This window comes from Ambystoma mexicanum, chromosome 8 (assembly GCF_040938575.1).
Source record: "Ambystoma mexicanum isolate Mex_15411 chromosome 8, UKY_AmexF1_1, whole genome shotgun sequence".
In the NCBI taxonomy this organism is placed as follows: Eukaryota; Metazoa; Chordata; class Amphibia; order Caudata; family Ambystomatidae; genus Ambystoma; species Ambystoma mexicanum.
The window spans coordinates 1,067,210,380-1,067,354,558 of record NC_090929.1 but is presented as its reverse complement, the minus strand read 5'-3'; the positions used below and the strand labels follow the sequence as shown (position 1 = coordinate 1,067,354,558).

The 144,179-nt window shown below is 43.9% G+C and overlaps 1 protein-coding gene across 1 annotated transcript; it reads right to left on the bottom strand.

Annotated features, from left to right (window-relative positions):
* Positions 1–57,088: 57,088 nt before the first annotated feature.
* On the bottom strand, positions 57,089–125,325 carry LOC138473732 (mannose-binding protein-like). The gene is made up of 4 exons (XM_069612198.1): positions 125,114–125,325; positions 119,465–119,581; positions 61,490–61,573; positions 57,089–57,690 (listed from the first exon to the last, which is right to left on the bottom strand). The coding sequence occupies exons 1-4, from the start codon at positions 125,313–125,315 to the stop codon at positions 57,311–57,313; spliced, it is 783 nt and encodes a 260-aa protein (XP_069468299.1). The 5' UTR covers positions 125,316–125,325; the 3' UTR covers positions 57,089–57,310.
* Between the last annotated feature and the right edge of the window lie 18,854 nt (positions 125,326–144,179).

Here is a 144,179-nt window from a genome sequence, read left to right as displayed (position 1 = left end):
CAGCCACAGTGGGCTTATGTTTGTTGCACTCTCTCTTCCTGGCCGCCCACACATGCAGAAGGGAAGGGTGGATGGTGGAGGTGGAAAGGGGAAGAAGGGATAAAGAGTTAGAGAAAAAAAAAGGACAGGAGGTAAAGGAAAAGAAAGAGGGGCAGACATGCGTTGTTTCAGAAGGGACTGGACTGCATGGCAGCGGCTATGTTAGAATGGATAATAAACTTTCCAGGAAAGTGGATGTGTCTGACACCCACGGGGGATGCAGGGGCTCCCAGGCCCCGCTACGCCACTGCCCAACGTCCAGGAGCTCTTTTTATTTTTTTATTTAAAAAAACAAGAAAAATTGACATTTATTTTTAGATTAGGGTTTGTAAGCGAAACCGCACGTGCGATCACTAGCATCCCCCAAATGACATCCCTGTTCCACCCTATAGGGAGAAGGGAGTATACAATTAAATGTAACCCATATTGAGTATAGAGCGAGAGTCTCTGTTCTGATACCATCAGTAGTGTTCAATTATCTTCAGGTATTTGAATCATTTTACGTTTTGTTAAATCCATTAAAACGTGTTTGGAATCGGCATTCCTATAACTCTAGACAAAATAACACTTTGGTGATCATTATGTCAACCAAAATGTCATCTTTAAAATCGACTAATGGTGATGTATATAGAGAGAGTGCGTGTTGATGAGTAATAGTGTTTAAATTAATCAACGCTTCTTAATTAAACAAGGTTTTCCCTTTTCTGATCTTCACTGTTAAAGTTAATTGTAAGGTGTTTTTTCTAGAAATAGTGACTTCTTCATTGATTGGAACTTTAGCAGAATAAGGTTGCTGTTGAGCTGACCAAAGCTGACCATGGTAGTATGTCATGACCGATATAAAAATCAGACATCATATCTCTTAAGACCTAGTAATTATGAGTTACTGTTTTAGTTTCAATTGTGATTGTCAACCTACATCTGCAAGTACTTAGGTCTTCTGAATTAATAGACTCAATGCCTGATTTCCATTTATCTAGCAAATTAAATGTCGGAAACTTCTCAACTTTTTGTATCTGTTTAAGCATGTTTTCACTAATAAAGCTTAATCAGTGAGTTAAACAGACTTTTGAGAGAACAGGATACTCACCAACATTAATTTGATTGAGGAAGAACATGTACTCTTCTATCCTTTGTATAGTAGTTAAACTGAATCATTTCTCTCCTGAGTTACCGACCTGTTGACCTAGACCCTTGTTGGAGGTCCACCATGGATAGAGCTTCAATATGTTTCCATGCACAGTGGAGAAATTGAATTATTTGTTGGAAGATTTATTTTTCCCAGGTTCGGTGAAAATCTTCCCACTATCATCTTGTTTCTTCACAGATAATTTTTCCCAGAAACATCAGGGAGGGGGGGATTGGCCTCTGCCTGCCGCACACACCACACGGCAGAAGGAGGCCAATGCCAAAATTACTTGATTTATCTCTGCAACCATGGAGCACTTGCTCCCTTTAAGATGGCTGCCTGCCCCGGACCCATACCATCGGTTCTCCTAGATATACGTGGCCTGCAACGCTCATACCACGACAGCAGCATCTGTGGCAGCTTTTCCTGGATTGTGATTGGGGATGAACCACAGAAATGCCTCAAATGTCTGTAAGCCGGCACGTTTGGCCGGTGCCCTCTCTAAGGACCCTTGAAGGCCCTTTTGCCTGTATGGACCACCAACATTCTCCGAGCAACATCAGGGAGTGAGGCATCAGCTTCCTCCTCCAGCACACTGCACGGCAGAGGGAGACTGATGCTGAAATTACTTGATGTATCTCTGCAACCATGGAGCACGTGCTTCCTTTAAGATGGCTGCCTGCCCCGGGCCCATACTATTGGGTCACCTGGGTAGACACGGCCCAAAATGTTCGCTCCATAGGTGCTGCATCTTTGGCAGCCTTTCCTGGATTGTGATTGGAGCATGCTCACAGAAATGCCTCCATTGTCTATAAGCCAGCAGTTCTGGCTTGCGCCCTCTCTAAGACCCCCTTTAAGGCCCTTTTTCCTGTCTGGGCCTGTTCGGGGCGTCCAGCGGCTCTGCAGAATTCTAAGCTCCTTTTCGACCCTGATGTTCCTGATGATCCCGCTTCATCACTTGCACACCTCCTGACATGATGGTTTGCAAATACACCTTGTTTCACTGCAGGTATGGAATGCCTGGCTTCCTTTTGACTGCTACTTATTCCACTTATGTTCACTGCTGCCGCACTACCATTCTCGGATCGCCCTGTATCCAGAGCTTTGATCCTTGCAGCAACGTCAGTTCTTTCTGCCCTGGCCTCCTGCCTTGCTGTTACTGACCCAATTCTGTGACTTGCTGCTCTCCCACATAATAGTGTTTTCTTGCCTGTTGCTTGCAGATTTGATGCCCCCTTCATGTGGGTAAGACTGCCCTCTATGTGCACTTCATAATATGCCTGGGAGCTCCTGCATTCTGCCTTCAATAATCTCCATGCCTTATGCTGTATTGTTCACTATGTGATCGCTGCTTCCTTCCTTCTTGACCCCTCATTTAAGCCCTTGGTTTTTATAACGCTTACCTCCCTGTCTTTCCCTGTCATTTGTATGGAATAGGACAAAATGACCAAGGGCAAAAAGTCAGAATCTCAAAAGTCTGACCTCTATTTGTTCGTATATATACATGTTTATTGGGCGGTAAAGTTAATAAAAATGTATAGGGGGGGTGGGGAGGCTGTGGGGGTCTCCCCACATATATATATGCGAACAAATAGGAAAAAAAAACAGACTTTTGGAACTCAGACTTTTCCATTCGGTGATTTCAAGCAGGTCCATTTGTATGCCTATTGTAACCCATCTTGCCCTAGGCAAGGTTTCTCCAATCCTCATTCACTTACCTGCTTAATCTTAATAGTCTGTCTGCATGCCTGATGTAGCCCCTCATTCCATATGGGAGGCTTTTCCAGTCTTCAGTCACTTACCTGCTTAGTTGTTACTATTTGTCTGCATGCCTGATGTAGCCCCTAATTCTATGAAGCAAGGCTTTTCAAGTCGCCAGCCACTTATTTGTCTTAAAGGTCTGTCTGCATGCATGATGTAGCCACTCATTCCATGAAGCGAGGCTTTTCTAGTCATCAGTCACTTACTTGCTTTTCATAATTGCATTCTAGGTTCCTAATTGCAATCTGTATTTGTTTTTGTCACGTTTGTTCCTCTCACCTCTTCCCCTCTTGTACTTCCATTCCTCCCATCTCTCCCTTTTTCATGTTCAGCACTAGCACATTCCAAATCGTCTCATGACCTGGTCAGAATGTTTTTGTTTGTCTTTCTCCCTTCTACGGCTCCTTCACCCCTACCGCCCTCTGCGCTCTTGCCCTAGCACTTGAACATTGCAAATGTTTCATGACCTTTTAAGAAGGTTTCTGTTTTTATTTTGTACCTTTTTCCTGTTGCCTTTCCCCTCGCCTTGTCTTGATACAACTTTGCTGTATAGTGCGCATTACAAATAGCCAAAAAATAAAATAAATAAATATGGTGTTTATGTCAGCGACTTGAGTTTTGGGAAAATTAATTTCCACTTGGTCTGGAGGCTTTTCAATTAGATGACAAGTAGCATTCAAACTGACGTAATTGGCACTTCTTTTTAACTTGATCAGGTCGAGCAGTTTGGGCTCAGAGGCCTGGCTCACACAATATATCCAATGTGAAATACCTTGAAGTAAGATGTACCTGAGTAAGAAAGGTGTCCCCTGAACAGCCACAACTATTTCATATCTTCTTTTCTTCAAAGTTGTGTAGTTCCCCCACAGAGGGGTATGAGAGTAATGCAATGATTTCCCCCTTTTACCTGGTTCAAAGTGTCAAGGACTTCTTGAGAGATCAAGAATGCCTATATCTACAGAATTCAATAAGCCACTCTGTCAATGAACCTGTAGAGTTGTGAGGAACCTCTCATCTTTCATTTCCATTTTACAGAGTGTGAATTAATCGACAGCTGTGAATGTATCTTTTTCATGTTTGTCATTTCATAAACGTGACCTTGGGCACCAATATGTAAGCAGGTTCTTCAATCTCAAGTTCAGGTCAGTTTGTCAAGGGCTGTGTAGGAATAAAAACCCATGTAAAGATCACATATAGAACAGGAACTTCCCACCTTCGCGTGGTTCAAGACACTGCCTCTGTTTAGAGTGTAGTCTCTAGAAAAATCTGGAGATGTACTACATTCTCTCATTCAAATGCACTTTATTTTCTTCTTTTGAAGCTCAGGTCTAGGGGCTTCTTTGATATTTTCATTCTTTTCTTAAGCACACTTGTTTTAATTTTGATTATTTACCCTTCTTTATGAGGCAGTACATCATTGAAAGAGAGAACTCTAGCCCTATCTCCAATGAGTTTTCCTATTTCAATAAAGTTATTCCTAATTTTTATTTGTCTTCACTGAACATTACTTGCTTGTTTTTTAATTTAATTTCCCCTAAAGGAATGAAGAGGTGTCACCATTGATCTGTACCAATTTTTCAGAAAACTCAAGGTTACTTTCAGACAGCATAAAAAGAAGCTTCTTCCCATGCTTGGCTTATCATTTGCATCATATCACTCTTTGTCTCTTCTTCTTAAACATTTGCGTTTGGAATATTGTCCTCCTGTCATTGTCCAAGTTGAAATGTTGATTTAGTTTGGATAGTGTTCCTTGGAGCATAGGAATTAATATTTTCATGTTGGAATCTCATCATTTGTCCAATGACCTCAGTAAACATTTTTACATGATGCTCCAATTGATAAATTGTCTCTCCACCCTCTTGACTGCAGGGGGGTCATTGCTCAGATCTCTGTTCCTCCATTGGAACATAATTGTCTCTTCTAGGGAAGTAATTCTGGCAATTCTGATAACTGTTGTTGTTTGTGTTGCTTGGCCTCCTCTTACCATGCTACTGGTATCTGTTATCCTGGAACCTATTAGGGGTAGGATGAAAGTTGTCTTGGCATTTGGCTCAATGCAGAATTGATTGGTTTCTTTTCTGAAATAACTTATTTTTTGGATTTCCCTGCAAATTTGATCCTGGGTTCTGATTATCTCTCTCTCGTAGAAGACTGTCTTTGTAGTCCTGGAAAGGCCTAGAACCTAAGTACCAAAGACTGATGCAGATGTTTAACAGCAGAGGAGTAAGTGTTTGGCTAACCCAGTCAGTAAGCCCAACTTTGGAGCACTCTTCACCACAACTACCTTAATGACAGGTCGCACAGGTGTCTAGTTGGGTTCTTTTCAATATTTGTCTGAATTGTTGGGTGCTGTACCTTATAGATCCTTGTAGCTTGGATGATAATCCACTCCAACAATCTCGAGTCATCAAAATTGTAGACTGAGTCACTACATATATCGGAAGGGCATCGAAGAAAGCCGTTTTAAAGTACCAACTTTTAGTATCGACATGTCAAAAAGTTTGAGCAAATGCACACTTTAATTCTTTAGCAAACTCCCAAGGTGATTAATTCTCAGGACACATTAATTTATTGGCGGCCTTGTGAGCCTCTTGTGGATTTCTTTGTGTTGAAAAGTATTTTTAATAGGACTCCTTGTTAAATAACAATTTTAAGTTATTTTTGTCTTCCAGTCTCGCAAAGAATGTAGAGAACTCTGGGGAAAAGTCAATTCTTTTGTATTCAATATTGTGTGGCAATTTTTCAATCCAAATAGTGACATCAACTGTTCGTACAGTTCAGAAAGTTCCCAAACATTTTTATGATAAGGAGACATAAAGTATTTTATGGCCCTAATCTATTTAATTAGTTCTTGCACAAAATGTGATTTTCATTTTCTGTGTCTTCTAACTTGAGTCTAGTATTCCTTATCAGAATCCAAATTACTAATTGAACTCTCCTCCCTGTTTACATATGTTCACTCCCAGTCATAACGGCTGTTGGAAGGTTTCCAATGTGCATGGTACTAGGGGTCCTCTCTTTTCTCTTTTCTCCATTATTTATTTGGCTTGAACCATTATTTCTTTCTGTCTGAGGGGTTGGGTAATATGTTATTTATTTCTGTTTCTCAAAATCAGTGTTTCCCATCTCTCTAGCGGTTCTGTGTCTCCATCATAATCCCTTGTGTAGAAAGTGGCCTTTAGAATGCCCCTTCTGGCTTGAATTCCCTGTTCCCTGAAGTTAGCCATATGGGCTAAATGGTTTCTGTGATGCATCACATGTTATAATTCATTTGTGTTCTCTTAACTAATTTTAAGAGTTCTTCACTGATTCACTGTTTGGGAGTACTTTCATGTCCTCTCCTGTCCACTCCTGACACACTAAGTGGATCGGTCCCATCATCTCTCACTTGAAGGTATAGATAATCCTGTGCATCCGACAGGGACCTCAGCTCTTCTTGTGTCTGTGGGTGTGTTGGGACTGTCTAATGGTATACATGGCACTCACTTTATCATATCTATGACCAGGTGTACTAGATCTACTAGTATTTCTCAGGGATGTTCTGGGCAGTGCAGAAGTAGTCTCTGTGAATTCATATACATGATCTAAAAATAAACACCACAACAATCCCAAACCGAAATATGGAGCAAGTAAAACTGTTTTTAATTTGAATACTCTTAAAAAAAAAAGAAATCAAGGATTTAAAAGCAAGCAGTTTGTCTACAGAAACAACCCCATATCTGCTGCTGTCTCACTTATGTTTGCATTCAGTTGATATCTACAAGGGAAATTCAAAAAATAAAATAAAAACTAGATTACTTTTCTTACTATTCAAGACAAACATGTGATTTTCTAATATATGTGTGTACTCCAAAATAAATACTTAATTCTCTGTTTCTACTGACACATATCTCAAAAGAAACATTTAAATAATATTGTGGAAACAATTCTATTGTGTGCTATCAAATTGTATCAGCAAGCTATGAGCAGTAATAGGCAAGACATGAGTTTCTCATATTTTATTTTACAGAGTAATGTATAAATAATGTTCAAAAAAAGTGACAAGTTGTGCTGTAATTAAATGGTCTTACGAGCAAACAGATTTTACATCAGCACCATGACCAAGGCTTTTGGAAATGACTCAGGTTTTCCTGATGAAAGTTATGAAAGTTACTATCACTAACAGGAAGATACTTTTATTTCTTATAGTAAAACCTCTTAATGTATTTAAATTGTACAAAATAATGAGATTATCAAATTAAAATGTAAGCAGAATCAACAAATTAATGTTGCACAGTGTTACTTGGAAAAATAATGTTGTTTGTTTAAGTTGACATTATTTTCTTATCAGTAAAGGGTAGGAATTTACCCCGATTTCCTTTCTACTTTAATGAGCCAAAAACTGTATTCAGGATGTTCTTTAATGTAAACTATGTTCTTCACAGTTCAAGAAGTTTATCAATCCCTGCAAAATCTGTGAGATACATTGTACATCAGACTTGCAAACAGGGATATCATTTTCTCCTGTGAAAACTCAGAAAATGAATGAATAATGAATTACTGAAAAATAGTAATACAAGCTGCGTATTTATACATTCTAGGCCATTTCTTTTTTTAAAATGTACTTCCACAAAGTTCCATTTACAGGCCCAGTACCCTCTTCTGTGATTTCATGTGTAAACAGTTTCCCAACAAAACCTTTATTTGATTAATTCTTCAGTAATGTGTCTAAATGCTCTGATATTATTGTACTCTCTTCTGGTTTGTTTTCCAAAGGCACAGGACAGGTATGAACATCAACTGCATCCCTGAAACACCACCACTCAGCTCTTTCTTTCTATTCGTCCACCTTCTCCCAAAATCTCCTGGTTGTGTCTTGGCAAAGGACTATGAATTCAGCCCCATCAGCTACAACCAGGTGAAACCCCAATCCACTTGTCTCCTGTTGAACAGGCTCTCATCCTTTTTTTCGGCTTTCTCAAAATGCTCTTTTCTTTATACATTTTTTAGTTTAAATATCCAGAAAACTCCACCCATGCACATCATTTGAAGTTGCCATTTTGGAATGCACAGAGACTGTCATGGGTTCACTTCACCTACTCACACCCACTAGTAACGTCCTCTTCACTTCAATTGGCCCATTGAATTCTCTTGGGCATAAGGGAATGTTTTAGCTAATAGGTAGCCCTCCTCTTTGGAATGTAAAATCAGAATTGGAGTGTAATATTTATTTTCATTATAATGCACGGTATGGACATGTGATAGTTATAAGAATTATATAATCAGATTTACATGTCCTTGGTTTGATTTTGCTGAATTCAGATCTAGTTTTAGTTTTCAAATCACAAATGCTTCTAAAGTCATAGCTGCAAATATATTTCCCTATTGTCACTTTAGATTAATAATTATTTGCTTGAATTGCATGGGTTGCTAGAGTCCTGATATGAACAGAGGTATCTGCTGTTATTAACCCAAAAAAATCTTATAGTCTACTTAAATCGAACTAAGACATTCTACAAGAGACCATACTACATTGCCTGATTGGAGGTCCGGTTTTGTGTAGACATCTGCTTACTTTAAGTTACAATTGATGACTAAGTGTATTCATTATTCTCTTACCAGGGTGGCATTCTAGATAAGCTAACAGCTAATAGAAATATGACCATGAAAACCCTGGGTTTGCAAATCATTTTGGCTTTTTTGTATTTTGCACATGGCTTTGTCTTGGGTGCACACGGCTGTGCCATTAAACTTTGTAGTGGCTTGGTCACTGAGATGTATAAAAGGGCCTGCATATTACTGGTTTCAAGAAAGATGGCACTTGCATAAACAACACTTTCAGAGTTCATACTAAATTGCCTTTTTTGAGGTAACACATAAAAGAAAAATGCACTTTTTGAGTCATTTTTACTTTTACTGACAATCCAATCAACTGTTGGCCTATCAACATATATAATCTGATTTAACTGATTATTTGTAATACATAACCTGCCTATTATTTCCTTGCAGAAAACTTAACTACAAGTTGCACATTTTGATTTCCTATAACTGCATATATACAGATGTTCTGTTGTGTTAGCTAATTTCCTTTTTCAGTAAAACATGTTGTCTTGTTATCTTTTACATTATCTACATGATAGTTCAATGTGAAACCATTCTGAATCTGAATTTTCTAGTGAAAAGCATACATAGCAGTACACAATTGTAGATCACACATTTTTGTACATCAAAGGAGCTTTACAAATGACAAATGCAATAAAGAAATGATAACATAGTAACTGCTTACAATGTACAGTGCCCCACCAAAGTTGGTACCTTCTAATTTGGATAAAAATCACACATATGTTTGCCAATTCAATCTGATAATGTCTGCCATGGCCGCAGCTACCAGCACCACCACCCCCACAAATGGCAGGGGACAATGTTATGATAGTGAGGGATTAGCTGTTGAACAGCTCCTTCACCTGAGCATGCCCGTTCTGTGGGTGCCCCAGTGACATTTGGCAATGATGTTTCAATGATGACCGGGTGCATAGTGGTTAGAGACAAAACACTCAAGTAACTCATTCTCATACACCAATTTAAGATGGTCCGGAATTCATGAACACATCAATTGATGCCATTAAACAATGCATCTGTCATGTCGACCAAGGTTGTGTCCCGTATTGCATTCCAAATCACTACAGACACACAAACATGGCAACAAAATGGACTGTGTGACAATTGGCACTAGAGCCAACGTAACACCTGCATACACCCCCTATCTCAACAGTATCCATATCATGCTGCCCAGTTACATGACATCAACTGCAAGGGTACCTTCACATTCCTACATTGCATTCTCGAAGGAACAATTGTGCAACAAAATGAAGACTGTGACTATCACTTGCCCTCTTCAATGAAATCATTACACATATACACAAATGGCTCAAGGAAGCAACATACCTCTATTCATGTCAATTTAAGGAAAGATTTCAAAGCTACATTCAAGAAGAAGATAGATATGAAAAAAGAGCTCAACATGATGCGGAATACAGTCACATTGAACTGTAACATGTAAAACTGGAAAGGGAAAGGACAGATGCTGTTTGCAGGGTGTTATGTGCTGTACAGTGCATTGAAACCACTCCACTAATTCCCCTTTGCATTGACATGAGGTGGGGAAAATATTAGTGTGTGCTGACAGATACGGTTATCCTGTAGTGGAGGTGTTCCCTGTGCTGTCAAGCATCACCATTGCTTCCACATCCTCCTTCAGCCTGGGCCAGTCAACAAAATTCCATGAGGTGGCGTTATCAGATGGAAATGAGAATGGTTTGCCCCCATAAGGCCTTAACTTCCCGATTGTTTTGAACTGGGACAAATGAGTCACATGGATTGACAGACCATAAAATATGTAATGGACAGAGTCTGCCTGTGGCCTCACCCATCCCACTTGTTGGGGAGAAGCTGGACCCCCACCAGGGCAGTGGGGGGCCAGCAGCCATACCCTCACCAGCTATGGGAGACCCCAACACCTCCCATATGGCCCACAGAAATGCAACAGAGACCCTAGCAGGCAGCCACATGTTCCAAACTGCGTTTATTTCTGGGCAGCAAAAAAGAAAAAAAAAACATGCAGAGAGTCGTGCACATCGAGAGTTCAGGCGCCGTCTCCCCCGGGGCTGGCTTGCAAGCCAGCTTTGTAATCACACTGCAGGCTGACCTCACTGAATTCGATCAGCTCCCAGAAACCTATCTCCCCCTGTTATTGGCTGCTAAGTAATAGGTTACCTAAGTAGCACTTATAGAGAGCCTGATAATTGGACATTAGAGTTTTGCGTCAGTGGGTTGGTTTAGCTGTGCCAGCCCACCATTACCTAATTCTAGCTTGTTGCATTATGAATTTGTTCCAATAACTTTTTAGCTGAAGCAAGCATTTCGCACCTGAGCTCTGAGTGCTCATTGGCTAGGGCTGAGCCATTCTTGTTACAATTATGTTTCAAATGTTGTGGGAGTCTTTGCGAAAATGTCTTTCTTTCCCAGAAAGAAAAGAAAAAAACATACTGGGTTGCCGTGGCTTACTCGCATTAGTGGGGAATTAAAAAATGTTTGTCTGCAGAAAGCAATGTTATCTGACTGCGTGACCTTGGCTGCTCGTGGGTTTTGCGAGGAGCATTGCTGAAGGCTTCTGCAGCTAGTGTTCAGTGAGAGAAATGAATTTGGCTGTAATTTTCCTGAAACATGGCTTTACACTGTGCAATTAGACCATGTTAATTCATATAGGCATTTGCAAGCCTTTAAACAGGGATTTTTGTGTTTGTAGATTCTGATATTGCTGCAGTGATTGTAATGTAGCATGGAAGTTGCACTGTTGGTGAAGTGGGTGTGTTTCAGTATATTTGTCACCCATGGGTGCGCTGGGGCCTGGTTCAAATGATAAGTGCGCTCCTTGTTCTTCCTGCTGTTCTTCTGTATATGCACCTGCGGTGAGGGGGCATCGGTTTGATCTCGATTTTCCCTCTTCAGTCCCCCCTCTGGTCAACTTTGTCTACCACACCACCAGGCATATTCACCTCCTTCCGGTCTGCATATCTTTGTCAATTCCTTGAAGTGTCCATAATTGTTCACATTGTTGTTGATGAACAGTACATATAGGAGTGTTCTCCTTCTGTGTTCCACCACACTCACTTCCCTTCGTACTTCCTTGGATCACAGGGAGTGGCCTCCTTTATTACTGCTGGAACCATGTCGCACACCGCTATCTTCTCACCATATCTCTTATTTGCATTCCGATGTCTTCTTCTGTTGTTCTCTCACATCTTGCAACGTATCTTTTTCTTGCACAATGATGCTGCGCTCTATAGTAGTGCTTCCGTTACCACCTTCAATCGACCAGCCAGTCATGATGTCATCCATAACCATGCAAGCACTAACCAGTTCTTGTCTTTCTCTGTTCAGATGCATTTTTCATCTCCTCTGTCTGTTTCTCTTCTTCCGTTGTTTTCCATCTTGGTGAATGTGTCATTCTTCACATCTTCCTTGGACATCACCAACAAGGGCATGCTGATGCCCACCAACGAACAGTCTCCTCCCCAATTCGGTGGTAGTTTCTCTTGATCTTTAGATGCATGTGCTGAATAGTAGTCCATAAGCAGTGATGTTCCTGCTCTCATCTCGCAACTTCTCTCAACCTTCTTGCATCCAGCATGATTGTCCACTTCTTGTCACTGTTGTGCTGGTAACATAACACTGGTACCTTCACAGTATACGTCCTTCTTCATTCTCCACCCAAATGACCATCTTCGCTCTTTTGTCTCACTCCGTTAGGCACTTATTTTTGTCTGTTTTTTTTTTTCTTCTTCTCTCTTTTGTTTTTTCTTTCTTCTTTTATTATTTATTCATTTTTTTTCTTTTGTATTTTTTTTCTCTTGCAGCTTGCTCACTGGTGCATTTGCTCGTTGTTTCTTCTCTTTATATAATCATCTTCCATAGGGGATTACCCCCTTTTTTTTTTTTTATCAATCTCAATGTTGCTGTCTTCCCTTGCAATCTTCTTCACACCTTGGGATACATGGGCGTCGTGCTCTGCTGTAGTAATTTCTGTTGTAATCAATTCTCTCACGGCATATTTTAAAGAGCAGTCAGGACAGCTCTCTCCAGTGGTGTCCCTACCAATTTTGTACATGTGTGCATGTTGTTGGTCACTTCTGCTATGTGTGTTATGTGTATGTTTTACTCCCTTTGTGTCTGCCCTTACCTCTCCTTACTTTAGCAGCAGCTTTTCCTCACCCACTGACGCTGTAACTCTTCCTGCTTAGGTTAGGGAATGTTAGCAGGGGATACAACGGTAATGCTCACTATTGCATATCATTTTCAAATTACCACCCCCATTATTTCGTTCATCATTAATAGTCCCATCGTGAAGGTAAAAGTCCTTATTTGCTTGCCTATAACCACTTACGCTGCTGGGTCCTTGCAGCTGGTGAGATGGTAAAGTTGCCCGCCTGAAAATCGCAAGAAAGGCGATAATACGTTAGTACTTGTTAGTAACCTCAAGCTCCGCGAACTAAACAATCATTAAGGCAAAAATGAAACCTCCCCCTGGACATTTTGTGTTTTCAAAATTTCTGAATATGGGTAGGGAAAATCTTGGGCTGTTTATTCAATGGAAGCAAGGACATATACTTCAGGGAAACATGCTCTAAGGGGTCTGAGGTTCCTGATAGGGTGGGCAATTGAGTGGGGAATTCTTCACAATGGTTTAATGAGTAGGCCTCAGGGTTACTAATGGAAGATAACATTATGAAATTACCTACACATTTCTAACAGCATACATACGCAACAACCTGCATGTGCGGGGAAAAGAGAAGGAACAAAACAGTGTTACAGCTGTAGGTGCACAAAATGTATTATGAAACTCAATTAAACTTTGGACATGCCTGTGTCAGTCCCTATTCTAGTTGCTAGTGTGCGTTGGACCAGAGGATGGCCATATTTCCCTAACTCGGGAGTGTTCGTGCTATTTTGCAGTTCATGAAAATCTCTTGCGTTGGCCCTGTTGATCGTTGCTCCCTCGTCGCCAGGGTGGCCACCTCTTTGTAGGGCTTGACGCTTTACACATCTAACAAAGTCTGTCAGGAGGGGAAAATGTCACACTGTAGTCCGTAGCCATTGGGTATTAGTTGTCCGTTGTCTTCAGGCCTGCCCTGGGTCCTTTATATCTGGCGAGACATGAAATAGAAGCGCTTGAGACCTGAGCATTTACATATTCTTCAATTTTTTGACCTAACCTCTCTGCACTACTCTTGCACTATTCAGTGTCCTAGTGGGAGGAGTCAATGGTACATTTATGCACCATCCTGTCACCACCTGGTGGCGTTCAATGACGGTCTGACCGTAACTCGTTGCACTATTCGAAATGTACCCGCAAAATGGGTAGGCACTTAATTTATGTGAATATACTCATTACACTCTTGGATCATATATACGCAATTTAGGTGCTAGTGTACAAATGGGCCGTTGGATCTTTATATTTACTGTGCTTTTGTTGTAAGCTATTTATAGTGTGTGCCTTTGGCCCGTGGGGCATCAGGCACTGGCAAGCTAAACAGGGAAACATCAGGGTGGTAAATTTGTCATCTAGGGTGGCTGTGTTTCTAAATTAAGTGGACCATGTTACTTAATTAAGATAATAGCAGGGTTTTTAAACCTTTTTTTCTATGGCTCCTCTCTCAACTTCTGAGGGTGTGTCTCACAGTGAACTGCAGGCACTTTAAGCTGGTACTAATGAAATTCGCTACCAATTATTCGCTACCTGTCCCTCCCCCCTCTTTGTATTTATTTATTTATTTATTTACTTCCTCTTTTCTTTCAAACCCAACCATCACAATTTACTCCCATTCTCTCTATCCCACCCCATGTCCACTTTTTAAACCCTGCCTACTCTGGTAATTACTCATTTAGTCTAGTATTTTATTGCTCCACTACTGTAATTACTGTTACATTTAAACAATATATTTCTCCCCCCATTATCTGCTCTCAAATTTTAATACAACCATTATTCTCCAGTTTGTGCAGCAATGACCTCTTTCCTATGTGTGTTGGCTAATGCATTTGAGTCAGTGATGTGTTCAAAAGCGCTAGTGGCATTACTACATGCACTGTGGTATTTTGTTGCCAAATTGAGTCTGTTGGGAACATGGGTCATCCACTCTTTACCTCTATTTCTCTCCTCCCGTGGTGAACTGTCAATGAAATGTACGCCCCCCTTCAAGTGCACCTTCCTCCACCTTGTGTGTCTCATTTAATTGCTGTGTTATTCGTGTATGCATGAGCCCAGTCTCCTCGCTGAAATATGTGTGCTCAGTAAGTAGCTAAATGTACTCTCTTGTTATGCGCTATCTCTATGACCCCCCTCTGTACCGTGCACCCCCACTATTCTTAAACAATCTTCCTTACTTTCAACATGTGTATGGCTGGTGTTTAACAAGTTATGGCTTTCTCTATTAATAAGGTGGTCATATCCACATCGCTCGTGATGTCTCAAATGTCTCTTCCTTAATGCATGGCCTAGTCGCCCCAATGTCACCAAGAAAAGAAAATATTTTGATACCTATCACCACCCCTATGCAATTGTCCACTGCATTATTGAGTGTGTGTGTCGCGTGCATCTCGCCCGCTCTGTTGGGGAGGTGGAGCATGAGTGTGTGTGGCAGAGTGAGTCAAATCAAGTTTGTCTTGGGCTGTCCTATTAGGGGTATAATGTCAATCTATGTCCTTTGAAAGGTTTGTTCCCCATCAGGAAGACCCCTCCAGTCATGTAACCGGTACCGTTGCCATTGTGTCAGTGTTCTGTATGGGAGCTTACTGCTGTGCAGTGACCTTGGGTTGTGATTCTTGCCAGTCCTGGGGTAGTGGTACTGTCATTTGTTGTGTCTGTACATGTAGTGGTGACAGTGCCTGCGTTGGTGCTTGTGGTGTCTGCTAAATGATCCCGTCCTGCCCCATGTATCCTCCCCACATGGGCGGTGCATATTGTGGGGGTTGTTGACACTGCTATTGTGATTCTTGTGCGTGTGTGTTGAGGCTGTTTTTAACTGCCCCTCCCATTGCATAGTTTAATTATTAATGTTGTGCCTACTTGTCCTCATCTGCCTTTCTTTGCCTCTGCCGTTTTTTTTTTTTAACCATCTTCTCTTGCCACAATCTACAGTGCACACAGTCAATGTCTAGCGCGCTATCTTTCCTTCCTCCCTTCCATAACCCCATGCATCCTCCACCACCCCTTACTGATCCTCTATCATGTTTGGCTATGCTGTCTCGTTCAGTCCTTCTCTCCTCCTCTAATCCCTTTCTTCCCTTTCCACTTCCCCCTCTCTGTTGCTATTGTTACTCCTTGCACCTCCCCGTGATCTTCCCTTTAAATTTAATTCCTCTGTACCAGTGCCTTCAAATCTGCTTCCATGCACCTTCCTGTTTGTTCTCTTTAGTGTATTGTGATTGTGTGTGTGTGTGTGTGGTGTTTAAATGTCCTCCTGCTGTTTTCAGTTCTCTCATGCAATGCATTCCTTGCTTACCATCTGTGTCATCAAATATTACACTCCCGGAGGTTCAGAAGGGTGAGTCCCCTCTTTCCTCTGCTTGTGCTGGTTCAGCATCAGCTGACCCCTCGCATCTTCCCTTTCCTTCGTGCACACAGTTCAACTGTAGCCATGTGCTTTTAAACCTATTCCCGTGTAAGTGCTGTGTATGTTTGTCCTTAGCGATTGCTGCACGCTTCTGGAGAAGCCGCCTAGGAGCAGCCATGGTCTTTTTTAATTTACCTTCAGTACTTTTTAATCTTTGCACACTATGTTTTACTGACTTATTTCAGCATGGAAGCTGTGTGCTACACAACAGGTGAAGGGGAGGCATTTCTGTATTGTGTGATACATTTTAACTCTATTCAATTTGAAAATTTCGATAGTACGCTGTTCAGGGAGCAAAAGTTAGAAGATAATTGAACATTTTTCAACTTCTGTGAGCCTTCTTGGCTCCACACCTTAGCCAGTGCGCTCCACGTGCAGCCCATCTTCGCCAAACCATTGCCTTCTCCGGCACACCCCCACAATCTTGCGCATGTGTCTTCCACACACAGCCTCTGGGTCACCTATTCTCCAAATCCAAAACCACACCACTATCTCTTCACCATCAAAACTCTGTGTCCTATGCATCAATCTGAAGGTGACGTCACCAAACTAAAAACACAGGGCAAATGAACAGACAAATGTGCATACACAGAACAATAACCCATTTCTCCCAACCCCACAAAAATCCCAAAATAAAACCCCGCAATCCCCACATCTGTCTTCCTGTCTCAACTGGAACAAGGTAAACCACAATAAAAACTCTTATAATTGGACTGCGCACGCTGCGTTGCCTCGCGTGTGATACGCTCCTCACCAGGGGATTTAACCAGCCAACTATCTTCCGCACTCGGGAACAATCTAGCTACCTCCTGCGGGAAAACATCATCCACTCACTGAACTAAAACGCTCAATTAGCAGGGAACCTCATCTACTCATTGATCTATAACGTAAATTCATAGGAAATCCAGACCCATGTACATGAAATCGCCATCCAGACCAACCAGCGCGGCACTCCTGTCCTATATGTGGGGCGTCACTACCCCACCCAATAGGCTCAAAAACACAAGAAGGGACCACTGCCACCGCCCCAGTCCCAACTACAATTCACGTGCCGATCACCACCAATTTGCTGAATTCTGCGACACTTTGCAATCTCCCACCACCCAATTACAATGCCTCCCCCCAGTTTCTACCCAAACAAAATAACTTAACATTTCTGCAACATACTGATCAACAATACATTATAATACTTGAAACATTTCCCCCCCTCAAAGCCCATGTTGCTGGTTGACTTACATTTCCTATGCTGCACTGGCACTTGCTCTGCTACTGGACACCCCCTCAAGGCGCTTCACCGGACCCCTACTTCTGCAGGGCTCTCACCTGCCCTCAAGCGGGGTATTTCCAAGTGGCCCACGAAGCCTTTAGCCGGTTAGGCGTTTTCCGGTGGTCTTCAGGTGCAGGCGAGGGTCCCACAGCTTCCTTGAGTCGGCGGCAGGGAGATCAGTTCAACGCAGGGCTTGCGCAGGCAGTGCTCATTCACCCATGTTACAATGAGCAATGAGCCTCACAGAGGGCACCAACTTGTTGGGGAGAAGGTGGAACCCCACCAGTGCTGTGGGGCCCAGCAGCCATACCCTCACCAGTTATGGGAGACCCCAACACCTCCCATATGGCCCACAGAAATGCAACAGAGACCCCAGCAGTCAGCCACATGTTCCAAACTGCGTTTATTTCTGGGCAGCAAAAAAGAAAAAAAAAACACGCAGAGAGTCGTGCACATCGAGAGTTCAGGCGCCGTCTCCCCAGGGGCTAGCTTGCAAGTCAGCTTTGTAATCACACTGCAGGCTGACCTCACAGAATTGGATCAGCTCCCAGAAACCTATCTCCTCCTGTTATTGGCTGTTAAGTAATAGGTTACCTATGTAGCACTTATAGAGAGCCTGATAATTGGACATTAGAGTTTTGCGTCAGTGGGTTGGTTTAGCTGTGCCAGCCCACCATTACCTAATTCTAGCTTGTTGCATTATGAATTTGTTCCAATAACTTTTTAGCTGAAGCAAGCATTTCGCACCTGAGCTCTGAGTGCTCATTGGCTAGGGCTGTGCCATTCTTGTTACAATTATGTTTCAAATGTTGGCGAGTCTTTGCGAAAATGTCTTTCTTTCCCAGAAAGAAAAGAAAAAAACACACTGGGTTGCCGTGGCTTACTCACATTAGTGGAGAATTAAAACAGGTTTGTCTGCAGAAAGCAATGTTATCTGACTGCGCGACCTTGGCTGCTCGTGGGTTTTGCGAGGACCATTGCTGAAGGCTTCTGCAGCTAGTGTTCAGTGAGAGAAATGAATTTGGCTGTAATTTTCCTGAAACATGGCTTTACACTGTGCAATTAGACCATGTTAATTCATATAGGCATTTGCAAGCCTTTAAACAGGGATTTTTGTGTTCGTAGATTCTGATATTGCTGCATTGATTGTAATGTAGCATGGAAGTTGCAATGTTGGTGAAGTGGGTGTGTTTCAGCATATTTGTAACCCATGGGTGCGCTGGGGCCTGGTTCAAATGATAAGTACGCTCCTTGTTCTTCCTGCTGTTCTTCTGTATATGCTCCTGGGGTGAGGGGGCATGGGTTTGATCTCGATTTTCCCTCTTCACCCTCACTTCTGCTATGTCGCCACACAAGCCTGAAATGTCATTTACAAAGTAATTGCCTCCTCTTTCAATACCTGGCCCATGTCATTGGTGGTGTCAATAACCTTTGGATGTACCCATTTTGGACTGCATGCTCTGCCTGTCCATCTCCCTGAGAGAATCCTCATGGTGTTGCATTGCCAAAGTAAGCTCAATTCTCAATTCTTGCCTGCTATTCTGCAGATATCCCGCCAACTGAAAGGAAAACACTAGAACACAATTTTCACAATTTTCAAGCCCGACAGAAGGCTCCATTCTCATGATCATTGCTGGTGGCACAGGGGTAGGATCTAGCTCATTGACCCGGGTTGGAGCAGGTGCCTGCCTATGAATGAATCTTGGCTATGCTTACTCCTGGAGATGACATAAATGCCCTGATGATGGGTAACCATTATGTAGTGGGAATGCTTTAGCAGGCTTTACCTTTGAAAAAAATGCATTCAATGCTTTTTTTTCGATGTATTTTTTTTATGCTTTAGCATTCAATGCTTTGGCATTCGATGCAATCACTGGATACCTTTAGCAGCATCATGGAAAAACACCAGACTAGACGGACAGCCTGGTGAGGAAGCTGGCACATGAAAAAGTGCACCAAACCCTTCAGTTACCCACTTTAAGGAGTTATGCGAGCATTCTAGCCACCTAGGGGCAGCCCTGTCAGCAAGCCCAAACAATGTCCATGTGTTGAATCCACATCAGACAGAAATATGGATGAAGCCAGGAGAATCATCCCAAATAGGTTTTTTCAACTTTACAGTTTGAGTATTTTCAAGCCAATCGGGGGCTTACACCTGCACTCAGCTATTTCCTCACATAGTGCTGCCCAACTTTACAGTTTGGGTACTACTTTCAAGCAAATAAGGGTCCTTGAACTTGCAGTGTTGCTATTGGTGAACCCATGCGCTAACCACAGAGCTGCTGGATCATCCTTTCAGAAACACTGTTTTTTTCATTATGACAGAGGCGCATTGGATGAAGATGCATCTGGGATCTGGCCGTGGAAGTTCACATAAACATATCTGCTTCACTCTCTGAGAATGCTTGGTAACAAATATAAAGCTAAAACAACATATAACGCACTAAAAACTAAAGATTTGACTTATTTCATCCCTAGAGTCTGCTCAATTTTACAGTTTGACTCTTTGCAAGACAAGAGGGAACCTGCAACCTTGCTATTAATAAACCCATGCTCTAACAGCTGAACTACTTGGCCCCTGTTGAGAAAACACAGCTTTTTTGATTATGAAATGTATGTCAAATGTTTATTAGATAATAATGAATATGGGAGCTAGCAATGCCAGTTACATATCTTCTTCTCTCTCTGTGAGTCCTGTGACAACATGACAAGCAGAAGGGTCTCACACTCTGTGTCCTTTCAGAGAAAACTCTTTATTAAGCAAGTGTAAGACAAAACAGGGTTTAAAGAATAAAGATAAGTGTTCAAATGTAATTGACTAAAAATCCCACGCTGCATAAATAACACAAACCTAAAATGAACTTCACCTATGAAGTAAGAATGTACCTAAAAATGTGCCTATCACAACTAATCCTCAACTTGATATAAAGGTTTCCTGAATGAACTGTTCCTAGCAATAGTGAGCTGTCAGAATGGCTAAATCGAATGGTGAAATTTTAGGCAAATAAACTTTAAGTCCATCCCTTAAGTGGAAAAAGAGTGGAGGTTAAAATCTCTAACTTAAAGTCCTTCTCTAAAATAACAAAGCCCTTCAATTCAGGGAGGCCTTCTCCCATGCCTTGGGTAGACAAGCAACAGGGCCATTTATATGAAAACCCAAACTGGGACCCGTAGTTGCCTTCAAGATGAAGGACCTCTTAAGTGAGGGACCAGTTTGGTCCTGTTCTTTGGTTCCTTATATTAAGCCTTCAATTGATTCATCCATCTCGCAATCTCTCGTTTTCTCTTGGTTGGGCCTCTGAGTTTCTCACCTCTTACTTGGTGGCTCTTTCCTCTTTCTCTTTTCTTTGCCCCTCTCCTCTTCAGGGGACTTCACTTTAGTTCCTCTTCTGTTCAGGGGACTTGCTTATGTCCTGGTCTCTCTACCAGGGTCTTATCAAGGTGTTGCTTTCAGATCTCCCACTTTTGGCTTAGGTGGGTTGCAGGGGTAATCTCCTTCTTATCGCTGGGCCAATCCGTTTCCTTAGCCTCTTCTTAGACTTCTCAGGCAGGTCAGTGCTTCCACCATTTTAGACTTAGATGGTCTGCAAAGGTACACTCCTTCTTCTGCTGGGCTGTTCAGGCATCTTTCAGGCAGGCAGTGCTCCAGGGTAGTCCAGGCTCCTTCAACCAGGCAGCAACTCCTCCTGCAGGATACAGCCCCTCTTCCCTTCAAGAGCGTATGGAGAGAATTACAGGGAACCTGTCCCTGCCTGAGACAAATTCAGAGTTAGCTGACTCTGCTTTTATAGACAGCCTCCTCCTCATCCTGTTGCCTCCTCATCCCTGAGGAAATCCTCACTTATATAATTAGCAGGCAGGGCGTTTCCACTCTAGTCCTCTTGGGCTAGGCTCTCTTCTTGATTGGCCAGTTAGACTTCTGCTGTTTTAATCATGATTTCACTTTCTTTATTTCCTTTATGTATTCTTCTTTTATCCTGGGCTCCTTTTAAATATTATTTTCTGGTCTTTTGGGCTCATGTTTTTATTTTATTATTTTAACTACCCTTTACATTCCTCCAGGTTCCTCTATGGGGATTTGAACCTGGGTCCTCCCTTGGGCTCTATGGTGTTTCAAACATCCGGGACCTGTCCTTGTGTGGTCGAGGGAAAGGCTGGAGCCTTTCCTCTGAGTCCCTGCAGCGTCTCTCTGCCATCAGCTCTCATCCATGTACACCCCTCAGAGTGCAGCATGCAGCCATTGGGCTCATAGTGCTCCAGCACTGACATGCTAAGAGGGGGATGTCCCGTTGTTGCTCCATGTGTCGTGAGCTGTACCACTGCTGCTGCCATGCCGCTTCAGTGAGTAGGGCTGCCACCGTTGACAGGCAGTCTTGGGTTAGTCGCTTGTGTGGAATCGCTGCACTGCGAGTTACCACAGTCCTTAGTAGTGAAAATAAAGATAAAACAACAGTTTTATATAACAGTATAAAACAAATAATTGACCTATATCCTCCCATGGGTATGCTCAACTTTACTAATTGAGTTTTGGCAAGCCAATTATGGATCTTGAACATGTAGCTTTGCTAAACCTGTGCAACTACATATCCTTTAAATAAAAATACTTTGCTTTATTATGATACGTATGTCAAAGGAGTAATGGATGAAGATACATCTGGAAAATATCAATTTCATTTGGCATAAACATATCTGCTTCTCTCTGCGTAGGTTCTTAGACATCAAAATACATTTAAAACACAATTTTTATAACAATATAAAGACCTTAAAACTGGATTTGTAACCCATTTCTTTTAATGGGACTGCTCAACTTATCAGTTTGGGTATTTCTAAGCCAATAAAGGAGTTTTAATCTTAAAACCTGATATTGCTAAACCCACACTCCAGCCACTGAGCTACTGGGCCTTCCTTATGGAAAGATTGATTTTTTCACTGAGCTCCTGTGCCTAAGCAGAGGTGTTACCCTCCCTCATTGGAAATCAAAGGAACACAGCATCCTGCCTTTTGTCTCACTTGCTGAAGTGGAGACACCCCGTCTGCAATGAATCCACACTATCCTTACATAGCCGGTCTGCTCTCCCAGTGTTGACACTTGTATGATATGAAATCAGTGTGGCTTTAATGATTTTTTGATTTTATTATTCAATATACCTCAAACAGGTACTACATGTTCTTAGAGTTGTTTACCCTGACACCAGACCGATAATGCATTGAATATTACACTTTGGATCAGAGGTGCAAAAGTTCATTTGCAGCCTCTTTATGTTGTGACTTTGGGTCAGAGCAGATGTCAGCACATGTTACCTTTGCACCTGCCCTTTGACTCTGAATAGCACAGGCTGTAGTTGCCAGGAGACTGGTGCAGAAAGGGCACATACATGCACTGTGCTTATAGCATGGAACTTCATGAAAGGGGTGTCTGATTAGCAGACTACACTTTGAGAAGCAGAATTACGGGCATCATTATATTAATAAAAATAAAAAAGCCAGGGTTTTCACGCACTAGTCACCAGATGCCATTATGTTACACACATTCCTCCGGCAATCCTCATCAGGGACTTTCATTGCCCACACAACCATCATCCTTGTCCCCGTTCCTCATAACTGCTGTATGCTTCCTTCTCGTCACAGTTCTTCATTACCCCTGAAACACTCATCCTCATTCCAAACATCCTAGTGACAGTCCCTCCTTACTGATGTTTTCTCAGTATCATCACAGTTGCTCATTACTGCTGCATCACCGCTCCTCATCAGGGCCCCTCATGAGCGCAGTATCCCGCTCCTCTCCATATTTCTTCTTCATTACCCAGCATGCCTCCTCCATATAACCTTCCCAAATTACCCTTATCTTGGCACTCCACCTCTTTGTCACAGTCCCTAAATACCACAGCATCCCTTGCCCTCATCAGTTGCCCATTGCCACTGCATCCCTCATCGTTGTAAGAGTCTATCACTATGCAGTATCACAGTCTCTCATTACCCTTACTCTGGGATCCCTCTTCCTTATCACAGTCCCTCATTACTATTACACTGGTAACCCTCTTCCTCTTCACAGTTACTCAATATACTTACACTGGTTTCCCTCATCCTTTTCACAGACCCTCATTGCATCTACTCTGCAATCTCACCTTCTTGTCAAATTACCTCCTTATCCTTGTGCAAGAATCCATCATGCTCCTCACTGTCCCCATTACACTGCATCTCTCCTCTTCATCACAGTCACTCATTACCCCATTCCTCATTCTCGGCACAGTTCCTCATAACCCTATAACCCTCATCCTTATCCAAGTCCCTCATCACCATTTCTGCATGCTTCCTCATCTGTTCTTCAAACACCAGCAAGCATTTGGCAAATTCACAAAGTCTTGAAAGAAAATACTGCCAACTGAAATTTGAAAGTAGAATAACCCATTTTAGCTAAGTCACACATGCCACATTGTCTCCTAGTAATTATAACTGGGAGTTACCTTTAGTTCAGAGCCACATTATCAATGCATTGTGGGTATAGACATGAGCTCAAATCCAATACTGGCTCTCCATAAACTGTATTTGTCTTCAGGTGGTGTCTTCATCTCAGTCCCTTTTCTATGTTACAGTCCCTCCTCCTCTTCCTCAAAGTCTCTCTTCCTCTTTCGTATCAAAATTCCTCTTCACAGTCCCCTTCCACATCATGTCTCTTTTACTCCCCACACACTCTTTTCCTCTTTCTTATTCTAGTCCTTTGTTGTCTCACTTACTCTTCTTCACCCCAGTCCCTCTTCATCTTCCATGTTGCAGCCCTAGTCCTAATCACAGTCCCTCCTCATTATTACAGTACCTCCTCGAAGTCACAGTCCCTCTTCCTCTTCCTCATCCCAGTTCCTCTTCATCAACAGTCCCTCTTCCTCATCACAGTCCCCCTTCCTCTTCCACTTCCCCATTGTATTCCCACTCCCTGTTCCTCTTCACAGTCCCACTTTCTAGTCCTAGTCCCTCTTTGTAATCAGAATTGCTATATATATTCATCATTACAGTCACTCCTCCAAGTCAGAGTCCATTTTACTCTTCCTAGTGCAAGCCCCTTTTTCTCATCCCAGTCCTCTTCCTTTTCTCAGTCTGTCTACCTCTTCACAGTACACCTTCCTCATCAAAGTTCCTCTTCCTCATCAGAGTCCATCACCCTCTTCTTTGTCAATGTTTCTCTTACTTGTCACAGTCCCTCTTCCTCTTCCAGATAGCAGTCCCGCTGCCTACTCACATTCCCTCTTCATCATTACAGTTCCTCTTCCTTGTCACAGTCCATCTGCCTTATTGCAGTACCTCTTGCTGATCAACGTCCATCTTCCCAAGCTCTCTTCCTCATCACAGTTCCTATTTCTCTTACTCATCAAAGTCCCTTTTCCTCATCAGTCTCTTGTCCCTGTTCCTGTCTTGTTTCCTATTGATCAGAGCAGTGCGTCTTCCCCATCCCAGTCGCTGTTCATTGCAGGTCCCTTCTGCTCATCAAGTCACTCTTCCTTTGCAGTGCCACTTCCTTGTCCTAGTCCCTCTTCCTCATCATGGTCCCTCCTCCTAAACACAATCCCTCTTTCTCAACACAGTCCCATCACACTTCCTCATCAGCATCCTTCTTCCTCATTACAGCCCCACTTCCTTGTTACAGTCTCTTTTCCAAGTCACAGTCCTTTCTACTCACTGCAGCCCATTTTACTCTTCCTCATCTCAGTCCCTCTTCCCTGTCCTATTCCCTTTATCATCGAGCCCCTCTGTCTTTTCCACATCGAAGTCCCTCATTTCCTCTTCCTTGTCGTAGTCCATCATCTTCATCACATTCCTGCTTCTTCATCACTGTCTCTCTTCCTGTTCTTCATCACAGTCTACCTCCCCCTCCTCATGGCAGTCCATCTTCCGCATACAAGTCACTTTTTCATGTCCAGTCCCTCCACATCATCTTCCTCATAACAGTCACACTATGTTGTCACAGTCCATTTATTCCTCCTCATCTGAGACCCCCTTCCTCATCACAGTGCCTCTTCCTCATCACATTGTTTCTTCCACTTCTTAATCCCAGTCCCTCCTCCTCTTCTGCTTCTCAATAATTCTGAATCGTCCTTGTCTGGTGGAAAAGCGGTAGGCAAAAGAGTCAATGGCCATGGTCCATAGTCTTCAAATGGAAGCAAAAACCTCATGGTCCGTAGTGTAAGAATACACATTGTTAACAGTGCATATGACATCACTTATGTTATCAGCAGAAACAACTGCAGCATTACATGTGGTGGGAGACGTAGCATAGTAAAACCCTTGAAATTGAGTGGAAAACCTTTACTTGGTGTGAGGTTAAGGTGATGGTTTAACACAATAAACCCCTTGAAATTCAACATGTTTTGAAAGCTATGCCACCTCAATTACAAGCTCACATTGATAAGCCCATAAGCACACTCAAGACATCACAGTTGGCATCACTGGTAACACAGCATAGCACATACGTTTTGACATCATCAATGGTATGGCTGGTACAGTTGTTATGACTTGAAAGGAAAAGTTATGTAACATTTAAAATTTAAAATATGTACTACTGCATCTAAAATATAGTGTATGGAGCAAAGTGCAAAGTTTTTGTGAGTTCATGATAAAAATAAAATGTCCATTTACAAACATAGTATTTTTACACACCCAAATCAGACAGTATTGAATGCAAATTTACAAAGAAAAGATACTATAATGGCTTTATCACTCTGTTCTTCAATCGGTAACCCTTTGCATGGCACCCAGTCAAGATGACTGGATTCTCAAAGTGGTATTTCCAGCTTTCAGGATATGCTGAAAGGTGGTCTGTACGGATGTTGTCACATGTTAAAAAGAGAAGATTTTTGTATTTCTGTAAAATATGATTTTACCCGATGTCTGCCCTCCCACCCCCTTGATATAATGTCCCGTTTTAGGGATTTATCCAAAAATGTCAGAAAATATCCACTAGATTGCAATGTTGGTTTTGCTATACATGGATTTCTGTATTAAAGTGAAAATTAAAAGCAAGGTCAGCACTACAATCTAGTACACATTTTCAGACATGTCTTACCAGAAGATGAATTAAACTGAAATAGGATATATGATATGTTCCCCTCAATATAAATATTTTATTTTATCGACCATATATTTTTAAAAGTAGCTAATTTCTTTTAGCCACTTGTCAGAGAAGCCCTGCATGGACTACTGATCAAATGGCACTATATATTCCAATAGACTCTACCAAGTATTTAGCTCACTGTCCCTTTGACAGAGAAGAAATGTCCCTGCATATCAGTCTTTGTCCTGCCCAGATGCTTAAGTGAGCTAAAGACTTGGTAGAGTCTCTCCCAGGGGTTATTCACCCAAAAACAGGTCATTGGGCTGTGTTCGTGCTGGTAGAGAGATTCCCAGACCCCCCTTTGTTTTGCATAAATTAACTTTGGTTCTCACCCTAAGTTGCCAGGGCGATCCAGACGTGGACCCCTTGCTCACTGTTCTTAGAGAGGCACAGCTTCACCTCACTGATGATGCCCAACAAGGCTGAAACATGTGTATGGGGTTGCTGTTGGTACTCTTGTTCAGAGGAGGATTGCCTAGCATTTCGGTGCTGGACTGCCACTGGGCAGGACAAAGACTGATATGCGGTGAAATATCTTCTCTGTGAAAGGGATAGTGAGCTAAAGACTTGGTAAAGTCTCTTCCAGGGGTTATTCACCCAAAAACAGGTCATTGGGCTGTGTTCGTGCTGGTAGAGAGATTCCCAGACCCCCCTTTGTTTTGCATAAATTAACTTTGGGTCTCACCCTAAGTTGCCAGGGCGATCCAGACGTGGACCCCTTGCTCACTGTTCTTAGAGAGGCACAGCTTCACCTCACTGATGATGCCCAACAAGGCTGAAACACGTGTATGGGGTTGCTGTTGGTACTCTTGTTCAGAGGAGAATTGCCTAGCATTTCGGTGCTGGACTGCCCCTGGGCAGGACAAAGACTGATATGCGGTGAAATATCTTCTCTGTGAAAGGGATAGTGAGCTAAAGACTTGGTAAAGTCTCTTCCAGGGGTTATTCACCCAAGAACAGATCAATGGGCTATGTTTGTGCTGGTAGAGAGATTCCCAGTCCCCCCTTTGTTTTACTTTGTTATATATAGCAGTTTTTGAATATTGCCACTGTGTAGAATTTAGCTGCGCTTTTAATTCACCCCCTTATACATTGAGCTGCAGCTGCAATACCAAGAATCCAGCTAGGAGACACGGGTAGCTATCACACTCCATGCTTATGGAACATAGACACCCACCTGCACGTATCTGCTATCATACATTACATCACATAAAACCTCTGCCATAAGAATGCAGTTATTCCCACAACAAAAATTCCATCTAGCTGCACACATACTCTCCAGACTACCTCACAGCACCCATCCACATGCCAGCTCAGCACGGGTAGCTAGCTGGGAATTGGCCACCCCTAACTACCATCGTATTGGCAAAAATGCACACACGCATTCTAAACTCCTCTGATGAATTTCCAATACCTTGACTTTGGTCCCCCAAGGGCGTCCCCCAACAGCACTTTGAGACCATATCAATGGGAAAGGCGCTATAAAAATCACGGTTACATTACATGACAATTACATTACATGTGAAACAGTAAAGGTTATGGTATGTAGCCTGTAAAGGTCAGTCCTAAGGAAACGCATTTACATGTCTAGAGGAGACATTATTATCAGGACAACCGTAGATAGAGTACTGTAGAGCCCAAAGTTGTAATCTTTTAGGAAGTGTGGTGAACCAGAAGAAGGTGTTGGACAATTTACGGACATGATTCGAGGCTGTTAACTAAAAGTAAAAAGAAAACGCCTATCCAGGCCTTCTGCTTTGAGGGAAGTTCCGTACCTACCAAACTAAAACTAATGATACTCTTCAAATTTAGGTGTAGGTTTCATTTCATTTATCATCCTTTCCCCTGGACTACTTGGACCTTCATTCTCACTTTTTTGTGTATAAAGTTTTATTTAATACAGGTTTTATATGTTTACATTCCACACTTCATGCAGCTAATTTGTGTTTCTGCATCTTTTATTTTTGACATTTCACACAGTGCATCTCTTCATTGCATGTCATGTGTATTCTGGCATGCCTGTGTGGTGTTTTTACTGTCATTTTGTGGGTGGAGGGATACAGATGTGCCTGGTATGTGGGGGTGGGGCCACGAGACCACTGGAGGCTGCACTGGATGATTTCATTTGCATTTACATGTACTGCATCACTGTGTTTAGCGTCAGTGTGTCACTGTGGTTGGGGATGAGGGTTCTGGTGTGTGTGAGATGCTGTACATCCATGTCAGGTTGCAGTGATGTGTGGAAATGTTTGCCATTATTTGTTTATCTGTGATGGTGGATGTGATTACACCTCTTCATCTATGTTTGCAGACTTTTACATTTTTGGAATTGAAAGTCCAATATTTTTCATGTGTCCCCTTTGCACATGCTTGTGATTGCGTATGTGCACACACTCTATTGGCTGTAGTGTGTATTTGGCATTGCGTGTGCTGTGGTGGGCTCCCTGTATATGGGTGGCCTGGTCACATCGCAGTTTGATTTTTCATTGATGTGTCACTCCCATGAATGCTCACACGGCACACAGCATGCACAGTCACCCAAAGCCTGCTCTCATGTCTTGCTCACTCTCTGCCACTGTACTGTAGTTGTGTGCCATGTTTGCTCTTTCTGTGTGCCAGTCCACATTTCCTGTGTCAGCGAGTCATGCACGCTCTTACTGCCCTCCCATCACCCATGCACAGGCCTGTCATGTTATTGTCCCTGAGAGTGAGTCTGCCACCCATTGCCCCCAGGACAATTATGCTCAAGCTGTGACGCACCTTCGTAATTATTTGTGGATCATGCCAATGTTTGATTTGGTTTACTTCTGTAATCAGCACACATTCAGTGGCTGTGCTTTGATGCCTTTGCAACAACACATGGCCAATGCACATGCCACTTTCCTCTGCATTCACTTGTTACATGTGGATGGGTTGGCCACAGTGTGCTGTGTGCAATATAGTGCTGGATGGTTGTGGTGCTGCAGTTTCATGTCTGCCAGGGAATACGGCGGATGATCCATTTCAAGATTGATCTTCATTTCTTCGAGTTGATCGTGTTGGCAGTGGACATGTAGGTGTGCTTGATGCTGGGGCCAGACCACAGAGGTTCAGGTGAGTTGCATGTATTTGACTGGTTGTGTTGCAGAGTATCAGAGTGATGCCTGGGGTAGTGTCAGAAGTAAGGGGGATGGTAGATGGTGTCTGGACTCGAGGGGGTTCATGGGGTAGTCTTGGAGGTGAGGGGGGCTGGTGGGTGGTGTCTGGACTTGAGGAGGATGCCTGGGGTAGTGTCGTAGGTGAGGGGGCTGTTGGGTGGTGTCTGGACTTGAGAGGGATGCCGGGGGGAGGGTGAGAGGTGAGGGCTGAGTGGGGGGAGGATAGTACTGTCGGGGGACTGCCTGGGCTAGTGGCAGAGGTGAGGGGGGCTGGTGGTGGTGCCTGGACTTGATGGGATGCCTGGGGTAGTGTTGGAGGTGAGAGGGGATGGTGGGTGGTGTCTGGACTTGAGGGGAATGCCAGGGGGGTGTCAGAGGTGAGCGCAGTCTGGGGAGGGGAGTGTGTAGTCAGAGGGCTGCCTGTGGTAGTGTTGGAGGTGAGGGGGGCTGGTGGGTGGTGTCTGTACTTGAGGGGGATGCCTGGTGTACTGTCGGAGGTGAGGGGGCTGTTGGGTGGTGCCTGGCCGTGAGGGGGCTGTCGGGGGGGTGTCAGAGGTGAGGGCAGAGTGGAGAGAGGAGAGTACTGTCAGGGGGCTGTCTGGGGTAGTGGCAGAGGTGAGGGGGGCTGGTGGGTGGTGTCTGGACTTGATAGGATGCCAGGGGGGTGTCAGAGGTGAGGGCAGTGTGGGGAGGGGAGTGTACTGTCAGAGGGCTACCTGAGGTAGTGTTTGAGGTGAGGGGGGCTGCTGGGTGGTGTCTGGACTTGAGGGGGATGCCTGGAGTAGTGCCTGAGGTGAGGGGGGCTGGTGGGTGGTGTCTGAACTTGAGGAGGATGCAGGGCAGCTGTCAGAGGTGAGGGCAGTTTGGGGAGGGGAGTGTACTGTCAAGGGGGCTGCCTGGAATAGTGTCAGAGGTGAAGCGGGCTGTTGGGTGGTGTCTGGACTTGAGGAGGATGCCGGGAGGGGAAATGTGTCAGAGGTGAGGGCAGTGTGAGGAGGGGAGTGTACTGTCAGGGGGCAGCCTGTGGTAGTGTCTGAGGTGAGGAGGGCTGGTGGGTGATGTCTGGACTTGAGGGGGATGCCTGGGTAGTGTTGGAGGTGAGAGGGGCTGGCGGGTGGTGTCTAGACTTGAGGGGGATGCCTGGGGTAGTGTGGGAGGTGAATGGGCTAGTGGGTGGTGACTGGACTTGAGGGTGATGCTGGGGGGTGTCAGAGGTGAGGGCAGTGTGGGGAGGGAAGTGTACTGTCAGGGGGATGCCTGGGGTAGTGTTGGAGTGAGTGGGGCTGGTGGGTGGTGTCTGAACTTGGGCGGGATACCTGGGGTAGTGTCGCAGATGAGGGGGGCTGGTGGGTGGTGTCTGGACCTGAAGGGGATGCTGGGGGTGTCAGAGGTGAGGGCAGTGTGCAGAGGGGATTGTACTGTCAGGGGGCTGCCTGGGGTAGTGTCGGAGGTGAGGGGGACTGGTGGGTGGTGTCTGTACTTGAGGATGCCGGGGGGGGTGTCAGAGCTGAGGGCAGAGTGGGGAGAGGAGAGTACTGTCAGGGGGCTGTCTGGGGTAGGGGCAGAGGTGAGGGGGGCTGGTGGGTGGTGCCTGGACTTGATGGGATGCCAGGGGAGTGTCAGAGGTGAGGGCAGTGTGAGGAGGGGAGTGTACTGTCAGGGGGCTGCCTGAGGTAGTGTTTGAGGTGAGGGGGGCTGGTGGGTGGTGTCTGGACTTGAGGGGGGTGCCTGGAGTAGTGTCTGAGGTGAGGGGGGCTGGTGGGTGGTGTCTAGACTTGAGGGGGATGCCTGGGGTAGTGTGGGAGGTGAGTGGGCTGGTGGGTGGTGACTGGACTTGAGGGTGATGCTGGGGGGTGTCAGAGGTGAGGGCAGTGTGGGGAGGGAAGTGTACTGTCAGGGGGCTGCCTGGGGTAGTGTCTGAGGTGACGAGGGCTGGTGGGTGATGTCTGAACTTGAGGGGAATGCCTGGGGTAGTGTTGGAGGTGAGGGGGGCTGGTGGGTGGTGCCTGGACTTGATGGGATGCCAGGGGAGTGTCAGAGGTGAGGGCAGTGTGAGGAGGGGAGTGTACTGTCAGGGGGCTGCCTGAGGTAGTGTTTGAGGTGAGGGGGGCTGGTGGGTGGTGTCTAGACTTGAGGGGGATGCCTGGGGTAGTGTGGGAGGTGAGTGGGCTGGTGGGTGGTGACTGGACTTGAAGGTGATGCTGGGGGATGTCAGAGGTGAGGGCAGTGTGCAGAGGGGAGTGTACTGTCAGGGGGCTGCCTGGGGTAGTGTCGGAGGTGAGGGGGGCTGGTGGGTGGTGTCTGGACTTGAGGAGGATGCCGGGGGGGGTGTCAGAGGTGAGGGCAGAGTGGGGAGAGGACAGTACTGTCAGGGGGCTGTCTGGGGTAGTGGCAGAGGTGAGGGGGGCTAGTGGGTGGTGCCTGGACTTGATGGGATACCAGGGGGGTGTCAGAGGTGAGGGCAGTGTGGGGAGGGAAGTGTACTGTCAGAGGGCTGCCTGAGGTAGTGTTTGAGGTGAGGGGGGCTGGTGGGTGGTGTCTGGACTTGAGGGGGGTGCCTGGGGTAGTGTCTGAGGTGAGGGGGGCTGGTGGGTGGTGTCTGAACTTGAGGAGGATCAGGGCAGCTGTCAGAGGTGAGGGCAATTTGGGGAGGGGAGTGTATAGTTAAGGGGGCTGCCTGGAATAGTGTCAGAGGTGAAGCGGGCTGTTGGGTGGTGTCTGGACTTGAAGAGGATGCCGGGGGTGTCAGAGGTGAGGGCAGTGTGCAGAGGGGAGTGTACTGTCAGGGGGCTGCCTGGGGTAGTGTCGGAGGTGAGGGGGGCTGGTGGGTGGTGTCTGGACTTGAGGAGGATGCCGGCGGGATGTCAAAGGGGGACAGCAGTGTAGGGAGGGGGATGTACTGTCAGGGGGCTGCCTTCGGTAAGTGTCGGAGGTGAGGGGGGATGGTGGGTGGTGTCTGGACTTGAGGGGGATGCCTGGGGTAGTGCAAGAGGTGAGGGGGTCTGGTGGGTGGTGTCTGGAATTGAGGGGGATGCCCTGGGGGTGTCAGAGGTGAGGGCAGTGTGGGGAGGGGAGTGTACTGTCAGAGGGCTGCCTGGGGTAGTTTTGGAGGTGAGGGGAGCTGGTGGGTGATGTCTGGACTTGAGGGGGATGCCTGGGGTAGTGTCGGAGGTGAGGAAGGTTGGTGGGTGGTGTCTGGACTTGAGGGGGATGCCGGGTGGGGGGTGTCAGAGGTGAGGGCAGTGTGGGGAGGGGAGTGTACTGTCAGGGGGCTGCCTGGTTAGTGTCAGAGGTGAGGGGGACTGGTGTGTGGTGTTTGACCTTGAGGGGGATGCCTCGGGTAGTGTAGGAGGTGATGGGGCTGGTGGTTGGTGTCTGGACTTGAGTGGGAATCCGAGGTGGGGGGGATCAGAGGTGAGGGCAGTGTGGAGAGGGGAGTGTACTGTCACGGGGATGACTGGGGTAGTGTCGGAGGTCAGAGGGGCTGGTGGGTAGTGTTTGGACTTGAGCGGGATGCCTGGGGTATTGTCAGTGGTGAGGGGGGTTGGTGGGTGGTGTCTGGACTTGAAGGGGTTGATGTGCAGTTGGGGTATGGCAGAGCTGGCAGATTTGGTGCCTTGGGTTTAGGGGGATGGACTTGTAGTTTCTCAGGGGTGCCGCCTTGATTTACGAGGGAGGCTGCACGTTTTCGTAGGGGGTGCATCCTGGACTTAAGAGGGAGCTCGCTTATTCGCAGGGGTGCTGCATTGACTTGTGACGTAGGCCGCATGCTTTGGCAGGGGTGCAGCCTCGACTTTGGAGGGAGCTCACGCATTTTCGCAGGGGTTCCGCTTTGACTTGTGATGTAGGCTGCATGCTTTTGCAGGGGTGCAGCCTCGATTTACGAGGGAGCTCTCGCGTTTTCGTAGGGGTGCCGCATTGACTTGCGAGATATGCTGCGTGCTTTCGCAGGGGTGCAGCCTCAACTTTCAAAGAAGCTCTCATGTTTTCACAGGGGTGCCTCATTAACTTGCCACACGCTTACACAGGGGTGCAGGATGATGGATCAGTCCTGGACACAGAGGTTTGTGCTTAGGTTGGGTAATGGCTTGGTTTTTGGTTTGCTTGGGGGCGTGTCATGGGTGTTACTCGAGCAGCTCAATTCCCTTTGCGTGTCTGCTCGAAATGCGTATTTGGATCCATGAATACGTGGAGCGCACATTTTTTATTCTGCGTGCAGTCCTGCGCAGTCCCCTTCTCGGCGTTCAGCACTTGCAGGATTTCTGAGCACATTTCCATGAATTGGGTCGTAAGTTGTTGGATGCATCCTTCTTGAAATCCAGGTGCAACAGATGCTCAGCTTGCAAACAGTAATGATAGAAGAGGGCACTGTGCTCAATGCCCAACTGTGAAATGTAATGGATCTACGTGATTACTGCAAAGTGGGAAATTGCGAGTCCGAAAATATTGAGTCTCAAAATCTTGCTGCGCAGTGATCACATAGATCACGGTCGTCGACATACCGCATACCCTACCCCTCCACCCTACTTACCTTTTCGGCAGCACACACAGAAGTGTGCTGCCGACTCTCCTGTATCCCTGCGGTGTCACTTCCGACCCAGTCGGTCGGAGCTGGCGCCACAGGGTCCCTTTTTCTTTTTTTTTCTTTTTTTTTCTTTATTGTCCCCCGCATCCCCGAAGCCCGTAATGCCTAACATGGGGAGCGGGGAACACCAACGCAACCCCTGCTTGGTGTCCAGTCATTTGGTCGACTGAAAACTGGTCGAATGACATTTGGTCGACGCAATTTGGTCGAAAACCAAATGGTCGAATTTTTTTTTTATTTATATATTTATTTTTCGGGTTTTCGTTTTTTAAAAAAAGGGGTTTTTAGAGAAAAAAAGGGGGTTGGGGGGGACCCGGGGTGAAAATAATAATAAAAAAAAATTCGACCATTTGGTTTTCGACCAAATTGGTTCGACCATTTGTCTGGTCGACCAATTTTTTTCGACCAAATGTCTGGTAACCCCCCTGCTTCCCATGTTCAGCATTAAGGGGTCAGATTTGTTTGTGCAAGCCGAATGGGCAGTAAATGCGCATTCAGCTTTTTTCCTATTTTCGGCCAATACCAATATAATAGGTTTCTGGAATAGGGAATCATGGCAGAGGAAAATGTGGTTTTATAAATGGAATTGGGCCTTTCCAATAGGATCAAATAGCAGAGTTCAGAAGGTGAATAGAATACTAGCCTGCTCTGAAAGAGTTTCTCTCCTGAATATCCCACCCGTGATCAATATTTCTTAAAACCTGTGATATTGCCAAACACATTCCAGTGCTTCCCGGTTCTCGGTTTCACCTGACTGACAAAAAGATTTGAAAGGTTTGCTGTAAATATTTGCACAGGCTTAAAGTTTCGAAAGACATTGCAGGTTCAAGACTAGGTAAACAAAAAAGTTAACTGCATTGCCATGCCAGGACAAGCAGTATGTTTTGAAATATAATAAAAGAAAGAAGGAAGTGGGGTACAGTAGAGTAATAACAGTGAATACGAAAAAGTGTGTATAATGTCTACTGTGAACTGAATTGCTTTTAGTTGCTGTAGACAAATTAAGGTGTGTTTTGGGAATGTTTAAATTGGGTCTGATTGAGCGCAGCCGTGCAAGCTTCTCCCGCTAAATACTAGTGCAGTGGTGGCTAGTGAATGTGTAATGTTTTCCCGCACAGTGTGGCACCACCTCATGCAAAAACTGGTGGGGTTAGAGGGTTTCCATGCACAAGGTGCATAGGGACGTGCAAAGGCCATGCAAAGTATGTGGACCTGTACAGCTCGGTGGTCCAGCATGCAGATGCATGGATTCAAGCACTCATCAGCCCACACAACAGGCCCAGGGTAGAGATCAACAACACACACAGGACCAAACAAATGATACGTTCACATGCCTTTGTTGGCATTGTGAGGACAGCTTGTAATAAATGACACCACTTGTCACAATGAGTGGCGGAGCACCCCCTACCCTGACATCATCCTACCCCAAGTGACCAACCAGCACCGCCTCGCTTGCCAAGTCGCAGAGGATTACACACATTTTTATTGTACCTTTTTAAATACCAGTAGCAGCCCCTAAATGCCCTTTTATTCATATAGTTGCCCCCTAGTCTCATCTCGGTGTCTTTCTTCCCTTATGTTACTCCTTCACCACCTACTATCCTTGATCCATCCTACCAAATACATTTGTAAAGGCACTCTACCCAGAGAATGCCTCTGTCTTCTATCATTTATATTATGTACAGCATTTCTGTTCGAAATTATATCCTTGCCTCAATAAATACAAATGCAATGATCGTAGGACATAGGCCACTAATAGAGCCCAAAAGAGTCAGAAAATTCCTCTCCCCAGGATCCAGTGCCCCACAAACTTCCATATCAATCTCACGGCTATATGGCCCAATGCACTTCTTGTTGTGGTTCTAGATCATAAAGTGCGGTGTCAGCGAGCTTCCTGAATTTTCAGTCGCCAGGATATAGCACCCAGCATGGTTTTCGACTTGACATTCAGGGATATAGTCCCAGCTTACCCTCATTCTTGACTTCTCAGGCTAAGGGTTGTAGAGCCAAGCTCACTGAGTGCCTTGCCGCTTGCTATGTAAAAGGATATAGCACCCATCCCTCTTCGCATCTGGCAATGTGGATTTAAGGAGTATAGTGTCCATCCATTTATGCACCTTCCACTGGGCCATAAGGGATGTAGCACCCCAGCTCACCTGTATCTGGCACTGTGGTTTCTATGGTAATAGCACCCCACTTGCAATGCAGTAGCAGGTTCTCTAGAGCCTCTGTCTAGATTGTTATGGCGGACCCCTTCTGCTTTAATGGCTTCACAGCACCGTCCCCTCATCTCCCATTCCCAATGGGCTGTTTATCTCAATCAGTATCCAATCTCATCTTCATTCACCCTCACACACTCCTCTCACTGTCATTCTCAAAGCAAGGGTTTTATACACATTGGATCTAGTTCCAAAGACCTTCATGTGCTTATTCCACTCTAGTCCTGGCCCACTGGACATTTTGGAGTCAAGAGAGCATCTTGCATTGCTTTGGCATCTCAGCAGTTATCTGGTGCAATATGTTGGATCTGCCTCTGAGTCCACAAAGCTTCTCCTCCTTCTATCCAGTCTCCATTTGGGGTGCTTGCTCTGGTGCCTCATTCCTGTATTGCTCCAACATTACAGAGTTTCTCACTATATATTCAGTCCTGAATCTCTAGCAGATGTGCAAACTGAGGGTCCACATAATAAGCATGGCATTTGCAACAGGCCATTTCCAAACGTCAGACTGTGGGACATTTGCTGGAGTACCACCAGCCTCTCAAAATTGCAGCAGGGTTGTGAAGAAGATGCAAGGGGAACTTTTTCAGTCCAGAGTACCTCAACACCCCATGCGGATGAAGACAGGGATCTAAATTCATCACACCCACACTCGCACACACACACAGCCACACACACCCTTCCAGACAAACAGAAAGGCCTAAATATACATTTCATGGTATATTATATTGTCTAATGTGTAGTGCATTGGTATTATGCAGCTATGTATTTCTTTCAGACAGGATGTAGCCTCAGCTGGACAATTTTAGACTTCCGGCCATCAATCTATTGTTATTACTTTAAAACATCTCCTGCAGAGTAGCAAAATGTATTCCAAAATGGCTTCCCACAGGAGTCTATTTGAGGGCACATTTTAGGGGCGTATTTACATACTTTCTGATACATACTCCCACTCTGCATCCTACCTGAGACTAGTTGATCTGATTACCATTGCTTTCCCTCCTGATTGCTTATAGATTCCTTGCAGACAAGTTGCCTGCCCTGCCCCTCCTCTGTTGTTAGCTCCTCCCTCGTTTGTATGCTTCCCTCACTATGTTCTTCCCCTATGATTGTAAGGTACCTCTGTTGCTTCCTGAAGCTAGGCCTGTACTACAATAATACCCTAATGATAAATAATTATAATATGCTCATTTGGTCTATTGCTATTCTACACTGCTCATTACTTCAGTGCATTGCAATGATAACTATGCAGCAGAACACTCCTTTAAAACATGCTCAGAATGAGATGCCTCTAAGTGTACATGTAACCATGCCCAGCTCCAAGTACCAATTTTGCCACCTTCATAGGTTCTATCTATGAACAGAATGTGTAGAATGTGCACCATATGTTCACAGATTAAAGTACCTGTTTGTAAACATATAATTTCTAGAAGGGACAAGATTGACTGCAGTGAGAAAACTCTGTCTTTCACCCCTTACCTGATGACATACAGCAACGTACCTTACAAAAATCCAAACACAACAATTCACAAGTAAAGCAACAATGTACATTTTGGATGTTATGTTTTATTGTTTCCAATTTAGCATGAAAACTAACCGGTGACTTGTTTGCGCTAAGCAGAATTTAGAATTCCACAATTGGCAGGATTTATACAAGGCTGCACTAGACTGAGTGGAGGTCGGTTTTTAGTTATTTTCTGAAGAGAAAATTATCACTTTGAGTTTTTAGCCTCATTGCGATATTGGCTGTTGCGGAAAAAGCTTTCCTGACTGTAATCTGTAGCCATCCTGCACAGGAACCACTTGGTAAGGGTCTTAGGGCCTGGCTGGCGCTTTGTGAAGGGATTTCTGAGTCTTTTACTTTGATTTCCAAATCGTTTTTTGGCTTGGTTTGGTGCCTTTGGAGGGGCTAGTGCCTTGTGACTTCCACCTTTTCTTCTGCTTCAAGGGTTGCTGGCAAGGTTGTCTCGCCTTTGCAGGGTTTAATGTTTCCGAGGTGTAGCCAAGATCTTCTTCATTGAACCTTGATGGCTGTAGGGGTTGGTGTTTTCCACTAGAAATGGGGCTTATCGGTTATGTACTTGTCAGTCTTAAATAAAGATAAAAAACAAAAAAGAAATGGGCCGTCAAACCTAGGTTTGTTCCATGATGTAGAAACACTTTTTACAAGAACTAGATCTCCTGGGTATAACGCTAGGAGCTTGGGAATATTTTGCGAGTCGTACTGTTGGTCATGTTCCTCGTTCTTCTTTGACCCCTTCTGACAGGCTTGTATCTGTTGAGAAATAAAAGAGACTATTGCCATCACAGCAGCCAGATACTTATGCATTTGTAATCCAAGAACAGATGATGTACTTTGGGCATCCATTAGCATTGTAGTGGGAGGAGCAAGGGATGAGCGCATGCAGCGTCCCTTAACCAGCTCATGAGGAGTTAGGAGATGTTCAGAGCCAGGCTGATTGCATAATGCAAATAGAGCCACAGGTAGGCAATGGAGCCATCCCTTTTAAAGGATCCATTTTTTTTTTGCTATTCTTTTCTTTGAGAAGACCATTGAGCCTCTTGCAAATTCCATTTGCCTGTGGGTCATAAGCAGATGAGAATTTATGCTTAATACCCAGTAGAACTATAATGTGTTCGAAGAGTTCATTTACGTTGTCATGCTAGAGAACCTTGCACACCCCCATCTAGGGAAAACCTCACATGCAAGGAATTTGGCAGCACATGTGGCATCAGGGTGTGTACATGTACCGGCCTCTATCCACCTGGAAAATAGGCATACAACTACCAGGAGGTACCTATAACCGTTACAGGTCTGGATCATAGCAACATAGATGATATGTAGGTGTTGGAAGGGTCCAGTAGGATGGGTATTGCTCCTCTCACTACTTGCAGAGTGTGCACTGCTGTGAACTGTTGACATATCTTGAAATTAACAATAAACACAGACACATGCTCAGTCAAATCGGATATAAACCAGTCCTCCGAAATCAACATTGCCAGACTCTCTCATGTTGTGTGTGTAGGGTAATAGAGTTGTTCTATTGCTACTTTAAGTAATTTGAGGGGCATCACCGGCTAGCCGGTGCTGTCCTGTCAGCACACTGCATTGTCGGGAGATACTGAGCATTCCTGTCATTTCCATAAATCTTGCTCCTCTTGTGGTGTGCAACCTTGTAGTTCTGTGATCTGTGCTTTGGGCAGTGGATTAAAGCCGTCCTTCATCATTATGCTACATATTATCGTGTACTCATTAGGTGGTGTGTTGAATTCAGAAATTTTGGGGCGATAAGCTACTTTTTTAGCCTCTTTGAGTCTGGCCAATAACAGAGCATTGTGGACTGGTGTGCCATTTGAATATAGGAAGCCTTGCCTCTTCCAACGTGATAGACCTGCATCTACTGTTGACATCTCGTAGACCGAGTCGGAATGCACTGTTATTTCCTCATCCTCATGCATTTCATGGGCCACAATGAGCACTACTAATTCTGCTGCTTTCTCTGCAAAATGTAAAAGCAATCCTGCACTTGCCCCTACTTCAAAGACGCCGTTTTGTTGCAGTTTTATCACTGCGGCCCCCGTGTGTCTGTCCCCTGATCTTTGACAAATAGTTAAAGACCCGTCACTAAAGAGTACATCCCTCCCTCTGAGGGCATGTTCTCCAACATGGGGTATGTCATCATAATGTTCTGTGTATTTGGTGCAGTCATGTATGTAATCTCCTTCTTCCACTGGCTTTGCTATGAACATCGCAGGGTTTACCACCCTACACCTAATAATCTTGATTGCTGGGTTCAATATAATCACTTCATACTCAGACCGTCTTTGAGTCATTAGTGTGCTTTTCGGTTTTTCAGAAATGGCAAGCAGGGCATGTTCCCCATACAATATCACTCCATAGCCCATGGTGATAGTTGTTGATTTCTCAATTGTGATGGCTGCTGCAGCCAGCGATTGTTCACAGGGGTAATGTCCCCTCATTGATTGGTCTAAAATTCTGCTGTAATAGGACAGTGGTTGTGTCCTAGGGTAGTCTTCTGTGTGAGTACTGAAGTCATTACCACCCCATTTGAGTGAGAGAACAGGAACAATTCTGCACTGTAATCCGGGGTCCCCAGGACTGGTCCAGAGCATACTGCCCTCTTTAATTTGTCAAGGCTTTCGTCATCTGTTCTGTCCACAATGTGTCTATTGTCCTTCTGGGCTTCCTTGTGTCCCCTCAACAAGGGCCAAACATATGTGCTGTAGTCAAAGACCCATGCTCTGCTATAGTTGCATAGGCTCAAAAATTGTTGCATCTCCCTTATCATATTTGGCTGTGGTGTTTTCATAATACCCTCTGCTTTCTCAGGGGTCACTGTCTGCCCATTTTTTGATATCAACTGTCCAATATACAAGACCTCCTCCTGACAATATTGTAACATTTCCTTGTCTACCTTGCACCCCTTGTGTGCCAAGACTGTCATCAACTGTAGTGTGTCATTTCTACCCTGATCCTTCGGTTTCACTGCACACCAGAATGTCATCTACATGCTGGATTATTGTGCTTTTGAGGTGCAAATTCCCTAGGTCCATATGGAGGACCTGGTTCCATATTGAGGGGACCTCACAGTACCCGTGTGGTAAATCAGTGTGTTTCCACATTTTATTTTGGTTTGAAAATGTGGTCAGGTCTTGTGATTCCTCATGCAGGGGGATTGAGAAGAATGCATTTCTTGAGTCTTTCACTGTGAAACACATTGCTTTAGACAGGATGTTACACAGTATCGTGACCAGGTCCGGGAACAATGGAAACTCAGCTTTAACGATGTTGTTCAAGGGGTGTAAATTATGGATACATCTCCATGATCCCCTGTCAATCTTTTTCACTGGGTACACCACTGTGTTACATGGGGCTTCATATTGTACCAGTATTCCTTGTTTCACTAGTGCTGAAATTGTTTCATATATGCCCTCGTCTGCTTCTTTTGACATTGGGTACTGTTTGACTCTGGGTAAGATCTCCCATGGCTTCAGTTTAATTTTACTCCCCCTACTTTCAGAAGACTGATGTTTCTTAAGGTCTACTGGTCCACAGCATGCTTGGTACCTGTGTCAAATCTTCGAGGAAAAAAGATGGTGTCTTTTTTTTATCAATGCCATCTTCTGTGGCACTTCCCTTTTAACTATTGTCACTCAGTATGTGAGAGTTATGCAAAACGCCACTTCGTTCTCTGAATCCTCATCCCTGAATAGCTCCTCCTCTGTCAATTCAATTAATATGTGTCTCTCATCCAAGGAGACCACTATTTGCCATGCTTTCCCCTTCTCATCTGTGCCGTGGAGAATAATCCTTTTGTCTCTCAGTCTTACTGTCTCTAGTTCTAATGGGACCACATGTCCTACCTCCTCGTCCATGGGGAGCTTGGGCCTGAATATAAATTCTGCAGCTAAGCGCAACACCTTGCCCCTTATCCCAGGAAGCCATGCTAGCAAAAGATTCACTTTGGGATCCGTGGGTACGCCCCGTTGTACTTGTTGTCCTGAGAATGCCAATAGAAATTCTCTTGCATTTACATAGTGAATACCTGGAGTGGAACACACTATTCCCTTGCCTGTGAATGAGAGAGTCATGTTAAGCTGACTCATCATATCCCTTCCCATAATGTTAACGTGTGTCTGCTGGGAGTATAACAGTGGCATGGATGGGTCGTGTTCCCTGATAGTGATAGGTAGGTCGTAAGTAAGGGGAACCACATGTGTAGCCCCAGAAAACCCTTTTTCCATTTATGGCAATGCCTGACATTGGAAATCTTTCCTCCCTAACACAGGACTTGGCCCCCCAGTATCTACAATGAAGAAAAATGTTTTGTCACTGAGTGTTACCCTGACTCATGGTTCCATTTGTGGGTCAGGTGTAACAGATAGGATTGAACACATCCAGTTAGTCTGTGGGATGTCTAATTGTGGGTACAGGCTCATCCCTGACCCCATGAAAGGACCCCCACCCCACTATGGTCTCACTCCCTATTCTTGGAGTGGGTATCTGCACTGCTGTGCTAGGGTTCCAGGTTGCCATGGTTGTAGTCTTCTGTACTGGTGCCTGTGGTTGCATCTGGGCTTGCTCTGTTCATATGAGTGCTTACTCAGTGTGTGCCGGTGGTGGTGGTGGTTGTGCTTGCATTGGTGGCTGTTCTATGTTTTGCATTTGAAGTGTGTGTGTCTGATATTGTGTGTGATCTTGGGCATAGTACTCAGGTGGCCCTGCACTGTATGGGTGGAAAGTGTACCATCCCCACTCTTGGGTCCTGCCAATACTGTTGCACCCTTCCTCCATTTCTACACAGTCGGGAAATGTGTCCCATTTTTCCACATGTCCAACACTGCCGGAGTGTTCTAGGGGTCCCCCATTGAGACCCCCTCCTTGCGGTGCCTGAACCCCAACCCCTCTTCCTCGCAGCGCATACCCTCTGTCTCATGGCCAATAATGATTTTCTCTCCTTCCACTAAATTCCCTCCAGCCATTATCTGTCCTTGCTTTACGTCTTGCGTAACCCCTACCTCTCCACTTGTCAACACTGCGCCTTCTACAGCAAATATCGCTAGTTTTTTCTGAACTCATTTTGCTTCTTTTATTCTCCTTTCCTCAAGCTTCTTTCTTGCCTTCTCTTGTAATAATCGACAATGGTGAACTATTGTCAGCTTAATCTCTGGCCTTCAATTGTCTGTGCACTTGCTTGGGTAGCACTTGACATGGCAGGTGATAAAAAATAGCTATGGTTTTGTCCCACGGCTCTCGAGTTTCGAGACGGCAATGCTCTTGGATCTCCGGAATATACTCCACAGGGTCCTCGTCGTCACGCATCTTGCACGCCATGATCACACTCATGTCTGATGTGTCGGGTATTGTACTCTGAGTGCTTTTCATACAGCGGCTCTGCAATTGTTAAACCAGTCTCCATGATGAAGCATATTTTGCATGTTCCCTCCGGGGTACCCGACTCGTCTTCAAATATCGTCAGCCCTTTCCCCAATGGTGGCTGCGAGGAGACTTTTGATGTCGCCCACTGCCGTTGTCATCCCTGCTGTCATTCTTTCTAGTTTGTAAATCCACCTCCCCACCCCCGATATCAATGTCGGCAAATTACATCTTAGGTTATCTTTGTCCATTTGTGGCTGTGGTATGTATTGTGGCTGCCCTCCTCCCTTATCTAATAATGAGAACTGTGTCAATCCTGCGCATCGGGGTTCAGTAAAACTCTTGGTTTTGGTAAATGCATCTGTCATGCTCACTTTCCTGCATCCAGGCAGTGTCCTTAATCTATTCTCATAAGGGGTTATTTCTTCTTTACTATACAATCATTCCTTTGGCTGCTTGGTGTGTCCTAGGGGTTTGGCTGTCTCTTTTTCTTGCTTTTCTAAATCTAACCACTCTTTTTGTCTTTCTGGATTCACTCCCATTGGTCGGCTCTGCCCTGCTACCTCTCCGTCCTCGTGATGGCTTCCATATCTCTCTTCATCTGAACATATTGTCCCACAATTGTCAGCACTTTGTTTGCCCTCTCTATTGCCAAAGTCTAGTCGGTTTAGAGGGTTTGCCCCATATATTCCTTTCAGCACCAGTTCCAGTAGAATTGGATCTCTTGGTGGGGGTCCTACTACACTCCTTTACACCCTACAGGTGTCCCCACAATCCCTTCTGCTCCTATATAGGTTGCCAGTTCTCTTGCATATCACAGGTCCCTCAACTTAATCTGGAAGAGTATGATTCCTCATTATGTCCTCCACCTCCCGAGTGCGTCTCTCTAAACTTCGCTCTTCTGCCCGTTCCTGTCCCACTCTCTTCACTTTCCCTTGAAGTATGCACTCCTTAACAAGCCTTTGCACTTCTTTCCACTATCTTTCTCTGCTACCCTCTAGCTGATTTTCTCTTTCTTCTTCTGTATCCATTTCTTCCTTTTCTTCTACTTCCTGTTGCTTTCTCTCTATCTGTCTTCCGTCTGCCTCTCCTTCTTCTTTTTCCTTCCTTCTACTTCACTCCTTATTCCTTCCTGTTGTTTCTTCTCGCTTGGTTCACCTTACACCATCTCTCCCTTTCTTCCACTTACTCCATTATTCTGACCCATTCCCTTTCTAATTCTTCCAACTCCCTTCTCTGCTGCCTCTGATTCCTCCTTTTCCCTTAATTTCTTAACTTCTCCATCTTCAGCCTTCTGGCTTTCCACCTTTCTCATGTCATGTCCAGTTTAAGTAATATTTGTCCTCCCACCCACTCATTTGGTGTTATCGCTGCTATCCCCTTGACCTTTAGCTGGCCTTTTTGTCCCTGGATTTCCTGCTCTGCCTCAGTTACCCTCGCCTGCAAATTTCTGCGCTCACTATATTCATCGCACATGGGCAAATTCTTTTGGGGTGCTTAATGTAGCTCCATTAATGACATCCTCATTACTATAAGCAGGTGGCACATATGTGGGGTTAGTCCCTGACCTGCTTTTAACTCTTTGAGTTGGTAGAATACCTGTCCTTCATTGAGTGGATAGATGCTCTGGGGAGACAGAGAAGGAGCCCAGAGCGCTGTGCCCTCTCCTTCATGCTGGTTAAGCATCCACTCCTTTTGGGGTGATTCTTCCACCTCGTCCCCGAACATCTTCGATAACTCTAAAATGGCCATCTCTTCTGCAATGTTTTCCCCTTATTTGCAACATGAAAGTATGTGGTCATGTGTTGTAGCACTGCTTTTGAAAGACTGCCCTCTTCGGTCCAGGGCAAGAACATCTTATCTGCTGTCGCCCTGATCCACTGAGTGTGGTACTTTTGGATTTTGTCCTTGTACCTTAGCAGAGAATTGCACAAATGCACAAGAGGAGTGTCTCCTCCCATAATAGCACATCACATTCTTGACTGCCAATACTTACTGTAAAGAACCTCACTTAACTTCTCAATCCCCCGCTTCATGTTTTCTTCCCCCTCTTTTATCACCACTATTATCCTCAATTGTAACAACTTTCTGCACCTTTCCTCGCGCCTTTCAGCTTCAACATCACCAATTCAGACGCATCCTCCAAACATCGCGCCTGCTCAGGACTCCTCTCCTTGGGTCCAAATCAAAACTCCATTCTCTGCAATATGAGCCAACTATCCACACAGTCTTGTTTTTCTAACCAAACCCACTGTTTAACCTTCTCCTCTGGCGCAAGCAATCGTTAAACATATGGATACCCCCACAAGAAAGCACAACAATATACACTTCCCCAAATATACGTCCGTCTTCCCACTCTCCTATCAAGGTAACCGCATGTATTTTTTTTCCATCCCACAGCCGGGGTTTATCAAGTAGTCTTCCTAGTCCTTACCAGAGGATAACCAATAATCAATACTCAATACCCCATACCAGGGTTTACTACAAGATATTACAGAAGCCTTGTTCTAGGCTATTCACTTCTTCAATCTTTCTCATATATATAAGAGTAAAGAAACTTCCTTTGTCAGGCCAATGCTCTATACTTACATTCTGTGGTTTGGCTGAGATCCCCGGTATTGTTCTTCCCCCAATCGGCCACTCGTCTTTTACCATGCGGGGTGCCCGAACAGGAAAGAATTTCTCCAAGGGGGCTCCTAACAACCATCTTTTATTCATACATGATTATGTAATGAAAGCGCAGGAAATACAAGCCTTTAAGCAGAATAGGTAGGCAGGGAAATCCCAGACCGAAAAAGACCCAATAAATGGAAGATTCAAAGTAAATGTCAAAGGCCTGTTTTATTAATCAGTTATGTAAAACAGGGACAGCCATAACGGACAATCCTCAGAGCTCTCATCTTTGTTGAGCATGACAATGGCTTAAAAACAGAAAATACATCCTCATTAATGTCATGTCACAATCTTGGCTACAAAAACCTACGAGGTATAGGGATTGGTTAAGGGAATCATATACATATCGAAGCTGTAGAGGTTAGTCTTTTCATTGATTATGCTTTATCTGATGACTCCACCTGAGACCACCTCTAAACTTATAATAGAAAACACATGTAGTTTCTTTACTTCTGGATTGGCCAGTGAATTTACTTATGAGACATTGTGATTAGATACTAAGGATTGTTTGGAGTGGACTTTAACAGCCTTGATTACTTGGCGGGTCATCAACACATGAGTAACTGTACTGGCAGGGGGAGAGACATCGGGAGGCCACTTTTGCAATTAAAACTTACCATCTCTAATTCTCTAGGCCATAAACCAGGGCTCCCAGCTTTGAACTTAACCTTGTCCCATATTGGGATTCTGAGAACTTTTAAGGAGTGACTGGCAGGTGCGTTCCTGCATCTCACCTTAATGAATAGGCACTGTCTTCCCCCCTAGGTCATATTGGGTGAGACCACATTTTGAATCATTCTGCTTGCCTATTACTGGGATTTTCATCCATTTGGTTATGGGTGTCTGTTTCCTTTCTGTTCTCTAGAGACTTGGTTGAGATACTTTACTTCAATATTGTCTCCTAATTAATGAGCATCCGGTCTTCGATGAGTTGATTTTCCTGGACTTAATATAAGAGAAATGTTTTCGCCATTGGACATTATCTTCCATTCTCCTCAGTGCTGGCACAAACTCCCCTTTCTACTGTAACTATAAGGGGTGGAACAGCTGGCTTCTGTGCTGCTCAGCCCAGGGATTTTATCTAATTCAGCTGGTCTGTTATACTTGCGGCCTCTGTGTCTCCCCTAGTGCCTTCCATTCACTTGACTGTAGCCTCGCCATCCATTTTGTTTACATAACCGCCCATTCTGGTTACTCCTGCTGCATTTTGAGCAGGCTTTCATGTGTATTTCTCTTGTGTCTTGCATTTCAGCATGCAGAGTGTATACATTTTCTAACCTATTCGGTGTAAGTGTGTTTTTCATGTCTAAGTACAGTTTGACCTATTGTTTACATAACTTCATGGTGGATGTATATCTGTTTCGTGTTTAATGCGTCTACGTGTGTCAACTTCAACAGTGACGTCATTTGCTTTGACACCCGGGTCTCACCCGCTTCAGTTCTTCTTGTTTCTGCACATTCTCTTCTTCTCTGATTCCTTCAGAATAAGGCTGCTATGGATTTATGAGCAAATACCACCTTTTAGTTCCATGATATGACAGCGGGAAGGGGAAAGACTCCATGAAAGATGCTCTCCCGTCGTTCCTTTGATATGGAGATTTGGGAGGGGCTGACACTACAGATGACGCATTCATCAGTCTCTGGCCAACCCCTTCTGTGCTCCTGCTGACTATTTTGCAGAATCGCACACTGTCTTTGTTTGCAGCAGCGTGAAGTAGTGTATCCCATTTATTCTTGGCAAATTCCTTTTGTTAGTGTTTTGTAATCCTTTCTGAGGGTGCAGATATCTAGAGTTTTTTTTCCCCAGTGCCTTTAATCCTTTAACCAGTTCACTTTCCTTACTACTGCACTTGGCGTCATACCACCCTTCTCGGTGAATCTGAAGATTAATTAAAGCATATGAGTTATAGTAGTCCCCTCCCACTATTTTTTGTCCACAGTTAAAACCATGCCACCTTAAAGGGGATGAGCGAAGGTCAGATGGGGCAGAATACTCAGACCTAGGAATACGCTTCTAACAGGGCAAATGAAGTCACTCCCTCAGAAAGAAAAAAAGCAGAAATTCTGCACCTTCTATATGTAGCCCGTTTTATTGCACAATTTACATTCACAGATTTGTCATCATGCTCAGTGTGCATTCCATAAGGTATCTCACCAATCTAGATGTATATATTGATTATTTTATTTATTAGAAATTGTTTTAGTTGAAACATTTCAACTTTTTCAATAGATTATTACAGCACATTGATGAAGTGCTCGAGTGAACAATTGAGTGCCAATCGACAGGTCTATAAGTACATAAATTAACGATCTTAAGAACTGTGCATCGGATTTACCATTGTGTAGATAGCTTCCAAGATGATTTTCAAATGACAACTATGGAATCTTTTCACATAGCATTGAAATTGAAGACGCAGAACCATAGTTTCAAAAGGCGGTAGACTGATTTAATATATTGATTTAGGAGAGGCAAATAATCCATTAATCGGAGAAAAAAAAACATAACCACCATCTTTATAAAAACCCTTTTCACAACCGAAGAAAAATACATTCTTTGCAAGTGACAGTTGTTCAAGAAAAATTAGAGGACTCCTAACTAAGTAATTGATTCGACAGAAATGCTTGACAAATGTAATACTTATGAAAATCTGATTGTGAGTGAAGGGAAAACAATCGGATCATGAAAAAGTCACTGGTACTCTAAGGTTATTCACTTTTCTAAAACCATGTTGCTTTTGTAATATTAATGTTTTCATGGAAGTATTGCATTCATTAATGGATAGCTACTGGAAGTATTTTTGACTGACTGAGATTAATACTGCCTTCATTTCAAACCTGCACCCAAATGGCAGCTTCCTTGAAGTGGATGGTATAAAATAAAATGGTTATTGGTGACTGTAGACCCTGGTAAACTACAGTATTACTTTATATAGGGGATTTTCTGATGAAAATGACCAATACTGTCCAAAAATACTTGGAAAGAGGAACATCTGTGGAAGAGCTAAACATATTGCATGAATGAAGAGTGTTAGTTGGTGCCTGGAGTAGCATGAGTGCTGATTGGCCGATGGGCCAGAGGTCCCTAATTCTGATGATTGTTCTTGAATGTTGGGGGAATTCTGAAGTACAAGGGAGTGTGCAGGTGACATTCCCATGCCAAGCTGACACCTTCAGCTGCACCCTGACCAGGGCGGTTCTGGTCCTTCTCCATCCTCATGGAGGAAAGGGCAATGAACAATGGCCGCGGCTAGAAAGGCACTGGAAGTACCAGAACCCTAATGGACTTCCAAGAGAAACACTACACAGTTAGTATTGCACTGAGCATGTGGTGTGTAAAGACCGGTGGGGTGAATGGAGCACTCATGATGACAGATCATTCAGGGACAGTGTAATCAGAATGTTCTGCAAATGTATTATGCTCCCTATGGATTATTCCTCAATCAAGGGGTATCTAAGGATTCTGTACATGAGGGAGGGGAGCTAGGGTTAGAGACATGCATGCATCATGGTCAGTGATGGACATCGCTGACCGTGCCGAAGGGCGGTGTTAGGATGTTTTCTTCTAACCAACCGTCGTAACATGTTGTCCCCTTCTCTGGCAATTGGGCCATATTTGCTGCTTTTAGGTACACGTTGGGGAAACTGAGCTTGACCACTTCCCTCAGAAATTATAAGATAGACGAATGAGTTAAGCTCTCGCTACACACATCTCTGCATAACTTAAAGGCACAGGTCAATTTCAAGAAGGGGTGACTAAATCATTCATCATTGTGAGGTTGATAAACTGAGTACCATTAAGTGGGGTACTAATACAATATATTTTTAGCTTACTTAAAGGCAAGAGAAATATGCATGAAGCCCATTAAAACATGACGTAATGTGAGCAGTTTGATGTTGCTTCTGCCAGGTCTTCCTACGAAGTTAGGAAGAGGTAGCGTGTGGCATGATGTAAAGAAACACAACAGCAGCATTTGGTTCCAAACCTTGGAATGTATATTTTCCCAGCAGAATCACGTAAAGGTTTTCTTTTTCTTTTTTTTTTTAATATACCAGAGGGGTTGAAAGGGATATCTGCCTTGATATGTCTTCACATATCATTCCCATCATCACTTCGTCTATGTGATATGTGATGTGGGGCTATTTAGGAAAAAAAGAGGGAAAAAAAGAGCCTTATTTTAAATGAGGTTGTGCATTAAATGGAAGCATAACAGCAAAGCGTAATGCATTTATGCCTCCATTTAACGCAGTGCCTCATTAGATCTCCGCCGTGCAGTCCTCCTCCTTCGCGTGAGTATGCCTCAATGTACATCTGCATGAGATTTTAGTTATGAGATTTTGATGCAGGCCTACAATTAATGGATTCCAATGAAACCTATCTTGTCTTTGCACTAGGTCAAAATGAGGTGGATTCCATTAGTAAGTGCTGCCTGTATAGAATATTTGCAGTTGGCATTTACTTTTCCATGAAATGGTGTGGAAAATGGAAAGAGAAAAAGAAAGCTCCACTCACTTTTACTCTTTCCCTGTCCACTGAGCCTCATGGACATTTAACATGGCATGCAATATAGACAGGCACATGGTCGGAGAGAACAATAGGTTCTATCTTTGCATCTAATAGTCCGTAGGTAAGTGGTTTAGATATAAAGATGTAATCTATCCTTGAAAAGGAGTTATGGGGGGGAGAGAAGAAGGTGTAGTGTCGATCTGAGGGGTGGGTAATACACCAGGTATCAACAAGACCTAGCTCAGACACAAATTTGACAAACTGCAGGTGGGATTTAGTGATTTTATATCTTATATTTGTTTTTTTTATCAAGGATGGGATCAATGATTTAGTTAAAATCTCTGCCCACTATTAGGTTATTGGGCCATGACTTGGATATGTGATTTCTTAAATGGGTCCAAAATCCTGGTTCAACATTAGTGGGTCCGTATACATTTAGAATACAATACTCAATGGAGTCAATCAACAGTTTCACCAAAACCCATCTGTCAATAGCATCTGTTTCTGTAGATAATACTTTACATTGGAGATGTTTGCTAATAAGGGTGATAACCCCATTCTTTTTCCCGAACATACACAAATACAATAGATGGAGATTCAATTTAGCCCTCTTGAAGCACAAGGAGTTTGTTAAATCCATACACCAACAGCATTCACATTTCTTTGCAGAAAACTTTCCTTTAGATACATCATTGCATAACAAATGGGACTGCTACAAGGCAGAAGACACATTATAGCTTATACAGCAGCTAAAAAGATAATACTTAAAAAAGAAACAGAAGATATTCTCAAACAAATCAAATTACTACAAACACAATATATGCAAACTAACTCTACCCCTATTTTACAAAAACTCATCAAACTCAAGTTACAATACAACAATTTAACTACTGAATACTCATGCGCAAATCTCTTAAAATATAGGTCCAGGTTATGCCAGTTCTCTAACAAATCTGGCAAAGCATTGGCATCATATCTAAAATTTAAGAAAGATAAGGCAAGGATTACAGTCATAAAAGACCAAAATGGCAATAGAGTCCTTACTGACAAAGACATACTACAAGTATTCTAAAAATGTTATCAGAAATGATATGTGTCTGAAACCCCAACGAATAGCATTGGACTTTCTTACAAATATACATTGTGATTCATATACTAAACCCAACTTCCAATCTCTAAATAACCCCTTATCCTCAAGTGAAATCTCTAAAGCCATCAAAAATCTTTAAAAAGGCAAAGCCCCTGGCCCAGATGGTTTTTTCTATTGATTATTTTGCCAATTTTAAAGAAATATTGGTTCCCAAGCTTAAAGAGTTATATATATCTTTTATTAATAATAAAAAGCCACTTGTTCCTTTTCAGAAGCAATGCTGATTGTATTTCCCAAATCTAATAAAGACCCCGAATTAACCCAAAACTATAGACCTACATCTTTAATTAACACAGATTGCAAGATATTTGCCAAAATCTTAGCCAATAGACTCATTCCCCACCTCCCAAATTTAATTAAGAATGATCAGGTAGGTTATGTGAAAGGCAGAACATCCTCAGCGAACATTAGATTACTTACAAATATCATTAGTATCATTCATAACTCTCCTAATCCCTATGCAGCCATAGCACCAGACGCTGAGAAAGTGTTCAATAGGGTGGAATGGGATTATTTGTTTCAAACTCTGGTCTGGCATGGGATACCTGATTCCTTTATATCAATGGCTAAGGTATTATATTCCAATCCCTCAACAGCAATCTTTATAAATAACCTGATGGTCCCACTATTTCCTCATTCATTCATAGAGGCACTATCGGGGATGCCTTTTCTCCACTACTTTATTCATATTAGCATTAGACCCCTTTTTAGAAGCAATTAGACATGATAATAACATAATAGGTATTCAGTTTAAAGATATCAAGATCAAAACAATCGCCTATGCAGATGACGTACTACTCTTATTGAAGACAACAGATATTTGTCTACAACATATGAAACATATTATATCACAATTTTCGAAAGCATCAGGGTACAAACTCAGCACGGACAAGTCTGAGGTTTTACCGCTTAATATACACTGTACAAGTCATCATTGTTCAAACCTTGGTATGAAATGGTGCCCAAAAGATATTAAGTATTTAGGAATCCAAATCTCATCTTCAATAAAGAACATTGTAAAACTAAATACGGCTAACATTAATGCTAAAGTGGAGGAACTAAATCACATGGTCACCCCTTTATCTTTCATGGTGGGGAAGATTGTCCATATATCAACAATATGAATACATGTTTTATTAGCACAAGCATTAATATTGCCATTAAATATTTACGCTCATACCTATTCCTACTTCATACAAGCAGCTCCAAGTTTATCTCCAAGTATATTTGGATGAACCCCCTAATTAAAATTAATGAGAGAACGATTTGTTGGAGACCATGGTTATCTCTCGGTATTAAGCATATAGGACAGTTGTTTCTACAGGGTACTCCACTGACCTTTGAAGGATTTACAGCCGAATTTCTGGTTCCGAGGTGTTACCTTCAGAAATACATTAGTCTAATTAATGCTATCATGGAAAATTATGAAGTGTTAGCATTCAACTCTAACAGCTACCATACTCAAAGACTATATCACTTATCCAATCCTAATGTAACAGCATCTATGTTTTACAAAGTTTGCTCCGATTCCTCAACAAAGGAAGTCTGCTCAAATGCCAAGAAGATTAGAACCGAGATTGCTCTCACAACATCATACAACTAAGATGGCCTTGTATATGGATTAATATCTCTTAAGTAATTGTCTCTGCCACTCTACTTCAAACATTATATTTTTTCAGCCACAGGGCTATGATTACCCCACTCATGCATTTTAAAATGGGAAAATCTCAAAATGACAAATGTTGGAGTTGCCTAAACCATCAAGGATCTTTCAAGCATATGATTTTTGAGTGTCCTTATCTTAAAGTTTATTAGGTCAAGATTAAGGAAATACTTGGTAGTATCTTCCAAATGCAAGTAACTATTTGCTTGGATGTTCTATTCCAAGGCAGCAAAAGGATCCAACCCGCTATTGATAAAAATGACGGTTATTTATTTGATTTATTTCTTGACATAGCCATTCAGACCATTACATCAAATTGGAAAAATCTTAAAGATGTACATTCTAAAATGTGGTGGAATTCAGTTTCTAAAATTCATAGGATGGAAAAGTGCAATGCTGCGTCCCCACTCTTATTAGAAAAATACATGTCAAAATGGCAATCTTTCCTAAAATTTCTAGACAACGCAATACCCAGTTAAGATTAGAAGAATATGATAAGCCTTATCAGTTTCTACTCTTGCACAATATTACCCCCCTCCTTCCCACCCTCATGTGTATGTTAGTCTTGTAAGTCATGTTTGTCCATATGTTCTGTATTAAAAATATGCTACACAACTATTAGATTATTAAAACTGCATTTTATGCATAAGAAAAGAATATTATACTAATTATATAAAATGTCCCTGTTACTCTATGATATGTTAAAGAACGTTTCATACTATAGCCATATATGGGATTACAATATTACATGTGTTGTTTAAATTGTTATTTAAATCTTATATATCTAATGAATTCAATAAAACACTTAAACCCAAAAAAAACATTGCCTGCAGACGACCCCATAACACATAAGTGGTAACAGCGATGGCCTCCTACATGCAATTGACACGGTAAGTCTGTGTGTTTCTGAAAATCATCTCTGTGCAATTGCTAGAGCTATGATAGATGGATTGTTGCAATGCACTTTTTGCAGGCTCTCCAAAACACCAAATAGTGCATATTCAATTACTACAAAGCCACGGTATGTTAGGTTATCTTGCACTGGTGTAGCACCTCCTGCCATAGGTTATGGTAGCCTACATTGGTACAATCATGGCTCTGCAAGCACACACTACCCAATAAAGGCAATCTTCAATGACTTCCTGTCCAGCCCCGAATTTCGACTTTAACATATCCATGCCTTCATCTAAATGTTATTACATATATGAAGTCCATGACCCCCACTTACTTTCTAAAAAGGAATCTAAGATCAGCAGACTCAGTTTGCTTGACTACATCACCATACGGGGTGAGCTGCAGGGGGCATCTTGGCAGCCCAGTGCACCTGCATTCACAAACATTTCCTTTTACCGTTGACATCCCTTCCCACTCTCAGTCCGTTCAGGAGCATATGATAGCAATTTTTTTTTCCAGATGCTTCTGACGACTCAGTATTGCCTCTTTGCAATTCATTCAGTGTTTTAATACCACTGCCCCCTCGTTATATAACCCATTTATCATAACACAACACAACATAACATAACATTTACCTTTAAGGCAGTCAACGTATGACTTCAAACCATATAAATAAAGGGTATCCTGCCATCTCACTGTGTGTTTTTGTTTTATTTATATGAAATGCAACTCACTGAAAAGCATTCTCACTGCAGGTAAATTGCCCCCAAATATATCCACTGGGGTATACATAACATACATTTTACTTCAGTTTAAACAATAGTTGTGTAAAATAGAGGCTTTTTAAAATGTCAAATGTGAATGTGAATAAAACATGAATACGTTATTACACAGTGAGTGGGAACAGGGCATAAAAAGGCAAAACACATAGAGGTAAAACAGAAAAAACATTAAATAAACCTAGGCTTAATGATAGATTGCTAGGTGGAAAAATGATTCCTTTCATTTTACATTAGTGAAGGAAGGAATACATGTTTTGAAAAAAATATCAGATTCAAGTTAAAGTAACCCAACGTTTCGAGGATCACTAGTGAGGTGGCATATACTTCAAAACCCTTTTCACTGAAACAATCATTTGGTGAAATAAATGATGCAGTTGGAATGTTTGTGAAATGGCACATATACGGTTAAAGCTGTATTTTGTCATTTAAAATGATTTTTACCATCTAAATGAATCCGTAGAAATAGTTCTTCCCTCACTTTTGGTCAAGGAAATACAATTTGTATTCAACTGTTATTATTTGCAGGGATACCTGTGGTATTGTAGGGCATAGTGCAGGGTATTAGTTCAATATTAGCAGCCTGATTGAAATGTTGACTGAGTATCAGCGAAGCGTGGGGGATGGAATGCGAGCCCTGGCTGCTAGTACCCTTTGACCGAGACTCAGACATCATCTGCCTTCCATCGCTCTCGTCCGGGATGGCACTTATCTGTTCCTGGTCTATGTGCCTCCCCATTAACTGTCCCTCCAAGATACCCTACTCCGCAATATATTGTTCATTGTCAATTCTGGTAATCATAAAACGGGCACTTGTGTCCTTGGCAGTGTTTAAATAGTTTTCTCGGCCAGAGCAGGACATTTGGGGGCAGCCAGTTCGGCGCAGGCCGGTTCGGTGCGGCCAGTTTGTCGCAGGAGCCGGTTTGGCGAAGCTGGTTCTCACTGTCAGTGTAATTTTCCCGCGCCGAACTGGCTGCGCAGAAATGGGGTTGTAAAATTGGTCATCAATAACTCACTCAGTTGCAAGCATTTTTCCTTTGGAGAGAAAAAACGATGTTTGGGTCTCAACATTCACATGCGAAGTTGGACATGTGTTATTTGTAAACTGAATTTGTTTGCATCCTGTTTCATTGCACGGCTGCAGACTAACCCAAAAAGAAACTCTCTCCAAAGAAGCAAGTTGGGATTCAGGTGTTCACTTCCCCCCGTTTGGCGAGCATCTCCCCCTCCGTGCCGAAATGGCTGCTGCAGGCGTCCTACTGGACTTCTTCCTGTGGCGAGATGCGATTAGAAATTAACGGAGTGAACGTCCCTTTTAAAGCTCGAGGTTGTGTAGGTGCAGTCCTGTAGACGTCATACCCCAGTTGGCTGCACGGTGCAGTGCTTCTCCCAATGTCTATAAACCATAAGCAAGATAATTGGAACATCGTTGTCCAACATTACATTCCTGTCCTGTTTCAGCGTGGCAGGGCAAGAATGTACTGTCGCGTCGAAACATCCTCACAGCAAAACATCCCTGCGCCGGACTGGTCGCACCAAACTAGCCGCGCCAAAACAGCCCGCGCCGAACTGACAACGCCGAAATGGGGTGTACCGTTGCCGCCTGCCATTTTTGGATGTTGCTTGTTTTCACTCTCATTTTCAATTACACACATCAAACAGCGGGTGCTATAGTAAGTATGAGGATCCTAATTTGCCCACTTCCTGATTCTAATATGTTACTGCTCTGGGATAGGGTACTAATGGGGGTTAATTCACAGCCAACATGATTTATGGCATCGCTTTGCTGGGGACCATTAACTTTGGTGATGGCAATTGTCCTTCATTAGAGCCTTCCCTAGGGACACTAACACTACATTCCAAGCGCTTAGTCAAAAACCTCAATCTAACTGCTTTCACCAAACCAACCACAGCATCTCAAGCTGTGCGGAAAGCAGATCTTTTTCACTGGCAACTAAAAAAAGAAAAAGTATGATGTTTGCGCGTTCCACAAACACCAGAATTTAGCACACATTTTCAACCAAACAACGGAGGTTTTGTTCCTATCAAATGTGCTATACCTGTATGCAACAATAAATAAAGTTTATTAAAAAAATAAAATAAAAAAAACATGCTCTTAGTGATTAAACAATACAGCTGTTAGGGGTAAACCTTTATTATGATCGATAGGTAACCATTTTAACCAGTAAAGTAATAATCCTTCCCTCATACTTTTGAGGGTGGAATTGCAGAGTGCTTCACTCGCTCCCTCAAAATATTCATTGTCCCACCACCAAGATATCGGATAAAACCAATACACTGCCATTGGCCTATTTCAAGACGTTCTAATACCCATAAGAGCCAATGGTCCCCAACGGAATGTTAAAATTCACAGATGACCAGCCGTGGCATTGTACACGGTATATCATTCCACCGGCCATTATCTAGAATTTCCACGCAGTCCTCGTTGTCTTTGCTGTTGTTGGGCTCTCCTAAATTCCAGTTGGCATAGGTGATTTTTTCACCATTCAGGTACTTAAAGATCCCTTCCACGTGCTGGTCACTGATGCCTAAGTAGGCCTTTCGGGCGTCCTTAAGACCCAATATGTCTTGAATGGCAGCATTCTCAGCTTCACTCCTCGGGGCGGCCAGCAGCCCCCCAGCCTCTGTGCAAGTGATTTGTGAACTGTCGAAGGGCTCCTCTTGTCCATTGGTCACAAAGACCTTTTCGCCCACTCGCTTGCCTCCATGGAATAGAAGAACTATAAAAGAATGAAGAATATAGATTGTGGATGAAATACAACCATTGTTCAGTAAGCATGCACCATGTTGGCTCATAGACACTGTTGCTAAGGTAGGCAGGAAATGATTTAGCAAAAATATGTTCGGACTGAGGGAGACGGGCTGACGTCATCATTACGATACATGCTTACCCTGAAATGTAATAAAGAAGGGCAATAATATGTATAACCTAAGATGTGTTGCACACAATACACGTTTCAACTGAATTTTAAAACAGTTTTTTTTCTCGAAATGTGCTACATGTTGCTGGGACGCAGAAGAGCCCAAAACAGCACTGGAACATTCTGTACACATCTTTTTCTTAACGGGCTTTGATTTATCAAGGAGTAAGTGCCTCAAAAAAGTGGGAATAGCTGAAGCAGAGCCAGTTACATGTCGAACTTGCTTTCAATGTGATTAACATTCCAAAACCCCATCAACGGTTTATTGGCACACTTCTCTGAGAAAATCTTCTAAGTTCCCGTTATGATATCTGTTAGGTGTGACCTTCCCAAATGTGTGTTTCCCTTTTAAGATAGTGTGTCCCTCCCAAGTGTATTGCCCATTTAAGATGACCATGGCCCAAGCTAATAAAAGGAGCAACTGCAGGCAAGTGCCTCAAAATGGCTGCAGACTCCAAGAATGGATCTGTTGTCTCTGTCTCACACTATGGGCCTGCAGGCCTACACCATGTGAGCATGGTCCTGCAGTTCCCTACTGGTCTGGATCCCCCAGGCACCCTCCATCTATGATTCTATTGGCATCCATGATGCCCCGGCACCCAGGCCGTATCACTATGGCCTAATAGGGTCTGTAAATCCGGGGGAACCCCGGCAAACCCAAGAGGGTGCTGCCCCCCGCCACCCCCTGAGCACCTGTGAGGCTGGGCGTGTGCCCACAGCTGGCCCCACAATAAAATCTATCCTTGTTGACTCCTTGCCACATTAGTGATCCCTCGCCACAAGCAGTGGACCTTGTGTTCCACGATGCTCTGGTGCAAACACCATGCATTTTGGAATGAAATCTAGATGAAGATCGGTTTTTAGTGCCAGCTATGTCCCTTTTTTGGTAAGTAGCAGAGGATTCCACCTCTATCCATATTATGAAAGCCAGGGATCTCTGTGATTTTCATTCCGCTATGTCAGGTACCCTGACAGTTCAACTACTCGTACTGTAGCACAGGACCTTGCCAGCCTGGCCACATTTGATCCCTGATTCCCATCCTATTTTCACTGCACCCATATCAGTATACTCTTGGAAATGTAACTTTATTATTTTCAAAATTCAGAAGCTCTTGTTATTTTGCCATGAAACAGCTGATGGTAACAGAAGCACCTCTGATGTGATATGATGTGGTATGGCATTTATAACACGCCTATACACAAATGTTACAAGTCGGGACGAGGCAAGGGAGGGGGAACAAAAGGAAGACAGAAACAGCGATCTTATTAGGCCAGGTGACATTGAAATCATGCAAGTGCAGGGGAGGGGGGAAGGGGAAAAGTACTGGGGGTAGGGGCAGGAGGCAGTGCAGTGCATAGGATAACCGTAAAAAAAAAAACAAAAACAAAATAAATCAATACATTAAATAAATTACAACAATAAATAAAAAGTGCGTCCAGCTGGTGGTAAGTGCAAGGGTAAGGGCAGACGTCAGGTGTCAAGTGCTGGTAGGGGGCTGTAGGGATACAGACACAGTCCCTGAGTTGAAGAGTTGCCAGGGGGGCAGTGCAGGTGTGCAACTTGCGGGGAGGGGACCTGGGCCCGAGATCAGAGGGTAGCCAGGTAACCAGTGCAGTTTCAGTTTCAACCAGGAGATCAGCATGGGAGAAGAGGAGAGAAAGCGGAAGCAAAGAGGAAGGTCTTGAGGTGCTTCCGGAACCGGAGATGGTTCTCCTCAAGTTTCAGAGAGGCTGGGAAGCTGTTCCAGAGGGAGACCCCAGCCGAAGAAAGAGATCTACCACCAACTTGTTGCTTGGAGAAGCGACTGTCCCTGAGGGAGTTGGAGGTGGATGAGCGAAAAGCTCAAGGGGGAAGATGTTTAGGAAGAGAGAGTTGCAGGTATTGCAGACCCAGGCCCCAGAAGGCCTTGTGGACAATGAAGAGGGTTTTGAACTTAATCCCCGCCGTCATTGGGAGCCAATGCAGAGATTTCAGTCCTAGAGATACGATCGCTGGGCTTGAGGCCAAGGACAAGTCTCGCAGTCCTGTTTTGGATGAGTTGCAGAGGGTGGAGAGTAGAGGCAGGCAGATTTAGAAAGAGGCTGTTGCTGTTGTCTAGCCTAGAGAGAACCAGAGCTTTGTAGGCAGTGAGCCTCTGGGGGAAAGAGAGAAAAGGAAGAATACCCCTGGGGAGGTGCAGCTGGAAGTGTGACTTCTTAGAGATGTCATTGATGTGAGGAGAGAAGTAGAGTGTGGAGTTGAAGATGGCCCTGAGGTTTTTAGCCTCACAGCTGGGAGCAGGAAGAGGGCCAAGAGAGGCCGGCCAGACAGTGGAAGGAAAGGAGGAAGCAGGTGTGCTGATGAGGAGAATCTCAGTCTTACTGGCATTAAGGCAAAGACCATTGGTGGCACACCACTCCTGGGTAACAGAGAGACAGTCAGAGATGAGAGAAGGAAAAGAGGTGGCGGAAGGGAGCCTGAAAATGAGTTGAGTGTCACCCGCATAGCACTGAAAGTTGGGGCATGATACAGTAATACAGTGGGCAAGAAGTGCCAGGTAGTCGTTGAACAGCCAGAGAGAGAGGTCAGACCCGTGGGGAATACCACTGGTAGAGCTAGAGATAGAGGAGAGGAAGGACCCAAGATGGACATGGGATGGTCGATCAGAGACGAAAGATGTCAGCCAAGCAAGGGTCTGATCGGTGAGCTCTTGTCGGTGTGCTTTTAATGTCCCTCTGGGCTTTTAGTGCTAGACTACTTAAAAACTCAAGCTCAGTTTGATCATCTGGAGTGTACCCCTTCAGAATATCTTGAGGTAATTTCCGAATCAGTTTGCTCATTTGACCATCTGGTTGTCCATTGGAAATCTGTTAGGATATGTTGAATTGTGATTGGTAACTCAAACAATGTAAATGAGCAAGCTTCCTCCAACTATTACCTCCACCTTTCGGCTGGAGGTAGAAATTGATGATATTCCAAGGTGGTATTCCACCTTGTAATGAGTCAGTAATTATATTGCTTGCGGTAGTGCAGTTGAAAATTGTTAGCAGTAAATACCCTTCAGTGGGGTTGTGATATGAGCAACATAAAAAAAGGCTTCATGTATGCTATACCCCTTGTTATGTCAATAGAATCACCCCTGTAATAAGGACAATATCACATTTTTCCAATCACAAATCACTCATTGTCTCTGCTCCCTACTCTCATCACAAAGCAAGGATGCCCACTCACCTTCTTTTATTTCTTTTGGATTGGTACTCACACCTGCGCCCCTAAGCAGTAGAAACGTCTTCCCCATGCATATTCCATTATGTAAGTTTCGGTGTCAAGTGAAGGCGATGTTACTGGTATAATAGACATTTTTGGCAGAGTATATATTCAAATAATTTCTCTTCTCATTGTTGCAGCATAACACAGATTATTACAGGTGTGCATTGTGTTTTTGTGGGTAGATAAGAGGAGGTCATGCTTCTTATAATTGGATGGACTAGATCACACTGTGATGTGTAACTTTTATCTATTTTCCACCATTTGGACATGCTTAAGGAATTGCTAGAAACACTTCCAAACAAAAGAGAATTCTATCATAGAGCAAGAGACAATAAAGAAGAGACTTACTTTTCTTGAGCTTTGAGAAGGTTGCTTGTATGTCCCGGAACTGTCCATCTAATGCACGGATTTGTCCTTTCAGAATATCCAAGTCTGAGGAAAGACATTTGGGGTTAGAAATGTATTCAGATTGCAGATATTTATTTACCCATGACCATCTACCCTACCGGCATTCTGCCACCTGTTTGTCTTCAAAGTGCCCCTTGAATACTTGGAGTAACTGCATTGCAAACCTAAGCAATCAATTATGATTCTTATTTACATACACTTTTCTATTTAGAATGAAACATAGTTCTCCAAGAAGTACTGTACAAGGTCATATTGATGGCTGGAGCTGTCTCATTACTGGGTGCTTAATATAGTGGTTAATACATTCATCCATACTGTGGTTGAGAAGTTGCTGGAAACAGTAAATGGGGATAGCAGAAGATGTACATTAAATATATCTCCTATAATCACAATATTTACAGGTGTTTAGAGATGTGCGATTGGATAGTGAAAATAGTTGACCTTCAATGGTGAGGGAGTGCAGGTGAGTGATTGCACTGTGAGACTGGTGCCCCATCGTCAGAAAGAAGGTGGTTCTCAAGGGTGGTATTCAAGCATGCCACTGTTGGAATACCCCTCGTTTCTTGGAGTATGACATTCCAGTGATTGGGAGCCAGGTGAATCTAGAAACCAAAGCAGTGGGTACCACAGAGTGGATGGAGGAACGATAGATTAAAGAAGTGAATATGAGGGGTAAACATTGGCAGAAAGATTCATCCAAGTGATTTGGGAAGCCCATGGATGAACATAAACAAAAGTCCAAGAAGAAGGAATTTGGCTTGAGTTAGATTTTGAATGGGTGCTGTGAGATGTCAGAATAGCAAGAGACAGACACAATGATGTGCTTCACAGTCTTCTTTATTCAAATCATAAACCAGAGGACTCACTGTCTCTAATTCTATAAGGGTTCTCCCTACCTCAACAAAACTAAATAGTGGACCAGTCTTTGTCAGGATGTCTAAAATAAATGTCAACAGTCCTGTGTCCAAAACCTACTCTGTCCCTCACAATAAATGTACCGCAAAACGTATTGTCTGGGAAAGTAAATAATAATTGTCTGTCTTCCTACAGCCATGTGATGATCCTCACACCTACTGTTCTTAAAGTAGATGTTATTTGCCAGGGGGATACTCCCCTTCCCTGGTCTTTTCCACTTCTTAGGGCTTTGAAGCCTAATATGCAAGGGGCACACTCCCCTTCCCTCCTGGTCTTTTCCCCTTGTCATCATGGTGTTGGAGCTCAATATGCCAGGGGCACACTCCCCTTCCCTCCTGGTCTGTTCCCCTTGTCATCATGGTGTTGGAGCTCAATATGCCAGGGGCACACTCCCCTTCCCTCCTGGTCTTTTCCCCTTGTCATCATGGTGTTGGAGCTCAATATGCCAGGGGCACACTCCCCTTCCCTCCTGGTCTTTTCCCCTTGTCATCATGGTGTTGGAGCTCAATATGCCAGGGGGACACTCCCCTTCCCTGGTCTTTCCACTTGCTGTCAGGTCTTTTAAGTGCTGTCACGGCTTTTAAGCCCACTTAGCCAGGGGGACATTCCCCTTCCCCTTCCCTGGTCTTTCCTTAACTTGTCCACGCTTGCTCTGGCACCCTTTTCTTCCGTGTTGGCTTACTTGGCAGGCTTGTATGGCCCACAGTCTTGTTATATATAAATAATTGAAGGATTTAAATATTCTTTGTCTCTTTATTTATTTCGTTTTCCCGGGCTGCTGGAATAATCAAAAATGGCTTGGTAATCCTCGAATGTTGGTTTTACTTCCGTAAATAGTCACTTGCACGTATTTTGCTTAATGTGTATCTATTTAATGTCCTGTTTCTATTGAACACCCTAAGATATTCAGCAAGCCCCAAGCTCCTTTTCCCTGCTATAACATAGGTTTTCAACATTGGTGTCCTGACAGGTTCCCAATAATTCTGGTGTCCCGCTGTTCCTGTGGGACGTTGCAGGGCTCTCCAAACCAGACGCTCCTTGCCGCTCACCTCATATGTGCCTCATATGAGCCTCATATGAGCACATATGAGGCTCATATGAGCCTCATATGTGCCTCGTATGTGCCTCATATGCCTCGTACCTCATGTGTGCCGTCATCTCGCATGGCAGCGGCGCACTCCACAACAGGCTTTAAAGTCCTCTGGATACTGGAACCTTTTATTTTGCAGCGACTGCGGCCCGCTCTTCATGGTGCAATTGCTGCACCCAGTGAAAGCTTCTGGTGTCTTGGGTGAGGTGACCGCTCACTCGACTGGAGAGCGTTACTTTCCTCTGAGCGTTCGCGTTCCCCCTGCCACCGGGAGTACATGGTCCTCCAGCGTCCACCGACTTCCATGGTCCTTTCTAGTCTGGCATTGCAGGCACATCCTTCTTATCTTTGTTGTTGGGCGTTCATCTGCTGTTCCTCGCTGGGTGCCACAGTATGCCCCCTTACATTCTCCCACGACTTCTCCTTCACTCTACCTTCCACTGGCACTTCCCAACCACTACTGCTGTCTCTTCCTTCAACCAAAAACCATCCTAGTTATTCTTTCCTTTTCCTATTGACTTTGTCCAACAAGAAAAAACGAGGACTAAGATTTTGGATGTTAAATTTCACTCTTTTCCCTCTTGGTGCAGCCTCCTCGTCCAAGGGTTTCGAGATGGGGTTTTTGCTTTACCAGAATACATATACCCATATGGTATATTTGGAATTGATTGGTAAGATGTGGTAGTATTTGCCTTAATTTTCTGAGTCTTGGTGTGGGAATTCCATTCCTTCTTATTACTTCTGGGATGAGGCGTCCAGATTCATCACAGTGCTCACCCAAGCAAAGCCAGTGCAGAGAGGTGGATGACTCTTATGCGAGGTTATACAGGGTATGGATAGAAACTTTCAGTATCTTGTCGAGTGGAGCAAAGCACTATAGAAGTGACCCATTAAATGCTTAGGTATTAATCAAGCATGTGGATGAAAAGAGTGTTGCTTAGGGGTTTGAAGAGTAAGATGTGGACAGATTTGACAGATGTTAGGGAAAGTGAGTCTGGAGGTTGTAGCAGTGTAAGAGATGAGGTTCTGAATTTTCAAGACTAAGGCAATGAGAACCACAGATTGATGGGCCTTGTGGGATGAGATAAGGCAGTAAGGATGCAAGAAGGCAGGTGAATGAAAAAGGGGTGCAGGCTGCAGTGGTGACTGGGAGAAAGGTCACCTCAGTTTTAAAGGTGTTGTGGTCAAAGCAATGTAGAATCATACAGTGAAATAAAGAAGGTGTGCAGGTGGTGATGGGGGAGGACACCTCTGTTGTAAAGAAAGGAGAAGATGATTAAGAATCATGGACACATAGATCACATGAAATGTCAAATGAGGAGATGAGTTTGGCAAGATTGGAAATGTAGTGTGTGTAGAAGAGGGACTTGGACATCATTTGAGGGTCACTAGAGGTTGGAGTTGCGACCTCTGTCTCTCCCTTTTTAAACTCTGGTGCAGTGCTTCTGATCCCTCTGGCAAGGTTTGCAGAGCTCATGCATTGAGGTAGCACTAATCAGCGAGGCAGCTTGTACTTTTTATTTTCTTAATAAGGTGCTGAAGTGAAGTAGTGCCAGCTGAGTAGTGCATGGTCAAAGTCTCCAACCACCCTCACCAACTCCCGCTGTCTCTTTTGCATGACCAGTACACAATGTCTGCTATTGGTTGAGTCAGTAGGCTACCTGGACGATACAACCATCCAATGTTGCTAATCTTAATCATACCTGTGACTGAAATAATAAAAGGATTTAGAATAAATAAATTGTATTTTACCAGAGAAAATCATGTTTAGATCATTAGTAATGTGAATTGTATAAAGTAGCAAAGAGGTTTAATTTGAAAAAGTCAGTCATATTTCAAGGGGCAACATGTACATGTGCTTAAAGTCAAAAACATGTGATTATTGTTGCCCAAAAGTGTTCTTTTTAAATATTTTGGTGTGTTACCTTAACATATGTGTACACAGGCCCATTCAAAGATGGATGGTCTGTTTACAGACAGGCCCCCTCAACCAGTAATTGTGGCATTGGGCTGTTAGCCCGTCTTCATTTTCAATGCCATGGTTGCACTTGCCACGTTCACATGAGTTTTGAAAATATTGTGAGGCAGCATTCATTTGTGACCCGAGAGGTTTGGAACAGGAGCCAAGTGAGGCAAGCAGTTTTAGGCCCCAGAGGCGCTGCCAGGGAAGGTGGAGGCTGACAAGAGGCTGGATATAGACCACACGCCTTGTGTGTTCCACCTCATCACTTCCACCAACCTCAGGAAATACAGCCCAAGCTTAGTGATTTACAATTCCCAGGAGGGTAACGGAAAGTCAGCAGCAACATTGTGTTCACGGGTGACACTGCGCTAGTCAGTACTCAAACATCTGATTTTACTCAGTAACTCCATGTCTGAAACCTACAGTGAGCATTGGCAGAAAACACAAACATGTATTTGTCTTTCCCACTTTCTTCCTCACACTTTACCCATTCTGGCAAGTTATAGAGTACAAGCAGGTAAGGGTGCTGTAGTTCATCTCACACATAATTGCATGACTGTAAAAACCTGGGTGTTTGAAAATTGAAAATAAATGAAACAAGTAAGAGTACTTTTAAAATTGAAACTAAACCAAAACATGATGGCCAGGAAATTGTCTGTATTGGCTTAAAATAGCAGGAGCAATCAGCCAGGACCGCAAAGTAATGTAAATAGTTACAGACAAAAGCACTTATGAGTAAGAAAAGATGCTAGAACGGGCCCTTGTTCCTGTAAAATGTCAGCGTTTGAGTGTGGTAAATTATTACTTTACTAGTGGAAAAGCCTGTGTACACAGGCTAATGCGCACAAGGAAGACATTTTCAGAGTGCAAATATACTATGTGGCATATTTTAACGTTTTATGTTAATAGAAAACATTTTGTAATGGATCTTGCTCCTTTTACGTTGAGGAGTAGTAACCTCAAACAAAATCTCACAGAATCCATTAAAAGTTCAACATAGTACATATGGCCAATTGTTGTATCTACTCCTCATTGTCTTGGATTCCACTTTTGGGTTTTGTACTCAAATATATAATGTTGAGGTATGTCAGAGTAATACAATTCACACGCAGCATGATTCGAAGTAGACATAAGATCATAAAATAAAGTAAATTGAAGTCAAATAAAGTTTAAAATGTGCATGAAGAATATTATTGATATAATAATACATACCAAGAAATATTACAATGAATAAATACATAATACATTAGTACATTAAAACAAAGTAATTTATTTTGTTAGAGGAATAGTGCTTAATCAAATGAATTTCTGTTTATATGTTTTTTTAGAAATATATATATTTTCTTAGTGTATGGAACTTGAACTGTGCTGTTAAAGTGGTATCCCTGCCGTGGTCCTTTTTTGCAGCTAATGGTATGTTGTCATTGTTGTCATTGTTGAAATACACATTTTGTTCACCTGGAAGATGAACTTGAAGTCTTTTTGTTGTTTGCATAAGGCAGCAATTCCCTCTAGCGTTGATAACAGGTGAAACAGGCAAGACGGCTTTTATTATGTTGAATGATGTGTGTGTGTTTGTGTGTGTATGTATGGGGGTGATGTGATAGAGAATACAGCATGTTTTCATTTAAAGCAAAACCCATGAAATAGGTTACAGTCACAGAAGATGGGCTAAAGGTGAACACCACATAGGCATTGCACTTAGTTGCTACATAATGGGCAAAAGGTGTGCATGCTTCCACGATGCACAGAATATGCAGAACAATAATCTATTTGTTGTAATCTACCCAATAAACAAGCTGTCACATGCATTTATTTATGATAGAAACTCTTATGTGAATGATAAGATCAGTCTAGACATCTTTGTGTTTTATATTGTCCAACTGACCAGTCAATTTTTTTTTTGTAAGTAGTACAATTGGAAGAGAAATGTAAACCTCAGATTACTAGGTAGTGTAAGAATTCCATTGTACACACCTCATACTTAAAATAATAGGTGGGCTATATCACAAAGGCAGTCAACCAGGGCAAAGTAAATGTGGCACCAACCTTCTATCGGCATTTAACAAATGAGTACTACTTTCTGGTGTCTGTTATTTAAATGTAGTTGCACAAAGTCTGCAAAGTGTGCATATTTCAAATTTGGTGCAAGGGGTTGGCAGCAGTGGCTATTGTCCAGTGAAGGAGCATGACAGGCAATATATACAGATGGGAAAGAAGGATATGCAGCAAGCTTCATTTATAAAGAGCCCAGATGTGCTCAAGCTTTTGCACTAGACATATGCATCAAATTATGAATTGCAGGTCCAGTCAAAGGTGCAGGATATCATTCTAAACGTGACTAAATAAGGGGGCGGGGTTGCGTCCAGGCGTGGGGTGGAAGCAGTCTGGTTGCAGGAAGAGAAACGTAGATTTGTCCTGTGCAGCAAAAATCCTTGTGACAGACCTGCTTTCATATAACAGTACCTGGCATCTGAAAATGCATCTGGCATTCAATTACGGCACTACTTGAGCACTTTAGGCTGCACTTGACACAGTTTAAAACCTGTGCTTTTTAGGCTGTACCTTTATTTATGATAATTATACTTGAATTATAAGGCTATAATTTGTATAAGGAGGCAGCACCTGTGCATTTGAGTATGATTTCGGCCTATGAAGATAATGCTTGGGCATAAGATGCTATAGATCGCATGTCGACGATAACTGACATAAAGTGGCTGCACCTGGGTATATAAAGCTGCACTAGAATATATGGAGGCAATGCCCCTGGAGTACCATGGCGGTGCCTCTGACATTACGTGGCTGCCCACTAGCACATCAAGTTAGCAGCATAGAGAATATTTGTGTGCTAATCCTAGATTTATTATATAATTTCTGTATTTCGGTAATGTCTCTTCTTGTGATGCCTCATGACCTTTCATGGTGAAATCACTCTGTGTGACATTGTTTAGTCGGAGGCAAAGGTTGTGTGATGTCACTTGTTTTGTGATGTCACTTCCGCTACCCTAGGCATTTTGGTGAATTGACATCCCAGAGGAGGGAAACAACGACAGATGATTATGAGAGTGTTTATCACGGTGGTGAAAAAGGTATGAGTATTCCAGGTAATGGTGAAGCATCTATCAGCCAGGTGGGAAATTAACAACTGCTTCAAAGGTAGCAGAGAGATCAAGGAGAATGAGGAAAGATGACAGATGATAGTGGTTATTTCCACTGAGGAATTTAGAGGCATGAAAGAGTGCTATTGCTGTGGTGTGTCTGCTGCAAAACTCAGATTGGAGAGGTGGTCACTGAGCCTGTGGGCTGCCATGTTGTTAGTGATATGTTGATGATTACACATTTGAGAACTTTTCAGAGAGAGAGAGAAAGAGAGTGGGGGGAGAGAGAGAGAGAGAGAGAGAGAGAGACTCACATGGGTGTTGTTTGTTGGATTGTTGGGGTCACAAGTGGGTTTCTTGAAGATGGATATGATGGTGTTACCCTTGAAAAATGCTTGGAATATATCAAAGGAAAGTAGAGTACTGAGGAGAGCTGAGTTGTTGCAGCAGGTCAAGGGTGACACATCCTTTATAATGTGTGACATAAATGCATACACAGGCACAGAGGAGGTGTGGGCAGACCAGAAGATGGATATCATCACACCCAGGATGATGGGCAGAACATCTGGATGGTGAGGAGAGGGTGAGAGGAAAAATCAGGAGGAGAACAAGAGATAAGGGGAGACAGGACATCCCATATTGAAAAGAGCTTGGAGAGGTATATGGCAACATGCTCAGATTAGAGTTAAAGAGAATACAGTGTTGAATTGAAGAATATAAGAATGAACTGGAGGTTTATTGAGAGCTTGCAAGGATAAGATCAGAGAGGGGAGATGATGTGAGTGTGAACTTGACTGAGTCCAGAGGAGTGATTCCTTTGGAGAAAAGGGGGAGTAGGATAATGGGTTTTGACCCAGATTTCCAGTTTAAGGCCCAATGCTTTCCTCAGATGTTTGATGGCTGTGGCAATCCATAGTGGAGGGCATGAGCTAGAGGGAGGAAAAGTGCGGTAATGGTACTCAAGGGCATGTGTCACTGCCAAATTGAAATCCAGAATGGCCATTTAGAAGGAGGCTGATTAGCCATTGTGTTACAGTTCAACAAAGGATGCAGAAAAGTAAAGTAGATTGGAAAGAAGAAGATATGCGATTGAGTGAGTTGCCTGGATTGCGAGTTGGCAGGTCATAGAGTGTGACATGAGAATGGTCAGAGAAAGAACAGATCAGCTGGAGCTTATGGACCATGGTCTTGTTGAGGAGGTTGAAGTGCCCCTTCTTATAACTGAGACTACAGTGGGAAGAGGTTTGGGGAGTATATCACAGAAAAAGGGGTTGAAAGTGGCAGGTGGCAAGTGGTCAAGGATGACAGTTAGAGGGATTTGTGTGAGAAGTTGGACAGCAATATATTTAAAAGAAGAGGGAATACAGTAAGAGGAGTGATGGCCTGGCTTTGCTGATCATGAGCACAATTCTACTGGATTTCTTTGATAGATGAGGTGGGTAAGAAAAGATGGCAGAGTTTGTGGAAAGGTATAGGTGTGGCAGTGCCATCTGGTGAGATGCACATTTTAGTGATTGTGTTATGGTCCTATTGCTAAGAGGATGAGCAAATGGCCTAAGTCATGGATGACATGAGACCCAGCTACTTTACAAAGCATTGAGATGGAAGGTGGTGAGAGTCAATGTGGTCAGTAAGGCAGGACTTTTTGCTACAGAGAAATTGTGCAATCTAGAGTTACAGAGTTGTTTTCAATTGAGAACAAGAGGAAGGGATGGGAGGAGGAGTGTTCCTTGTGATGAGAAGGGTATATGACACAAGTGGGTGTAGGCTACATGACCAGAGTGTCATCATGGAGAGGGGAATTAGTATTGGGATTGAAGGTGAGCAGAACAAAGAAGTGGGGGTTCCATGTGGGTGTGTTCATAAAGTCCCATGGTAAAGATGAAGAAAAGGGGTGTTAGGATGAAGATGTGAAGATGCAGGATAATGCGGGCAGGAGAAAAGTAGATGACAAGGAACATACCCACGTAGGTAGACACTGAGGGCTCAGAGTGGTGGTGCTTGCCAGTAACAAAGAGGAGAGGAGCTGGATCTTGGTCCTAGTAAGGAAAGGGCTGAGGAGAGTACTGAGGAGAGCTGCGTGGTTGCAGCAGGTCAAGGGTGCCACATCCTTTATAATGTGTAAGGTGTGGGTTCTATTAATGATGTACATGTCTGCTCCTCTACATTCCCCCTCTGGTCGGGTCCTCGACAACCTCCTGCTCCTCAATTTTCTTCATTCTTCCTCCACAGAATAAGTTCTTCAGTATCCATATCTTAGTCACCCCCATCAGGTCACTTGCATTCTTTATGTGTTTATCCACACTCCAGGTCATGTGGCAGCACTCCCGAGTTCGTTGACAGAACACCCAATGCCCTACAGAGTTCTTATGATCCTTGGGGTAACGTTTCAGTGTGTCTTTGTGTATTCTCCTTATGTCATCACTTTGCACCTGTTGGATTTCCTTTACAGCTCTTCAATGTTCAGTGGTGTCAGAAAATCTCCTGCTACACCTTCAGTTCAAGGGTACTTTCGGTATGGTTGTCTGAGTGCATAACATCTCTCATTCACCCAATGCAATATTGGAATTATACCTGGTGTCATGCACAGTGTCTTCATGTTCTTCATCCAGTATGTCAGATGTGAGGGGGCGGGTTCTATTAATTTCTTACACATCTGCTTCTCTAAATTCCCCCCTCTGGTCAGGTCCTCGATCACATCCTCCTCCTCAATTTTCTTCATTCTTCCTCCTCAGAATTGCTTTTTCAGGATTCATGTCATTGTCACCCCCCTCAGGTCACCTGCATTCTTTATGTGTTTATCCACTTTCCAGGTCATGTGGCAGCACTCCCCGGTTAGTTGACAGAACACCCTACATAGTTCTTATGATCCTCGGGGTAATAAAACTTTGCTCCTGCAGTGCCATAGGACTTTCTCTCAAGTGCTCGTGGGTGGTATTTTCAGTCTGTGTGTGCTCATCAGCCACAGCATTGACATCTATCATTATCTTTACCCCAATTGCTTTCTTTGCTGTCTTGTAGCACTGTCCTATGAATATTATTAAAAGACAGAATCCCAGCAACAGTAACACTAGTATTGCTCCAGGTAGTTTGTAGGCACTTACCAACCAGGTTGGAACAAATGAAAATAGGGACAAAAACCAATCTTCATTCTTGGTCTCATCTACTTCTTCCACCATCTTGGTAGGCAGGGTTGATAGCATATTTATTGCTTCTGTAAAGGTTCAATTTTCTCCATCGTGGGCAGGTTGGTGTGTATGTGCAGCAAAAAGGCTCAATCTTGGCACACATGCCTCCTTCCATTGCTGTAATTAAGTACAGGACATACCTGTTCTGGAGGGCCATGAGCCTGATGGCCCTTAGATCTTCTCTGATCCCATTAAATCCTTTTATTGTTGTGTTGATTGTTTGTAGCAGCTCCCACCTAATGGATTGTAACCAATTGGTATTTGGTGAAACTTGAATTCCTCGTATGAATATATCTGTAAATAGCACTGCCATTCTGCTAAACCATTTATGCTCATCTGGAATGTCATGATAGGCTTCAATTGATTTTGCTGCAAAGTAATTCTCCCTCTTTTGTCGAATAAGGTTAAGCAATATTTTCTTTCTCTGGTGTGTATCCATCTTGGAAAAGTTTGTATTCTGCAGGTCGCTCTGTGGTACTACTAAGGCTGGTATGTTCATCAGCACTAATGAACAGACTCCTCCCCATTCCGGTGGCAACTTCATATATGCTCTTGATCCACAGACCCAGTAGTGGTCCATCAGGACTGCTGTTCCTCCCTTCATGCCTGGTATGTCAAAAACACAACCACACTTAAGGTTTTCTCCAACTTTTATCATGCCATTATTTCTGAAGCATAAGGATGCATTAGGGGTAATATCTTCAATGGTCCCCACTCATCGTTGACCCACCTCAACAACCTTGTGATCTTAGGCCATTGGTCCTTGCATTCTTTTACTGCATTCACCACAACTGCTTCCCATTGTCCTAACAATGCCAATGCCTTGCACACAGTAAGTCCATTGACCCATCCCTTAGGAGTAATGACTGTTCCTTTGATTCATAGTTGACCTCTTTTCCAGCATTCTGGTACTTCTTTTCCTTTCTTATCCTTGCATTGTAACATCCGATTTTCCTTGAATCTGATTCCTGCTCTGTTTATTTCAGGCTGCTCATATTTTATTATTCGGTTAATTGTCTCTTGCTTTGCTCTCTACTTCATATCTTGTACATAATTGTCTTCCCTATGAGATGTCTCCTTATTCAATATTACCCAATTTGTTCATTTATTTTTGTTCATTAGGTCTTTTTGCCCTAATTATAGCTGCAACTTTGTACCTTCTTCCCTTTCGACTACTTTAAATGAGGAGCAGGGGTTGCGGTGGTGTCCCCCGCTCCTCATGGACAGGTATCTGTGGCCTTGGCATTTGCGGGGGTCTCCCCCGCATACTTAACAATGGAGGTGGGAGACAAAAATTGCTAAGGCCCCCATTTTCAATGAACGGTCAAAACAGGGGCCCAAGCTGTTTTACTGCTGGCAGATCATATACATCCCTTTATTCACCCATACTAATAATGTTGTCTTGCCTTGGAATTGTCCTCTAGTTAGGCAAAGTGCAAGGTGAGTCAGGCAGTGTTCCTTTTTTACTGGTACTTCTGTGGCGATGAATATTTTAAATGCTCCCATACAATAGGGAATATGGGAACATAAGTAACAACATCCATCTGACGTTTTTCTCCCCACTTTATTCATGTGTTGATACAACATGTTATCCTTTAAATGGCTCGAATTATCAAGATATGAATTTATATCTTCATTATCTTCATTATCTTCCCCAGCATCCCATTAAGTGGGACCATTTCTTTAAAAATATCAGGAAAAATATCACTTGTGCTTTTGTTGGGGAAAAGAATAGATGCCTCATTGTGAGACACTCAAATATATTATAAAACAATATATCACAAAATGTGAAGAGCATATGAAAATAAAGACAGTACATAAAGCAAAATGTAGTTACAAGAAGTATTGCATAGTATTCAGATGCCACTTATCTCTTTTGGAGTAGCTGGTCTTCTTGTTAACAATCTGTGTCTAATGTACTGAAAAATCCCAATGTTTTATTCAGTTATTCACCTTCAATCACTTTTTTGAATTTGCACTTGTAACAAGAACTGAATTATAATTGCAGTAATAACTCTGGGAATGATATGAACTGCTTTTAGGATCTTGAAACAATACAATAACATCCATGTTTCGCTGCACTACAGCTGGATATGTTCGAAATATTTCTACTTTGCTCGAAAGTGGACAAAAGTGGTACTGAATGCATTTTGGCACGTGTGGTCGATGTTATCGTTACTACATCGGCTGAAGCATTTGAGTCAATCAACTTGGCCTGCAAACCTCACCTGGTTGATTTTGGAAATAGGTTAGAGAGGGGTGGTACATCTGGCAGCATATCTGGGATGGAAAGCAGGTCGGGATAGCGGTTAACTGAATGGCCACAGAGACAATTAAATACTGAAGTCATGGGTCCAAATCATGTGGTGTTATATAAAGACTTGTTAAAATGTACTGCAGATTCCAAGGAGCATGTAATTGAAGCTAATAATGTGGAGCAATCCTTGCTTAAAAGTCCAGTTACCACCGTAAAGAAGAAGAGGGGATGTCAATCAGTTTTAACAATGCACAGGCAAAGACAAAGCAAGAAAACCTCTACTTACAAAATTCCTTCTGGTGTTGCCTCTATTAAGATGACTAATATGACTAAAGGAAGCAATTTAAGGGATGTTAAATATATTGTTATCAATGAGTCTTCAGATGGCTTGGTGTGACAAGTGGAACTCCATGGCCCAATGGATAAATAGGTGTAGCCCATTAGTTATGATATTGGGGGAGCCTGCCTTCTGAAAGAGGGCACAAATGTAGATTGTTGCTCAGAGTCTCCGGGTGGGACTGCTGCATGGTGTGTGCCCTGTGGTTCCTGTATGGGTTGCTCTGTGCGGATCCTCTTTCAGGGCCTAGGGTCGTGTGCTGATTCTTCTTCTTGTAACCCTTTGACCTATGTAAGTCATGAGCGCCATGCCAAATATCCTTTGTCATTATGTGAGGGAGCTGGCATTGGGGGGGCATAGTAAAAATCAGATGACATAGCCGGCGTATGCAGATGCCTTAACTGTGAAACCACCCTTTCATATGCAGCCTGTCACAGATTTCCCAAGGGGTATAGGCTCTAACTATTCTAACTATCAAACACTGTAGAATAAGTACCTAGTGAAGCTAGTCCTTTTTAAAATTGTACATGGTTAATTAATTTATTCCGTTTTATTGCAGATTTACGGGGGATTACATCAGATGACATTGTGAGTCTAGAATTACCGGCACATTGCGGTCAAACTAATTGGGTGCTGTATCTTTGGTTTCCCCTCTGCTAGTGGAGCGGATATGTAACAACGCCACATCTTTATGTGTACACGACCAGATGGTCTCTATGGTTCGATTGTATCAGATATGGAGACTAGGCAGAGGGGCTCAGAGCATCAACAGAAGAGAGTTGCTGGTTCTTGGGTGAGGTTAACTGATTATGGAGGCTGATTTGGGGACTTCTACAACTGCCGGCTCTTGGAAGCCTCAGGGAACATGCCTGGTCAGTGTGGTTCCCTCATTGAAACAGATGATTCTAATAAGCACATGTTTGATCATTGTCTAGCACAGAGATTGCATAGCAATGAGACTATTTGGAATGATCTGTTGAGGACGAGACAAGTACCCATGGTAACACTGCTGGGTAGTGGACCTGTGTGGCCACTATTGGATTTGTTCTCAGAGGCACACGTGCAAGACAGTGTGAACGAGGCACAACTGCAAAGCATACCTGTAGGACAAATACTGGATGTGTTAAACAGGAATATTGCTGGTGCTGAATCTAAATTTAAAGACCTAGAAATACTGGCCTTTTTGAAACAACATGATGTAGTTTTATTACAAGAAACATGGGCAATTAAGAATCTTTAAAAGTGAAGGCTTCTAAGAAGAAAAGGGACTGATGCTTTGGGAGTCTGAACATACAAATTAGGACTTCTCCGAATTATAGAATTAAAGAACTGGTAACCAAATCTGAATATGTACAGCATGTGACTATGATCCCAAAGCGTGGGGACAATATAATAATATTTAACTTTTACAACCGTCCCCACTTGGTGGAGAGCAATAAACTGGAGCAACTGAACATTTTAGTGGACGGTGCCATTTTGGATAATTTTAACAGTCACACAGTGTTGTCACTGGGGGGTGATTTTAATGTTAAGTTGAGCAAGGGGGTACCAGCAGATTCATATGATGTGCGGGAATACTATGTCTATGGTATTGCTGTGCTGCAACTAGTAGACCATATATCATGCACCAGGGGCCACCAAGTGGCTAGATCCAGAAACCACTAGATCCAGAAAAAACATCACACCTGACAATATCCTACTCCTGCTCCTCCCAACCACCAATGCCTTGTCAATTGATTCTGACCCAGACACCATGGTTAAAATATACAACGACACCATGGCCATAGCCATGGACACCGTTGCCCCACTGAAGAACTGTAAAAGTAAACAACAATCCCACCTCAATACTTGGTTCACCCCTGATATTAAAGAACTGAGAATGGAAAAAAGGAAGCTTGAAACTGTATGACAACACTCCCCTACAGCTGAAAATAAACTTAAACTCAAACTGTGCGCTACTAACTATAAGAAAGCAATCATCCAATCTAAAAAAGAAGTCTATAACAACAGAGGGCCTCATTCCGAGGTTGGCGGTAAGTATTGGTTTTTAACGGCATGGCGGAAAGAGCGAGTCCGATCTGGTACCACGCCGCTATTTACAGGCTATTCCGACCTCGCGGGCACGAGCTTTCCGCCATGCCGGTAAATCCCCTAGTGCCATACCGCTAAAGGGCCCATTAAACCCCTTAGCGGCATGAAGCGAGACGTTCTTTACAACACCGCCATCGAAGCTTCGCCGTCCGTAATTAGCGGTGACCGTAAATTACGGGACCGTAAATTACGGTCACCGCTAATTAACGGATACGGAAATTACGTCATCGCACAGGAACGGGAAGGAGCGCGGCGGCCATCTTTAAAAACACAATCCATTGCCATCCTCTTCATACAGGACCCGGAGGCATATTTGGATCGGAAAAATAGCCATTAGAGACCAGCATCATGCCGAAAGCACTGAAAAAGGGTGCCGCCCGCATAAGGAAGGAACGCTTTACACAGGACGAGCTCCAGGTACTGGTTGACACTCTGCACGAACATGCAGAGATAGTATTCAGCAGTGACATGCGTAGGCCCACCGTCGTCAGGAAGAAGGAGATCTGGGACTTGGTTGCACAGAGGGTGAGCGCCATAGGAAACACCCCCCGCACCACGAAGGTCTGCAGGAAACGGTGGGATGACCTCCGTCTCAGGGTGCGGGCCATCCTATCGGCCAACCGAAGTCAGGCCCTGGAGACAGGAGGAGGCCCAGCTTCTCCCATCAAAATGATGCCCTGGGAGCAAACGTGTGCAGACATGATGGGCACAGAAGCCATAGAAGGGGTTGGCGAAATGGAGTGTGGTGCTCCGTCATCCGCTGATAGAGGTGAGTGTCATGAGTCAACACAGTAAATGCATTCCTAATGTAAGGCACTGCCAAGGGCTGGGCAAGCTGTCACATCATGTATGGGAAACCTCCCTCCCCAATGAAATCATGCCGTAACAAGTGGGACCCAGGCTGATGTCAGGTGCAAGGCTGCAACCCATATTGGCCATACCACACAAAGAGGCTGTCAATGTGAGTCACCACAGTACTCCGCCAACATAAGTGACCCAGACATCTGCATGCATTTTCCATCCAAGCCCAGATCACTGTCCCACTCACCACCCAAATGTCAACAAAACGCTGCAATCCCATTGAGATAACATGGGCTTGAGGAAATGCTGACCCCCAAATCATTGCTCATGCTGTCTCTCTCTTCCCCCCCACAGGCAGCGGGCATGAAAGTGAGGACCAGGAGGCCACCCAGGCCAGTACCTCCAGGGGCAGAGCCAGGGGACACCGTATACCTGCAAGCAGGAAGAAAACACATGCAACACCACCTGCTCCAGCAACCCCCATGGAGGGTGCACAATCCCCACCCGCACCCCTACCCATGCCTGCAGTGCCGCCGGACACATGCCCCACGGTGCACTCTGAGGAGTCCAGTGTGGCAGGGGAGAATGCTGCCATGTGCCTCCTCGACGTGCCAGATAGCCCAACATCAATTTCCGTGGCCAACGTGGAGGACCCCAATGGCATTGGACATAGCCCAGACACTCCATCATACAGCCAGGTGGCACACAGCGACGCCGGGGAGAGTGACACTCCAGGGCTCACAGGCCAAGGAGTACCACCTGCCTGCCCTGGATCCACTTCCCCTGCAGAAAGTCTCGAAAGGGCTGCAGGCTCAATACCAAGCCTGCCAAGCACATCGGCCACACCGGCCATGGATGCAGTGCGCTCCCAGCACCTCACGGGCCTGATTGAGGAGTTCATCCGGTACAACCGCGAATCAAGGTTTGAGTGGCACAATGACCTTCAGGCTCTGTGCGAGGTGATCACTGCGAGCACAAACCGGCTCTGTGAGGTGCGGGGCCAGATCGCCTGTGCCCTGGAGGCAGCACCCCCCAGACCACCGCCCCAGTGGGAGTACCCACCCTCCCAAAGCTCCTCCACGCAGACCAGCCGTGTCCGTTGTACACGTTTCTACATTATTATTCAATACACTGGTTGATCATCGCTAAAAAACAGAGTGGACATTGATCATTGTGCATGTGTCTTTTAATGTCGCACAGTGCATGGTGTACATGTATCCCCACACCCAGTGCCCAATGTCCTGTCATCCTCACACCCTCAGCTGACTTGTGAGTCAGAAATATTGTCCGATCAATGATTGCCACACGGAACGTCCCCGCTGTGCATCGGCACCATGATGCTGTCCTGCCATTCCTTCCTCCTCCCCCTCATCATCATCTGGTGGTAGCAGTTGCACGTCAGGGGGCAGTGGCACGTTCCGACGGATGCACATGTTGTGCAGCATAACACATGCCATGGTGATCTTGGACATCTTCTCGTGGCTGTAGATGAGTTCCCCACCCGACCGGCTGAGGCAACGAAATCGTGCCTTCAACAGGCCGAAGGTCTGCTCTATCTCCACCCGTGTACGGGTATGGGATCTAGTGTAGTCCTCCTCGTGCCTGTTCTGTGGGTTGCGGACCGGGGTCATGAGCCATAGCTTCAAAGGGTAGCCAGCATCACCTGCATGAGAGTGTAAGGAAGGTAAGTGTTTGTGCATTCATGGTGGAGAATTGTACTAGTCTTACATGGCCGCAGGTGATTACTGGCCATACACACATGTCCCAGGATACAGTCACCCCATTACTGGCCTGGCTATGTGTCATGTGCAATGGAATGATGGAGGGGGTAGCTTCTCCCTGATGGGTCATGGTGTGCACTCACGTCTTGTTGCATGTGCATCGTATATGCATGCAGCAGTGTTGGACTGCATTCATTGATGTCTTGCGCCAGACTTCGTGAAATGGGGTGTTGGCTGTAGTTGGTAGCATACTCGTCATTCTGCACGGATCCCTACCATGGTGACTTACAGCAATCCTATGGGGGTGCAGGACCAGTGACACGCTGTAGGATCCCTGTTAGACTCACTTCTATGCACTCCCAGGGATGACTGTCCTGTGTGTTGAGATGCAGGAGTCAGCGACATGGTGCTATTGCACTGCATGGTGCAGGATGCCGCTACGGTGTGTAAGGGCTGCCGATGAGTGGTGTATGTGTTGTGGTATATGGCCAGGTTTCCTGTTAGTCATGTAGTGTTAGGTGTCGGCTCAAATTCATCACTGTGTGGTTATGTGGTCATGTGCCGTGTCACTTGCCTTGGGGCACAGTGTGCTGTGAGGTGAACATCGTGCACTAGCGTGGACATTCCCACCCAGGTGGAGTATGCATCCCCCCCCTTTCCCACCCAGGTGGAGTATGGATCCCCCCCCTTTCCCACCCAGGTGGAGTATGCATCCCCCCCTTTCCCACCCAGGCGGAGTATGCATCCCCCCCCTTTCCCACCCAGGTGGAGTATGCATCCCCCCCCCTTTCCCACCCAGGTCGAGTATGCAGACAACCTACTCACAGCCCCAATGCACTGCCATGGCCCATTCAGGTTACTCACCAAGCAGCCAGGCACGTCGTCCAGCATGTCTCTCCATGTAGCGTTGTAGTGTTGAGTTCCGCAGGACCAAGGAGTCATGAGTTGATCCGGGGTATCGGGCATTGCAATGTGTGATGGCTTTACTGGCATTACACATCATCTGGACGTTGATGGAGTGGTATTGCTTGCGGTTGTGATACGCCACCTCCATGGCATGCGGGACCACCAATTCAACGTGGGTGCAGTCGAGGGCACCTATGCAATTTGGCATGCCTGCCAGTGCATGGAAGGCAACTTTGGTGTCATATATCTCCTGGGGAGTCTGGGGTAGGGATATGTAGTCCCTTGTGTGGTTGAGGAGGGCATCCAGCACTTGGTTGAGTATCCGGGAAAATATGGGCTGTGAAATGTCATGCATGTGCCCCACTGTATGCTGGTAGGTGCCTGTGGCAAGGAAGTGGAGCACAGACACTACCTTCAGTAGAGTGGGGATGGCAGTGCTGATTTCTATGCGGCTCACTATGTCGTCATGTATCAGGTCCACTATGGTGGTAATGGTGTCCGGTCAAGCCGGTACAGGGTGTGGATATGCTCTGGTGTGAGGTTGAAGGGGGTGGCTCTGATGCGGGGGTTTGGGGGCTGCCGGCGTGGTAATGGTGGCTGCACCGGTAGGGCATGCTGGGCCTGTCTCACCCTCCTTCTCCTCCTGTGTATCCTCTGTGGTGGGGGCTGTGGTTGTTGTTGTTGCTGTTGTAGTTGCTGCCTTGCAAGCAGGGCCTCCAGCTCCAGGAATGCTGCTACAATTGGTATCATCTTGGTGTGGGAGGGGGTGTGGTGTGTGGGTGTGCTCCTTTTGTGCTGTGCCAGACTCCATTGCCTCCACCTGTGCTGATTGAGTGCACCTGTTCCTCTTGGAAACACTGCTCAGGGTTCTTTACACCTTCTCGGCGATGCCGGTATTTACTCCATGGCAGTAAGGTACTTTGCAGTCTTGTGGAGGCCATTTTTTCCATGTCCGCTTTACTTGGGATCAGCTCCGGTTTACGCCATGCCGCTAATTTCGGCATGGCGTGTCGGGTGTGCGCCACTAAACCGCTATTTACGGCCTCGTACTTTACGGCGCCATAAATAACGGTCTGGTGGGTCAGAATGGGCCGTAACGGGAAACGATGCCGGTAGTCCTTTACCGGCATCGTTTTTCCCTTACCACCCAACTCGGAATGACCCTCAGAATCTCCAAAGCATGCTCCAATACAAAGGAATTATTTGCAATCTTGCGATAACTTGAATCTCCCATACCACCACCCGATAATGTACCTAAAGACAAGCAATGGTGTACCAATATCCAAAATGCCCTCACAAATAAAGTAAAAACACTACAATCGAAAATTGCTATAAAAAAGCCTCGCTCCCTCTCAGTGAAATTCCCAGCATGCCCACGCCCACGCTCAAACCTAGCCTAACACCCTTCAAATTCTCTGAAGTTTCCACTTATGAAACTGAAAAAATCATTGCCTCACTAAAACCATCCAATTGCAAAGGCGATTACTGCCCAGCCCAGATAATTAAGGATGCTGCCAGAGACCAAGCTCCCTTCGTCACTAAACTCATCATCGCCTCCTTCTCATCTAGCACCATCCCAAGCAGCTCAAAAGAGTCCTGGGTTCTCTCCCTGCTTTTAAAACAAACCCTAGACCCCTCCATCTCCACCAGATATAGGCCCATCACTACTGTCCCTTTCCTCCTGAAGATAATTGACAGAGTGCCCTATCTCCAAATCCAAAAATACCTGGAGACTAGCCAACTCCTTGGCACTCGACAATCGGGCTTCAGACCTCAGCACGGCACTGAGACCGCACTTATAGATCTTAAAGCCCAAATCGACCAGCTCAACGACAAAGGAACCACAGCTATGCTACTCCTCTTTGATCTGTCGGCGGCTTTTGACCTAGTGGACCATGCAGTACTCTGCAAACACCTAGCGTCAGCCGCCCACTTCAAAAGTGAAGCTATAGCCTGGATCCAATCCTTTCTCGACAATAGAAGCATGCAAGTCTTCTCCACCTTAGACTCTGCAGACCCTATCCAGACAACATGTGGAGTCCCACAGGACTCTTGTGTCTCGCCAACGATGTACAATATCTTCACTAAACCTCTATTCGACACATTGGACAGACCGGGTGTCACCTACACAAATTATGCAGACGACACCCAGATCCTCATCCCCCTTTTGGGCAATTTCACTATGGATACAGCTTTAGTAAACAAGATTAACACCCTCATTCAGGCATGGATGGCAACCCATGGCCTCTGCCTAATGACGAAAAAACAGAGATCCTTATTCTAGGCTCACCCAACAACCTAAAAAAACTTGATTCCAACTACAGCACCTTCAATATCAATAGCAATATAATCCCCTTTGCCAAAGAGGTGAAGACCCTTGGTTTCTACTTGGACTCCACTTTGTCCCTAAGGAAACAAGTGAACTCCCTGGCCTCATCCACCGCCTATACTGGTAAACTTATTAAAGCATGCAGACACTTCCTGTCACCAGCTAGCTGCATTATTCTAGCCAATGCACTGATCCTCTCAAAACTGGATTACTACAACGCACTTTATGCAGGCGCAAATAAATACATCATCAATAAACTCCAAACCCTGCAAAACAACGCGCTCAGAACGTCCCTGAAACTCCCAGCTAGAGAGCACATTTCAAATGTGCGTAGAAACTACAACTGGCTAAAAATTAGCAATAGGATCACTTTCAAAATCGTCACACTAACATTCAAATGTCTGAACAATGCAGGCCCCCATACCTTAGGGATAGAATAACAAGAAAAACTGCTGCAGGACCAACCAGAACAGCCAACTCTTTCTGCCTCCAAATTCCTAGATTCTGACAAAAAAAAACAGGAGGCAATAGCTTCCCCGTGCAAGCAGCTCAGTACTGGAACACCCTACCAGTTGAACTAAGAAGGGACCAGCCCTACAACAGCTTCAGGCACCATACCCGCGCCTTGGCTTCGATGCAATGACCTTTGAAACCTGTGACCCTGTGTATTGTGATCTGATGCCACACGTACCATGTAAAAATGTACATAATATATTCACTCTATAATATGTATAATATGTTACCCTTCTACCCTTACATGTAAAGAATGTACATAATGTAGTTACTGTATATAATAAATGTTACCAACAACCTGTAATCTGCAACCTGTAACCAAGCTCTAAGTGTTCTTGTTATTCTGTGCGCCCAGCTACCCAAGGGTTTTCTGGCGCCCTATAAATAAACAAACAAACAAACAAAGTGGGTAGGTGAATGCTGGATTGGGGGAGGCGCTCCCAGAATGGTCGCATTAAATCCGATATTGACATTTAATAGTTCTCTCGGTTCATCTATCATTGATTATTTTTGTATTCATGTGTCCTATTGGACGTTGATTCAGACTTTAGGGTAGTACTTGAGATTTTCAGTGACCACTTCCCACTCAGGCTGACCCTCACATGGACATGTTTACAATAGACCTCAACCCCCGACTGTTAATTAGACTTGTGTGGTATAAATCCCTATTGCAAACGTAGGCTCAAATGGGCAAAATATGACATTGTGATTTTGCAACAAAAAGTGGTGGCACGAAATCTGTTTCATGTCCTATCAATTTTTGAGCCTAACCTATTGCCAGAAACTATTGTGCAGATGTTTACAGACCTGACGGGGACGTTGACTAATATTGTTCAGTATCATTTTAAAACCAGGTGTTATGGGAAGGTAGGTTGGTTTGATGAGTCTTGCAGGAGGGCAAAAACAAACCTATTGAAGGCAATAAAAAATCCCATTAGATTAAAGGGTGATGTCACAGTTAAATGTCATATCATCGACAGTCAATTTTACGATGGGTGTTTTTATGAAAGCATTTTGCTGAAAAAATTCATTGAAATAAAAAATAAAAAGAATTGGGGGGTTTCTCTGACCAAGACCCCTTTCACCTACCTATATTTAACAGTTTCGGACCACCCAAACCCTTACCTGCCCCCCAAATTTCGATGAGTTTTTGTAAAAACATCTGCAGAAAAAACAACTGTCGATGAAACAATGTCATACCAATGTCACAAAGGCAAGGGATGTCTGTAAAACAGCTGTAAAAACCAGAAAAAAGCTGCTAGATAACCAGACCTGGAAGGCTCTCTTAATCGTGGTTATCACTAAAAACTCAAAGCGTTTTGTGGAATGTGTGGCAAAGGGCCCAGAACATAGGAGAGCACAGGCAAATAGGGTGATTTTGGTGGAGGCCAAGGTGTGGGTGGACCACTTTTTGTCCTTATATCAGTGAAAGGAGGCGGAAGATGTAAGTGGCGGTTGGGGACCTTTGAGGTATTTATCGCTGGGAGAGGTTAACAAAGCTATTTGCAAACAGGCATCAAATAGGGCTCCAGGGCTGGATGCTGTTCCAGCAGACCTCTAAAAGGGTGAGGGTGATCGTTGGGCACCAGTGCTGATTATCTGATTTAACTTGTTTCTCCAAAAGGGGATTTTTCCTGAATCTTGGAAAAGGGCAATATATGCCCAGTTGTGAAGAAAGGCAATTGTAGGAGCCCTCTGGCATACAGACTAATGTCTTTACTGGACTACTCATTTAAGATGTTTGGTAGTGTCATACTGAGGTATGTTGAGGAATGGATATCTAATGATGATATTCTTGCAGATATTCAATATGTATTTAGGCCAGGTATGGGGACGCAAGAACAGGCACTCAACCTGTATTTGGCGGGGGCACACTCCATATTTATTAAGGGGGGGACTGATTTTTTGGCATTCATGGACTTAACACTGCTTTTGATAATGTTAACAGAGGTAAATTATGGCAGGTGCTTGAGTCCATGAATTGCCCAGTTGACCTGTTAAAGATTTCTTCAAGGCTAGATCAGGATAGTAGTGCATGTGTATGCTTTGGGGGAACAGGGCCAATGTACCAAATATTTTAAGGTATTATCAGGGGTCTGCCAAGGGTGTGTACTGGCCCCTGTCTTGTTTATACTATATATCAATGGTCTATATAAGGCATTGGTTGAGTCTGAGGCCGACTGACCATGGATTGGTAATAAACCATTTCCGCTTCTGGCATATGCAGATGATGTGGTCATCCTTGCTCATACACCTAATGATCTCCAGAAACTTATCAAGGTCTATACAGATGTTATGTCAAATTTAGACCTAAAAAAAAAATACAAGTAAATCTGCAGTGATGGTAGCTGCAGCAGGGAGAGCTAACAAAGTGAAGATGCGTAGTATCTTTAGCAATGGCGCTGTGATTCCGCATTTAACAAAAGTTGACTATTTTGGAATTTGATTTTCGGAAAACTGGAATGGATTTGCACATATACGCAAATAACATATTAAAATGAAACAAGCATTAGAGGGTGCAACATGTTTTAATGGGATATGCCAGGGGCAGCTGCTTGGAATGATCTTGGAAGTATATCGATCTCAGACGAAAGCAGCAACTAATTATAGTGCTTCACTGTCAGGGTTTGAAAAAGTACCTTTCTTAGAGTCTACAGAATGTTTTTTTTAAAGAAACTTTTGAGTCTGCCGGGCTCAGCCACAAATTATGCAGTGCCTGTGGAGCATGCCTCCCCCCATATCGAGGACGACTGGCATGGTGCACCACTGATGCACTGGTTGAGTTTTTGGTCAAACCAGAGAGCCTCTGTGACCCACTCGTTGATCAATAATCTGACGCGCAGTACACTCTGGAGGAGGATACCGTGGATGAAATTTATATATGATTGTTTGAACCAATTTGGTTTTGCCGACCTCCAGTTCCCTACGAACCTGTCCTCTATGGAGGAGAAGAAGTTGTATAAAGGTGTATACTAAATGCCATTAAGAATAAGCAAAACTAAAATGGCGGGCTGCTGGACGCTAATAGAAAATATGTAATTATATCAAAAAATGAGGTCTTAATAACCTTATTTGACATTAAATAATAATCCAGCTGATCGATGAATTGTGACAAGAGCCTGTTTAAAATTACTACTTTTGCAAGATACCACAAGGAATTGGAAGGGGTATGCTAAGAATTCGACCTGTCCATGCTCTGAAACTCTAGTAGAGGATATTTTACATTTTGTTATATTTTGCCCCTGTTATACTGAGATTAGGAAACTGACAATTATTCCACTGTTAAAACTAGCACGCATCACCCATTGTTGCCCAGCCCTCACATTTCTGCTTCGGGCTGACTTGGTTTTTGGCCACCTGGTGTTTTTTAGTATTCCTGAGGAGGGCTTGATATTTGAGGAAATGTATTGTTGATGGTATGGTGTAGTATATTTAAATTTTTGGAAGACTGTGATTTTAATCTTTTTATGTGTTTTAATGTTGTTAAATAGTGTGAACAATTTCTGTAATATTTTAATCTGATTTTAAAGGTACTTGCTTTTATGGTATATTTTACAGGAATAAAGCTTATATGATGATGCTGTATACAGAAACAGCATGCAGAAATGTGTTCAATGTTTCAAGCAGCATAAGGTATGCTGTCCAATCTTCACATTTTATTTTCAATGTATAATCTGTTTTTAGTTCAACTGAAAATGTTCTGGAACAAGTACATTTGTTTCCTATTAGACTTTAGGAAATGGCAATTTGTTCCTGTATGTTTTTTGTCTTTTTTTTAAGTCCATTGGTTCTTTGTTTTGGGTCTCCCTTGGAAGCCGATCTTTTCTGGATCCATGGATCTTCTTAATTTGCCTCACTGTCTGCTGTGCCTGAGGGGTCGTGTCTCTCCTTTGTACAGCTTTACATTGTTTCTAGTACAGCCAGGCTCTTCTCTCTTAAATTTTCGCAGCAGTAGGAGTGATCTCCTCTACTAGGTATGGTCCCTCAAAGCAAGGTTTGTTCCAAGTATGTACAACACATTTCACCATTACTTGGTCCTCTGGGTACAAACTAGGCTGCTTGAGTAAGTCAATAAAATCAGTTGTTTGGCTGTCTTCATCAATCTTCTTTGACCATACCCTCTGATTTTTGATCGGTTGAGAAATAAAAGAAACACTAGCAGTCATATTTGTTAAATACCAATGCATTTCATCCCCTAATGTTTTTGCTACACTATGGGAATCCGTTTTTATTTGAGTGGGAGGAGCAAGGGGTACTCTTATGCAGCATCCAGTCACCAACTCATGAGGAGTTAGGTGGTGATATGAACCAGGCTGGTTTCTCAGGGCAAACGAGGCAAGGGGTAGGCAATGCAGCCATCCCTTCTTCAGAGTAATTTTGATTTTTGCTATCCTTTCTTTGAGAAGTCTGTTTAGCATCTCACAGACACCATTCGCCTGTGGGTGATAGGCAGAGTAAAACGTGTGGTGTTTTATACCTAATTGAAGAACTATCTGTTCAAACAACTCATTTTCAAAATGTGGCCCATTATCAGACCGCAGAACCTCGCCCATATCTCATCTAGGTAGAAACACCTCACACATGAGAAACTTGGCAGTGCATGTGGCATCAGGGTTTGTGCCTGGACTTGCCTAAATCCTCCTAGAAAGGGGACACTCTACTACTAACATGTACTTATAACTGTTGCATACATGTAAGATAGCCAGATAATCTATTTGTAGATGCTGAAATGGACTACTGGGCCTAGGGTTTGCTCCTTGCACTGTTTGGGTTGCAAATATGCCCTGCTGTACATTTCTGACACACAATGCAATTTACAATAAACTGTGCAACATGCTCTAGCACATTTGGTGTGAACCAGTCTTCTGTGATCATTGCAGCGAGACTCTCTTTGGTGGTGTGTGCAGGGTAGTGAAGCTGCTCTAGCACCATGATAATTAATGCTAGAGGCATGACTGACTTTACAGCGCTATTCCATCTCCATATAGCTTCAGTGGGGGATACAGAATACCACTATCTTTTCCATAAATTCTGCTCTTCCTGTGGAGCTCGACCTTGTAGCTCAATTAACTGTACAATGGACAACATATTAAATTCTTCCTGCATTATCATGCATCATTCTGACCCTTGCTTAACATCCTTTAATTCAAAATCAGAAATATCTGGAAAATATGCTGCTCTTTTGGCCTCTACATCTGCAGCTTCATTACCGCAAGAGAACAGGTCTGCCCCTTCTGTATAGACTGTGCATTTCACCATAGCGATAGCCAATGGGAGCTTTAGTACTTTAATGAGCTTGCCCACTTCTCATTCTCAAATCTCAGAAGCGTGGTGATGAGCCCCACTAAATCTGCAGCCTGAGTTGAATAATGTGAAGGCAATCTCGCACTCGTCACTACTTCAAATTCACCATCCTTTTTTAACTTCACTACTGCCGTCCCAGTGTGCCTTTCACCATCATTTGATGCATTTTTGAGGCTCCATCAATAAAGAGAACTTCCCCTCCTTTGAGAGCCTTTTCTCAAACATGGGGTATGTCTTAAATTTTGATTGCTGGATTTGAAGTATATTTAGGCACTCTTTGTACAGTCAATGTACTTTTGGGGTTTTCGGCGAACAGGCGGTGCTCAACAAATAATGTTATTGAGCATCCCATTGTAATACTGGTAGGTTTTTCAGTCTCAGTCGTGAAATCAGCAGCAGCTACCACTTGTTCGCAAGGATAATGTCCTTTTATTACTGGGTCTGGAATCCCACTATAATAGGCTAATGGTTTGTGTCCATGTCTTAATGTTGTTTTCTGTGAAAGTACTGCTGTCATCACTTCTCCATTTGAATGGAAAAACAAGTAAAACTCTTCATTGTAGTCTGGTATTCCTAGCACAGGGACTGTGCAAATAGCCCTTTACAATTCTGCAAATCCTGCAGTCATGTAATCTGCCCATCTTAACTTACTTTAACCAATCTGTGATTCTTTGAGTATGTTGAGTATGTTACCTAAGTCCATTGAAAGACTCTATTATGTTTCAGTCACTGATTTCTCAACAAAAACAAAGTCAAATCCTGTGAGTCTTCATGGAGTGGAATTGAAAAGAAGGCATTCTTTAAATCTATTACTGTAAAATATTTGTCTATGATATGATATGATATGATATGGCATTTATAACGCACCTATACACAAGTGTTTCAATGCGTGACGAGGCAAGGGAGGGAGAACAGAGGGAAGACAAACTACTATTCTACTAGGCCAGGTGTCATTCAGATCACGCAAGTGCATCGGAAGAGATGAGGGGGAAAGTGCAAAGAAGAGGGGGAGGGGAGAGTGCAGTACATGGGAATAATAGACTAATAACAAAAGTAAGTATGGCCAGCTGGTGGCAAGTGAAGGGTAAGTGCAGACATCCGGTGTCAAGTGCTGTCAGAGGGACTGCAGGGATACAGCGACAGTCCTGAGTGCATGGGTTGCCAGGAAGGCAGTGCAGGTGTGCAACTGGTGGTGGAGGGGACCTGGGCCCGAGATCAGAGGGTGGCCAGGTAACCAGTGCAGTTTCAACCAGGGGTTCAGCAGGGGAGAGGAGGAGAAAAAGCAGAAGCAAAGAGAAAGGTTTTGAGGTGCTTCCGGAATTGGAGATGGTTCTCCTCATGTTTCAGTGAGGCAGGGAGGGTGTTCCAGAGGGCGGCCCCAGCCGAAGAGAGAGATCTACCACCAACTCGTTGCTGGGAGAAGCAACTGACCCTGAGGGAGTTGAGCGAAGACGATGGAAGAGCTTGATAAGGAAGATATTTAGGAAGAGAGAGTTGAAGGTATTGAGGCCCTAGGTCGCAGAAGGCCTTGTAGAAAATGCAGAGGGTTTTGAACTTAATCCTTGCAGCCACTGGGAGCCAGTGCAGGGATTTCAGTTCTGGAGATATACGATCCCTGGGCTTGAGGCCAAGGACAAGTCTTGCAGTCATGTTCTGAATAAGTTGCAGAGGGCAGAGAGTAGAGGCAGGCAGATTCAGAAAGAGGCTGTTGCAGTAGTCCAGCCTAGAGAGAACCAGAGCTCTGGAGACAGTGAGCTTCTGGGGGAAGGAAAGGAAAGGAAGAATACCTCTGAGGAGGTGCAGCTGGTAGTGTGACTTCATAGAGATGTCAGAGATGTGAGTAGAGAAGGAGAGTGTGGAGACAAAGATGACCCCGCGGTTTTTAGCCACACAGGTGGGTGCAGGAAGAGGGCCAAGAGAGTCCAGCCAGAGAGTGACAGGAAAGGAGGGAGTGGGTGTGCCGATGAGGAGAATCTCAGTTTTACTGGCATTAAGGCAGAGATCATTGGCAGCACACCACTCCTGGATGGCGGACAGGCAGTCAGAGATGAGAGAGGGAGAAGAGGTGGCTGAGGGTAGCCTGAAAATAAGCTGAGTGTCATCTGCATAGCACTGGAAGTTAGGGCAGAGCACAGTAATGCAGTTGGCAAGAAGTGCCAGGTATTTGTTTAACAGCCAGGGAGAGAGGTTAGACCCCTGGTGAACACCCCAGGTAGAGATACAGATAGAGGAGAGGAAGGACCCAAGTTGAACCTGGCAGGGTCGATCATGAGAGGAAAGAAGTCAGCCAGGCCAGGGCCTGGCCGGTGATACCCAGGTTATCACAGAGACGATTGAGCAGGATGGAGTGGTTGACCGTATCAAAGGCAGAAGCGAGATCAAGTAAGATGAGGACACAGTGGGTGTTGGAGTCAAGGTTGGAGAGCAGGTCTTCACGGATGTTCAGGAGAGCAGTTTCCATGCTTCTGGCAGCTCTGCAGCCAGACTGATGGTCATGGAGACAACCAACAGATTCAGTGTGAAGATTAAGCTGGTAGATGGCCAGCTTTTTCAGGAGTATAGCTGGGATGCTACATAATATCGTAGCAGTGTTTGGAACCAGAGGACACTCTGCTTCAACAATATTGCTTAAGGTGCAGAGATCCTGAATGGATCTCTACAAACCCCTTTAGCTTCTTCACTGGGCACACAGCCGTGTTATGTGGAGACTCTGATGGCACCAATATTCCCTGGTTTATTAAAATAAAAATTGTCTCAAATATGACTTTGTCTGCTTCTCTGGACATAGGATACTGTTATACATGTGTCAAAATTGCTCCTGGTTTAAGCTTGATTTTAGCTGCTCCTTCTCCAATCAATAGACCCAACGCACATAGACTATTGGTTCATAAAATGATTGTCACCTTTTCTAAATCTTCCTGAAAAAATGAAGGTTTATTTTTTACTAATGCCATTCTCTGTGGTATTTCTCTATTCTCAATTTTCATCCAATTAGTGAGACTTATGAAATATACTAATTCATCATCTGAATATTCATCTCTGAACAAGTCTTCATCTGTCAAGTCTGTCAATCTGCATCCTTCCTTAAGGGCTATTACTGTTCTCCATGCTCTTCCCTCATCATCTGACCGATGAACAACCACCCTTTCTTAATTTACTGCTGCTGCGTATAACTAAATGGGAGTGGCCTGTCCTTGTTCATCATCCATATGTATTTTGGGTCTAAACAAAAAATCATCAGTCATTCTCAATATTTTCCCTGTCGATCCAGGACACCATGTCAACAAAATATTTACTCCATACAAAAATATTTCTGGATCTAAAGGGACCCTTTGTAATGCTTTTTGGGCTGTAAAAGCCAGTATAAACTCTCTCATATTTAGATAACGTATCCCTGGAATTGAACACACTATCCCTTTGTCAGTAAAAGATATTGTCATGTTTAGTTTTGTCATCAAATCACATCCTAATTTTTTAACTGGTGTCTCCCGGCAGTGCAAACATCGACATGGCATGTACACCTATAGAAAGTGGTCATTCGTCAGTAAAAGGAACCAAACCTGTGGCCCCAGAGAATCCCGGCGCATTCATGGTGATTCCAGACATTGGGTATTTTCCTTCTCGAACAAAGGAACAAGTGGCTCCCGTGTCCACGAGGAACGAAAATGTCTTAGCTCCTATCGTTACCCTGACCCTTGGTTCCTCTTGTGGGTCTGGTGTCACAGATAGTACTGAACACATCAAGTTGCTCTGTGGGCTTTCCTATTGAGGGTATAAATTCATCCCTGTTCCCGTAAAAGGATTCCCACCCACTACTATCACACTCCATATCCTGGGTGTGGATACTTGTGGCACTCCTGTATTCACCTTCCAATGTGGCAATGTATCGTGTTGCACTGGTGCGTATTGTGGTTGCTGTATCTGTACTTGCTGTGCCTGCATGGGTGCTTGCTGTGGTTGTCCTTGTGATGGCTGTGTTTGCTATGGAATCTGCTGCGTTTGCTGTATTTGTGGTGCACCTGTCTGATATTGCGTGTGATCTTGGGCATACTATTCCTGTGGTTCTGTACTATAGCGTGGAGAATAGCTCATCCCTCCTCTTTGAGCTTGTCAGTTTCGTTGCACACCTCCTCCTCTAGTTCTACACATTCGGGCTATATGTCCTGTCCTCCTACAATTTCAACACTGTTGTGGCTGTCCCCAATTAATCTTTCTCCCCTTGAGGGTTTTGAAATCCACCTCATCCACTACATCCGTTCCCTCTACCTCATGGCCAGAAGTTGTACCCACTCTGATCCATAGGATGCACTGTGTTGCTTTGCTGTGATGACTGTACTTCTTGAGTGGCCACACCAACACCACTCGTCAATACTGCTCCTTCTATAGCAAACTCTGCATATTTCTTTTGGACTAACTTTGCTTCCTCCTGCTTTTTATTCTCATCTTTCTTCTTATTTTTCTTCTGCAATAATCGACATTGATGTGCAATAGTCAACTGTATTTCTAGCTTCCATCCCTACCTGTTTCTTCAGTTGCCATTGCACTGGCTCGGACAGCTCTGTCATAAAATATGATAAAATAATGTCACTGTTTTATACCACTATTCCCTCGTCTCTCAAAAGATGCCAATGTTCCTGAATCTCCTGAATAAAGGCAGCAGGATCTTTGTCCTTTCCCATTTTCCTTCTCATGATTGCACCCATGTCTTATGTGTCAGGATACCGTACTCTGAGCGCCATCCATATATCTGCCCTGCAATTATTAATAATGCTCTGTCATGTGTCCTGTTCTGTGCTGTTACACTGAGATATCCTGCTCGTTTCATCTATTGTCAGCTCTCTCCCCTAGAATAGCTGCCAGTAGTCCTTTTAAGTCATCCACTGCTAGCGCCATTCCCGCTGTCATTCTTTCTAACTCATTAATCCATTTTCTCAAACCTGCAGTCAAACTATATTGTGGCCAATGTATATATTGTGGTTGTCCTCCCCTTTCTCTAATAACGGGAATTGTGTAAACCATGGTCAAAAAATCATATCCCCCTACACTTTGCGTCTTCAATGTGGGGATAGTTTTGCCCATTTGTCTGCTTCCTGGCAGTACCTAACCTGCTTACATAAAACGGGGACATATCCCCTGCACTCTGCGACCGTGATGGTGGTCATTCAGAATATGGTGTATGTTCTGGTGTTTTTCTTTCGGCTCTTCTGAATCTGACCATTTTACCCCATTCTCTGGGCCTGATAACGACTTGGCCATTACCGCCGGCTGTATTACCGCCGGCGGTAATAGCCCTACTGCCGAACTCCCCGGCGCTAATAGCACCGGATCACGAGTTCGGCGGTAAAGTAATTCCCCATTGAGCCCATTCGGGAATGCCCCATTCCCCATTGGGCTCAATGGGGAATTTTTGCGCTCTTACCACTGGCGGATTTCCCGCCGGCGGTAATAGCGCAAATTTTCAGCGGATTTCCCCCCAGCTCAGAGCTGGGGCGAAATCCGCCAAAGCCCTTATTCGGCGGACCCTTAAATCCGGAAGTATTCGCGCCACCGTCGGATTTAAGGGTTACCGCCTTATGTTCGAATCGATCAAAAAACCACATGTGCCTTCTCTTTGCGCTTTCTCATTTCCTCCCTTTCTTCATCTGACATTATTACACCCCAGCTGGTATGGCTATTATCCCTTTCCTCATCATCAAGATCTAGTCTACTTAGGGACAGCATTCTATGGTCATCCGTCAATTTGTTATCTGCTCTATCACCTGTTCCCTTTGGCGGAGATACTGCAATGCTCCCATTAACCCCGTAACCACCCTTCTCTCTCATTTGTCTATATAAATCTCCAATCCTTTTCCCTATGCCTTTTGCCTCATGCCCGTCGGCCCATGTCTGTATTATTGGTATCCCTTGCAGCTCCCTGCAGGGCTGTTGTGATCCTCTATCTTCTTCCCATCGCGCTTGTGCTTCAATGGGTATCAGACTTCTATTAACAATCTGATCTATTTCATCATCTTTTTGTACCCTCCTCCTTCTAATTTCCTCTTCCCTTCTTCTCATCTCTCTTTTCTCTTCTTCCTCTTACCTTTTTTGCAACCGAAGTTCTTTCAATCTTTGGGTTTCTCTTTCTTCACGTTTCTTCTCTTCTATTCCCCCTTTCTGTTTTTTTTGTTTGTCATACCTTCTCTGGTCTTCCTTTAATTTCCAATCTCTTTCTTTGTCTTCCTTGTATGCCCTTCATCAATCATTTTCCTTCTTTTCTTGTTCCTCACATTCTTCTCTCTCTTTAACATCGTCTATGCCTTTTCCATCTAGTTTAAGTAGCATCTGTCCTCCAATCCACTCGTTTTATACTATTGTCATTCCACTTGCTTTGTCTTTTTCTCTTTTTGTCTCCTGACTTCCTATTATATTTCAATCTGTCCGTCTCTTCTCTCATCACGCTCTTTATGTTTGTCACATGTGGACATATATTAATGTTCTTTATTCTTACTTTCTTCCATACTGTCTTCACTATTATAAGCGGGAGGTGCGTATGTTGGATTAACATACCCTGCCTCTGCTTTTAATTTCTTTAGAGGATAGATTCCCTGTTTGTCTTCCATTGTACTATCATTTTTAGGAGGAGAAAGAGGAGCCAAGGGCGTTAAGTCCTCCTCTTTATGCTGAATGAGAATCCACTCCTTCTCAGGCGGGTCTTCTCTCTCACTGTGATACATCTTCCACAGTTCATAAACAGCTAACCTTTTCTGTAGCTTCTTCCCTCTATATATAGCATGTAATTTTGTTGTTATGTGTCGCAGCACTGTTTTTGATTAATGAGCCTTCTTCAGGCCATGTCATAAGTGTTTTATTAGTCATGCTGTTTACCCACTCAGCGTGGATCTGTCTAATCTCAGATGTGTACCTTGATAATGTCCTGCATAAATGTAAAGGGGGAGTGTCCCCATAATGAGACGTCATTTATAACTGTCAATACTTACCAAGTTTTTTGTCTATTATTTATTGAATCATACTACAACAACCACTTCAGGCCAGCACCATCAATCGCCACCTATTTCCCAAAAGACAATTTCTTCAAACAACTTCCAAGCCTATACAATAATATCCATTGTATCTCTTTATTTATATTTTATCAATTCGTACTATCCTGTTTTTATATTTGATTATTAAAAAATCTTATTTTATTCTATTTTTCCTCAACTACTACCCTCCTTGCTTTGATTGGTGACAATTGCTTAATTTTCTAGGGTCTAATAATTGTCAAATTGTATTGCTATTGTTCTTATAGTTAGCAAACTTTCAATAATTGTATGATTACTATTATCCAACATGTCAATATTGTTTTACTAATATTTTTTCATACTCCCAAAACACATGGGCTCACTTTTTCTATGATCAGCTTTTCTTATTCTCCCGATAGACATATCTTATCTCTATTTTACTCCATTTTGGAGTGTGTGGCGCACCCTTCTTCGGCTGTAGCTGCAGGAATCCCTTAAATAATACTCCATTGGCTGGGCATTTTCCAGATAAAGACAACAGTGATGCAACGCTTATTGGGTTTTTTGCTTTAGCACATGTTCCCGAACTGATCAGGAAAGGCAATAGAGATTGTAGATTGCGTAAATTGGAGTCCAAACTTATTATTGAATTTAATACGAAAAACGTTTTGGACACAATTTATATGAGGAACTGGCAGTACATTTATTAGAAGACGAAGGATGTACTTATTGCTTATCCTCAGAAACTAGTGACTGAAATTGGTACCTAAGATGATGCATTTGATTAATGTGTACAATTTTTTGAAACTTCCCAAAAAAAGATTTTGGGGACTATAAGAAATCAACTGATGGATTTTTGTGTGTATTTTTTGTCTTTGGGAATTGAGCACTTGCCACTTTGACTTTAATGCACTTTAGCCCACTGGGGCATGAAAGAATGAAGAAGAGCACTTCAATATTAGCACATAGCACTTTATTTGATTTAGGCCAATGGTGCATGATCATCTTTGATGTCCTGGGTGTTAGTTCTAGCAGTGCACAGTGGTGGCGTGAGTTATGGTTGCTTAGCTTATCAGAACTGGCAAATTTAAATGCTTTTTCTGTTTTACTTGTAACCATAATGTCCCTTTAACAATGTTTTTTCACTGAATTTCATAGGTTTTCATTAGTGCAACTTAACAATAGTGTCCATTTAACACATTTTATTCACTGAACTTCATAGGTTTTTATTACTACAATTTAACCATAACCTCCATTTAACAAAGTTTTTTCATTGAATTTCATAGGTTTTTACCAGTACACCCTTAATCTGCTACAAGTTCCTTATATTATACTCACCCCCAATTTGGCAGTTGTAGAGTCTGCAGACAATGCAAATTTCCGCGGACAGAAGCTAGCATTCACAAAGCTCAGAAGCACAGGGGAGAACAGAAAATGTTCTACTCATCAACGAACAAACACATATACATAAAGCAACGTTACTTATATTTACTGCTAACAAATAAAGCATTTTGTACAAACGATAATTTGAAAATCTACAAATTATTTTTTATTTATAACACACAATATAATGGAATGCACCAAGCATAAACTATATGTTTACGCATTACGGTAGCCAAAGAAGTGAAGACACTACGGGTATACTTAGACTCATCTCTCACCCTCTCCCATCAAGTTAATGCCATCACATCAGCTGCAACCTACACTGCCAAACTTATCACTGCATGCAGACCCTACCTGACAATGGAGAACCACATCACCTTGGCCAGAGCACTGATCCTCTCCAGGATCGACTATTGCAACGCCATCTTCGCAGGCTCCTCAGCAAAAAACATGAATAAGCTCCAGATCGTTCAAAGTAATGCAATCAGATTGGCTCTCAATATCCACAAGACAGACCACACTGTCTACCAGTAAGAGATTGCATTAAATTTAAAATACTGTCTCTTACGCATAAATGCCTTTCTAATACCGATCCACGTTACCTCTCCAACCTAATCTCCAAAGCTCGATCGACCAGACCGACCCGGTCGGGCTACCTAAGGCAACTGACTACACAGCGATTTAAAAGACAAAAAGCTGGAGTCTCCAGCTTCCCTGTTATCGCAGCCAACTACTGGAATGCTGTGCCCTCAGAACTAAGAACCCACCCTTCACTATGGTCCTTTGGCAAAAAACAAAAAAACCTGGCTTTTCAACCAGGACATTAAGCCACCACACCGTTCCTCTAACGGGCGATAGGTCGCCGCCTCTGTCCTCTGTCCTCCATCTGCAGACAAGACTGACACAGCACAATGAGAAAATTGGATATTGCACTTTGCATATGACTTACTAAAAAGTCTAAGATCATTTGTAATTAAAGACTTTAAATTTGAATAAAGCATTTATACACCATTTACACAGCATGAATCAATACTACTTCTGTAACTGTAACTTTTCTGTATAACCAAGTCTGCAATGTAACCGTATTCTTAATTTCAAGCGTCGAGATGCCTGAGGGTTAGGCGTGCTATGTAAATGTAATAAATAAATAGAATAAGTGTACACCTCATATTATCACTTCAATACAACTGCTCATAGAGACTTACATACACCAAGCGCTTATTCTAAAACAACCTCTCACCAAACAGTAAGTACACTGTTTTTATTTCTTCATTATTAGCATTCATAATGTAAACATGTATTATAAAAAAAACACTATTTTTTCATTTTGAAAGAAATGGCAAACACAATTGAGCGGTTAGAGGCGAACTTCCCAAAAGAGAAAGTGAGTGACGATAACTTTTCTAATGGTATACAACACATATTTTAATGTAAACAAATAATGTAATTTGTACAGACCTTACTAAAATAATAATTTCTCTTTTTTGTACATTACATAGTTTTCATGAAGAAACCATGCCCCAATTTAATTATGCACAATCCCAAGAATCACAAACTGTACGTAATCAAACCATGAACTTGTCTACACAATTGTATGAACTAAGTAATGATTTTAAGGAACTTTTACAATATGTCAAAAACCATGTAAACATTTTCCCAATCACTGTCCTTCTTGCACCTGTTCCCCTTCTCCCCAGTAATTACACCATTAAATTCCCAAAATCTAAAGATGCTTTGATGAAACCTCACTCCTTTCCTCCTCTGTTCATTATTGTACAGAATTTCCTAATGTTCCCATGTATGTTTCCCATTCCGATTCCCCATCCCTTTCATAAATAAATGTATTTTTTATACTATAAATGTGTTGTATATCGTTGTGTTGTTTTAAACGGACATCCACCACTCTTCATGGTCTCCGCAGTCCCCTTTGCATGCTAGGCATCCTTAAAAGACCCAGAGCTGGCACGTGCCGTCCGCAGACTACCGCAGTGTCCGCCGACAGATCGTCCAATTAAAGGGGGTGGGGAGGTTAACACTTAATTGAAATAATTTATTGTACAATGGTGGCTCTTAAAAGAGTGTTTTTTTGTTTTTTAGTTTAGATTTTTTTTGCTTTTTATTTCCGAGATCTACTTACAAATGTTTTCATATACACTGTATATCTTTTTCACAAAAAAATTCTCGGTGCATTTTGAATATTTACAAGATACATCTAATTCCCAAAAATCAGTAAAATTCACTCCTTCACTCCGAAAATTGTTTGCACCATCCGACTTGATGTTTTAAATTTCAAAAGATGCCATGCCTATACCACTCAAAAATGCACATACACCTTCATTTACAAGGTGCCTACCTGCTTGTAGTTGTGCACCAAATACATTTGGGCATCTCTATACTTCCCCTGCATGTATTTGTGAAAAAAATAATCTTTCCACATGGAAATAGTTCGATTAAGCCTGAGAACATATCCTTTAATGCAACCTGCAAATATAGTGGAGTAACGTAGCCCAAACTATTTCCTCCACAATGAACACCAATAATATCTGGGCATTGAAAGTGAGCCGTAGTCTTACAAAATTATAGTAAACTCATCCAGATTAGCCCAGACACTGTATACCACCAAACCTCCACTCTTTCCAAACAATCACAGTGCGCTTTTTCCTACCAATAGCCACATCCATCTTCCCTACACACAAAAATCCAAACAACTACTACCCTCTCATCTTGTCAACCAAAACCAGAACACTTCATTGGCTGATACCCACAGCCCCCTTTCCATGCCAGGCATACTTGAAAGACCCGGATGCAGCACGTGTCGTCCGCGGACCAATCACATCCAAATCTCTACAACTGATCCTGTCATCTCAGTTCAACATTTAAGATGTACACTTGATCAAACTCTGAGAGTACATGTCTCCTGTTTATCACAGCCATCTGCATCGAAAACTACTGTGAAACATTTCTATTTCCAGATTCAACATCTGCATCTTACAATACATAGTAAAAGTATGCATACATTTTTTTAAGTATTTTCTGCAACTCTTTTACAAATATATATAGAGGGTTCCTGATACTGCCCTGCAATAAGCTTCTCAATAGCATATTTGTTTTAAACCACTCCAGCAAAATCCATGCATTTCAGCATTCAGCACCTGCTCACATCAAGCAGCAAATACTTACAATGCTGTCATTTAAAAATGTATCTTCTTAGGAGCAGTTTGACAAAATTTAAACAATTCATACATCCATTTATAGCATCACTGTTTGTAACTTTTTTCTAACAGAAAGAAAAAGCCGAGGCAAACAATGTGTGAAACATTTTTAAGCCGCACTAGGTGTGTGCACGTTTAATATGTTGGCAGTACATGCATACCTGCCAACATGACCAATTCCAATCTGTAGGTGCTTATCAAGTCTTCATTCTTTTCTTTGCATTCTATGACTTGTAATTCCACTTCTTCCATTATACAACTCAGACTACAAGTCCCACCATGCAAAGAAAAAAGCATGACCGGAACGGAATATTGAAAAATTTGACATTTATATGGAATGGAAAATTTTAAATGCTGTGCGTTTAAAAAATATCTTTTTCATGAAAGTTAAAAAATGCATATGTGGATTTATAGCAGCACTGCGTGTAACCTTTTCCTAAAAGAAAGAATAAAATAGATGCAAAACATTTCTACAACATTTTTAAGTGGCACTTAGTATGTGGAAGTATAATATGTTGGCAGCACATGCATACATGCTAAAGATAATCCATCCAAGTTTTATAATGGGAAACGTGGAAAAACAAGTCCCACAAGGCAAACAAAAAAACTAGGACTACATAACCACCTAAAGAATGGAATGGATTATGTTGGCAAGTATGCATGTACTGCCAACATATTACCTACCCACACCAGGTGCTACAAATCCTTTGCATCTGCTTTTATTTACTTTTACAAAACAGTTGCACACAGTGCTCCTACAAATGCACATATGCATTTTAGAAATTTTATGAAAATGATCCTAGAAAGAAACATTTGTAAATGCTCAGCATATTCTATTTTCCATTCCGTAAACATGTCGCACTTTCCAACCTCACTCATTACACCCCTTACACTGCCATCATTGTCTGCCCACTCACACATATGTGTTTATCCCCAAAGTATCAATATCCAACACTTCACCTTACATATAAAGTACTCTTCTTTTCTAACCTCTACTATAATACACCAAACAGTGCTACAACAACAATCCTCCATTGCATTACCACTAGGCCACACTTTCCCTATTCTTAAAAAACACTGCAACATATAACAAATACATTGCCCTACAAACACAGCATTTCTTTCATTAAAATCAGCAGCACTAAAATAACCTACACATGCACCTTTTGATTACACCGAATTCTGTCCTGTTCTTTCTAATCCCCAAACACCACTACTCATATTCCAATTTTTCTAAGCACATACTTAACATACTTAAGTACTCCATCCATAACACAACTGTATTAACCTCTTTTTCCCAACAACTTCTCCTAACTTCAGAAACAGCAACCTCTCTTACTAAATGTACTTGACCATTCCCATGTATACCTACTAACTTTCTTTTACAATTACAGGAAAGAAGAACATTCCAGAACACAGCTACCATAAAAAAGACCACTCTTCACATCCTAAAGAGCAAGTACATTAATATAGTATTAATCTCTCTACTATTCTACCACTGTAGTGTCACTATATATTATCCTAGAGTATTCTTATCAAATCAACAACATTTATTTCACTCTTACCCATTATATTGTAACATGTACACTCTTTCTATTCCCATCTCAACACCACCGGTATAACACCCACTGTTTGCCTCAAAACATCACAATGTCCCTACTTATTTAATCGCATCACCACTCTCTTACTCACACACCCAAACCTATCACAGCTGTACACACTCTTACTCTTCCCAAACACAACTATCATCTTCCTTCATAATCACACAGCACACTATTCATCTCTACAATCACACCCACACACATGCACAATACATCCATATATATTCTACAACTTTCAAAACCATCATTTCTTTTTTCCAACAGACACAACACAATGCCTACTAAAAAGCAACCCCATAGAAAAAAAAGAAAAAATAGGGCAGATAAAAATAAAAGCATGCCATATACTCATCCACCTCTAAAACAATTTATAGAAAACATTAAAACAAAATAGCTAATAACCCCACTCAAAAGAAACCAAACCAGCCATGACTAAAAATGGTGAAGCCCCTCTTGCAAAAACAAATGAACTTAACACTATATGCACCAGTCTTAACATAACCACTATAAAACAATCTAGAAAAATAATGTTACAAAAATGTTTCTACCGTAGAGTTCTTCAGAATCTTATCACAAAAGCTGAACAGTCACAATCTACCCTTAAAAATGACTGCAGGAGACTAATCCTTCAAGATCTAATTGACAGCACATTTCCCCCCCCCCGCCCCTGATTGGCATCCTTCCGGTCATCACTGACCTTCCCAGGGCAGCCCTCTGCCCGGCAGCCCTTGCGGCTAAGGGCCCCAAGGCAAAGGACGGCTCCCTCAGAGGCAGCTCAAGCTAGTGTCTGCAGGTGTCAACACAGGAAGCCAGCAGCTAGACATCAACCAGCAGCGACTAGTAAGGTAGGAGAGGTCCCGGGTGAGGAATAGAACGTGTTCTGCTAGCCTGTGCCGCGCTCGATTAGCGCTGGGAAATTTGTGAAAGTATTTAAACTGCATTGTGCAACCTAGGCCTTTCTCCCACTTTAGACAAACGAGGAAACAAATTCCCCTCTTCAGCCAATCCAAATATCAAATCCAATTCTGGCCAGATCCAAAGAGGGAGCGAAAGAGGCACTACAAACGAAAAAAAACAACAACCTAAAATCCAGCTCAAACACACGCAACTGTACCAAAGAGGCGTCACCTAAAAAGTCGATAACACGAACTCTGCGCAACGACATCACAGAAAAAAAAAGATCGCCTGAAAACTTGCGACTAAAAGAAAACTTTCAGGGCATTTGGGCTTGGCTCCCAAAAGCCCTGTCCAAAAACCAGAAAAAATAGCAATCCGTAGGTCGGCAGATCAACATCAGCGACACCCTGCAAGCCGACCTCAGCACAAATACAGTAAAACTTTGTTCTTGGAACACCCGAGGACACCTTCATTTGACTACTGTGGGCGACGCAGAGCTAGCAATTTATGCTGTGATTTGTCTCCAAGAAACTTGGCTAGTGGACAAACGTGTCCTGAATGGTTACGACCTGGTTCTGGCTCCTGCAAAATAAGGCCTGCTAGACCGCCCTTCCTCTCGCCTCGTCACGGCATGCAGAAACGGAACAGGCCTGAACATAAAAGAAATCTTGCAGACAAATCTAGCAATCTTGCTAGTCCTCTTAGACTGGGAAGGCTTGTCTAACGTTCAAAATAGTGAAATAGCACTCCTAAACACCTATTGGAATCCGGCAACTACAGACACAAAAACATATTTATCAATGATGGAAAAAGCGATTGACAAAATACAGTCATCGTGACAGGTGTCTCTCTTCATAATTTGCGCAGACCTCAACGCTACATGCCAAAAGCCTGCGCAGCAACAGGAAAAATCAACAAACCAACGGCAGTCGTCCAGAGAGGAAACCTTTGGTCCAAGCTAATGTCCTCTAGACATATGTTAAACCTCGACTCCATCTTCAAGGTAAAAGATCGGCCACCAACATGGGAACGGGGACCATTGCGAGCAACAATTGATTACATCTACGTATCTCGCCCTTTCCTGGAAATGACAACAGCCTTTGAGGTTTGCAAAATGGCTGATAGCAACCACAATCAGCTAATAGCAACCTGGTCGAATTCCTTCAATAATCCAACCTCGGAGTCTCTGGGAGTAGAAGCAAACAACCAGGGAAATCAACTAAAACATACGGCATCCGCAGTCAAAAAACGGACACAAAAATACTCCAAAAGAGGTCAACCCTCGAACTAAACTACAAGCCCTTCCTCTTGCCATTTAGTATGAAAATGAAAACAAATTCCAACTCTGTCTCCTCTCATAAACAGACATATGATGCCGATTTGTCTTCAAAAAGATGAGAACTGCGCAAAATCAAAAGAAAATTGAAGCAAACCGCTTCTTGCCAAATGGAAGCAAAAATAACAGCCGCCACCAAAATTTACAGGAACTGGGTAAAAAACCATTGTTTCCACCTCTACCAGCAAGATGCTGAAAATATTCTGAAAGCGATCTGCGGTAACAAAAGCAGGGAATTCAGGTCACTCTTAAAAAGTACAATGCCTTCGAGAAAAAATTTGATCCTCAACTCCATGGGCGAGCAGGAATGGATCGATCATTTCACATCTCTATTCAAACCGCCCTCACAGCCGGAATATAAACCTAAGGTCAAAAACTCCTCGAGATGGCTAGTCCTCAACGATCATGAGGAGATCTTTGAGCATCTAAAAACACTCAAAAACTCTCGAGCAGCCGGCCCAGATGGGATATCTAATATGGACCTCAAGAACAACCCCATTGAATGGACCAATCTCTTAAAGAAATTCTTCGAGAGATGTGCACAACTAAATTCCATTCCACCAACATGGTCCAAGGCAACCATTGTCCCTATCTACAAGAAGGGGGACGTCAGAAACCCCTCAAACTTCCACCCAATAGCTCTTCTAGACTGCATCAGGAAAGTCTTTGGTGCTTTACTGCTGAAAAGATTTCAAGCCTGGGACAAAACAGCTCCATGTCATGACAGGTTTCAAGAAAAATGTAGGTATGACTGCAAACATCCTAACCATCAGTATCTTAGAGAGAAAGGTCTTAGAGGCCAAACCAAGAACATTTGTGGCCTTCATTGAACTCTCTCAAGCGTTTGACCTAGTGGGCAGGTCGCGTCTCTGGACAAAACTCGAAGGGTGGAAATGCCCTGAGGAGATTCTTCTGCCCATAAAAGCACAACATACAGATACCACACTCAGAGTGCATCTGACCCACCAAGGTCACCTTTCAGCAGAAATCCCCACTGGAAGAGGGGTGAATCAGGGATGCCCCCATCGCACCCGCGTTGTTCCTGGTGTACATGGGCGACCTTGGAGAAACCGAAGATCTCGCCGGATCTTCCCCACCAAAACTGGCCAACACACAAATCAGTCACCTCATGTACGCCGACGACCTCATCCTCTTTGACCAGACCCAGATAGGGCTCCAGAGACAGTTAACAAACCTACATCATTACACCACAGAAAACAACCTGCAAATCAACAAGGAAAAAACAAAAATATTGGTCCTGGAGTCTGTTCCAAAAAGATCTGAGAAATTCAAATGGTATCTTGAAGAAACCAAGATAGAAAAAATAAAAGAGTAACTATCGACAGTTCTAAACAAGAAAGCGCAATGTACGAAAACTAAAATGAAAAAGCTGGCAGCCCAAGGCAAAGCAATAGATTTGAAATTCGGCAAATTTTCGACAATTCCAGCAATTGAATTCTACAAGAAGAAAGTGGTGCCTTCCATCACATACGGGGCAGAAGCAATGCCCCTGATACCAAAAAAAGTTTGGCCAAGGCTTGAAGGCCATTTCTGGAGGACAGTCCTGTCTCTACCCAAATCGACCTTGATGTCCGCGATAAGGCGTGAACTCAGCCTCCTGTCCCTAATGGGCACAATAAACATCAACACGGTTCTTCTCTACCATAAATGTATCATTCAAAGTGGACAAGAAATGTATACATTGGTAGGCAAAGAAATGCAAGCAGACGCAGTCAAAATGCTAACAAACTGGAAGAAGGTCAATGCATCACTATTGAGCTCAGTCGCTTGCACGGAAGATGACCTAATCACAAACCTCGTCAGAGTGACCCAGAAATTGAAAAATCTTGACTGGTCGCAAACCTAAGAGGAAGCAGCCTCAAATAAACTTTTAGCAAACCTACCGCAAACATCATGTAAAATTAATGAGCTCCAGAGATATATAAAAAAATGTCCAAGTAGAACAGCTCGGAATTATCTTCTCAGGCAAGACTGAACTTATTCAAAACCAACAAAATTCACCAAATGCGAGGCATCTCGGCCACAAGTGAGTGTTGCTCTGTGGCGCAGGAAACAAAACAATTTGCCATTTGCTCTTATCCTGTCCGAACAACCACTTGATAAGAACTGCCTACCTCGACCATTTCTGGATCGACGGTCAGTTCGACGAAGAACAATGGTGGCACCGAATGATTGGAGGAGATAGAACAACCTGACAAATAGCATTAGTGAAGATTCTACAAGAATCCATGAAAATGTTGGGCTGAAGCCCCACGTACCTTCAGGAGCAAATTCTCACACACAATTTTGTAAAGTTCCATTCGGAAAACACACAATAAAATAATTTTTTTAAAAAAATGTCTCTACCGTAGAGTTCTTCAGAATCTTATCACATAAACTGAACAGTCACTATCTACCCTTAAAAATGACTGCAGGAGACTAATCCTTCAAGCTCTAATTGGATGCACATTTCCACCCCCCCACTCCGATTGGCCTTCCAACGGTCATCACTGACCTTCCCAGGGCAGCCCTCTGCCCGGAAGCCCTTGCGGCTAAGGGCCCCAAGGCAAAGGGCGGCTCCCTCAGAGGCGGCTCCAGCTAGTGTCTGCAGGTGTCAACACGGGAAGCCAGCAGCTAGCCATCAACCAGCAGTGACTAGTAAGGTAGGAGTGGTCCCGGGTTAGGAATAGAACATGTCCTGCTAGCCTGTGCCGCGCTAGATTAGCGCTGGGAAATTTGTGAAAGTATTTAAACTGCATTGTGCAACCTAGGCCTTTCTCCCTCTTTACAGGACTCTCAGACTTAGGCATGTTTTTATTTAACTGCATTGTGCAAGTATTTAAACTGCATTGTGCAACCTCGGCCTTCTCCCACTTTACAGGACTCTCAGACCTAGACGTGTTTTTATTTAACAGAATTGTGAAAGTATTTAAACTGCATTGTGCAACCTAGGCCTTCTTCCACTTTACAGGACTCTCAGACCTAGGCGTGTTTTTGTTTAACTGCATTGTGAATCCTAGGCCTTCTTCCACTTTACAGGACTCTCAGACCTAGGCGTGCTGTCTCCATTGATAAACTACATTTGAAATTAGTGCTGTCCTTGGTTCTTGCCTTAGCAAAATGTTCACCTAGCAAACTGTTCTATTACTGTCTGGACCCTTGACGTTTTGTTCAGTTGTCTACTATTGTCTCATCTGCTTGCACCCCTCCCTGCGTCCTTCCCTAGTGTTCTCCTTACCCCACCCCCCCTTCCTCGCTCCCCTCCCTACCTACTCTATGGTGCCCTCTGTCTCTCCTATCTTTTCGATCTGCTTCGCTATCGACTATCCTGCTCTTCTCACTAAATCTGGTAGGAAGAAGTTTAAAAGGGACATCCTGGTCTCCAACCCAGGCCTCCCTATCAATGACACCTATACAAGTGCTTCCTCTAGGCAAACCCTCACCGACATCCTCTGTCGTTCCCTCGCCAGACTTATGGACTCTTCATCTGGTCTCTGTGCTTTCTCCTTTCACTTCTTCTCCCATTTATGGTGGCACCCGGTGGGAGGCCCTCCTGGCCTTCTTTGACTCCACTAAGGTCATCATTAATGTGTACCTGAATGGTACCATCTTGGTCCAAGGCCCTCAGGCAAATCTTCTCCTCTTTGATAGACGCTTCCCATGCCTCATCAATTTCCTTCCTTCTCCTGCTGTCCCCCCTCTTCCCTCCAATGCTTCCTTTCCTCCCCCTGCTGTCTCCTTCTTGTCTCCTCCTTGGCTACCTTGCCCTCTCCTCCTTACACTTCTGCCCCCCCCTCAGGCTCCTTCTACACCTCCGCAGGGCGTACCTCTGATTTGTACCCCTCCCCAGAAGTCTTTTAAGGATGGCAACCTTCTCCATATTGCCACTCTAAACTCTCGCTCAGCTGGCAAACACTCCTCTGCCACCTCCTTGAAGAACTGGACCTCAATATCCTCTGTCTCACCGAGACATGGTTTACGGCGAGCTTTGTCACAAGCTTTGGCACTTTCCTCCCTGACGGCTAGAAGATCCTCTCTGCACCCAGATCCAACCGGTCCGGAGGGGGTGTATACCGATCTTCCTGCCTCTGTCATTCCTAGACAGGCCTACTCCTCTTTTGAATGCCTTGTCTGCGGGCTCCCTCTCTCTCCTAGCCATTCCCTTACTGTGGCTACCATCTATCAGCCACCTGGTCAGATCTCCTCCTTCCTCTCTGAGTGTGTGGACATCTCCTCTTCCCACCTGGTCTCAACCACTCAACTCCTCCTGTCTTGGAGAATTCAACATCCACCTGGATGCTTCCTGTTCTTCCTCTGTACTCTTTTGTGACCTCTGCGACTCTCTCACTCTCTATCCTCCCCTCTGGCCCGACTCATTTTGCAGGGCACACTCTGGATGTTCTGATCTCTACAGACCTTCCCCTCTCAATCCCTCTCACCACTCCTCTCTCTTGAAGTGATCACTTTCTCCTTTCCTCCCAGCTTACTCTCTCGACACCTCAGGTTGATCCAACTCCAGCACTGCCACCTACCTTCTCGGTTATCTGACCCATGAAGTGTGTGTCAGTTGAGGCTTTTGCTGCCACTTTCTCACTCCCCCAACCCCTTTGGCTGACTCCCACCCTGACACAGCCCTCTCCATGCGCCACTCTGCTATCTCTGATACTCTTGATTTTCTTGCCCCTGTCATGAGGACCCGCTTGAAGCCCAAAGCCAAGTGCAACTCCTGGTACGACTCAGACCTCGCCACCCTTAAACGCACGTGCAGGGTGGCTGAGAGGAAACGGCATGCTTCCGGTACATCCTCTGACAAAATGGCCTGCCGCCTGCTCCAAAGGCAATACTAGCTCTCTGTTCGCACCAAGAAGCAAGCCCACTTCCAAGTCTGCATCTCTGCGGCATCTAACAACTCAGCCAAACTCTTCAAAATCTTCAAGGAACTGGCCAATCTTGCTGCAGTCTCTACCCCTCCTGTCCCTTCCCAGGCCCTCTGCATGGATCTGGCACTCATTTCATCTCTAAAACTCAGGACACGCTGTCCTTCCTCTCTTCCTCTCTTCCTGTCCCCCTTCCCCCTCTACTCCCTTCTCTTCCTCTGGCCTTTCTTCAGCCACCTCACCTCCCTCCTTCTCTGCCATTACCCTGTTATCGCCAGACGAGGTTTCTAGACAAGTATGATCTATGAAAGTCTCATCAAAACAGGTTCACCCCTGTTCCTGAGAAACCATCAAGGACCACATTGACACCCTGGCCCCTGCTCTGTCTGACTTCTGCAGCCACTCCTTCGCCACTGGGGTCTTCCCTTTTCCCCTGCAGCACTCCTGTGTGCACCCTCTTCTTAAGAAACCCTCTGCCGACCCGTCCTGCCCGGCTAACTATCGCCCAAACTCCATCACTCCTTTACTGAGCAAACTCCTGGAAAAGCAGGCCATCTCCCAGCTTAATCTCCACACTGAATCTGTTGGTGGTCTCCATGACCATCAGTCTGGCTTCAGAGCTGCCAGAAGCACGGAAACTGCTCTCCTCAACATCCGTGAAGACCTGCTCTCAAACCTAGATTCAAATAGTCCTGTGTGCTCATCTTACTTGATCTTTCTTCTGCCTTTGACACGGTCAACCATGCCATCCTGCTCAACCGTCTCCATGATAACCTAGGTATCATGCCTCTCTCTGTTCCCTCCTCCTCTCCCTTTCTCCCTTTTCCTATCTCCTTCCTTCCTCCCCTTACTTTCTTCTATGCACTTACTCTATCAGAATTGTCCCTGCACCTAGTATGATAGCAACCTCGTCTGTCTCCTCCACCCTCCCTTTACTTGTGCCCCCCCACTATCTGAAATGTCGTCAGGCCTAGTACGTTAGTCTAATGCCAGTGCCACCCTTGCATGCTCTTCGGAATTGAAGCCAGGACTAGTACGTTAGTTGCTTGTTTTGTTCCTCCCCTCCCTTTCTGCACCCCTCTCCCCCACCTTTTATATTTCTCAGGCTCTACCAGAAATGTTGTCAGGCCTAGTATGGTAGTTGCCTGTCTGTTTCCATTTCCCTCCCACTCTCCCCCTCCCTTCATTATCTATGTCTTAGATCTTGCACTATCTGAAATGTCATCAGGCAGAGTACAATAGTTAATTTCACATCCTTACTGTTCATGGCCTGCAAGAATGTCATTGTATTTTACATTGTTCTCTCCCTTACCTTGAAGAGATTTGAAACACATTGTGTATAGGCACTATATAAATAGACTATCATATCATATCACCAATCAGGCCCAGGCTTGGCTGACCTCTTTCCTCTCAGATCGACCCTCCCAGGCACAACTTGGGTCCTTCCTCTCCTCTATCTTTATCTCTACCTGTGGTGTTCCCCAGGGGTCTAACCTCTCTCTCAGGCTGTTGAACCAATACCTGGCACTTCTTGACCACCACATTGCCGCTCTCTGCCCCAACATTCAGTGCTATGCGGATGACACTCAACTCATTTTCAGGCTCCCTTCCGCTACTTCTTCTTCTCTCATCTCCGACTGTCTGTCTGCTATCCAGGAGTGGTGTGCCACCAATGATCCCTGCCTTAATGGCAGTAAGACTGAGATTCTCCTCATCGGCACACCTGCTCCCTCCTTTCCTGTCACTCTCTGGCCTGCCTCTCTTGGCTCTCTTCCTGCTCCCATCTTTCAGGCTAAAAACCTTGAGGGTCATCTTCATGCCACACTCCCCTTCTCTCCACACATCTCTGACGTCTCTAAGAAGTCACACTTCCAGCTGCACCTCCTCAAAGGTATTCTTCCTTTCCTCTCCTTCACCCAGAAGCTCACTGTCTCCAGAGCTCCGGTTCTTTCTAGGCTGGACTTCTGCAACAGCCTCTTTCTAAATCTGCCTTCCTCTCCTCTCCACCCTCTGCAACTCATCCAGAACAGGATTGCGAGACTTGTCCTTGGCCTCAAGCCCAGGGATCATATCCCTCCAGGACTGACATCTCTGCACTGGCTCCCAGTGGCTGCGAGGATTAAGTTCAAAACCCTCTGCATTGTCCTCAAGGCCTTCTGGGGCATGGGGTCTCAATACCTTGAACTCTCCCTTCCTAAATATCTTCCTTCTCGTGCTCTTCGCTCATTAGCCTTCAACTCCCTCAGGGTCAGATGCTTCTCCAAGCAACAAGTTGGTGGTAGATCTCTTTTCTCGGCTGGGGCCTCCCTCTGGAACAGCCTCCCTGCCTCACTGAAACTTGAGGAGAACCATCTGCGGTTCCAGAAGCACCTCAAAATCTTCCTCTTTGCTTCTGCTTTCTCTCACATTCTCCCCTGCTGAACTCCTGGCTGAAACTGAAACTGTACTGGTCACCTGGCCAACCCTCTGATCTTGTGCCCAGGTCCCCTACCCCGCCAGCTGCACACCTGCATTGCCTTCCTGGCAACCCCAGCACTTAGGGACTGTTTGCTGTACCCCTACAGTACCCTACCAGCACTTGACACCTGATGTCTGCACTTACCCTTGCACTTGCCACCAGCTGGCCCCACCTTTACGTATAGCTTCAATTATTCTATTTATTTTTTAATGTCGATCACATGTACTGCACTTCCCCCACACTTGTCCCCTCCCCCCTTCCCCTGCATTCGATGTCACCTGGCCTAGTAAGATCGTTGTCTCTGTCTTCCCACTGTCCCCCCCACTTGCCTCATCGCGCCTTGAAACACTTGTGTAAAGGCACGTTATAAATGTCATATCATTTCATATCATACTAAAGAGAAACTTGTTCAGATTGATTTTAAACAGAATTTAACCACTAACTAAATGAATTAATACATTACAAAACGTATTTCTACACATGCTCAATGTCAATATAGATACCTTTTCAAACTTCTGTGATGGTGAATGTATTCACAAAAGCAGCACATAACCATATTTCAATGAAGAAGCTTGTAAACAAGAAAAAAAAAACAACTGCCATAGACAGTGATGACCGAGGGTATGAAATGTTAGGAGACACTATTATGGCAAAAGAAACCCTTATAGAAAAAACATCCCAAACAAACTTTCAACCAAATGTTCCTTTCATCCAAACAAACCATCCAGTGTACAAATGGACATGGAGCTCAATGTGTAACGTAAAGCAAAAATCCTTCAAATGTTTTTGACGATTCCTGAATCACTATATCAACCAAAAAGACAGAAGTAGAATGAAAAATTAACAAACCATGGACTGCTGTCCAGTGCACAGCCACACTGGTCTGTGAGGCCAATCATAAGCCTATATTTCGGGAACTGCATGCAAAAGCACCTTCCACCACATAAAAATGTTTGCAACAACATTCCGCTATACAGACTCTCGTGCATAGAATATAATATGCAAAAACTCCTGCTGTAGAACTACAAAATGTAAATAACATTCTCCTACATGGAACAGCTAAGGAACTCCTTAAGACAATTGAGCACATCCAATGTAAGTACTTCGCAACTGAAGGTGATTTAGACAACTCATTAACTTCATGAAACAGTACAGAAAACCTCACACACACACCAACCTCTTAACAAACACATACAGAAAAGAAATAGTTAAGTTTCAAAACACATCTGCTGAAATACCAGATCAAGTATGTGTCTGTTGTCAGAGATCCTTTCATAAAAAGAGCACAAAAACAATGGATATGGCCTACTTTATATCTAACAGCAGAAGATAAATACAAAATAAGTGACCCCTCGATACTTTGCACTTACTGCAACACAAAGCTTGACAATAGCCAAATGCCACCATGTTCTATTACAAATAACTTCCAAACAGTGCACCCATTTCAAGCTATAATACGCCTTGAGCCGAAAACAGCCAAATGACATCCACCACAGTTACTAAAGGGCTTCTGTGGCAAAGTATTATATTTGCCATTAAATCTTAAAGAAAATGTAGAAACTCTAGGAGTAGTTAATATTGGAGGAATCCCGGTTTTGCACTAATTGAGCAAATAACAGAGTGCTGTCTCTATCTATTACCGGGAGGAAGTACATTATACATATCATTTTGAGATAGAGACTGTATGGTGACAGTTCAAGATACTCAAAGAATTTTGGTTAATCAATCAGCAGGTATAAAATGAATGTATTATAGTACAAACACAATTATTCTCTAAAACATACATATATACTAAAATAGCAAAGCATTGATGATTGTATATTGTACTTCAACAATCTACGTAGGTGAAATAGATATATTACAGACACAGGAAGTTGTCCGCATATTTGAAACAGTAACTGAAATCCGGTTCTAGAAAATAAGAACTCGATTATTGGTTGGTGTTCTATACTCTAACTCGTCTGCTGCTAGTACATAGGTTATGGTCTCGACATGTTTCTTTTCTTTTTTCTGGAAGTCAATACAACAACAAGCATAGTACATAGAATGTAATGTTTATGAGGGTCAGAAAAAGTAAATTTATATGTAAAATTGGATGCTATTAATCTTTTTCAACTATCCTGATTAACAAATTGTACAGTTTTATTTCACAGAAAACAAACCTGAGATTCCAGCTTTTCTACTTTATACAACTAAGTAACCCTACCAACTGTAAACAAATACATATTCCATAAGCACTATCCTCAATTGTGCTACAATCATAAATACCACATACTTTCTACTCCCCTTACATTACCTATAATTACTGTACACATATTACTCTAATGGTTGGGGACGGTGGCCAGATTTTTGGGGCCATAGCCTATGGCTATGCCCCCAAAAATCTGCCCACTGACAACAACCACCACAACATAATGAAACCATGTAACAAGTATGTGCAATACACCCGCAAATAACAAAACTCGCCCTCAACCCCCAGCCATTGAAATGGTGTCCACAGACCCCGAAACTGACCGCTGACTAAACGGCACCTCCAGAACCTATTTTCACTTATAAAAACAGCTCCATAGCATCTTCATTCCATTCCCCTACCCTTTCTATGCCCTCTTTCAGCCATCAATAACCTCAAATGTATTTTCCAAGCTGGTCGTTCACAAGGCTGTCCGCAGACTACTGCAGTGTCCGCGGAATGGGCAACATCCACGCCCACCCTGCTCACCTAGAAAAACAGCTCCATATCATCTGTATTCCACCCATTCCAGCCCCTCTGTTGACCATCAAATAACCCAAAATGTGTTTTCCTGGTTTTTTGCACATCGTGCTGTCCGCAGACACCAGCCGATTTCCGTCAATCCAATATGGCGGGCGTTTCCAAAAATATGACGCACCTCACGCTTTTTACCATCCAAGCAGAGGGCGCGTTCAATGTTTGCGGACATCACAATAGCCCCTGGACCAATCAGATGCCTGTCCGCGGACCGAATAGAGAAGTGAGTCCACAGACCGAACCCAGATATCACAATTTATTTTGTAGCTACTTTTTGGCCATTTTAAAACACCAAATTTCCAAAAGCGAGCTTTCAGGAGGCAGCCGCGACTCCTCACAATGACATTTGTGATGTCATCTTTTATGTCCTGGGTTTTAGTCTTAGCAGTGCATGGTGGTGGCGCGAGTTATGGTTGCTTAGCTTACCATAACTGGCGAATTTCAGGGGTTTTTCGGTTTTACTTGGAACCATAACGTCCCTTTAACAACGTTTTTTTTACTGAATTTCATAGGTTTTTAGTAGCGCAACTTAACCATAACGTCCCTTTAACAAAGTTTTTTTTACTGAATTTCATGGGTTTTTATTAGTGCAACTTAACCATAAAGTCTATGAACATCTGACTTCATTGCAGTCCTTCCGGACAGTGCCACATGAGCATATGCTGGCGTGCGGCATGATGACGTGTCCGAGAACCCGTACACTCTTCACGATAAGATCTGTGCTTTCAACTTCAAAATTACCGTTGCACAACTCCAACACCTATTCCTACTCATCCATTAACAATCTAGTACACAGTACATACTTTTAGCAAAACTGCTATTTATCTTAAAATGGCATCAGCTAAAGCCATCCCTCCTCCCCAAGAGACACCACCACTGCTGTAATCAAGGAGCATAAGAAACACTGCCCCCTACCTTAGAAATAACACGCGCAATATTTTCCCCTTTCCACCTGCCCCTTCATATTAGTGTTTGGTGCCTCTTCCCTCATTTCCCTCCCCACCTTTCATTCTTAGCTCTCCTGCCAAAAAAAAAAAGAATACATCCAAAAACAACCAAAGCAATGTTCCTTGCTCAGTTAAAAAATAGAACAAAAAAGAAAAACGTATAGACTCCATCTACTTTATATTTCTCAGTAAAGTACATAAACTCAATAAGATTTTCCAACATTTCCATTTGCATTTTGTATTATACTAATGGCAATATTGAGGCGTTCATCCTCCGTTCCAGAGACTGGAACGATGGATACCGCCCCAGCAGCCCAAGTTATCAGCCCAAGCGAAACGAGGGTGGATAACGAGTTCTCTGGACCATTATTCCCCCATTCCAGCCCCTGAAATGGGGAATGAAGACCATTAGCAGCCTAGGTTCCCAAAGCGGGAACCTGTGGTACTAAAAAAGAGGATTTTTCATCCTACACTGGGACGCCTGTGGCGTCCCGGTTTAGGAAGGAAATTCCTTTTCCAAGATGGCCACCATGGAAAGGGAAGGAACTTGTCAAATAAGAAAACACTGCCACATTTGCAAAACTATGCTTCTAGATCCTTGCCAATGGCCTTACGCAAGTTTGCTGGAAATCCACCCACGTTTTATTTTTTCAAAACTGTCAAATGAATGCACATACAATCATCATATAAGCTCTGCACAAAATCCCACCAAACTTTGAAACTCATTCGAAATCAGTTCAGAAATATCCCATCCCATCGTCATCACTCCTCACCTCCCCAGACATTATTTCATAAGTTTGACAAGTGCAATGCTCAGAAAATATTATTGTTCGAGGGTTCCGCCATATACGTTGATCTATCGCAAACATTTCCAATTCACCTTACCTCACTTTTCCTCTTTTATAAACATACAAAATCTGGCAGCAGGGCACGTCCATCTTGTGCTATTTATATCCATTGCTGCATCTGCCTAAGGTAAACTGCCCTGACGTCACTAAATCATATGCCCCGCCCCTGAGCCTCACATCATCAAACCTAGTGATATTCTCCACCTTTCTCAGTGATGTTCCTCGTCAGCGTAGCCAAACGCACCCATAATCACCTACGTGATGTGATGCAGAACCCGAAAATCAACACACATCGACTCACAACATAGCACGTCACAATTTGGAATATTAAACCGTACTTTAAAAGAAAACAACAACACTGTACAATTTGTAAAGTACGATTATTTCACGATAATCGCTCCGAGAACGTCAGACTATTGCCATATTCAATCAAATTGCAAATTTGTTTCTTCGCTCGCGATCCAAAATGTTTATCGTGAGGCACGCGTTGTTCTTTTTGCGTACACAAGGTGTTTGTTTTCGATAAAAGAAGCGCTTAGGTCGCACAGTGAATTCCAGGGCTTCTGCATTAACTTGGGGCTAGACCACCATATAGGATGTTATGTTACCCCTAATCGCTAGTCCACCGTAAGGGCATATGGGCCCTGGGTGATTGTCCCAAAAAAGAGTGACTGTGATCCAGGTGACAACTATGTTCAGCTGCCAATTAAAAAAGACGTCAGTTGGCATCTGGAATCTATGACAATCGCAGAAAGGCAGAATGTATCTGTTTCGAAAACATAACAGAAAATATGTCTCACTACCTGAACTTTATTACAATTTATCTATTGACTTATTAATTCGCCATAGAGTTTAAACTAACGATTAGCACACACATGAAACAATCTCAACAGAGAGAAAACAACGTGGAAAGTGATACACAATTCTATATGGTCATACATGACATTTTAATGAAATATTAGTGTTGAACCTGGGTGAACTGAGTGGTGGTCTACATGCACCTCGATGCTGCACTCCCCATAACCACTTTAAAAAGACAATTACACACAAAGATTGTACTTGCGTTTCATTGCAATAAGCCACACAGAACAGAAGAATAGAATGTAACCCAAAAATATTCTTCAGATAATAATAAGTTAATGCTCGTTCCGGTATACAATTGTCGAAAATCAAACTTACATTATATTCACCATTTCCATTCTCTTGCGTAACTCAGACAGTAACACTCAGTATGTTCGCACCAACGAATCTTCATAAACTGAATCTACATGTTCCTTACACACTTTTGGAATGCCTAACCTTATCATATCTTCATTATTACAAACCTCCTTTCATTGAATTCCTTTCAGAATGATCCCTTTCTCTCAAAGCCAAAAAACAATTGAACCTTTTACTGTGTGTCCTATGCGTGGGCTTCCTTAGCTCGCAACCAAAAATTCAAAGCTGGTGACCTTCACTCAGAATCAAAATACATTCTTACTTTGCAACAACTTTGAGAACTGTTATTCTCATCCACGTCCATCAAGCACTGCAGGTGGCGGCTGCCTGAGATGCGAGGCTCTAGGGGGCGCCAGTCTGACTCCATTATTATTTTAATTACATTTTAACACAGACACATTAGTCCTTTATTTGCTGTGCTCTGGGTGTACCACCAGCACATCAATTTATAAACATCAAGTGTTTTAATTAAGAGTGTAAAATAACCCAAAATTGCTTCTATTTAATATTAACAAATATTGGGCAACCAATATAAACAATATAGAGTAACGGGCATACGGAATGTAGTATTACTCTGTAATACCACAAGGTAAGGTTGGGGTTGCAGACTGCAGAAGCAACAATCTATATTTACATGTCCACAATTCCATACCTTGAATGCCAAAATGCAATCTCTTTCGCCTGTACTTTAGGCACATATTGTGGAACACCTCCAAATGTACAGTGTGACTTTCGCGACAAAAAAACACCCGTTTTTTGCTTCTTACAGCCATGTCCCATCCCATCCTCATCAACGCTAACCTCCCCAGAGATTATTTGATAAGTTTAACAAGTGCAATGTGGTGTTTTTTAATATGTTTTTGCCGCGATGTCCGTGGTCACCAAACACGGATCCAAGATGGCGGGCGCATTGGAACAATCTGATGCACTTCACGCTCTTCACCATCCAATCAGCAAATGTGTCACATGTCCGCAGACATGACGCGAGCCGATTAGCCAATCGGTGTCCTGTCCGCGGAGCGAACAGGGAAGTGTATCTGCAGAGCGGACATAGATATCACTAATTTTTTTACCCCTTTTTTTACCCCTACTTTTTGATTGTTTTAAAAAAAAACTACTGGACGGATTTTCACCAAATTTACAAAAGTACGCTTTCAGGACCAAGCCGCTGCTCCTGCCACAAATTTGGTGAAAATCTGTCCAGCAGTTTGGGCTCTAGGCGTGAGCAAAGTTTTTTCCCCATTCAGTCTATGGGAAAAAAAAAATGTTGGGACCCCCCTATAACTTTGCCCCCCCTGGACCAAACCTCACCAAACTTTGCAAAGAGATTCTGAGCGGGCCATAAACTGCTTTTGCAAAGTTTGGGGAGGATTTGTCCAGGGAGAGCGAAGTTATAAGCCACCCAAAAAGTGCTCTTCCTATGGGATTAGCAACTTAACCATAACTACACAGCCACTAGTGTGGCTGTGTAATTAATCATCTGTGATTAAACCAAAAGTAGAGCATGGCAGAATATAAGGCATTGGTGAAATTTACATTTTAATAAATAAAAGAAAGAGATGAGGGTTAGCACTCTCGAAATTAGATGGTGACTGAGACTTCCTCACGACAACTGTAAATCCTGAAAAAATTGACTCAATAGTCACAGTCTAAAAATACATATACAATTTTATTTCATTTAGTATTCAAATTTAAAACATACTAAAATCACCTATACAATGAAGTTCAAATACAAAAACCAGAAACAACACAATTTGTTGATATACAATTTACAACACATTCTTAAAAAACATGATACAAAGACACAATGGGACAAACAATGGCATAATGATCCAATTCATGTATCTGTATTAGAAGAACCCAACATGTTTCTGTCACTAACACCACTTCGGTTGAACATTCATCTGGGGCTTTCCTGTTTCAATCGTTACTAAGTTGCTGGATCTTGTATCTTGGGTACAATTCTCATAAAGCCATTTTTACTTCTGTGGTCTTCCTTAGAGCTAATAGGGTATGAAGTACTCACGTGAAGTTCTCTCCTATATACAGATCATTTGCATCAAACGTCTCTATTTTAAGTGATGCACCTCCTTTTAAAAACTCGTTTATGTTGGCAATGCACTCTACTTCACTTGTTGGTACCAAGCAATACTTCTGCCATCAAGACCCAGCCTACGCCCCTTTCTCTCATAGACAGAGAGCAGCTAAGGCATTTCCCATCATCCTAGAATTCTCCCAAAATAAAAGATTGATTATAATCCTTCAATGTGACCACACTATGAAATACAAAGAAAAATGTCACCTAAGTGCGTAAAATTAACATTTTCTCTGAAGGTTCTGCCGTGAAGCCATATACTATAAAAGGTATTTAAGAGTTCTGAATCTTGCTAAAAACGTCTGTAGCTTTGGACAAAGTTGGTATTATTTATACAATGTTATGAATATGTATATTTATATTTATAATATGTAATGTATAATTATATACATTATTATAATCCCAGCATTTCACATTTATTAAACATGTCACATTTTCTACATGAAGCACTAACATCATTTTTTTAAATAACTAAATATAACTTTACAATATCTGAGGTGTTTGGAGAAAACGTTTTGCTTTTTTGTAAAAGATGAAAATTACATTTATAACTTTAAGAAGGATTTGCATTGGTTAGTTTAAGAATATCAATAACTTTTAAAACTTGGCATTTAAATTGCAAAATTCCAAATAGCTATGCAACGTTTGCATAGATTTTTTAATAATCCTATAGAACCTGTATAGAGTTTTAGCAATTGTGCACTTTGCATAACAAACTCTGCCCAGCACCACTACAAAGTATGTTTAATATGAAAAAAAGCCTACCTTGTACCCCGCTTTTGCCATCCAGTCCTCTTTCTCCAAGTGGCCCTTTTTCACCTTTGGGACCCATAGGGCCAACTTTCCCTGGAGGACCTTGTGTGCCCCGTGATCCTGGCAATCCTAGTGGTACATTTATGGTGAAAAAGTGAAAGGTGAAACAGTAGAGCTCAATAAATTCTCTAGGTTAGGTTTCGTTATGATACTCAATTTACACTCTGTGGACATGATCATATTGTTCTTATTGTTCTTGAAATTCAACATGTATGTTGAAGCATCTGCAGAATGGAAAAATATTTTTCAACTTCTACTTGAGCACTTGAATTGCAGCAAAGCATTGTCTCAATCTTTAGCTCTGTTGCCTACCAGCTATGTTTGGACTTTATAAATGCAGTACTCTTATAGCAATGTGAAATGTTAGTCTTTTGCTGAAATGCTTTGTGCATTCGAAGTCTGAAGTTACAGAAAACAATCCTGTATTTTAGGTGTCATTTTCCCAAACAAGTACAAAAAGAACAGGCACAAATACTATATGAAGGAAGGTAATTTAACAACCAAAATTGTTGGACTAACATGAAGTACTTTGCTTCAGAGTAACAAACTCAATATCAGAAAGGAGAAAATTAAATATTTTTCAAAACAATTTTATAAACAATGTTCTCTCACTCTAAAATAATTTTCACCAGCGATCCTTTCTTACTCTACAGATTCTAAAGCTTTACATACATACATGCACTACTTACACCCTGAACATTCAGGTGCAACTTAAGTGGATGCAGTAAGTTTGTATGCACATAAAGTTACACTTTTCCATGCGTGCACCTCTTCCCTACTCAGACACCCCCTTGGCACCCTTCTAACTCCCTAAACATCCTAAGGGGACAACCACTTTTGGCTTTCTTCAAGGAATTCACTCATGTATAGGTAACAAATATGTGCATAAAGTATGCAAAAGATGCACACCAATATAGAATCTGTACATGTTTGTGTTAATCACCCATATGTTGTTTTGTGAATTCATAGTAACCTGCACAGAATTAAGTTACTACATTTTCCAGAAATAAGTGAATTTACCTCCTGATTTTTATTTTTGAGAATTGGCATGACACATTTCTAGCCACCCTCGTTGGCAGCCCCTATGAGGAATATGGACAATAAGGGAAATATGCAAAATCGAAGGGTATACATTGGGTATGCAACATGTATTGGGTAGAGGACATTTCACACATAATCCACTGTCAATGCAGCAGAGGACACAGAAAGGGGACAGGATATGCTGAACCTGGAGCAAGGGAGGAGAAATTTGAAGTGGTGGGTCTGAGAAGGTATACAGAGCATAGAAGGAAGCAGCGGCAGTACCATGAAGTAGTTGCCGATATGAGGTGGCTCACATTGTATGTTTTTGACACAACACAAGCCCAGTGAGGGAAGCCCAGTGGTAGAAGTGCCTAATGTAGACACGACAGTTGGAGACCACATGAGGTTTGGAAAAGATTTCCCGGGTGATCAACGGCTTGGGAGTTCTGCTGATCACCAACAAAGTTGTTGCATTGCACATGAGGAAAATAATGTGTAAGCAAGTTTGAGAGCCACGTAAGCCTTGGAGTATAAAGAGCAGTCCAAGACCCGCTAGGAGCAAGTTAAAGGGAGAAATAGGTTAATGTGACAATATTGTTGTGACAGAAAAAAAGAGAGCCATTGTGAGGGAACTGTATCTGTGCATAGATTTATACTGACCAGAAGACGTGACTGGCTGTGCATGGCTGTACAGTCATGCACCATCGAGCCTAGATAGACAGTTAATTTGGGGAGCCGGCGTGCCCCTGAAGACATTCCTGTTGTTGATTTCTAATATGTAGAGAGGAATGAAAAAATGTAGGGTGAATGTGGTATGAATTTTGAATGAGTGAATTAGGTTCTGGAGTGAATGAATGGCTATCTTTAGCTTTTTTGAATTCTACTGTATTGAATGCACTAGCACTTTAATACAAAATGGTGGCGAAGAGCTTGTATTGATAAGAGCAATGTTTGTAGCCTTTTCAGGGTAATCATTGTTGTGTTGTAATATCTGTCTGCTGCTATACTGAGAATGGGATTTACGTTAAAAGAAACGAATCCCAAAAGCGGGAGTTACACAATTGCAAAGCCGACTGGTTTGCATTTTGAAACTCGAGCTTTTGGGATTTTCTTCATTTGTCACCCGCTTTACATTTAATGTATGAGGGGGACACCCCCGCAACCCCCAAACCCACTATATCGTGCAAGGGGTGTGGGGAACAGCCCCGAAGGCCCTGCTCCCCTTGTACAATATAATGGGACTTCGTCATATTGGTTTACTGCCGAAGGCGCAGTAATCGTGCATTCATTTTTTTATGTTTTTATTTTGGTTCGATACCGTGAGACTGTGATGCTGCTTTTGATGTTTTTTGTATTATATCAAGTGAAATAATATAGTGTATGAATACAGTATTTTAGAGTAGTGTACTTTTGTTATGTGTGATGACACTCAGTCTTTTCTGAAACGATTCAACCCACTAGCATTTTTGTTTTTGTAAGGATAGTATCCTCTAGAGGGGTTGATAGATTGGGTTGTTAAACAACCCTCCTGTCTCATTGTGTTGTGGGGTCTGGGAACGGGGCAAGCGGACTGTGAAGTGGAGGGGATAGGAGACATGGGGGGGAAAGGGGTAGCTGGGAGTGACAGGGGTTCCCGGATTGCCCCTATATGATGTGAGCAGGGAGCCGGAGTGGAGAGTGAAGGAAAGGGCAGAGGTTCCGGGCGTGTCCCCAGAGAGGTTGGAAAGGACGTTGAGATTGGCAGGGGTCAGTGCAGGAAATTAATCCATTTCAAAACTCCTGATGCGCTAGATGTATTAATTTTCCAATACCCAAATAGGACCAATATATGGTCCTGAATTAATAGGTAAGTGGTTGTTTACATTTAAAGGGTAATGGGGCAGAGTGATCGTTGAGGGAAAAGGTACCTGTGAGGAATTTGTAGTTTACCCTCCCTGGGGCCTACTATATGTTACCATGAATATGACAGACGTACATTGGGGGAGCTGTATTCAAATATTTTCTTTGCGAATCCCCCTTTTTATAGGATGTCCCGGATAGAATGGGTAAGCTGAGTTGTCCATGTATTACTCTCATCTTTATTCTGCCCCTGATGTTTGACAGTGATATGTGTGTCCATGGTCTGCCTATGAATCAAGGTCCATGGTTTTTGTCCACGCAGCACGGGTGTACAAGGAAAAGTCACAACTGTCCAGTGCCATACATGGTCATCGACTGATATGAATGCAATTAGACCATGGTTTGTCCATTGTACCAGGATAGGGATCTTTGATATTGCACATCTCTTTTTTTCATTGATAAATATTAAGTGGAGATGTGTTAATATTTCATGTTTCATAGGAAACTTGTATTTCTGTTATCAATTGGATTATATTTACTGTTTCTTTCAGCATTGCCTAAAAGGAACTTTTACTCTGAAACTCAATCCTTCTAAACGTCAAATGAATTTCAGCCCAAGCTAAATCATTCCCCCTTTCCTTAACCCACTAGAAATCTAGTTAATCTTAATCAATTTTCAGCAAATTCACTGTGAACTGTAAATTAGTCAAATTGTATACAATGCAGGACAGTGCGGCCCTTCTGTTACAAGAATAGAGAAATGGGCATTCTGTTCTCTAGCACTTTGCCACTTTGCAAACTAACACCCATGTGCGCATTTACAGTTAGTTATGTGTTTATTCCCACATGAATGAATGCATCGCAGTAATAGTTGATATTGCACATGTACATGCTTATATCCCTCTTTCACTACTGTCTGTCTTTAGTATACAATTCAGTTTAGGTGTCTTTACATAGTTAGGGTCCTTCAAAGGACTAGAACTGCATTTTGAACTTAAGCAGACCACCAGCTCAGTCATAAAAGGGATGTTTTCTACATTATTGCATGATGCCTGCTTCCCCAAGGGATTGTTTGAATGAAGGGGCTACTCTGGTATTGCCTACAGGAACATGTTTCAGAAGGAGGCGGTTGTTTCAGCCACAGCAATAGTACATGGAACAGTGCAGTTTTGTAGCAGATATTGCTAAGCATGGTCATAAATCAATATGCAAGCCACTGTTAAAATAAACAAGGGACAAACAAACACGCAAGACTGTCAAAATGGTTATTTATGGTTATCTAAACTTTTCTAGGTCAGGGACATTATTAGACCACGGTTATACATGCTCTGTTCCTGAGCCATTTGCATGTGTGGTTTTCCATGGAGAAACACGGTCAGCCATGGACCTTGTACATGGTTCACAATGGTTTATCCAATAACCTAGAAATGGGGCAAACTGCAACCTCTTTCTCTACCCTGGTGGCTGTTTCCATATGCGTTGTTCTTTACCTAGGAGATGTGTGCACTCTATAAATACTTAGACAACAATCTGGTGTGGCTCATCCTGCCTCTGAAGAAAATGAAGTTCAGCCGGAATTATGAGATTCTGTATTTGTGACATATTTACAGCGGGCAGGAGGTAAGCCATTTTTATAAACCTAGCACCAGACCTATCAACTCTATTTTGGTGGAATACGTTAGACAATCACATTTCTTTACAACTGTTATTCGGTGTCACTGCAGAGCATTATAAGTATGGGACCTGATTGTGCAAATTCAAACATAAAAATCATCGAGGATGCACAGGGGGCATTGAGAATTATTTATTTTTGACACTGCTAGCTTGCGTGTATAATGTATGCCTAGCAGAGATTGTCCTGATGATTTTGTGTCTTATCTTTTCCTGATCTTAAACACTATTCTGGGTAGAAGACTCTCATTGCTCATTAGTGGGGCGACGCAATGGGTGCCAGGCAAGTGACTACACATGGACTTCTTATCTTGCTCAATACCTGAGGTAACACTCTGACCAGGGACCACATTCTGTGGCTGTACATGTTCACTAGCTATCTGGCTGACTAAAGTTGACTTAGCCCCTGAGCGCTTGAACCTACAGACCAATAAGGCACAGAGATGCAGTTTCGCGGTTACCCAATCCAATCCTTTGAGGGCCACCGCGAAATGGAGTATATGTGTCCAGCAGTGACTTACTAGGACACGCAAATATGGAGGATGGCCTGGCCCTGGTTCCTGCTTCTCAGTGTCAGGGACATGCCACCTGCTGTCCCTTTCTTCAAGACTGCTTTGTGCTGATCTATGGAGATGAGTGTCCTTGAGATCTGACTGGTCTTCTATTGTGTTGTTTGTTATTGCTTTAAATCTGTCCTTGTAGTCCAGCAATGTGACTTAGTTTACTGTCAATGCATTTGTTGTTTGTGTAGTGTTGGGTAATTATGATGGACTTTATAATACCGTTTCTTTCTAAACCATGTCTCTGTAACAATGTTTGCTTTGTTGCTTCTCTGAAAGGGTAAATTCTGCCTTGTTTATGAAAATTCACACCATTTTCTTTAGTATAATTTGAAAAAACTGACCTCAGAAAACCAGAGATTTCTGATGATTTGCAGGGCCACCTCATTTTAGAGGTCTTGAATCATCGATCACGCCAGACAGACGGCATTACATCCATAGTGCAAGTAAGCTTACATTCAAAATCTACCAATCACAACGGCTAAGCAAGAAATATTGGTTGAAGTACCTATCTCGCCCTTCTCTCCTTTGGGCCCCTCCTTTCCGTCTCTACCATCTCGGCCTGGAAGCCCGTTGACCCCGGGCGTGGAACATGAGATAACCGCACATGTGTTGGTGGTAATCTCCTCACAGGTGGCTGTATCTGTGCTGGATGCCAGCACCCAGGACAGTCCCAGCACTAGTAAGTTGAAAGGTTGAAGAAGAAACATTACTCAGGCTTTAGTCCTGGAGGAGGAAAAATCATAAACATTCACCTTAAGAATTGATTACTCAAATTCAGTGATCTCTCCAAACCCTTAGAATAATTAGAATTTTAATTGCATGTTCTGGTGAGATTACATAATGGAAATGTACAGTACAACCACTGCACAAAAGCTGAATCAGGCTAGAAAGGGAAATAAGCATTGCTTTGTTCTGGAATAGTGTTGTTAAAAATAGAGAGCAAACTTGTCGCAATTTTAACTTTTGTCCTGTGCAAAACTAAATGATTTTCATAGTTTGCTCACGTATGGCACACAGAAATGCTTGAGAATTCCTAAGAGCAAGAATGACATCAATGGAATTTTGGTCAATGGACTGAACATACCCAGGCACGTGATTAACATGATTTAGAAACCCAAGATCCTAAAGCAAGCTTTTAGGCCTAAGTCGTTGGGAGTGCCCTTTTCCCGCTGGACTGTATTGCCATTGGAAACTATGTCTCTCCTCCAGTTGCACAGCTGGAGGACCTGATATACAATAGCAATCAGACATCTTTTTTCTCCACTGTGTTTAGGAGGTTGGGCATACTGCTTAATATCCATTCTAACCACAACCGCAAATCTTCCTGCTCCCCGTAGTTCCACTTCCATTTGCCTTATTCAAAGAGAAAAAGAAGAGCTGCTTGGTAATCGAGGAGCAACAGCATATCTCCTTGCCTCGTGAGGAGCAGGGGCTTTACCAAGTTGCATCAACTGTAGCTCCATATCCAAGGAAAACACAATATCCATATTTTGTAGGATAGGAGCGTACCAGGTCCCGATTCCCTCTAGAATCTGCCACGTAGTGTTAGGAATGACACACACCACGAAATCCTTTCTAGAGACTGACTTGCTCTGCACCAATCAAATTGGGACACTCTTACATTGTGGGCTGAGCCACTTTACAATATCCAGTAGGCTCCACAGTAGTAGTAAGGGCCAGTGGAGGGTAAGAAGCACATTGAATTGCACAGTCCCATGTATTTCTTCTGAAGTACAATGCTGCTGCTTTAGACATCCTTCTTTGATAGCTTGTCCTTAGAAATAGTGACATGTCCTGGTGCTTATTTTAATAATGAGATTTTGCTGTAGCTCTCAGTCCTTTCCTGGATCATACTGATATTAGGAAACAGAACGGTTACCTAAATCTAGGGATGTTTAGAAGAATCTCATGAATACATTTTCATTTAAAACGTTGTTGTGTAAAAATCAGAGGGTCTCTTTGAGAGCATTATTTTTCTTTTACTCTGCATCAAAGCTTTCCTCCATATATTTGATCATGTATTCGAAAAACTCAAAGGATTGGCTGCTCAACCAAAGTACCTTCATTAACTTTTTTACTTTTTTTAAATATTTTTTTTATTTTTGTTTTTGGTACAGAAGGCACATTACACAATTTCATGTAGTTACCGTCTAGCACAGCAAATTCGAAATTAAAATTAAAGCTACAATTAAAGAGACAACAAAAGAAAAAAAGAAAAGCAAGAAAACAGTGGGATTCCTGCAAAACATTTATTTCTTATCATCGACAATGCTTAACATTTCTCTCACGTTCATCTATTGTGTGGATAAACCCAAGGAAGAGGTGATGAGTTACCCTTCCAGAATCCTAACCAGGTCATCTATCCCTTGTTGCCCCACAATTTTGATATCACTACACAAATGTGAAGCAAGCTTACCAACGCTAAGATTAATGAAAGATGAGGTGCTAACGTTAAATCTCTCCCATAAACACGCCACTAGAACCTGTGTCATACTATGAATGAAGGGTCCTGTAGGGACACTGAGAACAATGAAGTACAGGGGTCACAAATAAGTAGTGGTAGGGGGTTCATGTAGAAAATACAAACATTATGAATGGCCGGTGCATATTATAAATGAAATACACACATTCTGGCAATGGCACATATTTTAAAATGATCTAGTTCAGGGTAATAGATCATCTATCCAGTTTGCCCTATGTACATAAATACTAACATGAGCTAATCAATTAACAACCTCTTCCCACTAATTGGTAACCTGTCATTAAAAAATGAGTGCAACATGTGCTCAGATGAGATGAACTGAAATTGAGTGTGTTTCTGCAATGGAGTAAAAATGTGCAAGCAGAATGGCTGTATGATTTCTTTCAGCATGGCACAAATTGCAAAGATGGAATGTGCTCTGCTGAAAAACACTATTGTTAAGTCTGGAAGCCAAAGGAAGGGAAATGTATCTTTTTGCTGTCCAACAGTAATAACACGTGGGTTTCAGTGGCATGATTGTCAAAGGGGAAGGATTCTGTTGACTGACAGGGTGAGAGTATAACAGACACTGTGAAGGGGTGGGAGGAAATGCTCAGAGAATTGCAGTGCCGAAGGTTCATAAACTTCCTGGTAGACGGCAGGCTGAGTTCAAGGAGTCTGACGGCAGACTGGGGAAGGAGATATCCTGGCATCCAACTCGTGTCCTTCTTGTGGGCTGCCCGGGTGCGGTGAGGTTGCGATATCTCCTATCGGTAGCAAAGCCCAGAAAGGAGGGTTGTTCCAGAGCTCGTAGCGCAGGAATCTCACCATTTTCAAGGTGAATATAAGCCAGTCATAAGTGAGGTGGATGCCTGAATTTATGCATTTTATAGTTAGTCAGGGCCAGCAGGTTTCTTTCATGTGTAATGTTCCTTGATGTAAAGTGAACACAGCTTTGAAAATTCAGAAAAAAGGGTTTGTTTTACGGTCATTTCTTTTCTTTCATTTTCTTTCCCAAACTGCGTATGCTGCCTAGTGTTTCGGAGCGCAAGGTCGGTATTAAGATAAAAACCGAGGGTGTTATTAAATGAATGCAAACTGTATCATGTAGTATAATTTAGATGTTCTGTTTTGTACCCAAGTTTATGCCGCATGACATGTTTCTGAATAGATACAAATAACATTGTATATTAAAAAAAAGTTTCTAAAAGTAATACAGTTTGAGTTGAGTTTTTCTGTGCATAAATGTGCTCATTGGCACAGAGTTTGTGAGGTTACAGGGAAAAGGCCCAGTTTACTGCAGGTTGTAATAAGTTTTACCACACGTGGAAAAAAACCTGAAGTCAAATTTTGTTGTTCATAGCTAGTAAGTTTAGAAGTGTGTGATGCATGTGTACATGATGACTCATTCATAAAGCAAAGTGTTTTGTGATTTGGCTGTTAATGCATAGCTCAGAATCGTAGATAAGTTGCTGAGGGAAAACGGGGATCGAGAAGGAAGCCTAGAAGATATATACGCTATCTGGTCGAACACTCACAATCTGACAGTGGATCCAGTGCTTTGTCAAATGAAAACGCCAGAAGAAGGGAGAAACCGCGAGAGGAACCGCAAAGATAGGGGTATCTATATGCTCTAGGAAATCTGAAGGGGAAGGAACACAGTCCAACCCTAATCATCCAAATAAATAAAATGGCTGCTGAATTCCTAGTGGACACAGGCCAAGATGCCACTGCGCATCGCAAGATGGGCATTAAGCTTGCAAGACTATAGCTTCTGCATAATCCATAGACAAGGGAAGGACCACAATCTGGCAGTCTTTCTATCAAGACACACCTGCAAGGAGGCCCAAACCCCACAGTCTATCATAGATCAGTACATTCTCTATGTGATACAGGGAAGCACACCAAAAGGTCTCGACCCTCATCAAATAATACCAGAAACAGACAATGATCAAGGACTACAAATCGCCCTGAGGTGCCTGGAGACTGGTCACTGGAAACAAGCCCGTCACGTGGGTGATAACACATGTGAGGAAACACGACAAGACGTCAGATGCCTCTTGACCGTCAAGTACGAATAACCAAAATGGAGTAGGGTCTAATACTCAAGGGCACCAAATTAGTGATTCCCAGGATGCTGCGCAGGAAAGTTTTAGAACTTGCCCATGAGGGCCACCGAGTCATAGTATCCACCAAAAGGATGTTTAGACAAAAACTCTTGTTCCCTCATCTTGATGTGAAGGTAGAGGAGATGTTAAAACACTGTCCTACCTGTGCAGTTATCAATCCAAACACCAGGCCAGAAACCCCATGCATGACGGCACTTCCAGAAAAAGCTTGGGACGAATTTGCCGTAGACATTTTCAGACCATTGAGTTGGGGTGACTACATACTTGTAGCGGTGGACGAATATTCTTGTTTTCCAGACATCCAACCAGTGCCGTCCACCTCAGCATTTCATACCATTCTAGCCCTTGAAAGGATGTTTGCAATCTATCGTATTCCAAGGATTCTCAGGTCGGACAATGGACACCCGTTTACAGGGCAAGATTTCAAAACATTTTAGGAACACATGGCATTCCATCACCGGAGAATAACACTGATGTGGCCACAAACCAATGGCACAGTAGAGCATTTCATGAGCAACATAAAGAGAAATGTGCAAATCACTCGATTAACTGGGGATCCCATGGAGAAAATGTTATACCGGCCCCGTTAAACCCCTTCCACCAAACTCGTAATGACCCCTGTAGACAGGGGATATGGTCATCGCCCAGCAAGTGCAAAGCCGGAAAAGCATGGCCGCTTTTGGGCAAGAGCCCTTAACAGTAGTCCGAGTCAAAGTATCTCTCATCACCGTGGAGGGTGACAGAAGAAGTGTCACGAGAAACTCATCACATTTTTGACAGATGCCAGGCATTGTCCCTGCCGCCGATCATCCCCTAGATGTTTCACGTCCCGTGTGGGATTCATCCTATGAAGGAGATGAGGAAGACTCTGGCGAGGAGATAGTTCTATGCCACCAAGAGGTCAGTGATAATCACCCAGCTCCGCGGCCTCAAAGAACACAGAAAAAGCCTCAGAGACTTAATGAGGAAATGAGCTAGAATGGACATCATATTTAGTATTGGGGGGGTTGTGGTGCCATCACTCGTCAATGACCCACACCACGTGATAGAGGACAGTGAGCCACGGGAATGGGAGGGGCGGGATGCAGGAAGGGAAGGGCAGTTCATGATGGGTTGTGAAACAATAAAGAGGTGTTTGAATACTCCTCCTGTCTCCGCCCCGAATGTGGGTCATACATGCTGGAGGCCGTGTGGGATATTGACGAGATTCCAGTCGGGACTGTATACCAAACATCATGCAGCTGGTATTGTCGCTTGATGGTACATGCTCATATTGATACTACTGCATCCCAATTTGACTCCCTCTGTAAGCACGGTGCATGGCCTTGCAGAAGGAAAAACTGGCTACTATGGGTTCATTATTTCTTATTGACGTATTGCTTAAAACCTATCAACATTTCCCAATGGTTTACAAAATTGTCAGCTGAAGTAATGGCACAGTATCAGGGCACCTCTCAGCCCTCTTGGTCTTGAATGCCTCCCACACCCGTCATGCACCCGTCATGAGTCTTGGCCTCAGCACTGAGTACTAAACTCATTAACGCAATAAAACCATTCCTAACCAAGGATAGCTGCCTCTCCATCGCCCAAGCAACTATAGGAGCCAAACTAGACTATTGTAATGCGCTCCTAGCCGGCACCTCCCAAAAAAAGTTATCTAGGCTCCAAACAACCCAAAACAACGCTCTCAGAGCAGCCCTCAGCATACCAAAAAGAGAACACATCACACAAGCCAGAAAGGCAGCTCACTGGCTCCCAGTCAAAGACCGTACCTCCTTCAAAATTCTCACAACCACCCATAAATGCATAAACCTCACAGCTCCCTCTTATTTATCTTACACGATAGGTAGATATCAATCCACAAGACCAAGAAGAGCACAATACACGAATCAACTAGCAATACCTCGCATCAATAGAACCAAAGCAGGAGGCATAGGCTTCCCCTTCCTCGCACCTAAACTCTGGAATTCCCTACCTACTGACCTCAGAGCTGATGCATCTCTCTTCTCCTTCCGGAAAAAGCTCAAAACTGCCCTATTCAACTAACCCCGTTTTCATGTGCTCCTGATGCTCTTGCATATCTGTAATAAAAAGTATATCTCGTCCAATGTAACCGTACAGACATGAACTGTATGTAACTAAGTATAAGCAACACTGTAACTAGCGCCACAATGCCTTTGGTCTGATGTGCGCTCAACAAATGCAAATAAATAAATAAATGGACTCATAATTAACAGCTAGCACCGTCCATACCAATGCCAATGACGGTCCTGTGGCAGCGCTGCCCAGGCCTACAACCCTCTTCCTACAAAGAAAAGAAATCCAACCCAAGCAATTGCCCAAACATGCTGGTATCGATCGTATCTTAATGATATCATACTGCATCCCAATTTGACTCCCTTTTGTAAGCACGGCCCTTATATATCTTGGCTTGGCCTCGCATTGCACAAGGAAAATGGGCTATGGATTTATTTACGAGTGCTAAATACCTATTAACATTTCTGAAATGATTACAAAATTGTCTGCTACGGACCGGTGGTACAGTCTCACATTATGGTCATAAACCCCACGCCCAAGGGCCATACCTGCAGTACCAGCCTACCAAATAAAAAAACATATGCAATTGCTAGAAATATCTTATTTAGCAATTGCATGGATTTTCCGCACCTCACTCACTTGAAAATTAAATGGCTTTGGCTTCCTGTGCTGGCCTAAAACGCTGCTCCTGTTTGCCACCAGCAGAGTCAGTGAGGTCGCCGGGCTGCACTCTGCACCTGTGCAAACAGGGCATCAGTGTGATGATTTGAGCACAGCACCCGCGGTTTGTTCCCCGGGCGGTGCCTGGCCCAAATGCGCAGGTGCGGCTCCGCGAGCCTATCCCTGGGCATAAAAGAAATGCACCAGCCATAGCCAGGATGTTCGTTCGTTAATACGGTTCAAACATAATTATGTATCCTTGGGGGCGTGGCTTGGCAGCAATGCAAGCGTGAGCTGATTCAGAGGAGCTCCCACTCGATCCGACAACTGATCCTGATATAAGGCTGAAATAATCGCTGATAGACCGAACAAACACTGGGAAGAGGCACCGGAGAGCCCAGAGCACGTATGGGGGAAGACCCGAAAATAATCGGAAGCCGGAAGGGCGAAAACGGCGAAAACGGAGAAAGTGAAGTGCGCGAGACTCGCGGAGCCGTCAACAAAATGGCGGGCGTGTCTCACTGAAACCGCTGCCCGCACCCTGCGACGCAAAGAAGCGCTGACAGCGGAAGGCAGAGCTTGGAGGGACTGAGGACCAGCATCCAGCCCAGGCAAGGCTAGGAAACCACCCTGGAGGTGGAGGTGTGGGGTGCCGGCTCCAGCGGAAGAGGAGAGAAGCCCGCGACAGCATTACGCGCCGCCGCACTGAGCCAGGGCGCTGAGCCGAGGCGGGTGACGCAGTGGTGACCCGCGGCCGTGAGGAACAGGAGGCGGCCCGCGGACCAGACCGGAGAGGGGCCCGCAAGAACCCGGGAGCCCCCCTCCCACCAGCGCGATCGAGAGCAGCTGCACCAGAGCAGAGGCCAACGACCAGAGCATCACGAGGACGCAGCGGAGCAGCGGGGGACCCCGAGACCGAGAGGCGTTAGGCCCCAGACCCGGAGGCAAAGCGGAGGACTACTGAGCTTGGGAGGTGAGACACAATCTAACCAGGGCAGCGCCCGGACGGCCAGCGCCGACCGCCAAGCAAGGGAAGCGGGAATCCACGGACTGCACCGCGGGGAGTGACACTGCCCCATGGGTGGCCAGCCTCCTCCTTGAAAATATCGAGACGGGTGGCGGTCATCAACAGAGCGGCTGGAGTGGGGGCCAGTGGAGGCATACACGGAGTCTGACCCCAGCCCAGTCAGCTGATCTGGGGATCAAAGGACAATCAATGGGAGAATATAACCCACTCAAGCAGCACCAAGGTCGTTAGTAAAAGGCCTCCTATAGACGCCACGAACCACACAACTAGGATGCAACACGATCGAGGAAAGGGCTCCCATGGGCTGCTAGCCCTCTCCTACAACATCAAGGCAGGAGCAATAGCCAGGGGGAATATTACCCCACGGTGAGACAGGCAGCAATGCACCCACGGGTACATGTGATAGCAGTACCGCAGAGAATGACGCTGATAGAAGACGGGGAGAGACCGCCCATCAGAGGCCAGCACAAGCAGGAAACTGTGGGAGGGAGCACAACCAAAAGGGAAAACCTGCGAACAAACCCACTGCAGCGCAAAGTAAAATCCACACACAGGCACGGAGCAGCTGGTGTCGATATGCCAGACAAGCAAAAAGGTGGCAGGGGGAGGCAGACAGTCATCGAGTCATTTGCCCGCAAAGGTGATGATCAGCAGCCTGGGGCAGGCGAGATGGATGCGCCAGAGCCATACGCCACACAAGGAGAGATCAGACAGGTGGAAGGCAGTATACTAGAGGCCATAGAAGCACTGAAGACGCCGATTGAAGGCAAGCTGGATGCAGTGATTGTGGATGTGGGGCTCCTCAGACAGGACACGAGGAACTTGGCGGAGAGGATAACAACGGTGGAACAACAAGTACAGAGCAATACAGCGGACATGACCACCTCTCGATCGCAAATGTCAGAGACGCTGGAGAGAATCAGTACACTAGAACGCAGAGCCGAGGACGCGGAAGGCAGGGCTCGGCACAACAATGTACGTATAGTGGGGCTGCCGGAAGGGGAGGAAGGCAGAGACCCCACGAACTCTAGAGAACCCCCTGATCCAAGAGGTCGGAGCAGGGACCCTGTCTCAGGGTTTCACAGTAGAGAGGGCACACCGAGCGCTAACTAAGAAGCCCCGCCCGGGGGCACCACGAGACCAATGATCGCAAAGATCATGAACTTTAAAGACAGGGAAAAAATCCTGACATTTTCAAGAGAAGGTGGAAACATAACGCGAAATGGGGCCAGGATAACAATATACCCAGACTACACGGCACTTGTGCAAAGACAGAGAGCCCAGTTCTGGCAGACCAAAGAGCGCCTTCGGGCTGCGGGTGTGAAATTTATGCTGCTGTACCCAGCCAAACTTAAAGTCCTGCAAGACGGGAGGACACAGATCTTTGAGACAACGACTGATGCCCAAGAGTGGATGGACCAACGGGGGATCCCGCAGCTGAGGGAGGGGAATGAGCGGAACAGGAACGCCCCCCGGCGTGGTAGAGAGTGAGACTAAGCACGATATGCATGCCCGAAACTGCAGCAATAAGACAACAGAGACACCCTGCTGAGACGTGATGGAGCAGGATATTCAACAGCCGAAAAGTTCAAAAGTTCATAGGCCTAAACTAGAGACTTGAAATGGGAGCACAAGACTTTGGGAAGCGGAACCGCCAAGACCCACAGTAAAAACCCCAGTAGAGACAATGTTTGCAGTGTCAGTGTTGAGACACTACGCCGCGACAAGTACGCCGGAGGAGAGGAAGGCGGTACCTGGAGTGCGGCGGGGCCTGAGCGGGGGGAGGGAGGCTGGGCGTTTGTTGTTGTTGTGGTTAACAGTTGAAGCAGTTCGAAGGTTAAGGTTAAGCTTGCAGGAAGAAGGCACAGGAGGAAGCGGACATAACAGGAGATGGCACGACAGACAATCACATGGGGCAGTACCCAAACGCAGGGGACTGGCGGAGAGGACGGGGAAAGACTGTCAATAGCGAAATGAAGCCAATAGCAGCAAGAGCAACTTGGGAAGGAGGACAAACTAATCATTTAAAATTCGGCAAACTGGGGACGGGATATAAATCCCCGACAGTGATATACCAGGAGAATATGACAGTAAGCGAGCCCATGTGAAAGAGCAGGGCGCTAGCGCTAACCTCCACAAAGACCGAGATGACCTGAGGATCGTCACGTGGAATGTAAGAGGGCTGAACGCATATGTCAAGAGGCTGAGGATTTATACCTGGTTGAACAAAGCGAGAAGCCACATTGCAATGTTGCAAGAGACACACCTGACGGCTGAAAAACAAGCCAAGGTAACAAAAAAATGGGGAGGTCAGATGTATAGTTCAACATACTCCAATTACGCAAGAGGGGTGACGACCTGGATTGCCCCTGGCATCCCATTCCAACTCATCAATCAAGAAAAGGACGCTGAGGGTCGGGTCCTGATTGTCCATGGGATGTTGGAGAATCGGGAGGTGTGCCTGGTGAACACCTACGCCCCCAACCATGACGCGACGGCCTTCTTTAGGTCGCTCCCACCCCGGCTGGCCCCGTACAGGAACGCTACGATAATCTGGGCCGGAGATCATAATTGCACATTGGACCCCCGGCTGGACAGGTCGGACGACAAGCATAAAAGAGCAGCGCCACCAGCAAGGGCGCTACGGCAGTTGCTGGACCAGCTCGAGCTCGAGGACATCTGGAGAAAGGTACATGGGGAAGAAAGGGGATACACGCATTACAGTGCTCCACACAGGACATTCACACGGTTAGATTACCTTCTTACGGGCAAAGAAACACTGGAGGAATTCACTGAGACACATATACATGCACAAACCCTATCTGACCACGCCCCCCTGAGAGTTACATGGGCACATACACACAGGGGAGCCCCCATACCCACGTGGAGGCTAAGGGCAGAAGCACTACTTGACGGGGACTTCCAGGAACACATCCAAAACACAATAGATGATTACTTCGAGCATAACATGGGTAGTGTGGATAGCACGGGGACAGTCTGGGAGGCCTTCAAGGTGGTGGTCATGGGAGAGGCAATGGGGAAGATGGGAGGACTCAGGCAGGAAACCCTAGCACAACTGGACGAGCTAGAAAGGAAAATTGAGAAGGCCGAGAGGCAGGCGGGGGAGAGAGGGGCAGAACAGGGCAACCTTACCACTCTGCGACAACAATGTGCAGCGACCTGGGAAAGACTAGGGCGTTTTGACTATGGGAAATATATACAGAAGCTGCACACAGAGGGGGACAAGCCTAGTAGACTCCTGGCCTGGCTAACCAAACAGGAGACCAAGCAGGAACCGATCAATGCAATTCAGAACAGTGAAGGGGAGGTGATAAGGACCCAGGAGGGTATAAATGAGATGTTCTCGCAATTTTACGAGGACTTATACTCCAAAGTCCAGGAAGCGGAGGAGGGGGACCTGGAGGATGCCCTTGCGGAAATTAGGCTCCCACAACTAACGGAGGAGCAGGCCCGAATGCTGGACGCTCCCCTTACTGTGGAGGAATTGGCAGAAGTGATCACCCAACTGCCGACAGGGAAGTCTCCGGGGCCCGACGGGTTGCCGGGGGAATTTTATAAACAGTACAGGGATGTCCTGGCCCCGAGGCTGCTGGAAACATTGGAGGAGACATATGAGACGGGATGGCTCCCGAACAGTATGTCGGAATCTATAATAGTCCCGATCCTTAAACCAGGTAAACCACCTCTCGAATGTGGGTCTTATAGACCGATCTCCCTGATAAATCAGGACTCGAAGATCCTGACAGCGGCGTTAGCTAACCGCCTTAAGAGGGTGATACCCACCCTGATCCATACGGACCAGACAGGGTACGTACCGGAACGAAATACGTCATGGAACCTTCGAAGACTCCACTATGTCATCGATAGGACGAACTAGGAGAAGGGGGAGTGTGCTGTAGCTTCACTAGATGCAATTAAAGCATTCGATTCGGTGGGTTGGGAATGGCTCCTGGGGGCGTTCGCCCATTTTGGGAGAGGTCAGGGGTTTCTACGATGGATAAAGATACTTTACAAAGACCCGAGAGCAAGGGTCAAGACAGGTAGACATGTTTCCAGGGAATGGGGCATAGAGAGAGGTACGAAGCAGGGGTGCCCCCTGTCCCCAATGTTATATATTTTGGCTTTGGAGCCATTCGGGGCCTTCCTAAGAATGGACTATAAAGACACGGGCATAGAGATAGACGGGGAAACACACCAGATATCGATATACGCAGACGATATATTGCTTTACGTACAAGACCCACGCACCCACCTGCAGGACCTGCTAGAGGCGCTGAGTGCGTTCGGTAGGTTATCAGGAATTGTGGTTAACAGAGAAAAATCCTCACTGTTCCCCCTGGCCGGCCTGTGCACAATGCCGGAAAACCAATTGCCACGTCTGAGCATCAAATGGACCCCGACCACCTTCAAATACCTGGGAGTGGACATTTATCATGACACCACGGAAACACATATAGGCAACACGCAGGCAGCCCTGGACAAAATCGGGAACGCCATGAAATTCTGGCAGACTTTACCGTTGGGTATGATAGGCCGAGCAGCCTTATTAAAGATGACGGTCCTGCCCCGACTCCTATATTACATCACAAACATCCCTTACAATATACCAGGGGCCTTCTTTAAACACCTTCACACCATGGTGAGAACCTTCTTGTGGGGAGGGGGGAGAAACAGGTTGGCACTAAACACACTACAAAGGGGCTATGAGTGGGGGGGCATCAAGGTCACGGACTTTGAGTACTATTACTTAGCAGCACAGCTCCAATTTGTGGTACGATGGCTGGGGGAAGAGATTTCCATAGATGCAATACTTTTCCGGCCAACACTCCAGCAATACTACCTGAGAGAACTCCTATGGTTAAATGCCGCCCAAGCCAAAGACCTTCCCAACATGGCCCAGTTAGGCCGAACATTGTGGAAAAGAGCCTGGAAGACACAAGGCACGCAGGACCCTTGCTCAAGACAGATCCCCCTGGCGGGATTAGTCGATACCCGAGTGGCGAGCCTGACCACGTATAGAACACAATGGGAAGACAAAGGAGTAGCCCAAATAGGGGACTTGTGGCAGGAAGGACAATGGGTCGAATTCCAGTCCCTGGTGGACGAACAGGATGTTCACAAAGGCCAATTCATCCTGCACAATAGCCTAGTGCAAGCAATAAAGAAAAGGTGGGACACCATGCCAGAGACAGAGGACACCAAAGGAGCGTTGGATGCATGGTACGATGTTTCTGAAGGGGGACACACCTTGTTCAGACTCTATGAGCAACTACTGGGAACCACCAACAAAAAGACACTGAAAGCACGAGCAAAATGGGAGGAGGAACTTAGACAACCCTTCAAAGATGGGGAATGGAACAGGATTCTCCAGCACACGAAAAAAGTCTCCAGGAACGCTAGGTTCAGGCAACTGCAAATCTATATAGTACATAGAGCATATCTAACTCCCAAGAGAATGTCGAGGATGGGAGATGGACAGACCCGGTGCTGCCCGCGCTGCAAAGAAGAACAAGCCGACATGCTGCACATGTTCTGGTCGTGCCCGAAGATAATAGACTTCTGGAACATGGTAAAGGAAAGGGCGATGATAGCAGAAATTCACATGCCAGCTCGGTCGCCGGCGTCTTATATTCTGGGCCTGTTCCCGAGGGGAGACCGGCAGATGTCGCACGTGGCAAAAATGAAAGACTTAATGACAATATTGGCGAAGCGCCGCATAGCGATGGCATGGAACAAGAGCGAAGGCCCCTCGAAGGAGGGCTGGTGGGCCGACCTGCAAAAATGGGCGATAGTAGAAACAGTGATCTGGACGAGAGCCACGCAGAGGGGAGAAGGCAACAGCGGGGCCAGACTATTGGCATGGAACACCCTGGTGCAAGACCTGTTCCGAAACAGAGACGAAGACAACACGAGCAACCCAGACGACTCAGGAAAAGAAGAAGTTGACCCGCTCGCGCCTGGGGGGAATATATAGACCAGAGAAGCGCAAACAACCGGAAAGGAGAAGGCCTGGCCGTGACCAGTGCGGAGAATGGACAACGCAGATTTCACTTGGAAGTGCCAGCACATATACTCATGGACAAAGGAGAAGACACCCCCAGGGAAGAGAAGGGGGTAGCTGGGAGGGCTGTTTCTCCACCATAAACTTGACAACTGTTGTGAACCGGTCCGAGGAGATGATGGACCACGGACATACTGCTGCTGCCTTTGAGGGAGGGAGTGGGGTGCGGGGGGGAGTTGGGTAATAGTTCTTTTCCTTTTTTTTTTTTTTTTTTTGCCTTTTCTCTCTTGGTTCTTTTTTCTCTTTGTTGTAAAACCAATAAAAAGAAGTTAAAAAAAAAAGATGTATCCTTCCCTGGCGGGAAGCAAGAAAAGAGGCCCTATCCCCCGAGGCCTATACTTACGAGGGGAACGTATTTAAGTATTTTTTTATCCCTATATAAGGACAGTCTTCCCAGATCTTGTATATCCTCTATCCTATACCAGCGGTTCATATATTTCTTTATGACATAGTCGGATTCATACCCCTCTAGCTCCACCGTTTTAGAAAGGTGTCACATCTCCTTTTAGACTTCATCAAGGCAGGGTTTAATCTTTTTTTAACAGTTCATTTATATGTGAACCCAGACTGGAGTTGTCGTCCCTCTGTAACTTGTGCCAGAGTGAGATGCTCCTTTTGATGTATTGTGCCCACTGTGAGGTAAGGCCCAGTTCCAGTCTGAAAACACTGATGGGAACTGATCTCAGTAGCCCCCATGGTATAGTTGAGTATTCTTCCCTGTAATCTGTCCAGGAAAGTTATGTTCTTAAATTTGACCAGTTCACTGCTGTAAAGGATCATAGATGTCACTTTTAGCTTGTAGAAATCAATTATTGGTATCAATGAGTATGCACACATCTTAGATTTCATGGCTTTAATCAACAATCTACAGAGGCAGGTCTTTTCTTCCATCCTCGTGTTGCATTTTTCTACCTGGCCTTTCGTTGCAATCCCAAACCCCAAATAGTTAAGTGAATCTATTCTGGCTATTTCAACCTCGTTCAACGTCCAACTGAGGCACTTTAATTAATTTAGCCATTAACTACCAGGTAATTCTTTTTAAAATATACTCCGATGCTGCATAACAGTCTTTGTAACCCCTTTGGGGTGTAGTCCATAAGGATTATATAATCACCTAGGCTATACAATTGTATTGTATTGTATTGCATAGACATTTATAAAGCACAACAAAGACCATGCGGCATCAAGATGCTAAGGTAAGGGAGAATCCACTAAACAGCAAGGATTAAATTCTAAAGATATTGAAGATGAAATGGCAGGGTGTTCGAGAGCACGGGGGCAAGAACCGTAAAAGATCTCCCCCCTGCGATGGCACGATGAAAATGGGAACACAGAGCAGAGATTGATTTGTCGAGTGGAGTGGTCTACCAGGAATATAGGGCACAAGTTTAGAAAGTAAAAAGTCTGCCCGACGTTGTGAGTGGCTTAGTGAATGAGACGGAGCAGCTTAAACATAATTCATTCCTGATGGGAAGCCAATGCAGTTGGTAAAGTAAGTCTTGGGAGTGAGCCAGTCTCAGAGCTCCCAGAGCAAGGCACACCACAGCATTCTGTAGAGTTTGAAGATGTTGCCGTAGCATCTCTGGTTGGCCCAGATAGATGGCATTGGAATAGTCCAAGGAACTCATGACAGATGCGGTCACAATTTTGGACCTAGATGTAACCGGAAGAAATGGTAAAACTTTCAAAATGTTCAGTTTTGTGTAGCCTAATTGGAAGACTGAGGAGTTCTGGGCTTCTCTAGAGCCTGTGGCCATTATTTTAATCCCTAGACTCTTCGCTATTGGGGTAGGCTCGGATCATGGCCCAATGGAGGAATGGCAATATTCACAAGTCCAGGGCTGTGCCACAATATTAGCTCCCACCAAGAAAACCTTCGTTTTTGTCTCTGTTACATTTTAGCCAATTATTGGCCATTCAGTTACCAACTGCAGCAAGACAGTTTTTCAGTTTGTTAGTGAATCAGATGATGGCACATTCAGGTGGAAGAGAATCTGAGTATCATCTGCATAAGAGTAGAAGTGTACTCCATAGCTGGCCATCAATTTAGCCAATGCCTGCATATACAAATTAAACAAAAGAGGAGACAGGGTGGCACCCCGGGGTACTCCACAGTTCAAAACAATGGGCATGGAAGTAAAAAGAGGAAGAGAGACTGTTGTACCCGATCAAACAGAAAGGAGGAGAACCATTTCAACTGAATGGCTGAAATTCCAGCCTCCTGGAGAAAGTGAAGCAGCTTCTCGTGATCAACAGTGTTAAATGGACAGGAGAGATCAAGGAGAATCAAAGCTCCTACGTCTCCACTGTCCTGAAGCAGCGCAATGTCATCCATCAGAGCAACCTTAACTGACTCCGCATACATACCGGAGCAGAATCTGGACTGAAAAGAATGGAGACGATGACTGGATTCCAGAAAGTCAGAGAGTTGAGGGGTCACAATAGATTCCATCAACTTCGTAAGAACCGGAAGCAGTGAGATGGGTCGGTAATTTTCCACTTTTGCAGGGTCAAGATATGATTTTTTTAGCAGTGGGGAAATCACTGCATGTATAAGGGGGTCGGAATGTACCCTGTAGAAAAAGAGTAATGGATTGCAGCAGTGAACAGGGAGAAGGAATTGTTGAAAGCTGCTTGGAGAGTACAAAGGGGAATGGGAGCCATGGGTGAGGCAGAGAGAAGTTTCAAAAGTGCAGAGGAGACCATGTTGTCTGTGACTGTACTGAAATGGAAGGCACTGGGTTGAGCCTCTTTGGCAGCAAAAAATAAAACTGGGGTGTTGGCTGGAACCAATCTTCCTAGATTTATCAGTTCTCGAATGTTGCACATTTTATCCCTAAAAAAGGAGGCAATGCAATCGCAGTGAGCCTGAGTTTGCAGGATCTTTAAGGGGGGGGCGGGTGGGAGTAGTTACCTCCTTGGCAACTCAGAACAATCCTCTAATAGAGCAGGAGACAGTAAGAATGTGCTCCGCAAAATAACAAGATTTACCTTTTTTATTGCATTGTGATAGATGGTGCCGGCCTGTAAATAGGCTAGTGTTGCGGAGGGATGGGTGTGCCACCTCCTTTCAGCCTGCCGGCAGTGTTGTTTCAACAGTCTAAGTGTGGACAAAAACCATGGGGCAGAGGGCTTAGCTTGTCCAATTGAGTGTGTAGAAGGGGCAAAGGTGTCAGCTGTTACCTGTAGGACATCAATCAGAGCATTAAAGGGGTTCTTTGTTTCAATTACTATTCCACTACAGGTAAGAGCAATAATTGAATCTGAGATCAACTTAGAAGAGACCCTAGGCCAGTGTCGGCGAATCTTGGGTATAGCTGGTGGCCTCTGCTTGGATCTAGGAAGAGAGAGGGAATTAGAAAAGGAGAGTGTAAGGGATTGCAGGTTATTCAGAATAGAGCAGTTAGAGTGGTAACTGGCACCGCTTGTAGAGACCATATTTCAGAGGCCTGTCGTAGCCTACATTGGTTGCTGGTTGAATCCAGCCCTCTGTATCGTCTTATTGTACATAAATGTCGGCTGGGCAAGATGCCAGTGTATCTTCAGGCCCTGATTAAATAAAAGAGCCACCTCAGGTGTCTCAGGTCCAACAACATTGATCCGCTCAATGTTCCTAAATTCAATACTGTCAAGGCCAGTAAAGGTGCTTTTTTGCATGCGGCTCCTAGAGCCACGTGGTTTACCCCATACTCCTGGTGTTTATTTTCTTGATTTGCTTTTTTTGTTTTGGAGCCCGTAAGCCTTCGAGTCCATGGATTGCGTGGTATAAATCAATAAAAGTAAAGTAAAGTAAAGAAGAGCAATAGGTAATGGTCTGACCATGCCAAAGGCCGGGGGGATATACATAAAGTCCCTCAAATTCAGAAAAGATTAAATCTAACTGTTTGGGTAGGGCTATGATTTTGCAAAATAAAGGTGCAATCAGCCAAAACAGAGACAAGTCTGTTGGCTTGTTGGTCATTTGCATTATTGGTGTGAAGATTAAAATCACCCAGAAAGTTAGAATATGTCAGAGAGAGGTCAGCAACCAACTGTGCAAAGATATCTAAAAACTGGTTAGATACATGCCCAGGAGGGCAATAAACTATTAAAAAGTGCGTTGAATTCTCAGGAGTTTCCTGGAGTTTATCTAATAGCATTTCACATGTGACTTTTGAGTCAGGGAGATTGTGGAACAGTTCAAGGTGCTCTTAAACGTAATGGCAAATCCACCCCCCATTTTGGGAGTAGGTCGATCATGATGTAAAATGCTGTAGTGAGAAGGGAGCAATTGTACTATGTCAAGATCAGAAGTGGTAGTAAGCCAGGTTTCAGTCAGGCATTCAACATCAGGGTGAAATTTCACAAGAGTGGAGTAAATATCATCCCAGTGGGCAGCGGCTGACCTGGCATTAATTAAAATGCAATTCATTGGGCCAGGAGGAGATCATTAGGGGCATGGACAGTCAGACTATTGTGTGAATAAGTATAGCAGGCCTGTAGACCATGCTGTTCCACCATACCAGGTAGAGCCCAGAGTTCCGTGCAGTCCCGGACGGGCAGAGACAGGCTTTCCATAAGCGTGCCTTTGGTGCGCTGTAGGTGTGCCCTCTCTGCCCGTCCCCCCCACAGGCATTCTCTCCGGCACATTTATGCTACGAGGGAGGCAGCAGCTGTGCGCACAAATGAAAATAGAAGTAGAAAATAGACTAGCTTCAATTTAGAATGAGGAAGCAGTTAAGAAGCGGGCAGCTTTTGGGCAACCAAGGTAAAAATATAGCAGTAGTAGAAGTACAGGTTAGAAATACATATTAAAACAACTAATGTTTAAAAAAGGCAGTTCCACAACAAACTAGTCGCTTTAAAGTGGCAGTCAACAATAGCAGGGAGCAGCCTCACCTCTCATAATTGATCAACAAGTTTCGGCCACTTGAGCGTACACTCCTTCAAGGTCGCTGCCTCGTCCCACAGATCTGCCAGGTAAAGGTTAAAAAGTGTGGGGGCAAAAACACACCCCTCCCTCAATCCCTTCTCCAGATGAAATCCTCAAGACAGGTCACCCACGGGTGTTCAATCTCACCTTGTAGTGTTTCCTCTATACACCATCTGAATCATGTGCAGTAGGCCTTGATCGATCTCCCAAGCTGTTAGTTTACCCAAAGGTGGGCTATATTTACATTGTCAAAGGCCGCCATA

What these genes read in the sequence shown, in the direction of transcription:
- LOC138473732 (XM_069612198.1), bottom strand. Translation starts at nt 125,315, where the DNA reads ATGTTTCTTCTTCAACCTTTCAACTTACTAGTGCTGGGACTGTCCTGG. An exon ending in TGGCAAAAGCGGGGTACAAG is followed by an intron (nt 61,574 to 119,464) that starts GTAGGCTTTTTT and finishes GTCTTTCCTCAG; the next exon opens with ACTTGGATATTCTGAAAGGA. An exon ending in CTTCTCAAAGCTCAAGAAAA is followed by an intron (nt 57,691 to 61,489) that starts GTAAGTCTCTTC and finishes ATTCTTTTATAG; the next exon opens with TTCTTCTATTCCATGGAGGC.